At 43.1% G+C, this 110,894-nt stretch overlaps 3 protein-coding genes, 1 long non-coding RNA gene and 1 pseudogene across 21 annotated transcripts; 3 read left to right on the top strand and 2 right to left on the bottom strand.

Annotated features, from left to right (window-relative positions):
• The first annotated feature begins 10,002 nt into the window (after positions 1–10,002).
• On the top strand, positions 10,003–35,100 carry Gss (glutathione synthetase). Of its 5 annotated transcripts, none has more exons than XM_087188937.1 (14): positions 10,003–10,134; positions 13,343–13,476; positions 15,776–15,921; positions 18,549–18,624; positions 18,945–19,084; positions 19,780–19,896; positions 25,822–25,902; positions 26,003–26,080; positions 27,436–27,502; positions 30,623–30,817; positions 31,330–31,411; positions 32,745–32,934; positions 34,192–34,278; positions 34,570–35,100. In XM_087188937.1, the coding sequence occupies exons 2-13, from the start codon at positions 13,348–13,350 to the stop codon at positions 34,229–34,231; spliced, it is 1,341 nt and encodes a 446-aa protein (XP_087045063.1). In that variant the 5' UTR covers positions 10,003–10,134; positions 13,343–13,347; the 3' UTR covers positions 34,232–34,278; positions 34,570–35,100. The 5 variants fall into 5 exon arrangements, with proteins under 5 accessions (XP_087045063.1, XP_087045059.1, XP_087045062.1 ...); XM_087188935.1 differs by lacking the exon at positions 34,192–34,278 and adding an exon at positions 12,568–12,589 and having other exon boundaries at positions 10,070–10,134; XM_087188933.1 differs by lacking the exon at positions 34,192–34,278.
• On the bottom strand, positions 23,673–25,054 carry LOC106007965 (F-box only protein 22 pseudogene; annotated as a pseudogene).
• Positions 35,101–35,526: 426 nt separating the features above from the next.
• On the bottom strand, positions 35,527–79,322 carry Acss2 (acyl-CoA synthetase short chain family member 2). Of its 5 annotated transcripts, none has more exons than XM_087188923.1 (19): positions 79,175–79,322; positions 73,634–73,829; positions 50,716–50,807; positions 50,408–50,511; positions 50,086–50,158; positions 49,748–49,823; positions 49,472–49,586; positions 48,663–48,701; positions 44,603–44,740; positions 43,377–43,547; positions 42,472–42,605; positions 42,153–42,285; positions 42,015–42,071; positions 41,739–41,819; positions 39,609–39,717; positions 37,816–37,884; positions 37,301–37,477; positions 36,585–36,659; positions 35,527–36,463 (listed from the first exon to the last, which is right to left on the bottom strand). In XM_087188923.1, the coding sequence occupies exons 2-19, from the start codon at positions 73,720–73,722 to the stop codon at positions 36,339–36,341; spliced, it is 1,857 nt and encodes a 618-aa protein (XP_087045049.1). In that variant the 5' UTR covers positions 73,723–73,829; positions 79,175–79,322; the 3' UTR covers positions 35,527–36,338. The 5 variants fall into 5 exon arrangements, with proteins under 5 accessions (XP_087045049.1, XP_087045047.1, XP_087045050.1 ...); XM_087188921.1 differs by lacking the exon at positions 79,175–79,322 and adding an exon at positions 78,820–79,096; XM_087188924.1 differs by lacking the exon at positions 79,175–79,322 and adding an exon at positions 78,030–78,048.
• An 84-nt stretch (positions 79,323–79,406) lies between these two features.
• LOC110346316 (uncharacterized) lies at positions 79,407–82,311 on the top strand. The gene is made up of 3 exons (XR_002390266.2): positions 79,407–79,599; positions 80,634–80,839; positions 80,978–82,311. It is a non-coding gene; the product is annotated as an uncharacterized LOC110346316 (long non-coding RNA).
• Positions 82,312–82,758: 447 nt separating this feature from the next.
• Ggt7 (gamma-glutamyltransferase 7) lies at positions 82,759–107,796 on the top strand. 10 transcript variants are annotated; one of them, XM_087188932.1, is made up of 15 exons: positions 82,759–82,989; positions 90,031–90,266; positions 90,589–90,740; positions 92,481–92,598; positions 93,415–93,482; positions 93,695–93,768; positions 94,105–94,301; positions 96,359–96,446; positions 98,254–98,381; positions 98,541–98,629; positions 101,004–101,153; positions 101,270–101,387; positions 102,274–102,411; positions 103,569–103,712; positions 107,051–107,794. In XM_087188932.1, the coding sequence occupies exons 1-15, from the start codon at positions 82,821–82,823 to the stop codon at positions 107,111–107,113; spliced, it is 1,932 nt and encodes a 643-aa protein (XP_087045058.1). In that variant the 5' UTR covers positions 82,759–82,820; the 3' UTR covers positions 107,114–107,794. The 10 variants fall into 10 exon arrangements, with proteins under 10 accessions (XP_087045058.1, XP_087045052.1, XP_004867955.1 ...); XM_004867898.3 differs by having other exon boundaries at positions 82,760–82,989; positions 103,569–103,668; positions 107,051–107,796; XM_004867897.3 differs by having other exon boundaries at positions 82,760–82,989; positions 92,481–92,610; positions 103,569–103,668; positions 107,051–107,796.
• The last annotated feature ends 3,098 nt before the right edge of the window (positions 107,797–110,894 follow it).

Here is a 110,894-nt window from a genome sequence, read left to right as displayed (position 1 = left end):
TTACTTCTTAATTGAAATTTTTATTGAGATAATTGTATCTCAGTTGTAAGAGAGACATCCTCTATTGACACTGATATAATTTACCAATCTTGTTCAGATCTTCCTGGTTTTACATATGCTCCCTCAATCCCACACATACACTTTCACTTCTATACAGTTTTATCACCTTTATAGAGCCACCATAACCATCAACATACTGAACAATTCTAACAAGCAAATGTTGCCCTTTTATGATCCTATCAATTTCCCTACCACCTGGCAATTATCAATCTATCCTTCATGTCTAAAATTATTCAAAATGGGATATAAATGAAATTATACAATATGTAATCTTTTGATATTAGCTTTTTAAACTCAGCATAATTCCCTGGAGATTAATTCGAGTTGTTTCTTATATCAAGTTTGCTCCTTTTTATTGATGAGTAGTATGAATCTGTAGTATGGATGCACCACAGTTTGTGTAGTCATTTAACTGCGGAAGGATAGTTGAGAGCTCTCAGTTTACGGTGCTTCCTTCTGGCCTGTGCCCTGTGGGGTGAGGCCACCCACCCTCCAACTCACCTGAGGGTCAGTAGGATGTAGCTTCTGAGTTCTTCCAATTTTGTAGGGACAGATGGCAAGAGCTTTCCTATCCTACCCTCTTTCATAGACCAGATATTAGCATTAAGTCACTTACCAGTATGCTAAAACCCAATCCTTAGGAACAAGCAAGAAGAGTTTCATGGAATCCCTGGACCTTATTTAGACGCACATGCCACAGACCTTTATATTTGTCCCAGCATAAAGCAGCAGCAAGACCCACCCTGCCAGCTCCCTGGCTTCATCTTGGGCAGCTCCTCCCTTTCGCTCATTCCACTCCAGTTACACTGGCTTTCTGGGAGTTTATAAACTACATCAAGTGCCTTCTGTCTTGGGAACTTTGCATTTACCATTCCCTCCAGCTGGCCTCTTCCCCCAAACTGGGGGGCATGGCTATCTCCCTGTTACCCTTTATGTATCCGCTCAAATGTCATCCCTTCCTCAAAGGGACCTCCCTTGATACAAATTAAGTAAGGTATTAGGGAAGTTAGGTCCTTTCTCTGAATGTTTTCCTCCTCTGTATCATATGTCCCAATTTTAAAATTTATTACATTTATTGCTAAACTTGCTTATTTATCCTTGGTCTCCCAGACAAGATTTAAGTCTCTTGAGACCCAGAAGGAGGCAAATCCCACTCTGGCTCCCCAGCAGCCCACATGGGCCCAAGCACAAGTGCTTGCTGACTAAGCTGTCTGCTGGGATGGGGCAACTGCTCTCAAGAACCGTCTTCTCTATAGGCCTCTCTGTTCCTTGCTGTCCTCTCCACACCAGGCCCAGCTAACACTGTGGCTCCTATTTCTCTCCCACTCCAAACTGGGCAATCCTCTCCTAGGTTTGGCTGAGCCAGGCTAACAGTATATCACAATGCTAAGAGCTCCGGAGTCTGTCTGTCTGCATATAAACTCTCAGTGACCCTGTCTCTTGTGATAGCATCATAAGGAATTAAATAATACATATTTTTTAAAAGAACAAACATAGTGCCTAGAATATAGCATATAAGTGTTTTGTACATGAACATTACCTTCTTTTTCATATTAGCATCATCTCCAAACTCAGTAGAACAAACAAGGAAAGTACATATTTCACCAGTACAGAGATCATGAGGAAGAAAAGGTTCATTCCTAAGACTGTGGGTCCTTACTCTCACCCTTAGGAAATTCTCTTCTCGCTTTCCTTTCTCTGCAGCCCTTTCTCCTTTTGGTGAAAGTCCAAGGTAAAAGAAGGGCAAGACTTTAGCTTCTCCTATCACTGGTTTCAAGGTGACAACTGATCTCTCCCACATACAGAGTTGGCAGCCTGTTCCAACATTCCCTAATACCCCTGTCTCCCTACAGTCAACAGTCTAGGCCAAAGCCCTGCCACCCTCCATCCATAGGTTAGCCCCTCATCAAAGAGCTGTGCACTCTGTTTTAAAATATCTATCTGCCCCAACCATGCAAATATTTAATGAAAAATAAGTTTGCTATTAACTTGGGAAATCACAATGTGACCATTTCACAATCACCAGACTGGTAAAACAACAATAAAAACCCTGAAAATTCTGAGTCTTGGTGAAGATGTAGAACAAGGGCAATTCTAATACATTGGTGGTAGGAGTAAAATTAGTAAAACCACCTGAAGGCGAAATTTTATGTTATCTAACATATCTGAATATGAACATGGTGATGACTTTCCAACATAAGAAGGCACCTTCTAGACTGCGTACTGTTTGTAACAGAAAAATATTAGAGACAACCCAAAGGGTTACTCATAAGCAAATAGACAGATAAAATATGGTATTTTAATGGAATGAAACCTATAGAACAGTAGAAATCAATGATCTAGATTTACCCTTATCTACCCAGATGACTCTCCTGACATCACACTGAATGAGAAAAGCAAGCTACACAAGAATATATATAGCGCATCTATTAAAAGATTTAAAATGAAAAAAAAAGATTTAAAATGCATAAGAGCTAGCTTATAGCATATACAAAAATTAACTCAAAACAAATCAAGAATTTAAATGTAAGAGTTAAAACTATAAAACTCTTGAAAGAAAACATAGTGTAAATCTTCGACACTTGAATTAGGCATTGGTTTCTTAGATATAACACCTACAGGAAACCAACCAAAGAAAAAATAGACAAATTGGATTTAATCAAAATTAAAAACACTTGTGCTTCAAAAGACATTGGGCATGGTGGTGCATACCAATAATCCCAGCACTCAGGAGGCTAAAGCAGGAGGATTACCTGGAGTTCAAGGTTAGCCTGTGCTATATACTGAGTTTAAGGCCAGCCTGTACTACATAAGATACTGTGCCAACCTCCCAAAAAAGATACTATCAAGAAACTTAAAAGATAACCCACAGAATGAGAGAAGCTATTTGCAAACCATGTATCTAATAAGAGTCTAGTATTTAGAATACATAAAGATCTCTTATAACTCAACAATAAAGAGACAATTTCAAAATAGGTGACAGATTTGAATAGAATCTCCAAGGAAGATTCTTAAATGGCCAATAAGCACATGAAAAGATGCTCAAGATCATTAATCATTAGGAAAATGTAAGTGAAAACCACAAATGTTGATACCATTTTACACCAACTATGATGGCCACATCAGACAGATAACAAATACTGGTTAGGATATGAAAACTGGAACTCTTGGAGCTGAACATGGTGTGAATGGCTGAAGCAGAAGGATCACAGAGTTTGAGGTGAGAAGGGCTACACAGTGAGTTCAAGGCCAGCCTGAATTACAGAGCAAGAGTCTGTTTTAGAAAAAAAAAAAAAAAAAAAGAAATGAAAAGAAAACTTGAGCTCTCATACATTTCTGTTACCTTGGAAAACAGTTGAAAATTCTTCAAAAGTTAAATATGTAGTTACTATCTAAATGAGAAATTCACTTCTCATTACCTACTCGAGAATTGAAAATGACATTCACACAAAAATCTGTAAATAAAGGTCCATAACAGCATTATTCATAATAGCAAAAAGTGGAAACAATCCAAATAAATGTTTATCAATTGATAAATGAATATCCAAAGACTGGCATATGCATACAATAAAAGGTCATTTGCATATAGAGGAATGAAGTTCTGATCTATGATACACCATGGATGAACCTTGTAAACATGCTAAATGAAAGAAACCAGTCACAAACTGTGATATATTGTATGATTCCAGAATAGGCAAATCCATAGAGGCAGAAAGTAAATTACTGGTTTTCAAGGCCTAGGGAAAGGAAAGAATGAGGTGCAACTCCTAATGGCCCTTCTTCACAGGGTAATGAAAATTTTCTGGAATTAGATAGAGGTGATTGTAAATAGATATTGTGAATATACTAAAAACCACTGAATTGTATACCTTGTATAAAAAGGGTAAATTTTACAGTTTAAGAATTGTATCTCAATAAAATGTTGCAAAGGAGGCTAGGGATATAGCTCAGTGATAGAGCAAGTGCTTAGCATGCACATGAGTTCAATCCTATGCCACATAAAAAGCAAAGAGATGCAAAGATATAATACACATCAGATTTAGGAGTCTTTACCTGAGGTGAGGAGGTTCAGCCTCAGAGGGGCACACAGTAGTACTCACTAGTCCAGGGTTTTACTTTCCATGGTTTCAGTTACACATGGTCAAACATGGTCTGAAAATATTAAACAGAATTTTTCAGAAATAAACAACTCACAAGTTTTAAACAACTTTTATTATAATATATAATTATTCTATTTTGTCATTGGTTATTACCAATAATCTTTTATTGTGCTCCCCTTCTTCACTGCTGGTGGGAATATAAATTCATACAACCACTATGGAAATCAGTATGGAGATTCATCAAAAAACTAAAATTAGAAATTCTATTTGACCCAGCTATTCCCCTTCTAGGGATCTTCTCAAAAGAGGTAAAGACATCACACTACAGCAACACACACATACCCATGAGCAGCACAGTTCATGATAGCCAACTCTTGGAAGCAGCCTATATGTCCATCAACAGATGAATGGATAAAGAAAAGGTGGTATTTATACACAATGGAGTAGTACTCTGCCATAAATAAAGGATAAATTTGAGTCATTTGTAGAAAAATAGATGCACCTTGAGACCATAATGTTAAGTGAAATAAATCAGACATGCAAACTTCAATATTGCATAACTTTTCTTAGATGAAAACCCCAAAGCATAAATAATTTAAAGAACAAAATAAAAGATAGACGATAGAAAACAGGGATAATAGATCTTCCACAAATGGGAAGAGAATCTAGAGATGGAGGGAGGAGGAGGCAAGGGGAGGGGAAGGGGAATAAAAAGAATTAAGATAATGTGATGGACATGAACCTACCCCTCACTCCCCACAATGAACGCAATCATTATGTACTGCAAATAAATACTAATAAAAAATTTTTTAAAACCCACATACTCCAAAAAAATTTCTTACTGTGCCTAATTTATTAATTAAACTCTTATCAAGGCGTGCATGTATGCATGGGGGAAAATATATATATATACATGATTCAGTACTATCTGTGGTTTTAGGCATCTGCTGAGTCCTAGAATGTATCCCCCATGGATAAGAGGTGACTACTATTTTAGCATTGTTTTCTTTTGCAAGCTGTAGGTATGTATTTGTTACATTAATCTTTTTATCTTCCTCAATGTTTTCAAAATTTAAATGTATTTACTAAGTACTGACCTAGATCAAGCACTGGGCCATGTGAATGGTATAATGGTGAGTAAAACCAGATCCTAACCTGCCCAAAGCAAATGAAAAGTGAAAAAAAGAGACATTTCTCTTTTCTGGGCTTCTCTTTGAACATGGATAAAATGAGAACTGGACTAGAAGTTTGTGAGTAGAAGGTCTCTGAGGATCTTATACCTGGAAGTGTGTCTCCCCTTGTCAGCCAACAACCTCCTAAGAATTCATCATGCATGATGAGAACACAGGGCCTAGAACCAGTTCTGATGCCATCAGCCACTGCAAGTGGGCCTAAAGCAAAGCCCAACTTCTCTAGTCTGCTTCTTCTTAGTAAAATAAGGATAGTAACTTCTCCCTCCTAGGATTACTGCAGGAATATAAATGACACAGCACATATAAAGTGTCAGGGACAGGCCTGGCACAGGATAAATCCTCAACACATGGGAGGTCCTCACTTTAATTCCACAAACACTTCCTGAGCAGCAACATTGGGCCAAGCCCCTGCTAGGGGCAGGAAGACAGAGAAATTCCACTCTGAATGGTCAAAGCTGTGGCTCACAGCCAGGTGGGGAGATAGCTTCATAAACCATGCTGCTAGGCAGAATGATGTCACTGCTAAAAAGAGAACAGCCATGTGCACAGATGCAGACCACATTTGATGGAGACCCTTGGACCAGAAGAGATGTTCCAATCAAAAGGCCCAGGCCAGACGTGGAGAGAGGCCCTCACAGGGACAAAGGCAAGGTACAACATTAAGAGATCAGTCTCCATTCATGTTGCAGCACAGCCTTCTTGTCCTTTTTTTTTTTTCCTCTTCCTACCTAATTCTTACTCAAATATTCTCCCAAACCCCAGAACAGACACTGCAATGGATTCAACAGTGGGCTTTGGGAAGCCTGAGCTTATGACACATCCTAAGATGTCCCTGGGGGAGCACAATGACTAACAAGCTGTGCAGTCTCTGGCAAGTCAGGACACCTCTTCAAACTTCCACTTCCCCAGCTGTAAAATGGAGACTATAATACTACTGAGCTCATAACAGTGCCACCTCATAGGGTTGTGGTAAAAGTGATGTAATAACTACAGTTATTAGCCAAGTACCTGGCACTTAATGATCAGATCAATAAAGAGTAATTATTATTTAGAAAAAATAGATTCCATTTTGAAATTGAGTTCAAGTAGGGTTCAGAGAGGTGAGATGACTTGCTCATACTCACATAGCTAAGTTATGGAGTCAGGATTTCAACCCAGACCTGTGATAGTAAAGGCTCGGTGCATCATTTCCCTCTGATTCAAAATCTTCAGCAGGTTCCCTGCAGTACACTAAATGGAATCTGTCCTTGCTGTAGAGTGAGAAACCAGCAAAAGGTTGGGACCATAAAAGACCTTGGACAAAGTACTTCATTCTGGGTTTCTTGATCTGAAATCCCAGAGTAGGCCTGTGAATTCCTCCACACCATATATGCAAAAGTTTGTGTCTAACGGAGATTCTCAAAAGAGTCTAAGTCTCAAAAGTAACAAACACTGACTTAACCTCCTTAGCATGATTCTTATCCATCTAGTACCTACCTTGAAAGGCTGTGAGGGGATCAAATGAGGTGATTTGTGGTCAGTACGTGAAACATCCTCAACTTTCACAAAGTGTCAATTTCCACTCTTCCCTACTCAACCTGCTTCCACCATTTAGCAAATACTATAACTCAGTAGCAGACACCATTCCCGGTGCCGGGGGGGGTAAAGTGGTGAACCAGACAGACTGGCCTTATTTTGATGGAGCTTATATTCCAGTAGAATGAATCAACAGTCAAATAAAAGTAACAATTTTCAGGTACTAAGAAAACTCACAACATAGTGTAATACAGATTGAAGGAATCTAAGGAGGAAACCTCTTAATGACAGAGAGCCAGTCATGCCAGGATGTAGGGGTAAAGCATCCAGGCAAAGAAGCAGGAAAGGCAAAGCCTTGCTAAAAGACCCAATCCCAGCTCAAATTCATGCAACTTCTGAGCTACCACACCTCCAAAATGGGAATGAAGCCATCTTACCTGACACAAAGTGAGGGGATTTAACCAGAGAGCTGTTAAGTTCTGGGATCCTCCTCAAACCTCTCCAAAAGACACCTGATGTGTGTCACTGGGCACCCATTTTTGAAGAGGGGAGCCTGCACAGAGAATTCTGGGTCATGTGTTCTGATTTTTAATTTCTTGCTGCTCCAGAAATAGCTTTCTTTGTTCCTGGTTAATACAATGGCCTTTTCCTGCTACCTGGGACTTATTCTAGTAACTGCTGCTTCATATCCCAGCCAGGTGCAGAAGAACACAAGGAAAAGACATCAGCAAACATTGTTCTGGCAATAACTAGACCACCTCCATCCACACAAGAGGATTAGAGGGCTCAACCTGCCCTCAGCATGTTTTAAGAAATTGAAAGAATCCCCCCCAAAATTAAAAGAATCATACCACAGTGATATATGTGCACCCATGTTCATAGCAGCACAATTTATAGTAGCTAAAGCTTGGAAACAGCCCAAGTGCCCATCAACTGGAGACTGGATAAAGAAAATGTGGTTTTTAAAAAATAAAATGGAGTACTACTCACCCATAAAAAATGAGAAACTAGAGACATTTATAGCTAAGTGGATGCACATTGAGGCGATACTCTTAAGTAAAATAAATAGGACACACATGTAAATACCAGTTTCTCTAGTGTGAGAAACTGAAAGTGTAAATAAGGACTAAAATGTATAATAGATAATGTGAAACAGGAAGAAAAGGGGCAAAGGGGAAGGGGAAGTGGGATGGGTAGGGGAAAGGAAAGAAGGGAATGGAATTAATATGAGAAAATGGAAAAATAGGAACAAAATCTTTGTAAATAGGGAGGGATGGAGGGGTTGAAGGGAGGGCTGGGCAAGGGTGAAAAATAAGAACCAAGAGAGATTATGTAAAGGTGCAAATTTCCAATGATGAATGTCGTTAGGGGCAGGGGAAGTGGGAGGGGCAGGGGAAAGGAAAGAAGGGAAAGGAAAAATGATGAGAAATGGAAACAAAGTCTTTGTAAATAGGGGAGGGTGGAGGGGGTGAAGGGAGGGCTAGGAATGGGGAAAAAATAAGAACCAAGATGCATCATGTAAAGGTACAAGTTCCCAATGAGAAATGTAAATGTGTTATATACCTAAAATGTACCAATAAAAGAATTTAAGTAAGAAACTTCATACAAAAAAAAAAAAGAAAGAAATTGAAAGGATCTTGATTTCTGGGTTGGGCCACTAATTTATAATCAGTCACAGTTCTCCCTTCTGAAGCTCTCTTTAATCCGTAGTCCCTTTTTTCCCCATCTCCAAAGCCACTGGTTAGCTCAGGCTCATCATTTTACATCTTTTTTTTTTTTTTTTTTGGTACCGGGGATCTAACTTGGGTCCTTGTGCTTGCACAGCAGGTGGCAAAACCACTGAGCTAAATCCCCAGCCCATCATTTTACATCTTAACTATCTCTGATCTCTTTGGCCCTAGTCTCTCCATTTCCAAATTATTTTTCATACTATAATTAGTGCCTAAAAAACAAAACTGACTGATTTTTTTTCCTGTTTAAAACCCTTTGTCAACCCCTTTGTCCACTGAACCAAACTCCTTGATCTGATATCCAAGGTTATATCTCCAAAACTGAGCTCCTAATATCCTGCTCTGAACCCCAGGTCTTCCTACACCAACTTCTCATTATCTGCAAAACAAAAATACTAAGGATTATATGCCTTTGCTGCTTTTGGTCCTGCCACTTGGAGCATTCTACCTCACACCTCCACCTCTATTTCCTTCACTGCTTAAGCATTCCTGTCCACCCTTCAAGATCCAGAAAGCCTTCCCTAAATCCTTCAGAAAAGTACTATCTACTTTTTTTTTTTTTTTTTTTTTTAAAGACAAGGTCTTGCTATGTAATTCAGGCTGGTCTTGAACTCACTATGCAGCCCAGGCTAGCCTTGAACTCACAGCAATCCTCTGTCTTGGCCTCCCAAGTGCTGGAATTCCAGGTTTCGGCCACCACATCCAGCTTATCTACCTTCTTATTCAGATTGAGAGCAGGTGTTGTGTTTTAAGCATGGCTAATTCCCTAGGGCTTGGACCGATCCATTTCAAGTTTACTAAGTTCTTATCAGGTGCTTTAGACTGAAGCAGTTAAGGAACTGGTACTGCCAAGGAGTGAGGTGGTGGTAGGATCATGGATCTAAAAAAACTGGTCCAGATCCCGATGCAAGAGCTGCTGAAGAGTATGAAAAACACTGGGTTACTGTCAAACAGTCCTGACTTCCAAATTTCTGGAAAAATGAAAATGCTTTCATTTTGCTTGAAAGACTTTTCCTGTCCTGTCTCAGGTGGGTTTTTCTGGGTGGTGATAGGGCTGGGAAAGAGCCTGAGCTCCAATACTGGTTCAGCTCCTAACGCGCTATCCAACTTTGTGCCAGTCTCTGTCAATCTCTGGGCCCACCTCTACCTCTATCAACTGTGTCTCTGAGGTTGTGACTGTCCCAATCAGAGCATTAAGTTTCCTTATCTTACACAGGAAGTCACTAACTCTCACGCTAACTAAACACACCCGTAGCACCCCGACCCAGCCTGACTCCTCCCTTACTTCCCAAGGGCCGATATGTCTGAGTGCAGCTGACCCACCCCTAAAACCAAGGAGGCTCTCACACGGACTGCCCCTTCCCGGCTGCCGTCCAGCTCCACAGGCCCTGGTCTCTCTTCCCCTCCCTACTCCTTAAACCCACGGAGGGCGGTCTGCGCAAGCGCACTGGGGGCCTCCCGAGGCCCCGCCCCCTGAGTCTGGGTAACGGCGCCAGGGCCCTGAGTTCGGTGAGCGGCCGGACAACGAGAGAGTAGGTTGGTGCTTAGCGACGGCGGCTGGGAAGGGTCATGTTTCCTCGAGAGGAAAGATGTGAGGGAGGGGTCTGATGAGCAATTGGAACGCTTGAGACCCGGAGATCTTGTAGCTGAAACATGTCACAGGGAAACTTGGGTCCAGTGAGGGGAACGGGCCGGGGCGTGTTGATTCTAGATTTTCCAGATCTCCCGCCTCCAGATCGGGCTGGTGTCGGGGGTACAGTGCCAGTGAGACTAGAGTCAGAGCTGAAAGACAGGAAGGAAGCGGGGAAAAAATCCGAACCCTAAAACACAGTGGGAGAGATTAGGACCAAACTTTGTTCGAGATGAGTGATTGGCCCGTCCAGTGAGCAAGCCGAGGCATTTTCCCCCTAGCCCTGGGCGGGGCGCTGTCCTTGTCTTCAGGATAAAGTCCAACCGGATTTCCTTGTGGGCAGTGTAAGCTTTTGGTGATTTATTCATTTATTTATCGTTCATTAAATAACTAGGCGCTGATACTAGGTAGAGAAGTGATCAAGACAAGTGCTATCCCAATGATACTGGGGAAAATAATGGGCTGTAGAAGCTCTAGATGGAGAACAGGGACGACTTCCAAAGCTAAATCAGTAGTGACAAGTATCTCAAAGGGAAAACAGCATCTGCAAAGACCTGGAAGAGGGAGAGAGGCTGATGTGTTTAGGTCACTGAAGATGCTTTGCTCAATCTGTTTAGTGCCCAGGGAAGAAATGAGGATGCAGGGGCTTGACTGCTAACTGTGGAGACAGACAAAAAGGATTCAAAGCTATGTATTTAGACAGTTGAATCCACAAGATTGGAGAATGGGGAGTAAGAAAGAAGTACACAGGAGGCCAGTGTGAGGTTCATCAAAGGAGAAGCAGATTTTTGGGGAGCCAACAGATTCTTTTATGGTTGTGTGGAGACTCCCAAGAAGCAGTTGGATATTCTATTTTGAAGATCAGGAAAGTGCTGTTGTGAAAATGCAGATTTGAGTGTCATCAGCAAAACAGAAACAAAACCATAAGAAAAGCTGAGACTATAGAATGAGAAAAACAAAGGGCCCAGTTAGCACTTTATATAGTGGTTATTTTTATGTCTTATATTCTGTGTTCCCATTACCTAGTCAAGATTCTGTTATTAAATCCAAGCCCACAAAAAGCCCAGCAGCATATAGTTGTTGGAAACTCAGAGTTGTAGAAAGATGAGGGCTAATAAAGGGTCCCATTGGTCTAGTGTCAGTGTCATGGGTTTTTAGTCATGGCTCTACCACCAGGCTGCTGTGTGACCTCTGACAAGTTTCCTTCCACCTGTAAAGTAGGTATAGCCCCCTCCTCCCAAAAGCTTCCATGTATAAGGTCTGCTGTGGTTTGGTTGTGGTATGAGTGTGCCCCTCAAGGGTTCATGTGTTTGAGGCTTGGTCTTCAGTATGATGATGTTGGGAGGTGGTGAAACCTCTGAGTTAGGACCAAGGACTGGGGATTTAGCTCAGTGGCACAGTGCCTGCCTGGCAAGCACGAGGTCCTGAGTTCAATCCCCAATACCAAAAAAAAAAAAAAATTAGGACCTAGTGGGAGATCCTTAGGTCGTTGGGACAGCTGGCAGTTGAAAGGGATTAAGGATAGGTCTTGTGAGACCCTTAGTTAATTAGTTATAAGAATGAGCCTGGTCCAGATATTTAGCTCAGTGGTTCCACTGCTTCTCCCGCCTGCCTTGCAAGTGGAATGTCATTGCAAGGTCCCTAGTTCGATCCTCAGTACCAAAAAAAAGAATGAGCCTGACACCTAAGTCACTTTCCCTGGCTCCCTCTCACATTCCCACCAATGTAGTACCATGTGCCATAAGGTCCTTGTCCTTGAACCCAAAACTATGAGCTAAATCTCTTCTTTATGAAGTTATCCAGACTCAGATATTTCATTATAGTAAAAGAAAATGGACTAATACGTACTCCAAACATGCTGAGACACTTGTCACAGGTTTTTCTCATTTAATCCACACTTTGATCTTACTTATAAGAGAAGTAATATTGTGGGCTCAAACCCAGATCTGTCTGACTCCAAAGCCTTGTTCTTTAATTATTATCTATTTCTAAACTGATAGGGTTGTTGTCAAGATCCTTTTGAGATCACATGCTCATTCATTTAAAACATTGCGCTGAGGCAGGCAGACTCACATAATTGATCTAATACCAGCTCTGTTATGAGGAGAGGGGGACAAAGCTGAATGTGATGGAGAGTTCTCTCACTAACTTCTGGCAGACCATTGATTTGGACAGCCACGTTTTGTCCTGAAAATTAAATGAGAATAGGGCAGAACAAAATTAATGACTAGTGTTTCCAGATTTTTATCCACATCTTCCTAAAATTCTGCAACCTGCTACAAAGTGAGTGAGTTGCAAGGTGTGAATTGGTACATCTCTGTGTGTCTCTGGACAACCAGTCAGACTCATCCTCCTATTACAGTGAGTATTTGGGTTTCGTTATTTCTACCCTACTAACATGATTTCTCAAAAATATTTGCTGTCTTTTGCTGCTTTACTGATGTGCATACATAGAATATAATCATTTCCTGCTCGTAAGTTTGCTTTTGATTAGCATGAGGGAGGAGTTCACCTTGTCTGTAGGGCTCTTTCTCTGCGTCCTATGTGGTTTATTTGAGCTCTGCTGACATGAGTTGCTGGAGTGAGAAGGGAAGTTAATAGTCTATTCAACTTGTTCCTATCCTGTAAAAATTTATTTAAAATACTGATCCTCAGACCCTTTCTCCTTTAAGACCCTTTTAATCAGAGTTGCTGGGGTGGGGCCCAGAAATCTGTATTTTCCCAGGCAACCCAGAATTTTCAGCTATGATAGGAAATCATTGATCTACTCCATCACCTTTGTTTCTTCAGCTTCTTTCTCAATGCAAAGTATTGGATTGGTACCTGAGTTGAAGTCTAGGCTTTTCCAGTCATTACTTAGGGCAAGTCATTTCACCTCTCTGAGCCTCTACTTGTTACAGTGAGAATGATGCCATTGTTGTACCTTGGGAAAGCTCTGTAAAGCTGTCTGTCTGTGTATACGGAAGTTAAGAGCTGGGACTCTGTGGGACTATGAAGTGTTCATTTCCTGTATCATGCTGTCTTTTCATGTGACCTGGTCAGGGGTGGCCACCAGCCAGGTTAGTGGTGCTGGGTCCCAGGCCGTCTGTCACTAAGCTCTCTTGTCTGTCGCAGGTGACATGGCCACAAGCTGGGAGAGCCTCTTGCAAGATGAGCATCTGCTGGAGGAGCTGGCTCTGCAGGCCATGGACCGGGCCTTGGCTGAGGGTGTGTTGCTGAGGACTTCGAGGGAGCCCAGCTCCTCAGATGTAAGCCCTGCCCTCCCCGCAGCACTGACCATACTTCTCAGATCCTACTCCCCACTGTGTGGCCCCTGTCAGGCTGGGGGAAGCTCTGTTGGTTTAGAACATGACTCTTTTGCTTTATTTTATTTTATTTTATTCCATGGCTAAAATTGATCTCTAAAAGTATGCAAAGAGCAGCATGTTGGCGTAATCAAATTTATATCTAGGGTTTAAAGTGTGATTTAGGCAAGTTACTTAACCTCTCAGCTGCACTTTCTTCAGATCTGTAAAAGGTTATTAATAGTCCCCACAGTCAAGAAGCTGAGGCAGGAGGATCATTTGAGCCCACAAGTCAAGATCAGCCTGAGCAACACAGTAAGACCTCATCTCAAAAATGAAGAAGAAGAAGAAGAAAAACCTTCATCACTTAAAAGAAAACAAGCTTTTTAAAAATTTTTGTGACTAGGTAAAACGTTTTCATGGTTCAAAATGTAAAAGTTACAAGAGTTTACATTTTAACCCTCCTTTCCACATTTCCTGGATACCTAATTCTCCTATCCTGGAGACAGCTTGTGTTTTAGCATTCTTATTCATCTTTTTCAGGTAGTTTATTCACAACAAGTAAATAGCTATTCCCTTTTCTACTTTGTACACAAAGAAGCACATTAGGCAGGTACTTCTGTAATTGCTTTTTTAAAAAACTCAGTATACCTGAAGACTCTTCATATTATTGGTCCCTACAGAGCCAGCATGTGGGAAGTCCACACTCAGTGTTTGCTGAGGTCCATGTACATGAAGCCAGCTGATTCTGTGGAAGGTCTGCCTCTGGCTTTGGGAATAGAGTTGCCTGGGTTGTGAACCTAGATCTTGCGTATTGTTTGAATCCAAGATGAAATATTTTCCCTTTCAAGCTTTTATTTTTTATTTCTCCTGTTAATAAATAGATATTAGACCTTGTCTTTTGGTACCTGGGATCGAACTCAGGACCTTGCACTTGCAAGGCAGGAACAGTGCCCCTGAGCTAAATCCCAATAAATAAATATTATATGAAGCTCTAACACTTGGTCTTTCTGGGACTTAATAGAGCCTAGAAAAGGCACAATACTCAAAGAGAATTCTAATTGGAGAAAGACAGGAAGTGTACATATATGATTTCATTTCACATCTTTACCTGGCCCTCCTCTAGGCACTGAAACAGAGGTGGATCAGCCAGAGGTGCTAGCCTCTGGAATTCCAGGTCTAGTTGAGAATGTGTCATAACACAAAATTAAATAATGTCAGCTCTATAAGGAAACATAGGCAGTGTGCCACATAATCTTAGCTATCATTTATTATTTAGTATGTGTCAGACACTATTGTACTGTGTTGTTTTTTGAGACAGGGTATCACTGTGTAGCTCAGGCTGGCCTTGAACTCACAGTGATTCTCCTTTCTCAGCCTCCTAGTACTGGGATTACAGGCATCTGCCACCACATCTGGTTTATAAATGCCAAGTTTTAACACCATAAACTTGTACCACCATAATGGCAAACTAATATTAACACAAAGGTTAAACTCAGGAATTCTTCATAAGTCAAGTCACAGGACTTCTTACCATCTCGACCCAAGTTCTAATTCATTTGTTGTTGGGAATCTCAGAATAAATTTTCCCCTTCTAGAATCAGTGTCCTAGATGGTATTTGAGTTTCTTGGCTATGTCAAAGTCCAAAGAATCCAAGCTTGGTGTGGTTGTGCATTCCTGTAGTCCCAGCACTCTGGCAGGCTGCCAAGGCAGGAGGATCTTACGTTCAAGCCCTGTCTCGGCAACATTGACTTAGCAAGACCTTGTCTTAAAATGAGAAAGAAAAAAGGGCTGGAGATGTAGCTCAATGAAAGGCCTGGGCTCAATCTCCAGTACTGGAAAAAAAAAAAGTCCAAAGAATCCGGTGAGCAGCTGAACTGCAGGCCTATTAACCAGTCCTGGCTTCTGTTCAGGGAGCCAGAGTTCACTTCTGCTGCAGTCCTACCAGCAGGAATCTCTTTCTGTCCTAGTTAGAAGACTGGGGACTGGGTATGTGAGCTCCTAGGAGGAGCCTTGGTTTGATATCAACCAGTTGGAGCTTTTGTGGGCATGGTTAATAACCATCCTGACCCAAATGCCAGCGCCACTTACCAGCTGAATGTATTTCTAGACCTAGTGCTTAACCCTTGTCTCAAGTGCTTTTATTTTGAAGTGTGAATAATAAAAGTATCTTGGGATTATGTGGTGGATCTGTGTACCATTTTTGTTAGACAGACCATTCACAAGTGCTCTACCCTTGGCCTACTCTCTCCCATTGACCAGGTGGTGAGCTATGCCCCTTTCACGCTCTTCCCCTCACTGGTCCCCCAAGCCCTGCTGGAGCAAGCCTATGCTGTGCAGATGGACTTCAACCTGCTAGTGGATGCTGTCAGCCAGAACTCTGCCTTCCTGGAGCAAACTCTCTCCAGGTACTGGGAAGAGAGCCCTAGGGGGCCAGGAGCTGCTAGAAGCAAGGACCTGGAAGACTGGGGAGGCATGAGGTGTTTCTGTGTCCGCTGACTTGGTAGGGTAGAGATCAGGTACCCACCAGAGAAACGAGAAGCAGTACAATATGAGTCAGGAAAGCTGGCTTCTAATTCAAGTTTAACTACCTGTTTATATGACCTCAAGCAAGTTCCTTTTATTTTCTGGCCCTCAATTTCTTCATCTAATAATGGGAGGTTGACTTAAATCTAAGGTTTCTCCTAGGGATGACATTCTGTGATTCTGTGATCTATGACACTCTCCCACCGTCCTTACCTCCCACCCTTGCTCTGAAGACTCACATTTCCATTTGGAATTAGGGAAGGTAAGCCTAGTTTTAGAGGAAAACAGAAGGGAGGATTTGGGTTAAAGTCAGATTTCCTACATCTTTCCCTAAGCATTGACCCTCTCTTTTCACCTCAAGTCTCTTATCTTTGGGCGGTTCAAGATGCAGACTGCACTATACCCAGGGCACAAGGAAATAATACCCCTCCCCCATCCCTAGATCCTTTTGTTTTTTTCTGTTCTTCAGATCCTAGAATAAGTAAAATTTCTTCATTTATTTTAGAATTGAATATAGTATAAACAAGTTCTTTATTTTAGAACTAAGCCTATAAATACTATTATTATGTATATTTATATATGTTATACATATACTTATGTCTTTGAATACATTTTCCACAAAAACTAGATTTTGTTAGCAAAAAAATCTTTTATTTTTCAAAAAATCTTTTAAAAATGTTCACCTTGTGCTTGATGGTCCATGCTGAGGCAGGAGGATCCAAGTTCTAGCCTAGCCTAGGGAACTTAACAACTTAGCCAGACCTTGGAAAGAAAAAAGAGAGAGAGAAAGAGAGAGAAGGAAAGAGGGAGAGAGGGAGGGGAAGGAAGAAAGGAAAGCAAGCAAGCAAGCAAACATCTTGACATGAGGGTGGATATGAGAAGGGATCCTACTTGCAAGAATTTTGGAAACCATTGACTTGGAGCAAAAAACCCAGTGTTCATATAAACCCTACCCCCACTTTCTTGCTCGAGATGGGGCTGGCTTTGTACCTGCAATTCAGGATTGTGGGAACTATGAGCAGCCTGGCTAACCTGGCTAACCATGCAAAACCTAGCTCCTACAGGAGAACAGCAGCCAAGAACTTGAGATTGAAGGAGAGTACCTCGTCAGAAAAGGAAAAATGTGCCCCAGTTTCCCTGGAGGCTGAAGTCCACCTGGGAACTGTCCTCACCAAGGGCTGGGAAATACTCCCTGAGAGAACTCACCCTTGGGGGAGGGCTGGTGGGCAGCAGGGGAGCTTCAGGGAAGACCTGAGCTACTTGGCTCCCATTGCTGCTCTGCTGCAGGGTCTCTATAATGGTGAGACTACAAGCCAGGCTTGGGCAGGGTGTAGAGTCTGCCTGGGATCTTGAGAGGCAAGAACTGTGGTATTAATGACCTATGGACTCCTCCTCACTGTGCCTTTTCCTGATGTTCCAGAAAACCATACTGGATGGATCCCTACTACATGTCATATGTCACAGCAGGACACTGGGCTGCGATGATGCGCCTGCTCAGACTCAGACCCACTTACATGCAGTTTATGGACAAACATTAGAAATGACACTAATAATCATGCAAATAAAAAGGAAAGTTACAACTATAATCAGTGCTATAAAAGAGAGGTCCACAATCCAAGCATGATGGTACATGTATATAATCCCAGAACTCTGGAGGCTGAGGCAGGAGAATCACTGCAGGTTCAAGGCCAGCCTGGGCTACATGGTGAGCTCAAGGCCAGCCTGAACTACATAGTGAGACCCTGTCTCAAAAAAAAAAGAGGGCTGAGGATTTAGCTCAGTGGTGCCGCCTCCTGCCTCGAAGTGCAAGGTTTTGAGTTCGATCCCTGGGACCAAAATAAAAAAGAGCACCACAGTACTATGAGAACACCTAATGGGGATCTGACCCAGACAGGAAAGGCTTCTCTGGCAGTCATGTCGTATGATGACTGAAGAAGAAAATGGATATTTAGTTTGAGTCTAAAAAATCTTATTGAAGTGCAGGGTATATTTGCCCTGGGGTTGTCATAAAGGAGGAGGAAGAGGAAGAGAAGGAAATTTGTCCTGGGAAGTACCAGAGTACAAGGGAAGCTATGGAAAGTTAATGTTAGGTCATTGAGACAGCTTAGCAACTATCAAAGCTGTTCAAATATTAAATAGGTATATCATCTGCCATTCTGGGGTTCTTGGGACCAGAAGAACCTGTTCAATTCTTTGCAGGTAACATCTCATGTACTGTTTGCCACAAATCTATGATATAAGTATAATTATTTTTCCCTTCATTTTATAGTTGAGCAAACTAATATACCGAGAGCTGAAATGAGGTTGCCTAATAGTGGGTAGTAGCTGGGATTGAAACCCAGGTCACCTGGCTCTAAATCTGGATTCTTAACCATTATTCTCTTATTAGATTGGAATGAATATTTTGCCTCTAGACTCAGCGAGGATTCAGAAGTCAGTTGATGGGGTGGGACTTCTTAACCTTTAAGGGCCGTGTAACCTAGAAAATGTTCTGTGTTTCCCCCTCTAGCACCATCAAAAGGGATGACTTTACTGCCCATCTCTTTGACATCTACAAGCAAGTCTTGAAAGAGGGCATTGCTCAGGTAACCATTCCCAGGTCCTCCTAGTCTGACACCTGCCTGTCTCATCTCTGTTATTTTGTTTTGTTTTGATTTGATTTTACCAGAAGTATGTGGCTCAGGCCTTGATCTCATGGAAAGTTACCTCTCAATGGTCTCCCTGATTCTGTGCATCTCAGTAATCAATCCTGAAATGATCAGAATGATCCTACTGGGTTTGGGAGCCTCAGCTAGTGTCTCGTATCTCTACATGGAGATCATGTCACCTGCCTACTCTAGAGGGTTGCTAGACCCTTAGAGTCAGCCCCTGGGCAGATATCCTCAACCTTCAGTTTCCCCCACAGACTGTGTTCCTGGGCCTGAACCGCTCAGACTACATGTTCCAGCGCAGTGCGGATGGCTTCCCAGCTCTGAAACAGATTGAAATCAACACTATTTCTGCCAGTTTTGGGGGCCTTGCCTCCCGGACTCCAGCTGTACATCGGTGGGCTCCTTGGGCAACTGTGGGCTCAGCCTGATGGATCAACAGTCACTGGCTGAGCCAGGGATCTGCAGCTCTGACTGCCTTCCTGGGCCCTGGGTCATGTGCTCACCTCACTTCCCAATGCCCAGCATAGTTTCCACTTGTAACCAGATCTTTAGTATGTCAGGGAGAGAAAGGACCTAGTCGCTTATCTAATCTTTCCCTTTTATTATGCCAGATCGTGTAGTGTTGATGTTGGGGGGCATCTTCAAGAGGCCTGTAGGGAGAAAGGGCTTGACATATCTGAGGGCCAGAAGGGAATTCTGAAATCAAAGAGAGGAATGAAAGAGCTTCCATATGAGGGCTGCCTCACCATTTCTAAACAGCAGGGCTACTCCAGATTGCTATTATTACAGTCTGTAGCAGGATTCTAGTGGGCACCTGGGAGTCCAGAGTAAGGGGCTACAGCTCACCTGGATGCTGGGGTAGGGTGGAGTGAGGGGAAGGAGTCTCAGGGCTCCTCTGGGGATATTTACATGATGGGCCAAGGTGAGGGCAGCCTAGCATGTTCAGCTAAAGTGGCTCTTCCAAGAATTTGATGGTAAGATGCTCAGCTGATTCTCAGTAATGTTCCTGTAGGTAGCTGTGAGAACCCTCATGGGCAGAGGGTTCTTTTGATCCAACCAGTTACTGAATAGCCATCTCTCTTCCAACAGACATGTTCTCAGTGTCCTGAGTAGGACAGAAGAAGCTGCCAAGATCCTCTCCAATAATCCCAGCAAGGGACTGGCCTTGGGAATTGCCAAAGCCTGGGAGCTGTATGGCTCAACCAAGTAAGGATGTGGAAAAAAAGTGGGCCGGGCATGGTGGTGCATACCTGTAATATGAGCACTCAGGAGGCCGAGGCTGGATGATCGCTGCAAATTTGAGGCCAGCCTGGGCTACGTAGTGAGTTCAAGGCCTTAGTGAGTACATGAGCTACGTAGTAAGACCCTATGTCAAGGGGGAAAAAAAGTGGCAGCAGTATCTTGCTTTAGATTGAGCATTCATGAATGCAGCCACTTCTTCCTTGCTTGACATCTTTAGGGAGTGAAGGGATTTTTCTAGGAATGGAAACTTACACCTTTATGTCCCAAAATTATATTAATGAATTTTTCCATTGTCTTCTTAAATAAGCAATGCTGGGCTTGGTAGCACACACTTGTGTGAGATCACAAGTTCAGGAAATCACAAGTTCAAGCCCAGCCTGGGAAACTTAGCAAGACCTTGTCTTAAAATAAAAAAGGGCTGGTGATGTAGCTCAGTGCAGAGGCCCTGGGTTCAATCCCCAGTACCAAAACAAAAGGAGTGGGGAGATATAGTTCAAGTAATAGAATGCTTAACTACCTTTGATAGGTTAAAAGCACGCAGGAGGCCCTGGGTTCCATCTCTAATAAGGAACTATTTATTTATTTACTTTAAAAATAAATTTTATTTTATCCCTTCCCCCCCAAACCCCCTCCCCTCCCTATGTACAAAAGCTTTGTTTCCATTTTTTCCTTCTAATTTTAATTTTTTTGCGTCCCTTTCTCTCTTTCTCCCTCCCTCCTCCCTTGTTCCCCTTCCCATTTGAACACTTTCTTCCCAGTAGTAAGGAACAATTTAAAAATAGATCACTTAGTTAGATAAGCAGTGCTGACTATAACTTAACCTTTGTTGTTGGCTGGGTATCATGATTTTTCAGTGATTGCATCCTGCTGAAATGCAGTGGTGCCACCTAGGGTTAGAGAAGCATATAAGATTTTTTGCCTGCACCAGTAACTACTGCTGGATTTTTAAGTTCTCATTCATTTTCTTCACGGTTTTCCTGTCTGTTTCCCAGTTATCAGCTCACTCTTTTTGCTACTGCCTGTGTTCTTAAATTTGAAATCATTCACTGCCATCCCTATACCTCCTTTCTGTTTGCTGTGGTTTGGAAAAATAAATGATCTAGGTTGTGATGATTGTGTCTCAAGAGTGAGAAGCCCTCTTTGATGAGTAAATTAATCAACTTTGACTTAGGAATCCATTTTAACTGCTTGGATGCATTTTTTGCCTTCTCCCAATTTTCAACCATATTCCAGATGTCTAAACATAAGTGATTTAATCAAGGGGCTGCAAAACTAACAGTTACTACAATGTTAATATGGCATTAATTGTTATACCTTAATAAGGACTTAGCAGTGCCACACTGTTGTTCGAGATGATTTATGTTCACAATCTCATTGAATCCTCAAAGGAAATGCTCAGAGGTAGGTGGTTTTATAGATGAGGAAATTCAGGTTCTGAGAAGTGAAGTGAATTAAAGGTCAAAAGGTGAGTTGGTGGCAAAACAGAGTCTATCCCCTCCAGAACTTGCATTCTTAATCACTCTTTGGCCTCTAAGAGATCTTCTCTGGGCTTCCTAAGCCTCACTAAGACTTAGGAAACCTCAAACTCTGAGCATTCAGAAGTCATCAGACAAACACTCTTATCAAGTAGAACTCTTGACTAGGTTGCATTTTAAGAGTGAAGCCAGAGAATGGCTCAGCTAGGGAATTGCTGATGGACAAACACTGCAAATGGCTTCTCCTGCCAGACTGTGAACAACAGGAATTAGGCACTGGTAGGTAAGAACTATGTGGCACCTCAGCCAGAATTGGCTTCTCCCATTGTGAGAGAGGGATAGGCTCTTCTGCTCTCCCAGCACATGACCTTGGCAAGAATTTCTTTTCTCTGAACTTTAGTTTCCTTATTTGTAAAGTAGCGGTAATAATAATACCTAAAAGGATGGAAGTGAGAATTAAATGAGATCATGGATCTGAAAAATGCTTTTAAATCTTAGTGTGGTTCATTCTTTGGTACATTTAATAATAACATTAGTAATAATAAAAATAATGGCTACATTGGGCTTGTAGTAGTTTTATTTTGTACAAGAGCAAACTGAAGCTCAGAAAGGTTTATTAACTTGCCCAAAATTATAAACTAATAAGTTTACACTCATCTGCTTCTAAAGCCTGGGTTCTTTTTAATACCTCCAAGAAGTATGGCCCCATATTATGGATTGAAAAACAGGCTCAAGAATTTGTAGAGCAAATAAATTTTCATTAATCATTTCATGCTTTTTAAAATTTTTTTTAAGGAACCCTGTAAAAGCTAGGCATGGTGGCATGATGGCACATGGTTGTAATCCAAATACTCAGGAGGCAGGAGGATTACAGTGAGTTTGAGGCCAGCCTGGGCAATATAGTGAGTTCAAAGCCAGCCTGAACTATACAGTGAGACCCTGTTTCAAAGAAAATCAACACCCGCCCCCCCCAAAAGGAAGTCTGAAAAATGAATTATTTTATTTTAGACAAATTCTTTCAAAACAAAAGTACTGGGGTTGGAATGAGTAGAATAAGAAAAAAAAGGGACTCTTGGTGCTAAAAGGTTAAGAACTATGATCTAATTAACACCCTTAGTCCATGGATAGGAAAATCAGGGCCCAGGAGAGAAGCCACCTTGCTCAAAGAGAACAAGAGCAGAGCCATGACTAGCACTCAGGGGTCCTCTCTCCCAGCAGGCATGTTCCTGCCACTTCATCTTCCTTGGCTCACAGCTCTTCTAGTCCTACCCAGTTCAGACTGCTCAGAATTGAAGGCAGGAGGAGGTAGAATATGTTTTCTGGGTCTGGCTCCCATTGTGTGGTAGGTGGCAAGCTAACTTAATAAGCCAAAGCATGAAATTCTACTCAAACCTATAGCCTCCAGCCTTCCTCCTCCACCTCTGCTTGGAAGTGGACCAGCCTGGGCCAGGTGCCACCCTCCTACACACTTACCCTTGAGCAGAGCAATTCAGGCTACAAAATGAAGAGCAAGGCCTTTGGCTCTCAGGACAAGATGGCTCATGATAGCACCACTTCTAGCTTGTCTCTCAGATGCCAAGCTCAAGTCAGGATTCACATCTGACCTCATGAGATTTCAGGCAGGCTGGCAGAGGGGACATACTAAGACCTGTATTTTGGCCAAGTGGAAAGAAGTCAGGCAAACAGAGTTTAGTCCAAGAGGTTCAGCCTAGGTAGAAAGAAGCTAACACAAACAGGTAAGAGCTTGGGCATTGGAGGTCAGAAACAGATACTTAACATCCTAAGCCAAAGGTCTTAGCAAGAGGCCATAAGCATAAAGCAGTACAGATAAAGCAAAAATGAGTTTTTCACTGCTAAGCATTGCCCTTATAAATCTGGTGAGGGACTGGATTTAACTTTGACACTTAAAATAGCTTAACTGAAGGCTAGGCATGGTAGCACATACCTGTAATTCCAGTACTCAAGAAGCTGAGGCAGGCAGATCACCACAAGTGCAAGGCCAGCATGGGCTCCGTAGTGAGTTCCATGCCAGCCTGAACTATATAGCAAGATCTTGTCTCCAAAAACCCAAAACAAAATGAAAAAGGATAGCTTAACTAGCAACTAAACAGTTCTCTGGTATAAGGTTGTCCCTCAGTACTCCAGCCTTATTCAAGAAACATGCATAAATGGAGAGGAAGGGGCCCAATAAGCTTTTTTACCTATTAATACTGTAAGACCAAACGTAGGCCTATGAACATCACAAAAGTATGGGGAGGCCCCAGGAAATGCTTTATTTGTAACTGACTCTGGGTTTCTGTAGGGTTCCATTTAACTATTCTAATATTTCATGCAAGAAGCACACTTTTATTATATGCTTTATAGTATAGTAATAGTCATTAGCACCTGAACCCCAGTATTGTTCATTTACAAACAATGCTTCTGAATTTTTTTTTTTTGTACTGAGGATTGAATCCAAGGCCTTTGTACTGAGCAACATCCTCAGCTCTTTTTCATTTTTTATTTTGAGACATAGCCTTGCTAAGTTGCTAAATTGCCTAGGCTGGGCTTGAACTTGAGATCCTCCTGCCTCCGGCTCCCAAAGTCCTAAGATTACAGTTGTGCACCACCATGCCTAGCTCAAATATTTCTTGATTTCTTTTTTTTTATGCTGTGCAAGCTGCTTTATTTAGATGACCCCAGGTGAATGAGGGCCATTATTGTTGTATAGCCGTGGAACAGATCCTCATCCTTTACCTTGTTACACCTCCTCAGTATAAAGTTCCCTGTGACTATCCAGTCACATCCAATTTCTCCATTTCCAAAGAAGCCGCATAAAGGCACACTAGGAAAAAACTTTCCAAATGTATCAGCCTTAACATTGGCCCTGGCTCGGTAGTAGTGGAAGCCCCGGCCATCGCATGCAAACATGAAACTGATAGTGTCCTGCTCTGGGATGTTGGCTGCCTTGAGGCGCTGCATGGCTGCCTCTGCAGTCTTCTCATCATTGACGTCCTCATTAAGAAGTACCGTGGGACTCTGGATTCGGAGCCCACTGAAGGACAGTCCAACCTAGCTGGTGGCATTAATATCTAGAGGAGTCTTCTCAGAGGTCAGTGACAACAGACTGTCCACCTGGCCTCCAGCCAAGATGATGTTCATGTTGCTGAAAGTGCTGACCACACGCTGCAAGTAACTGCTGGCTCCCACCTTACAGAAGTTACAGCCAAACACAAGGACTATGCGCAACTCCTGGTTGTCTAGAAGACCCACTTCAGGGAGCTGATGTTTTTCTAGTGTTAACTTCTTTGGCTGCTTAATAAAATGAAATGGCTGTGTTTTTATTCCTTCAATTTGAGAAAATAACAAAGAAAAACCAGATTCTCCAATTTCTATTTCCTGATGTTGGTTGCTACCTGATCCCATTGGAGTCACTGCAATTCCTGGGGTCACAATCCCGAGGACTTGGCACTGTTCTGGGAACAGCTTCTCGAGGGCAACTGCTGTTTCCATGCTCATTCTTTTCCTTGATTTCACATGGCCCCGACGCTGCTCCTGACAAACGTTTCTGAATCGGCCATATACAGAAGCGTCCTTGGTAAGATGTGAACATTCTTGAGCTCCTCAGTGACAGCGCACAGCACTTAGTGCCCAGCCCTCGGACACCCAGGCCATGGAGCCTTGGGCCCACAGCACGCCACGCGCGCATGCGCTCCAGAGCCGGCTCACGCTGCGGGGAAGCCGGGCGCGGTCGGCGGCAGGTGGCCGGCCCGTGTCCCGGTCCCCACCCTCCCACGCACCCCACCGGAGAGGGAGGCTATGGACTGAGGGGCGGTGACCTAGGGACAGCCAAAGCCTGAGCTTGTGGATGGTGGACCTGGCTACCCCCTCCCGAGGTCCCCGCCCAGACTTCTGGATCCAGGTGGCCCCGACCTTCACCCAGCTGCGCCCAGGAGCGCCTTGGCGGGCAGGAAAGCGAGCATGCGCTCCAACCACCTCTGCCAGGTTGCTGAGCACGAGGCGCCTGGGAGGTCTAAGCCTCCAGCGGGCTCCATGCCCGATGCCACTGCTCTTGATTTCTTGATTTTCAAATACTTCAAATTCTTCTATATTCCCACTTGTTTATTCTTTCAGACATGGAATCTCTAAGTTCTGAGAGAAAATCCTTTAGGGTCTTGAGATGTTTTTAAATCTAAATTTTAATTTGCATAGAAAACTGACATCATTACAATATTTCATCTCGCTGGAGAAGGTACAGAAGTATTTCAATTTTTTCCAAGTTTCCTATTTTTCAGGAAATTATGTGCTATAGCCTCAGGCGTCTCTACCTGAGACAATCGAGTTGAGGGAACCTCTGCTCTTTCTAGGAATCTGTGTTCTCTTATTTCCAAAGAGGGTGAGACAAAGGAAAGACAATTGTGCTTTTTTTTCCCAGTGCTCTGGTGCTACTGATTGCTCAAGAGAAGGAAAGGAACGTATTTGACCAGCGTGCCATAGAAAACGAGCTACTGGCCAGGTAAGTAAAGGAGTAGGACTTCCAGGTATGGCATGCCAGGGGCAGGGGCACACTCAGAACATGGGACCCACTCCCTTTGCCTCTTGTTCATTTTTCCCAGAAACATCCATGTAATCCGGCGAAGATTTGAAGATGTGTCTGAGAAGGGGTCTCTGGACCAAGACAGGAGGCTGTTTATGTAAGCATACCCAAGGACCCCCTACTCTCTGGTTTATAAAAGTCTCCTGCCACCCCCTTTCCCCAAATGATCTTTTCTTCTGGGAGCTGGGACAGCTTGTTTTCTTCTCTCCTAATTTCTGAAATATCTCATCCTCCTGGAAATTTCGGAGAAGGCCATCCAAACTATGCTTCTAAAGGGTTGTATCAGAGCCATTGACATTCTGGAGAAGGGAATCATCCTTAAAGATAACCTTGGTTTTCAAGTGCCCCTAGCTCCACACCAGTTTTCTTGCTCCTCTTTGTGGCTGGTCAAGTTAGACATGAGCAGTTATAGACTGGGTAATCAGGAGGTGAAGGGGCAGCTGGCTCATTCTCTGGTTGGTCTGAATGCCACTCTGACCTCAGGCCTGGATTTGTCTTCTAAACCAGGCCCTACCTTTTTCTCCAGGGGCTGCCACCAGGTGGCTTTAGGGCCATCAATTTGGATAGCATTTAAGTATACATATTTAGACCTGGGACTTTGTTAAAGTTAAGAACGTCCATGGAATTTCATAATCCCACTTACTATGTTCCAAAATGTACTTTTTTCATAACAAAACAAAGTAGTTTACTTTCCAGATAAACCAGGCAATATAAAATAGGTCAAAGAAAAGAAGTTTAAAAAAATTGTGTCTTAGCTAGACTCATATTTTTGCATTCTTCATCCCCCACCTTTGCATTTTAAGAAATCTTAGCTTGAGCTGGCCATGGTGGCACACAGTTGTGATCTCTAGCACTCTGGGAGGCTGAGGCAGGAGGATCACCAGTTCAAAGCCCAGCCCGGGCAATTTGGCAACTTGGCACAATCCTGGTGCAAAATAAGAAAGCTCTGGCAATACAGCTCAGTGCCAAGGCCCTGGGTTCAATCTCCACTACAGGGGTTGGGGGCGGGGGGGAGAGAGAGAGAGAGAGAGAGAGAGAGAGAGAGAGAGAGAGAGAGAGAGAGATTGAGAACAGAAAGAAATCTTTGCCTTGTGTCAGCTAATTTAAGCAGTGGAAATATGTGTTTTGCTAAGGCAGGGCAATATAATTCTATTACTTCGTAATTTTAAATCCACATTTAAAAAAATTTACCTGTGATTCTGTGTTATATTATTTCCTTCTAGCTTTCGTAGAATGACTCTAGATCTAGACTATTCTAAACCATTCTAATACTGCATACCTGTGTGTTTTTAATGGAAGTACTGGTGATGTGGGGCATTGACTTTTACTCCTAGTGAACTCTCATCCCAAGTCCCTCTGTGGAATACCTTTCAAAAAAACCAAATATATTTTGGTGCCCTGAACACATCAGTTATAAATTAACATAGCAGATTTTTCCATTCTGTATTCTAGGGATGGCCAGGAAGTTGCTGTGGTTTACTTCAGGGATGGCTACATGCCCAGTCAGTACAGTGTAAAGGTTGGTATTTTCTGTTAGACCATTCTTTGCCTCCTGGGACCCACCAGAGCTCCACAGAGACGCACCTCAAGTATCACAACAACCAGGGTTTTCTCTGAATCCTAACTTCAGTTCTTCCTCAGGAACTTGCTGCTGGAACCTCCTCTCCTCCTACAAGCTTTTTGCTACCTCTCTACAAACACACTGCCTTGTAGAATCTGAATCCTCAGGAATCCACAGTGCATTAACCATTCACACATTTTCCAGAGGTAGGCTGGCAAATGTTTAACAGGCATTTTTCTAGGAAGAAGAACCCCATTTTATAGCATTTCTTGATTTCAGTAATGTAATTTTTAGCCATCCCACTTAACATCTCTGAGCACAGAGCTGGGAAGAGATGGGTGTGCTCAGCCCTTGCTAACTGATGCAAGTTAATTCTAGCAAACCACTGGCATTTTCTTCCTCTTTGGCTCTCCTTTATCTGAGCCAGAGTTTTTATTATCTGTTCATTCAGGTTTATAGCAATGATGGTATCCTCTCATCTTGCTATCCTATCATATAGTTTCAGAATTACTTTGCACATGTTATTTCATTTAACTCTTAACAACCACCCTGAGAGGTACATAATTATCTCCATTATAAAGATGGGGAAACTGAAGCTTAGGGTGATATAGAAGCTTTCTAAGGACCCACAGAAAGTTCTCAGGCTTTCTAGCTCTCAGGCTGATGGTATTCCCAGTATACCATTCTTTTCCCTTACTCCTAGTGTCCACATCAGAAGCTAAGAAGCCTGGTTTCACTTGGAAGAAGGTAAAGGAAGAAATAAGTTAGGAAATACTGAGGGCAGTGGGCTGGGGCCATGAACCTGACTCTGCCTCCTGATTTCAGTTTCTGAGAGCAGGAGCTACACTAGAAAATTGAGGGAGCTACTTCCAGGTCTGCACTTCGTCTAGGAGTCCCCCTGGGATAAACTCTTGAGGACATGCTATAGAGGTGGTAGCTCTATGGAAGGTTCTTTCCTCTAGAGAAGCAGTTGGTAGTGCTGGGCAAAGGGAGAAACTGTCTGTTGGGAAAATGGATCCAAGTTTCAGGAAAGGGGGATGAGGGAAGGGATTAAGAAAATTTAGAAGAGAGGGAGCTAACAAAGAAGACTAGTGTATATAAGGATATGGACATTCTTAGGGAACTGAGGTGGTCAAATTAGGTTTAGAACATGGAAATACAGTGAACCCTCAAGTTACGACTGGCCTGACATGAACAACTTGGGTTATGACTGGAATCTTTGCTTTAACTTACAAACAAAGTCTTGAGTTACAACCCAAATGCTGGCCACTTGTGCCTCCAGATGGACTCAGATAGATTTAACCCTTAAAGAGTTCTGGAAGGAACACTGAAACATCCTTTCCTGTGTGGGGTTAACTAGAAATCCTGGGCCATGTCTCTCCAAGGACACTGAGATCTTCTGCCTGTATACGGGAGAGAGATTTTGAAGGCTGTGTAGAGGAGCCTGAGCCTTCAATTGACCAACCTGAGTTAAAACCAGCCCTCAGGAATGAATTGAGTTCATAAGTCAAGTGTCCTCTACAAGGCTTGGTAACTTGCTAAGTGACCCTGGGCGTCCCTGTTTGTGTTTGTGTTTTGCTTTCCTTCTTTAATCTCATATTTGGAGCTCCTGTGACTGCCCAGAGCAACAGACTAGGACAGGGGACTGGTTGTTGGTGAAGATCAGGTTAAGGTGCTACAGGTCAACAACATTAGGCCAGGGCAACAGTTGTTCCTCAGGCTTTAGCCTTGATCCTGCTGTTGGTAGTCGACTTTGATCTGGAGCCAGGGACAGATTGCCTTCTCATGCTTGAGAATAGGGACTGGAGCTGGGAGGCATGACCCTCTGTTGTTTCCCTGCTTCTTATATCCTAAGTTTCTGGTACAACAGACCATTTGTCTGCAGGTCTTTGTTCATATATATATTTTGTTGTTGTTGTTGTTTTGTTTTTTGAGACAGTTTAGACTGTCCTTGAACTGACTATGTAGCCTAGGCTGGCCTCAGATTCACAGAGATCCTCCTGCCTCAGCTTCCCAACTGCTAAGATTATAGGCATGCGCCACCACACCCAGCTCATTCATATTATTCTGTTAGCCTGAATACACCTTCTCCATTGACTCTCACCTGTCAAGCTCAGCCTATCAAGACACTACTCAAATGTTACTTCACTCAGTAATAATAACATACTTACTGACTACCTACAAAATGCCAGAAGCTGCATTAGACACCAGGGAAAACAAGATGAACAACAGAGGTCTAGTCTGGTCAAGGAGATGGGCATCCGAAAGTAAATAAAAATTTAAAAATATTTCCTCTAGTGGAGGTGTGACTGCTTTAAATGAAACAGGGTGAAAAGCTAGAGAATTATGTGGAAACCCACATTAAATAGAGTGGTCAGGAAAGGCTTCTCTGCAAAGGTGACCGAGCCAAGACTTAAGGATGAAAGGGATGTAACCATCCATGGGAAAAGCCAAACAGAAGATAATTTTAGGCAAAGAGAAAACAGCAAATGCAAAGGTCCTCAGGGAGGTTTGTGTGTTGAGGTTTGTGTATTTCAGGAATGACAGACCTGTCTAGCTAAAACGTGGGAATCAGGAGGCACAGAGGGTGGGATGGTAGTGGCAGCATGGATTTAGGCTGAAAAAATAGACAGGAGCCAGATCCTGCACAGTCTTACAGGCCATTGTAAGGAGTTTGGATTTTATTTGGTAAAAAACAGAAAATATACAGTTTGAAGAGAAGCCAGAGATTGGAGTATAGAATTTTATTTGGAATATAGTAGGAAGTTAAGCTCATAAACAAGTACCTTGTGCTCATCAAACCTCCTGATCAATTTTTCTGTACCCTTACAGAGGGCCTTTTCCTCTTTTGTCATTTTCCCATTAGTTATGGTCATGTATCACTGTGCTAAATTATGAGTTCCCTAATGGCAAGACTCCTGCAGATTCACACCTGCCTCCATAATGATATTGTAGTGATCCTGGAAGAAAATCATTGTGAAGATAAAAAGCACAATACCTGGCACCTGATGGATGCTTAGTAAAGGTCAATTAAAATAAAAGGAAAAAAAGAAATCTTTCATCTTCTTCCCTTTACAGAACTGGGAAGCACGCCTACTGCTGGAGAGGTCATGTGCTGTCAAGTGCCCAGACATTGCCACCCAGCTGGCTGGGACTAAGAAGGTGCAGCAGGAGCTGAGCAGGGTGGGCGTGCTGGAGGCGCTGCTCCCTGGCCAGCCCGAGGCTGTGGCCAGACTCCGTGCCACTTTTGCTGGCCTCTACTCACTGGACATGGTACATAGGCAGCCCATTTTTTCCTACCACCATCCTCCTAGGTGGCAGAGACCTGGAACCCAATGTGTTGGGGAGGGTGGAGCTTGGAATTATGGTTGGCTTTGTGACTGGGGTCAGTGCTGCTCTAGGGAACCCCCATGTAGAGCCTGGACACAGCCCAGCCTCGAGGCTGGAATCCACTGTAAGTTCCCTCAGCAAAGGTGGAGATAGGGGTGGCAATGAGGGGAAGGGACTAAGACACATAGCAAGGATTGAGGATTATCTGTACCCATTCTTCAGGCTACCTGCTGCAAGGCCCTGTGTGCCAGAGAAAGGCCTGTTTGTGCATTTATTGCTGCACGGGTTTGGCTGGGGGGTAGGGGGTCACATCCAGATAGGAGAGTCCAGCCTGAGGGAGCTTATGGCTGTTCCCCCTCCTGCTCTTCCTCTGATGCTGCTCTGCATGGCCAGTGGGACCTTTGCTGCCTCTTTAACCTTAAGACTCCTGGTGACTACTTTCTGCCTTCTACCAGGGTGAAGAAGGGGACCAGGCCATTGCTGAGGCCCTTGCTGCTCCAAGCCGGTTTGTGCTAAAGCCCCAGAGAGAGGGTGGAGGTAGGTGAATCCCTTCCGCAGTGAAAGAGGATAGCAGGTTATCACCAGTGTTCACTGGCACTTGGTATGGACACAGTCTCAGGCTTGGCAGATACAAGAGGAAGTGACAAAGGTCCCACCTTGGACAGTGTTCCCCAAGACCCTGTGACTAGGTGCTGTGGAACACAGGGGAGTCTGATTAACCAGCACTGGAGGGTTTGAATAATTTTAGTCTGAGATGCCTGTGGGTAGATTGAAGGGAAGCAGAGTATGGGCACACTAGGAGGTCTGAGGGAATACATATCTATCTACCTGCTACTTCTAAACTTTTTGAGGACAGGGGTCATGTCTGCCTTATAGACCCACAGGAGATGATTTTTGATCTGGGTCTTTCTGTTGTTGTTGTTTATCTGGGTCTTAAGGGATGGGTATAGGAGTTTCCAAGGCAGAAAAGGAGGAAAAGCACTCTAAATAGAAGGACAGTCTCAAGCAAAGGCACTGTGCCATGCATGGTATGTTTGGAGATTAATGAGAAACAGGTGAGGCTAGAGTGGGAGATAGGAGGAGGCAGAAATTTGGGGTGGGAAAGATGTGCTTGGTTTGTTTTTTTTTTTTTTTGGTTACTAGGGATCAAACTCGGGCCCTTGTGCTTGTGAGGCAGGCGGCGGAACCACTGAGCTAAATCCCTGGCCCTGGTTTTGGTTTTTTGAGACAAGATCTCTCTATGTTATTCAGACTGGCCTTGAACTCACTACATGGCCCAGGCTGGCTTTGAACCTGTAGCAGTTTTCCTGCTTCAACCTGCCAAGTGGAGATTACAGGTGTGCCCCACCATGCCCAGCTGGGAGAGATGGTCAGGAACCTAATTATGAAGGGCATTGAAGCCAGATGTGGTGGCGCATGCCTGAAATCTGAGCACTCTGGGAGGCTGGGGCAGAAAGATCCAAGTTTGAGCCCAGCCTGAGCAACTTAGCCAGACCCTGCTCAAAATAAAAAAAGGGCTGGAGATGTAGTTGTGTGAATGTGCTGGGGTCAATCCCTGGTACTGTGGCGGGGTGGGGGTGGGGGGCAGCAAATATATGTTAGCAAACATATTCAAGGTTATCTTAAGGGTATTGGGAAGACATTAGAGTTTTATGGGAAGAGACACATTATTAACCCTGGATTCAAGTGGTTAGCAATGGTGAGGACTTGCAAAACTTAGTGTTTCAATCAGTATAGATTTCCTGGAATGAGGGAGACATTGGTGGCAGAGATCATAGAAGAGGCTGGTACAGCCGCTCAGAAGGGCTATATAGAGGCTTGGGCTAGGATTATGACAACATGGACCACAGACTGGTCAGTTTAATTGTAGGTAACAACCTGTATGGGGAGGAAATGGTACAGGCCCTCGTGCAGCTGAAGGACATCGAGGAGAGGGCCTCCTACATCCTCATGGAGAAGATTGAACCTGAGCCTTTTGGGAATTGCCTGCTCCGGCCTGGCAGCCCTGCCAGAGTGGTCCAGTGCATCTCAGAGCTGGGTATCTTCGGAGTCTATGTCAGGTAAATCAGGAGGAGCTCTTTCTACTACCTCCCTGCAAGAGTGCCAGTTAAGCAAGCCTACAGGGAGCCTTGGACAGCTAGGAATCCTGGGCTTCAGAGGTAGCTCTGCTAATCCCTAGCTTTGTTACTTGTGCCTTTGTCTAGTAAATAAGGCCAAGGACCCAAGAGCTACCCACTTTCCATGGCTATCAAGTAACACCCAGGCAAGAAGTGCTTTGCAGCTATAAAGGAAATCAGGTAGTACCACGAGAATTGAAAAAAAGATGGTCTGACAGTCAGGAGTAGGAGATTCCAGGGAGGAAGAGAGTTTGGGTCCAGCTTAAGGCCACTGGGGATTCTGGAGAAAAATGAGATGGGCCAGCTAGATGATACTTGGTGGCTTTGAAGATCTAGTAGCTCTTCAGATTTAACTACCAAGAATCAGGAAGAGGACTTGGGAATTTGTAAGGAACTCATGCCACTTCCTGCAAAATACTTACTTCAAGGTGAGAGCAAAGTAGCGATACCAGATGCTGCCACGTTCCCTTCCAGAGCCTGCTTTCACTATAATCTCCCCACAAACCATTTGCAGTATTTCTGCCTGTCACTCCCCCTCACTCCCACCACTATCACAGTCATTTTGAAAGAGGTCAAGAAAGAAATTTATAGCTCAAGACATGAAATGTGAGCCTGGATCATGCTAAGAGCTTTTCCTGCTTTTTCCTTTCTTTTTCCTTTTCCTTCCTTCCTCCTCCTTTCCTTTTCCCCTTTCCTTTTTCCTTTCCTTTTCCCTTTCCTTTTTCCTTTCCTTTCCTGATAGGTTCTTGCTATCTAGTTCAGATTGGCCTTAAACTCACTATGTAGTCCAGGCTGGCCTCAAACTCATGGCAGTCCTCCTGCCTCAGCATCCCCAGTTCTGTGATTAAAGGCATGTTCCACAATGCCCAGCTTTTCCTTCTTTATTTAATCCTCATGACCATCTTCAAAAGCAAGGGATATTATCTCAATTTCAAGCTGAGGAAATTGTTATTGGAAAGGCTAAGGAACTTCCTCAAAGACGTAGAACTACAGTAGTAGTTTTCTGGCTAGAAAGCAAACCCAAATCTAACTAAAATCCTAAGCACTTTTCTTAGGTATTTACACGTGTGTCTTATTTATTTCACTTAAGAGTATCGCCTCAATGTGCACCCATTTAGCTATAAATGTCTCTAGTTTCTCATTTTTTATGGTTGAGTAGTACTCCATTTTATTTTAAAAACCCACATTTTCTTTATCCAGTTTCCAGTTGATGGGCATTTGGACTGTTTCCAAGTTTTAGCTATTACAAACTGCTCCTATGAACATGAGTGCACATGTATCACTGTGGTATGATTCTTTTAATTCTTTGGGGAAGATACCCAGCAGGGGAATAGCTGGGTCAAATGGGACTTCCAGTCCTAGTTCTTTGAGGTATCTCCATACTGATTTCCACAGTGGTTGCATCAGTCAACACTCCCACCAGCAGTGGAGCAGTGTTCCTCTTTCCCCACAGCCTCGCCAGCATTTGTTAACTTTTCTTAGGTATAGTCAATTACCCTTGTACTGCTCACCTGGGACCAGGGAAGGTCTCATTCTGAGTTTGGTGATGTTGTGTGCCTCCTGACCCCATTTCTGTAGGCAGGGAAAGACACTTGTGATGAACAAGCATGTGGGGCATCTACTTCGAACCAAAGCCATTGAGCATGCTGATGGTGGTGTGGCAGCAGGAGTCGCAGTCCTGGACAACCCATACCCTGTGTGAGGACACAGCCTGACTAGCCTCGACATCACTCAAGAGACCTTCTATCCCCTACACTTGTCATTCCTCTCCTAGCCCTCCTGAGGGGTTGTCGTCCTCCCATCTTAGGAGGGCTGGACTCTTCTAAGACCTCCAGGATCTTCAGGGAATGGTAAATGCTGAGTATCTTCCTCCATTCTCCATCTGAGGACCGGAAAGCTGTGTTTCCCCAAATCCTTAGGGTGTGGGAAGAGAAGCTCCTTTGACGTAAAGGTCCATAAACTCTGCCACCCTCCTACTGGCCCCTCATCAGCCTTTCCAGCAAGTTTCAGTGCCTGACTTGGGACGGGACCGAGTAATAGGAGGAGGAGAGTAGAGGGGCATAGCCTTTCCCCAGCTCTACCTTAAATAAAACTACATTGCTGATTCCATGATTTGTTGCTTTGTGTACAGAGGTTGGGGGGTGCTATGATCTGGGTCACCCCACAAAAGATGGATTGGAGCAGGGAAGGTAACAGCTATAATCAGGGTCTCCTTAGACCTTGATCCTATGGATGGGACCCTGAAGTTCCAACCCTTGTCACCCACTTATGCTCTCACAGGCTCATAGGGAGGAGAGGGTCCCTCACAGGAGCCCAGGTAGGAAGGCAACTATGATTGGTTGTAAACTAGCTTCAGTCACTCCTACTTAGTTTGGGGACTTATCAAAGTCCCTAAGTGAAGCCCTGCCTAGCTCTATTCAAGCCAAAAGTTCTGAAAAATATTAGGATAGTACTGGGGAATACCACTCCCCTTCCTGTATGCTGCACACATCAGAGGCATAGCTTGAAAGATACATAAGAAAACCAGCCATCATCTTCTGAAGGTCACAGACTTTATTCCTACAACCATGAGGCTTAAGCATGACTTGGGAAAGAAAAGAGAGTCTCATCTGAGAGTGTCTGTCATGGGCAGGGCTCTGTCCCTGGGGGCAGGTAGGAGGGAAAAGGACAAGACAGGCTCCTCTGGTCCAAGGAACAAAACATAAATACTCCTTCATAGAAGCCAATGATCTGAAATCCCTCAGAACTGAACATACCTGCATAGCCCCTGGAGCACATGGGCAGCCAGGATGGCCATCTGGCAGGGAATTCAGACACAGAACAGAAGTAACAAAATTTTTAAAAAATAATAATTATTTCTGGATTCACAAACTTGTCATTTCTAAGGCAAATGCATGGTTAAGATAAGTACTGGTAGGGATTTAGCTCAGTGGTTTCGCTGCCTGCTGTGCAAGCGCAAAGACCCAAGTTCGATCCCAGGTACCAAAAAAAAAAAAAAAAGATAAGTACTTGTACTTCCTGTGAGAACTGACTGAGGATTACAAGGTTGGCCCCCTGCTTCAGTCTAGGCCCTCACATGCCCTCTGAACACCTAACCTGGTTTGGGGACGTGGCATTCAGGTTTCTGTTCTGGGCTCGGCGAGCTCTTTGCAATCTGGGCCCATATCAGTCTGGGCTGACCTGGGCCTTGTCCCTTCTGCCTGGAAGTCACAGAAAACCCTCCACTCAGGGACAAAGTACAGGTCAGCACTGGCCTTTGGTACTCCTGGATGGGGGGCAGGGAGGATGAGGAGAACTCTGGAAAGCCAGGCAAGGAGAACCTTGGGTAAAGGACAGAGTCTTGTTCACTAGATGGTCAGGCAGCGGTGATTGAAGAGGTGACTGATGACAGATGGGTCAGCCACTGTAGATGTGTCCCCCAGGTCATGGTCATTCTGAGCAATCTTCCGAAGCACTCGCCTCATAATTTTACCTGGGAGACCACAGGCCTCTGGTTACTTGGTGTCAGCACTGACCCACACCAGCCCTTTCAAAGATCCACACACTTCACCACCACTTAGCCCACCTCAATACCTAGAGGCCTCTGAACATACCTGAACGTGTTTTAGGCAAGCCAGGTGCATTCTGGATGTAGTCTGGTGTGGCAATGGGGCCAATCTTTTCTCTAACTGTAACCAACAAATCATTAAACATTTATTCAGCACCTTTAGCCTAACTCCCGAAAGCCAAAGTAGAGATAGCTTTGTTCCCCACATTTCCTCTTCAGTCCCCTGCCCACCAGAGTCATTCTCAGCTTCACTGCCTTTCTCTCTTTTAATGCATTGTCTCTTTACCCTCTTATTTTAACCCAAGTTCATGAACTCTAGCTCTGAAACCAGACTGCTAGAGTTTAGGTAGCATTGGACAAGTGGTTTAACTTTTCTGTGAATGAAGTTTTTTCCTCTTTAGGTACTAGAGTAACATGAGGATCTGTTTATGGAAGTGATTATAAGGATTAAATGGGGTAATACATTTAAAGCACTGATGCCAGTGGTGGTACAGACAAAGTATTCTACAAATGTTGGCTTTTTTTTTTTCTTTTGCCATGCAGGCATCAAACTCAGGTCCTTGTGCAGAGTAGACAAGCACTCTACCTCTGAGTTATATCCCCAGCCCACTGGCTATTATTATCCTGAGAGACTAGCAGTGGAGACAGAAGAAATTAGTCACCCCATGGGACCCTCTGGGATCTGTTCATGATTTGGGGAATAGCTCACTGCAGCCCCTTTCCAACAACTTGCAGACCCTACAGTCCCTTCCAGAGACTCACTCTGCTTCTTGAGCTCCTCAGTGAGGGTAGGACTGAAAGTGTGTCCATCACACAGGGTGACAAAACAGTAGAGGCATTCGCCCTTCACAGGATGAGGGTGGCCCACTACAGCTGCCTCTGCAATAGCTTCATGTTCCACAAGTGCTGACTCCACCTCTGCAGTACTGAGCAGGTGTCCTTGTCAAAAGAAAGGAAATGGCATAAAAGATATCTCAGCCTTTGCCACAGCCTTTATTCCATCTGTACCCACAAAGCAGACCTTGTCTGGTTCAAATGAGGAAGGTCCTTCATTCACTTCTCACATGGCATGCTTTCCAGTACCTCACCACCCTGGGTCCCCTCTTTTAGGCACATTTCAGTGTTCATCACTCTTCCTCCAAGACCTGGGTCCAGAACTGAATGCCACCTTCCACATGTGGTCTAACCAAAGGACAGTCTTAACTCTCAGAAGGCTTTGGGTGAGAGCTGATAGGAGAACAGAGCAAATGAGAAGGGAGGGGGTCCTGGGCCCTTACCAGATACATTGAGCATGTCATCAATCCTGCCAGTGATCCAATAATAGCCATCCTGGTCCCGTCGGCATCCTGGGAAGAAATGCACAACATAGTAAATATCCCACAATAGGATATAACATGTCTTCCTGCCACCATTCTTGCCCACTGTGGCAGCCAGCCTCTGAGACAGCTCCTCTGATCTCCACCTCCTGGCATTTATAGCCCTGCATAATCCTCTTTTTCACTATACTGTATAGGGCTAGTCTGTGTACTCAACAGAATCTGGGAGAAATGATGGGATGTCACTTCTCAGATTAGGTTAGAGAAGACACTTTGCACCACTTTTTTTTTTTTTTTTTGGTACCAGGGATCGAACTTGGGACCTTGCACTTTCAAGGCGGGTGATGGAACCACTGAGGTAAATCCCCGGCCCCAGAGAAGATACTTTGGCTTTCATATTGTGAGTAGTCCTATGGAGAGGCACAGGTAGTGAGGAACTGAGGGCTCCTGCTAACAGCCATATGAGTGAGCAAGGAAGTGAATCCTCCAGGCTCAAACCTTCAGATGACTGCAGCCCCTACCAACAGCATGACTGCAGTCCAGGACATACCCTGACGTGCAGCTGAGCTGCTTGCAGACCCTGACCCTCAGAAACTGTCAGATAATATATTTGTTGTTTTAAGCTGCCAATTTTGGTGGTATCTTATTCCATGTCAATATCTCAAATCTACCTTTCATAACTCAGTTATTTTCTAAGTAATAAATTAATTCTTAATCACTCCTTTGCTTAAAACCCATAAAGGTTTTCAACTGTACTCTGAATAAAATCTAACTGCACACATTGGCCCATCAGACCCTATATTATCTACCTTTCCAGCTTCATGTATTATTCTTCCCTGTGCCACTACACTCCAGGCTTCATTCCATTCTTCACATATTTTGTGTCCTGCTGCACATAACTCTCTACTCTAGAGTTCCCCATGCCTGGCTTCTCGTCCCTCAGGTCTCTGCTCCAATGTCACTAGAGAGAAGCGTTTTCTGATCATCCTATGTAAAGTAGCTATCTCTGAAGATACTATCATGTTGTTTTGCCATACTAGATTGAACCCAGGCCCTTCACATTGAACTATATGCCCAGCCCTTTTTCAGTCTTTATTTTGAGACAGAGCCTTGCTAAATCACTGATGCCTATGTTGGGCTTGAACTTACTACTCTCCTGCCACATCTTCCTGAGTGCTGGGATTACAGGGGTGTACTGCCGCAGCTGGCTTCTTTATCACGTTATTTTCTTCCCACACTTATCTCTACCTGAGATAAGTTTATTTATTTGTTTGCTAGGTTTATTGGTTTATCCTTACTAGAATATAAATCCCCTAAGAGCAGAAACCTTAAATGTTATCCATAGTAATATCTTACAGGCTTATTAGACCAGTACCTGGGCATTATAGGTGCTCAGTAATATTTATGGATGAATGGGCTGGTGGACAGACAGATGGACAGCCTCCAAACATGAGGACACACATGATACAATAATACTGCTACATGCTCCATCTTTGTAAATACAGGAGTAAGAAACTAGAAACTTTTTCCTCATTAACTAATCTCAGATGGCACCATCCTGAGAGACCTTTCCTGCAACACTCATTCTTGCTCTTACAGTATTCTCTGTAGCTCTGCCTGGATACCAGACACTGACACGTAAAACATATTTCTTTTCTGTGCTTCTTCATTCCCAACCAACTCTTCTGAAAATGGAAGATGATGAAGGTACATGTCTCAATGGGAGGCACTGGGGGTGGGTAGCCAAGACTCACCATCTCCTGTCACGTAGTAACCAGGAAACTTCTTAAAGTAGGTGGTCTCAAACCGTGGGTGGTTTCCATATACTGTGCGCATGATCCCTGGCCAGGGCTGCTTGAACACCTGGGTAGTGAGGAAGGCAGAGTGATCACACCTGCTAGGTTCTCTCACAGGAAGATTGCCATAGTTCTACTAACCCTGAGGAAAATATCTTAAATCTCATTCCTGAGAAGCAAGACAAATACAGGCTTTGGAGATGGATGATCCTGGCTTGGAATCCCAACTCTGCCACTTAGTACCTATGAGACCTCAGTTAAGTAACTTTACTTCTCTGAGCTTTAGGATTCTCATCTGTAAATTAGAGCAAACAATTTCTATTTTCTAAAGTTATTGTGAGGGGAAATTGCCTAGCACAGTGTTGTGTTAGTGATAAACATTTAATACATGTTTTGGGTCATCCCTCAGGAAAGCAGATCCAGTTTAATGCAAATGAAAACAGTCATACAAAAAAGTGAAACTGAGCCAGGTGTGGTGGTACACACCTGTAATCCCAGCACTTGGGAGGCTGAGGCAGGGGGGTTACCAAAAGTTCGAGGGCAGCTTGGGCTACATAATGAGTTCAAAGCTAGCCTTTCTGCCTGAAAAAAAAAAAAAAAATGAGGCTGAGCTAGGGGGAATAGCTCAGTAGCAGAGTGCCCTGGCTTTTCTTCCCAGCACTACCAAAAAAAGGAGGGAAGACCCCACATGTGAGTAATAAGTACTGCCCAACAATCAAAATTATTCTGTGGCAGCAGATAGATGGGATGGATGGAATTATAGCTAAGAGTCAAAAGACCTGGCTTCATGTCTTACCTATTACTAACTTGCTCTTGGGAAAGTGAAATGTGCTGGGGTCTAGAAGGCAGGGCTGGTAAAGTCCTTACAAATATAACAAAAATTAAAATAGCTAACATTAATTGAACGATAAGTTCTAGGCTCTGTACTAATCCCTTTGCATGGATTGTCTAACTTAAGCAATTATAAGAGTCAAAGGTACTATTATAGCTCAGTTTTACAAATGAGAAAATTTAGCTGGGTGTGGTGACCTGGCACATGCTTGTGATCCCAGCACTCTGGAGATTGAGGCAGGAGAATTACCATGAGTTCAAGGCCAGCATAAGCTACAGTAGTCAATTCAGGGCCAGCCTAAACTATATAGCAAGATCCAGGTAGGGGGAGGGGGGAAGGAAAGGGAGAAGGAGGGAGAGGCAGAGGGAGAGGAAGAGAGAGAGAGAGGGAGAGGCAGAGGGAAAGGGAGAGAAAGAGGGAGAGGTCGAGGGAGAGAGGGAAAGGGAGGGAGAGAGAGGAGGAGGGGGAGAGGGGGAGGAGGAGAGGGGGAGAGGGGGAGGGGGAGAGAGAGAAAGGGAGGGAGAGGGGGAGAGGGAGGGAGAGGGAGAGAGAGGAAGGGAGAGAGAGAGGGAGGGAGAGGAGAGGGAGGGAGGGAGAAGTGGAGAGGGAGAGGAGTGAAGAGGGAGGGAGAGGAAGAAAGGGAAGGAAAGGGGGAGAGGGAGGGAAAGGGAGGGAGAGGGGGAGAGGGGGAGGGGGGAGGGGGAAAAGGAGGGGAGGAGGAGGGGAGTGAGAGAGGGAGGGAGGGGGAGGGGGAAAGGGAGGGAGAGGGAGGGAGAGGAGAGGGAGGGAGGGAGAGGTGGAGAGGGAGAGAGGAAGGGGGAGGGAGAGAGAGAGAGAGATTGATTTAAATTCAAATGCATTAGATAACTTTTATCTGAGGTCATAGAAGAGGCAGAGCCAAGATTTGAACCAAGGCAGTCTAATGCCAGAGCCTATGTGATTGTCCTCTATGTTATGAAGCTTCCTTTCTTGACAATGTTCATCAAAGGAAGAACTGGAGCTAAGTTTTCCGACCCAAAAAAGTACTGTCATGAATCTCTGAACATATTTTTTAAAGGCCCTTAAGAACCTTATGCGCCAAAAGGCAGAAATACAGGCAAAGGTTTTCCCTGGAGTCTCAGCAGAGGACAATCCCTCAACTGTAGAGCTTCAGTCCTAAGCAACTACCAGGAGAGATTAGGTTATAAACTGTGAGTCAGAGTACCCACAAGGACCCGTATCCCTTCTGCTTAAAGACCCAAGGGTCAGGACCTCACCAGGTAACCTTCAGCTTCACCTTCCAACTCTTCCCCAGACTCATTCAGGATTGCAGGAGCTACACCAAAGAATGGAAAGGACTAAAAGCAAAAGGGAGAGAGAACCCAAAAAGAGGAATGAGGCAACTCTGATTTAACTTCCAAGGCAACCCAGTGCCCCAAATTCCTTAGTCATATTAGTTCAGTACCCAACTCTCCAGCAGGCCAAATGCCCCAAGATCCTTCCCCTGCCAAGCCCAGGACCAGCAGCGCTCACACACACAACAGGGCACTTACAGCAGAGCCAGGTTTCATGGGTGTGGCACCAGGGAGGGGGGTCAGCATGTGGCCACCCTGTGGGAAGCAGAGATCAGGGTTTTGAGTCAGTCTTTCCACACTGTCTCTGAGTCCCAGCCTTCTGAACCCCTCACTCACTGTCTCTGTTTGCCAAAAGGTGTCCACGATGGGGCAGTGCTGGGCACCTACCACCTGGTGGTACCATAGCCAGGCCTCGGGGTTGATGGGTTCACCCACGGTACCTAGAACCTGTAAGGATGCCCGGCTATGCCTTGGGCAGAGGAGTAGGAGACAGTAAAGTTCTGAGTACCCTGAGAGGCAGGATACATATGTCTCTTCTCATGCTTTCTCACCTATTCCAGATCAGAGAGTCAGTAGAAAGAAATTATACAAATGGAAGCACCCCCTCACCCCCCGAAGGACACCCATGGGGGAAGCAACTGGGGAAGGGTCTCACTTGGTGACAGGCTCATCTCCAAACTTCATGAGCAGACGGATGGCCGTGGGTGCTGTGTAGAACTTGGTCACCTTGTATTTGTCCACAATGCTCCACAGGCGGCTCACATCTGGGTATGTGGGGATCCCCTCAAACTGACCCCGGTGAAAGCTGGTCATTTCTGGTCCTTCTCAATAGTCCCTCCAATCCCCTACCATTACCTCCGTTTCTGTATTTCACCCTTTCTGACCAACCCATGTTTTTACTCCCTGACCAGACAAGCCAAGAGACTTTCCTGGTCAGGATACATAATCCCCTCAAAACTCTTCTTTCTCCAGGTCATAAGCAAACTAAGTTGCCTGGAGAGGTAGTCACACAGGATAATCTTTTTTTTTTTCCTGTAGTGTGACTCAGGATTGAATTTTTTTATTAGTATGTTTGTAGTACATAAAGCTTACATTCATCTTAAGGAGTAGGTACATGTACTTAGCATCTCTTGATTCATTTTATTCCCCTTTCCCTCCCCTCTCTCCCCTCTCCATCTTTACATCCCTTCTCATTTATAAAAGATCTATCTCCCTGTTTCCTATTTTCTATCTTTTATTTTGTTTTTAAAATTACTTATACCTCTGGGTTTCTCATATAAGAGAAGTTATGAGATATTTAAGCTTGCATGTCTGATTTATTTCATTTAGCATTATGATCATAATGCTAAGGTGCATTCATTTTTCTTCAAATGACTGAAATTTATCATTCTTTATGGAACAGTAGTACTCCATAATGTATAAGTGTTATGCATTCTGCTGCTATAAACAGGAGTATGTATGTATCACCCTGGTATGATATCTTCAACTCTTTTCATCCAGGATAATCTCATCCACCCCCTGGATAGGCTAGGTAGCCATAAGTCTCAGCTCCCTTCTCACCAAAACACTGGTGGCACCATTTGCCAGTGGCCCATAGGTGATGTAGGAATGGCCAGTGATCCAACCAATGTCTGCTGTGCACCAAAACACATCCTCCGGGTGGAAGTCAAACACATACTTGAAAGTTGTAGCCACATACAGCATATAGCCCCCAACTGTGTGCACCACGCCCTGTGGGAGGAATGGGGCCTCAGAATCAGGCCTTCAGCCCACCTCCACTTATCAACAAATGGAGGTTGGGCAGAATTGGAGAAAGACCCTTCTCAGGGATTCTAGCCTGCTGTCATTCTTTCCTATGCTCCCATCTCATCTTCTGTATCACAGCCATAATATCACAAATATACATCAGCTCATCATTGATCAAATATACATCAGCTCATCATGGATCATGTGATCCATCCACATCTCTTACACATAAACACTCCTAGCACACTCACATAGTATCCCCCCAACCCCCTATACTGGGAATTGAACTCAGAACTCAAGCAGCCATAGTGCCACTGAGCTACATCCCTAGCCCCTTCACATAGTCTTTGCTGTGTATCATCATCAGAGTTACTTAAAAAAAAGACAGTCCACTTGGCTTACTCTATCCCTATGAAGAAAAGGCCAAAATTGTGTTTCTAATGGCCCATTGAGAGATACCTGGCTTTCAATGGCCCATTGAAAGCACCTGGAGAGAAGAACTTAAGGATGGGTGAGTAGAAGGTAGAGTGGCATACTTTTCAAGTCTTCAAGTCAATAGAAGAATCAGTTTTTTAAAATATTTCCAGCTCTCATGCTATGCCCTGGCAGGGGACTAGATGTTAACAATGCTCCGTGAAGGAAAAAATGAACTTTGAGTTATGGTCTCAGAAGCACAAGAGGGATCCTGTGCCCACCCTTGGCCATGAGTTGACAGAATAGCTCTCCTTCAATCAAACCATGTGGGAATGGGCAAGGAATATCCACGTCAGCCACATGGATGATCCTTTTCTTCCCTTTTCTGGGTACCATGAAAACCCCTGCCTGACTTGTCTCACCCTGAGCCCCACTATCTAGTAATTGAGAATGATGTCTTAATTTGATTCAGAAAAGATAATGTGACATATCTGAACTTATGGTTATAGAATAAAGTTTCTGTCATCACATGCTTCCTCAAAAACTCACTTCTCACCTTTACCCAACAGACACACCACACACACACACACACACACACACACACACACACACACACACACACTTGCCTTGGGTTTGCCTGTGGAGCCACTGGTGTACAGGATGAAGAGTGGGTCCTCAGCATCACACCACTCCGGCTCAAACTCATCCCCTGCCTCTTTCATGAGTTCATGCCACCACAAGTCAACCCCTTGGTTCCAGGGGATCTGCAGGGAGAGGAAGAGAGGAATAGGCAGGAAAGAACTATAAACGGCTCAAGATGGGGTGGGAGACTCCACTACCTGACACCTGGAAGGACTAGGTGGAATTGGCAGGTGGGGATGCAGGAAGGGAAGGAGGGCCCTGCAAAGATAGAACAGGCAGAGAACGGGAGCATAATAGCAGGCTTCCTGAGTATTCTGCCATCCTTGCCTTATCTCTACCATAAAACTCCCCTCACCTGACCTCAGGTTGAAGAGGGCCCCTCTATTGGTTCCTTCACACCCTTCAAGTCTCAGGTGAAATGTCACCTTTTTGGGAAGGCTTCTCCTGAATGGTATATGATAGATTCCCTTCCACCCCTGCAATTCTTATTAACCACAGTACCATGTTTCTTTCCCAGACAGCACATATTTCCATTGCTTTTATTTGTTTACTTGGTTATTTTCTCCCCCAACTAGATGGTGACCTCTAGGAGGGCAGTGGTATGTCTTTTATGTCTTTTCTCCAACATCTTGTTAAGCGACTGACATTCTCAAGAAAACATCCAGGAAATTTTTGTTGAATGAATGACTTGCACACATAGCCTGCATACACTCATATGCACTATGGGAAACTAGTGGCTTATCAGCAGGGATGCAGATACTACACAAGTCAGAAATGCTAAATTAGTCAAAACCTGCAGGTGAGGTGGGCACTTGACCCTGTTAGTAGTGAAAGAAATCAACAGATCTTGGTCCAAGGACTTTTTCTACATGTCCAAATCAAATCCACATCTGGAGGTTCTTTTCTACTTTGATAATATCGATGCCAATGGGGTTTCCCACAGCATTTTTTATTTGAAGAGACAGGTTTTATTCAGCAGGTGGCCTTGCTTCATATTGGTGGAAAAGGACCAAAGTGAATTCCGCTCAGGAGAGGGATGCCCCTCTATATCCGATTGCCTTTGATAATGATGTCTGGATCTATCATCCTGAAATTTCTCTCAACTCCCCTTTGAAACTATTTTCCTTTCCTGGCTACATCACCTATTTGAACACCAATTTTTGTTTATTTGTTGTAGTCTATTCTCTGCTGGGTGAAGTTGGATTCCCTGAATTTGTCCAAAAATTATACTGGATTTCAATCCCAGTTCTGCCACTTCCTAGCTATATGACCTTGGGCAAGTCACTCTACCTCAAGTCACTCTTTTTAAAAGTAAGGATAATTGGGCCGGAGATTTAGCTCAGTGCTTCTGCCGCCTGCCTCACAAGGTCCCAAGTTCAATTCCCGGTACCAAAAGTAAGGATAATCATTCTTGTCCTAATGATCTCACAGGATTTTGTAAATATCAAAAGGAAAAGATATCTAATAAACACCAAGCCTTGGACTGCCACAGGATAAGGTAGAGAAGTCTGATGAATGTCAGAAGGAATAGAGGTTAGTTTAATGACCTCTGGGAGATATTTAAGGGCGTGATGATGAGAACTGTTTGGGAATTGCTTTAGTGTTCTCAAAGCCCTTTCATATTCATTAGATCCTGAAATGTTCAATAGCCCTGGCTGGTAGATAGACACTGCAATGTTAGAGAAATGCATTTCACCTATTACACAGATATATGCTAATTTATTGTGTGTGTATTTCATTTTAAAATCCCAAAGTGTTAGATATATACCTTGGTAAATTAGAATATGACTATCTAATCACTCCTCTCTGTCTATACTAAATGCCTTTTATAGAATTTTAAGTTTCCAACATATGAGTATCATGAGAATGACAATCCCAGTCCAAGTGAGGATGCCAATAAAAATAAGAAGGAAAAGAAGAGAACCCCAGCTAGAAGATACACAAGCATGCCCTATTTTTAATGGAAAATCTAGATGAGTTTATATGTACACTGTCATATGAGTATATTTTTCCCTGCCAAATGACCTTGAGCTGAGAGCATTAATGTATCTAAGGAGAACTATGTCAATATTGCTTTGGACAAATGGTGCTGTTCTATAGTCCTGTGAATTGTTAAAGGATAAAACATAGTTACACTGAGGCTCTGCATTGAGGGAATTTGTATAATCTTATAAAATATTTCTTTTGTGGGTGTGTATGTGTGTGCAGGGAGGAGTGGAAGAGGTGGGGTATTCCAGGTGTGGAGCCAATAACAAGCACCAGGAAGCAGGATGAGCTCAAATTAGTGAAGCAAACTCCGGATGTGGATTAGGTGTGTGCCTATGAGATCCATGGGTTGGAACCAGGAAAAGGTTTGAATTTTCTAAAATAAAAATTGAAGAGTTGGCCCCTGTCCTTGTACCAGAATAGCCTTGAGAGGGCAGCTGCCAGGTATGGAAAAAGAATATGAAGGAGCTCATAGATGACTTGGTTGAGGAGGGCACCTGTCAGGCCTCCCCTTGAAGACTCCATAAGGATAAAGAGACTTGGAGGTCTACCAGGATTTCTACAGCTTTTATTGCAATTTTCAGACCAAAAAACCCTGGATTTTGGCCAGGCATGGTGGCACATGCCTGTAATCCCAGCACTCAGGAGGCTCAGACAGGAGGATCACTACAGGTTTGAGGCCAGCCTGTGCTACACGGTGAGTTCGAGGCCAGCCTGTGCTACACAGTGAGTTCAAGGCCAGCCTAAACTATTTAGCAAACTATGTCTCAAAAAAAAAAAAAACCCCAAAGAAACAAATAAAAACACTGGATTTTGTAAGACTATATTCATACTGTTTGGGTTTTTTTGGTAACTGTTTTTATCTCCAAGAAACAAAAACCCAGAAGCCTAAAGCCTAAGGTAGAACTGTGAGGTTGCACTGTCAAAGGAAGTAATAATGGCTAACATTTATCTGGTTAGTTACTATGTGCCAAGCACCTATATTGACAAAACTCTATAAGAATACATGGGGAAACAGAAGCAAGAGAGCTTAAGTAACTTGCCCAACTTTACACAGTAGCAGATGGCAGATCTGCTAGGATTTGAACCTGAGTAGTCTAGCTCCAGAGCTTATACCCTAAACTACCAAATTTGTTAGCTCTTTGAAAAGAAGGGCTTAGATCCTTGCCTGAGTTTTAGAAGGAAAGTAGGGTTCTCTAGGAATCAGATCTGTCTCCACTGTGCTAATAAGAATAGAGAAAGGTGTACCATTAGCATAAAAGGTGCCATTAGACTTAGGGCCAGGTAGCCTGTAAAAATGGTAAAACTCATAGGAGCAGTGAGCTTTATGTTTTGTTTTCTTTCAAGTATGTATTATCATCTCTATTACTAATGAAAGTGAGGCCTAGAGAGGAGAAGAGACTTATACAAGGTCATACAGCGAAGAATTGGTCTCTGGAATCCAGGTCTCCTCTCTCCTCTGTACTAAGCTGTTTTGAGCATTCACCTATGGATCTCTCTTCTTAGAACCACCTAGAGTATAACTTTGGTTCAATTTTAATATTTAATCACATCAAAGAGTTATGTGGAATTTTAAATCCCAAAGAAGTATACAAATATATTTTAGAATCTTTTTCTTTGCTGTCCTGTATAAAACTCATTCTTTCGTAATACATGTCTAACTTCCCAACTTGATGGTGAATTCTAAGGCCAAGGTCTGTACCTCCTCCATTTGCTCCTCCTTTGTCTCTTCTGGCTCCATTCAGCTAAGTGCACAGTAAATACTTTCTGACTGGTTATCTGGTTCCCTCTCCCACAAAGGTCCCGAGCAGCAGGAGTGAAATGGGATGTCTGTTACTACCTCTCTGAGCTCCTTGCTCCATGCTAGTCAACAGAGGCAGCAATAGATATTTGATTTCACAACACTTTGGAGGGCATGGATGTTACTAGGTGTCTAGGAGCAAGGGGAAGGGGGAGAGGTCTGGCAGCCACTCTAATGGGACAAACAGGCAAAGAGCAGTTGGACACACAGATAAGCACACAGGAAAGCTATGCCCAAGGCAGTGCAGAAGTGGATACCTGGGGCCAGATGCGCTTGAATTTCTCTTTCAGCTTACCCTGTTAAGAGCCCATGGAATGGAAAGGCTGATGAGCAGGATTCAAGGATAGAGGAGTAGGAAGGAAGGGTGAGTGTGTCCTAAACCCCTGGATGCCTCTTATCCCTCTGGCTCCCCTTTCTCTGGTTCCCCCTACCTCTGTTTTGCTAAATCTGATTCCACCTCTTATGCATGCAGATCCCTAACATTCATTGGGCTGTCCAACCTACCTAAACCAAACTACAGCATCTCTATCCCCAATACCACTCAGGTTCCTTCATGTCAGAGAATCTAAGTGGCTTTCTATCCTTTTGGACCTCAGAACTTTCATGCCTTATGCCCCTCAGACCTGAAGGCCAGCACTGAGCTTTTCTACTACTCCCACCAGAAGTGCTGGATCCAAAGCTATCAAGAGCCATCCCCTAGGCCATGAAAGGTAGCCCACCTCAAATCATATTCCAGTTGAAATGACTACATACAGTCATCCAAATTAGCACATTTCTAATCCAAGCCCAAACCCTGAGGGTCTTCTGTGTCTGTCAAGATACCCCAACCAGCAGAGTCTCCTTCACAACCTCTCATGTTAAGTTCTTGAGGTCCAAAGGCCTTCCTCTCATATTTAAGGTCAAAGTCCCCTGCTCTAAACCAGCCCTGCCACAGGAAGCATTCTTGCGACTGCTTCCAGAGCCTTAGCATTATGATAAGGCAGCAAAAGAAGACTTTAGGAACTTCTTAGGCAGGAAATGGGTGGAAATTCGAGCCCTGAGGAGGGTATAACAGTGCCATACTCACCTGGACATCCGGGCATGGCCTCTTCATTGGGGGAGATTGGCTGGGAGAGTCACTCATGCCAAGCTCTGCTCGCCCCAAGTGCTTGACCACAATGCAGCATCTCACTGGGAAACCCCTGAAGGAAAGAAAAGCCTGAAGTGGTAACCTGATTGGCTCAAAAGGGAAGTTGGCAAGACCCATCCCTGTCCATCTAGGGTAGGAGGGGACAATGGGAAGCTGGCACTGGGGAAAGGCCCAGTCAACCCAGGGCAGTAGCCAATAGGCCAGCAAACTTACTTCTCCCGACACTTCTCCAGTGACTCGTCAGCCAGCTCCTTCAGGTTTACAAGTTTTTCCCCCCTGTAGAAGGCATCTTTGGGGAGCAACAGACATTCCAGGACTTAGTAGGAATGATCCTCCCCAGTGGGCAAAGTGTGCACAGGGCCCTTCCTAAATGGGCCTCTTGACTCTGGCTTTTGTAGCTGATTTGGGCTGACAGAGGGTTAGCTGAGGTGGGACTTGAAGAGGAAGGGCAGGCAGTCCTACCCTCCATCCTAAGCAGCCCCAAACCAAAGAGCTGACTGGAGATTAAGACTCAAGGTGGGGTCTGGAAAAAGAGTGAGAGAATCAGTCACCTGCAGTGATGAGAAGGCTACAACTGGAATCCAGGATCCGTTCACATAGGGACTCTGCAGAGAATCCTGCAAACTAGGGAAGGAAAGAAAAACTGAGGGAGATCCCAGGGACTGAGTGAACAAGGAAAGTAGTGGTTCATGAAATACTTAGGATCTCTAAGCCAGGGTCCTAGAAGAAACTGAATAACTGATGTAGACCTATGACGTTAGCACACTAAGCTCCTCAGTTTGTTATTTAAGATCCTCCATCATCCAGGCCCAACCTACTTCTCCAGATCCATGTTCTCAACCCCTCCCCAATTTCACCAGCCCAAACTCCTACCACAATGGAGTGCAAAGCCCCAAGACGGGCACAGGCCAGCATTGCTACCACGAGCTCCAAGATCATGGGCATGTAGATGGCCACCCGGTCACCCTTCTGAATGCCTGCAGGTAAAAGACACAGAATGTTGACAATGAACTTTCCTGACAATGAGCTGCTACTTGCTCCCATCCATTCAGCTGGCCCTTCTCCCAGTTAACTTTTTCTGTTCCCCTATTACCGAATTCCTTCCATTTATTTCTCTCTCCTCACAAATCCTCAGATCCCAGTGCCAAGCCCTCCAGCCTTTCCCACACCCTCACACTCACCCTGTTTACGGAGAACATTGCTGAACTGACACACTTGGACCAGAAGTTCACGGTATGTGATCTGGGTGGTCTCTCCTGGCTCATTGCCCTCCCTGAGATATACCAGAAAGAACCAGTGATTAGGGGTACAAGCTGTGACCTCAAACAAGAGACAGGAACAGTTATAAAATCCACCTAGTAACACTAATGCCTGGGCCTGTGAGAGTGAGGCATCTCCCCCCATACTATGAACTGACTAGACAGGTACTGCACTTTGGCTTTTCAAAACACTTTGTACATTTATACATTGTGTCATTGCAAAGTGTACTGTCCATCTCTGAGCCTCATTTTTTTTTTTTTTTTTTTGGTACGGGGGATTGAACTCAGGTCCTTGCGCTTGCACAGCAGGCGGCGAAACCACTGAGCTAAATCCCTGGCCCTGAGCCTCATTTTTTTATGTTGATAAAATATAGTGATGGTCCCTTCTCTTGCATGTGTTAAGAAAAATTAATATCACAGATGTGTCTTTCTGATGATATATCAAATCTGGGTCTCCAGATTACTTGTACTCAAATTACCTGGGAAATCTGTTAAAATGTAGATTTCTAGACCTCAACTCAGACTTCCTGAATCAGAACCACAAAGTCCAAGAATCTGCTTTTTCATAACAAGCTGACACAAGGTTAGAGGTCATTCGAACGTACATTTAAAGTTTGAAAATCGCCCCTTTTTGGCTGGGAATATGCTCAGTGGTAGAGCACCTATCTAACACATACAAGGCCCTGGGTTCAATCCCAGTCCCACCAAAAAGGAAAAAAATTCATAAAAAACTTCCACATTCTAGCAAGTGATTTCTGTTTCTCTCCTCCCTAGCTTTGACCTGGTTAAGCAGAATGATATAACAATGAATGACTGAGAAGAAATACTTTCTAAAAATACATACTCTTAAACCAGGCATGCTACTGCATGCCTGTAATCCCAGCACTCAGGAGGCTGAGGCAGGAGGATCGCCCCAAGTTCAAGGTCAACCTGGGCTATATAGTGAGACCCTGTCTCAAAAAAAACAAAAAAAGGAGCACATTCTTAAGGAGCTATCTTTTTTTTTGGTACCGGGAATCAAACTCCGGTCCTTGCGCTTGCGCAGCAGGTGGCGAAACCACTGAGCTAAATCCCCAGCCCTAGGAGCTATCTTGATTGTATGCAAAAATTTAGGTATAAGAATGTTTCCCTCCATGTTTTTTCTGATTTTCTGATTATAAAAATAAGTAATACATACAAAGGGCATTGTATAAAAAGATATGTAATGATAAGTGTCCCTCCCTTTCCTATCTCCCAATCACCCTGACTAGTAGCAACTATTGTTACTAATATTTTGTGTAACTTTTAAGAGACAATCAGTTTGCCAACAGAGCCACACCTACTAGAATGGAGGCCCAGTGGTAACTCAGCTAGTGTGGAGTGACCAAAATAATCACTTTGGAAGAAGCCTATACCATTAGCATCTTTCATAAAATGTTATTGAGGACAGATATTTAAAAATTGAATTTAAAAAATCAGACTTTAAAAGAAATAAGCACCTCACGGTCTCCAATCTAGCACAGGGCAGGAGGTGGAAGAACTACTCAACTCAAGGAACAGGCCTATTATATAAACATGTATATACATTTATGTTTATATATTCTCATTTTGTACACAAATGATGGCATACAATACGCATTATTCTTTATCTTTTAAAAATTATATTCAATTTAATTATATTCAATAAGCTGTATATATCTTAAGTGCAGGGATCAATTATTTGCTTCTTAAAACTTAACAATATACCTTGATATTCTCAACCAAAACTAAAAAAGCTCAATCTCTTTGTTTTCTATTTGTAGGTACCCTAATTTGTTTAAACCATCAATGCTTCAAGAATATTAAATCAGTTTCAAGTGTGTTTGTAGGATGAATTATTGGGTCAAAAGATATGTGCATTTTAAATACTGATAAATATTAAGTGCCAACTGCTTCAGATAAGAGGGTCAGAGAAGGTCTCTCTCTGGGAAGGTGGTATTTCAGCTAACACCTGCATAAGAAAGCTGGTAACCATAGGCACCAGCTAGGTAACCATATTAATTTTTGGGAAGAACATTCTAGGCAGAAAGAGCATCTAATGGAAATAACATTATGGTTATAGTATAATGAGCAAGAAGTTGGGTAAAAATGAAAAACAAATAGCAGCCAAATCATGTAGGACCTTGCAGGCAGTGGTAAATTTGAATTTTACTCTAAGTGGTTTCTTGCTGGCTTCCCTTATGCACAAAGCTCAAGACCACCCCCACACTTTTGATAATGTCATTGCCTCTGGTCAGAATGATACTCCTCTTTCAGACACAGTGCCACACAGCCTCCCCTCAGTACTAGAGGCCATTGTGTTCCTTCTCCTTCCTTACTACCCAGAGTACTTAGGAAGGAGGAAACTGAAACCTAGAGAGATGTAGTATCTGGCCAAGGTCACACAATAATAAGTGGCAGAGCCAAGAATAGATCCTTAAGTCTTCTGATTTCAAGTCAGGACTCTTTCCCTCACAGTGTGAGCGATGGGGACTGGCAGGGAAGCCAGGCCTTTTCTTACTGACAGAGGTTACACAGAAGATTATCAGCCTCTTTCCAGCTTCTGGCTGGATAAGCCAGGTTCTATCCTCTCCTTGGCTTTAACTCTCATAGGGCTAAGAGGAGCCAAGCACAGAGAGCTTACTAAAGTAGGAAGGAACTAGGAGAAAGGAAGCTGGCAAATGGCCCTGAATACCAGAGGCAGAAAAACCATTTCCTTAATGGGCCCACTGACGAATGCTACAGCAACTCCAGAACATCTCTAGTTACAGCTGAATACTGATGTATGTCCCCATGCATGAGTGTCCACATATGTACCACATACCAGCCCACCAATGTGTACTTGCATAAAATCATGTATACTAATATATAACCATTGTAAGCACAAATCTGCTCATCTTCACAGATGAACACAAGCATAAACATGTGTACCCAGAACTTAGACCCATCTGCAAGTACATGTACCACATTTACATAACACCCATGTGCACACCTTGCCTTTTCAGAAACTCTTTTTCAAATCATTGTTTTATTTTTTCATGAAGCTTTCCATTATTGGAAATTATCTCATTTATTTATTTGAATGTTATCTATGTCTTTCACTGGAAAATAAGCTCCACGATAACAGAGACCTCATCTATGTGGTTCACTGCTGTATCCTTCACACCTAGATCTGAGCCTGGTATACAGAAGGTGAACAGGAACAGATAAGCACAACCTATACAAGTACATCTTCCTTGAGTCCATTTCTAGCCACCTACACACACACACAGAGTGTGCATTCCTCTCCCTGGCTATGGGGTCAAGTTATACATAATTAATATAAGTACTTACTCATTCCAGTGTCTTCTTTCTCTGATATATACACCAGGCTGAGGCCCCTGGCTGGTGGAAGAGGGAGCAGGGTACTCACTGGCTTACTGCAAGATCCCAAGCTCTTTAAGATGTTCTTTACAGAACATCCAGTTTGGTTCCTAACTCTGGGATTCAAAGAGACTATTAGCCATGCTTGGGGTCACAGAGTAGTAGGTTGCCAAAAACAGGGACAAGGACTGAATCTAGGCCTCTTTCCACAACACTGGGAGTTACAAGCTCAGAAATTAAGAGAGTCCAGGGAGGTAATGTAAATTAAGTGAAGTAAGTCATAGGAAAAAAATTTCTTGATGAACAAGGAATTGTTCCCTTTCTCTTAACTTTTCTATACGAAAACAGCAACACATGTAGCAATAACATTTAGTCTTAGCTTGGGGGAAATAATAGGAAGGGGGAGTGACTAGAGAACTTGAGAATACATGCTCTGGCAAAAGGAGGCATCCAGTACCTAAATTTAGCTCCTGTCAACTTTTGCCCACTGGCTCAATGTTGCTAATTTTTAGAGACACCTGGAACCTATTTTTTTATTTTGGTCAAAACTTTTGAATTTTAAAATATTGACAACTAATTTTTTTATCTTATTGTCAACTAATTTTTAGAAGTTGTAAACACTATGGGCTAGACAAAACTATTAATGAGAGATTTTGCTAGTGGGTTATTTATTGGGAACCTTTGCTATAAACCCAACCACTGTGCCGATACTTGGAGGCCATATAGTTAGTGGGACAACCTAAGTACACCGTCATTAGGTCCTTCTCATCTTCTTCGTCCAAGGATCCATTTTCAACTACCTACCTCATCCTTATACTTTCCAAATTTACTTCAATCCATTATTGATTCAAAATATATTTAGAATTAGACTACTTCTATTCACATTTATTTCTACCATCCTACTCCAATATCACTAGCATTAGGTAGGTCAGACTGTGTCACTCTTTCACTCAAACAGCTCAGATCATTTCCCATATCATTTTGAATAAAAGTCAAACTCCTCACAACAGCTTACTTGTTTCTAAATGATCTAGTCCACCTCTATCTTCAGATATTATTGTTCGCTCTTATTTTCTTCTCCTTCTGCCCCAGCCACATGGCCTTCCTTGTGTATGGCAGAAATACCAAATATGCTTAACCTCATAGCCTTTGTCCTCCATTTGGAGCATTCTTCCCCTAGACAGTTGCACAACTTATTTTCTATCTTTTAGTCATTGCTGAGATGTTGGCTTCTCAGTGAGATAATCCTTGTCCATCCCATATAAAAGTACACCCTACCCCTTAGCCTCAGATGCTCCAAACTAACATCTTCCAGGAAGTCATCCCTATTTTCCTTTTCCTTATATCACTTTCCTTGTAATGTTTTTGGTTTATTTGTTTTTGCCTCATAATACATTTATATGGGTCTCTTTTGTTCCCCATTATATCCTGGGCTCATGGAGGGTAGATATTATTTCTTCTTCTCTGTGTCCTCCAAGAACAGCAGCTACAATAGGTACCCAAGGGTCATGGTAAAATCATTGAAAAGACTGATAACTGATTAATAATATGGAAGAGTAGGGTTATCTTCTTCATATATAGGCATTGGAGTGAAGATTTTTAACTCCCTACAAATAAGGCATATAATAGGAGGAAAGAGCTGAGAGAAAGAAAAATGGGAGGGATAGGAGTGTAGCTCAGTGGCAGAGCACTTGCCTAGCACATGTGAGGCCCTGGATTCAATCCCCAGCATTGGAAGAAAAAAATTAAAAATACAAACCTGTTATACAAGTAACACTGAACTGAGGTGCTTAGTTTGAAAAAGAGAAGATGTTAAGGAATATGATTGCACTCAAGTATCTGTGTCTCTGTTGCCTCTACCCTAGATCAAGCCAGCTTTGTTGCCTGGATGACCACAGTGGTCCCTAACTGGTCCCTCACTTCACTCTTGCCCCTTCCAATCCACATATCACTCAGAATGATCTATTAAAAACTTAAATCAGACCATATCACTTTCTCCTTGGAACTCTTTATTGGCTTCCCTGGCATAGAAGAAAATCCAAACTTCTATACTTTGTACCCTCTCCAACTTCATCTTGTGCCATTCTCCCTTTCTTCTTGCTAGGCTCCAAACACACTGGCCTTCTGACAATAGAACATACCATGTTCTTTTATATTACCTTCCTCCATCTCTTTGAATTGCCCTTTCTTGTGTTTCATATCTCAGCTTACATGTCACCTCCGTGATGAGATTTCTTCTCTCAGTCTTGCCTGTTATTCTTCATTACAACATTCTGTTTACCCTCTTCATAGCATTTTTCTCAAGCTATACTATTTTATTTTATTTTTGGCTTTTTTGAGACAGGGTCTCACTGTGTTGTTCAGGCTGGCCTGGAACTCGAGGCAATCCTCCTGCTTCAGCTTCCCAAGTGCTGGGATCATAAGTGTGCACCACCACACCCAGCTTCAAGCTATACTCCTAGGCAAATCTCTGGGTTCAATCCCCAGTACCCAAAATAAAACAAAACCAGAAATTAATCAAGCTATACATCCTCTGTTATTTACCTTTTTGTTTTGTTTTAATTGTCTGTCTCCCTCAATAGACAAAAGATAGTTTCTGAAGGCAGAGGCAAGTTGCTCTTGACTTTCTGGTATCTTGCACAGGACCTTGTAATACAGTAGGCACTCAATATATTTTTCTGAATGAACGAATGAATGTGAAAGATTATTAAGGGAAAGCAGCAGAGTGGTAGTACATAACTATAAACTGTACAGCTAAGTCAGTTGGGAGAGCTCAGTATAAAGAAATCCTTAAAATCTGTCAGTTATCCAAGATGGGAAGTACTCTTTTAGAAGCTCCCTAACCCTGAAGATATCATGTAGAATTTGGGATCTGCAAGGATACTAAAAGGCAGACTCTACCATATGGAGAAACCAAGACCAATGCTTCCCAAAATATGGTCAGATAGGGTTAATAATGCAGATTCTAAGGTCCTGCCCCACATAGCTGCAGGATAGGATTGTTCAGTTTGGCCAGGGAAACTCTAACACCTACTTCTACTAGATCATTTTCCAGGGCACAGGGACCGTACAAGCTCCCCCTATAATTCATGTTCATTGAATATTGAACTTGTGATTCTCCTGCCTCAGCCACCCAGAGTGCTGGGATTACAGGTGTAAATGCATCACTATACCTAACTTGAGATGACTTATAAGGCCCTTCCAAAGTTAAGATTCTTTTATTCTATAAAATGAAGAAATAATGTGGAAGAGTTCTATGATCCATAAAGTACTTCACAAATGTGAGGCTCTCTGATGTAAGTATACCCTCAAGTCATTTTCCCTTTCACCAAGGGAGCATGGAGTAGAAGCAACCTAATGACAAATTAGCAGCCTAATGCCTCCTCTGGGTATTTCTGCTGTTGGTGCAGTGAAGGAAAAGATTAAAAAGTAGGTGGATAGAGACATACCCCAAAACTGACTGGATCACAAATCACTTAGAATGCTAAAGGAGGATGGAGCTTTTGAGATTTACCACTCTTATTTATCTATAAATGAGAAACCTAAGACACAGAAATGGGAAGTGATGGCCTCCGGGTTACTCAGGACATTACTAGCAACATTATTCTATAGAAGTGTTGTCCAGTATGGTAATCACTAGGCACACATAGCTATTGAACTTTTAAAATGTCTTTGAAAAACTGATTCTTAAATTTTCTTTTCATTACTTTATAAATCAGTAACTACGTGTGCCTAATGGCTATCATATTGGACAGTATTGTTGTAAGGTCTAAATGTCTCAAGTTCAGGGCATTCTCCTCCTAAATGACTTGGCCTCCAAAAAGGTGATGTTGGTTTCCAAAGCCAAAAAACAAGGTATAGAGAAGAAAATCAAAGTAAAAGAGGCAGATGGGCATAGTCGCACATGTTTCTAATCCCAGAACTCTGAAGGTTGAGGCAAGAGGACTGAAAATTAGAGCCTAGGCTAGGCAACTTAATGACTTAGCAAGACCCTGTCTCAGAAAATAACACAGGGCTGAGAACGCAGCTCAGTGAGAAAGACCTAGGCTCAATCCCCAGTACTGAAACAAGTAAATAAAACTGCAAGAGCACTAAAACTGTGGTGTTGAAGACTACCAAGAATGGACTTTTAGTGTAGTTGTCAGAAATTCATCATTCTGTTGGTGTCTCCCTCACTTTTGTAAAAAATGTTCCTGTCTAAAACACCATAGATTCCTGGTTTCTAGTGATATCTAGCTTGAAGACCCTAATGCAGTTTCATCCAATTCTGTATTTAAAAATTGGAATAAACTCTGAATCTTGAAGGACTTTCCAGTAACTATAAATACACTTCACACTAACTAGGATGACTATAATCAAACAGACATATAACAAGTATTGATAACTATGGAGAGAAATTAGAAATGCCATATTTTGCAAATAGGAAAACAAAATGATTCAGCCACTTTGGAAAACAGTCTGGCAATTCCTCAAAAAGTTAAATATAGCTGGTGTGGTGGTGCATTCCTGTAATCCCACCACCTGTGAGGCTAAGGTAGGAGGATCTGAGTTCAAGGTTCGTCTGGACTACACTGTATAGGGAGTTCTAGGCCAGCCAGGACTACATAGTGAGACCTTGTCTCAAAGAAAGAAAACAAAACAAAAGAAAAGAAAAGAAAAGAAAAGAAAAACAGTTACCGTATGACTCAACAACTACACTACTAATTAAATATCCAAGAGAATTCAAAGCAAACATTCATACAAAAATTTGTATACAAATGTTCATATGACCATTATTCATATCAAAAAGTAGAAACAACCCAAATGTCTATCAGTTGAGGAATATATAAAAATATAGTAACTATTAAAATACAGTAAATAAAATATAGTACACATAAATATATAAATAAAAATATAGTATATTAATGCAATGAAATATTATCCATAAAAAGGATGAATTCCTGATATGTGATGCTACAATAAAATAGAGGAACATTAAAAACATTATACTATGTGAGGGGCCAGGGATTTAGCTCAGTAGCACTGCGCCTGCCTCACAAGTTTAAGGTCCTGAGTTCGATCCCTGGTACTGAAAAAAACATTATATTATGTGAAAGAAGCTAGACACAAAAGGCCATGTATTACATGATTCCATTTACATAAAATATCTACAATTGGCTGGGCATGGTGGTAGGGCTGAGTCAGGATTGCCATGAGTTTAAGCCCAGCCTGGGCTCACAGTCAGTTCAAGGTCAGCCTGAACTTTGTAGTTTGTAGTAAGACCTTATCTCAAAAAATAAAAGAAGAGAAAAGAAAAGAAACCCCCCAAACTGTCCAGAATAATCAGAACCAGAGCCAGAGAGTAGATTAGTGGTTGTCAAGGGCTGAAGTGGGTAAAGTTGGGAGGGAATAAGGAGTGCCTGCTAATGAGAATGAGGCTTCTTTTTTGGGGTGGTGAAATGTTTTAAAATTGATTGTGGTAATGGCTATACACCTTTGTGAATACACTAAAAATCACTGAAGTGTACACTTTAAATTATTGAATTACTTGGTATGAATTATATTTCAATTAAAATGTCATTGTAATTTTTGATTGGACTTTCAATAAACATACAGATTTATTTGGAAAGAGCAGACATCTTTATAAGTCTTCCTTTGCAGAAAGATCATAACCATTCATCAGAAAGATTTAGCACTGGGATAGGATGTAGCTCAATGGTACATTAGTTGCCAAGTGTGAATAAGGCCCTGGGTTTAATTCCCAGGGAGGAAGGAAGGGAGGGAAGAACAAAGAAGAAAGAAAGGTAGGGAGGTAGGGAGGAAGGAAAGAAGGAAAGAAGGAAAGAAGGAAGGAAGGAAGGAAGGAAGGAAGGAAGGAAGGAAGGAAGGAAAGGAAAATTTAGCACTATTTATTTATTTATTTATTCTTGCCTATGGATTTATTGATACTTTTTTTTCTTCTAGCTGTTTCCCCCACTGGATATTGAGTTCCCTAACAGCAGGCAAAACATCTTTTTGTCTGTTTCCTCCTCAGTGCCTAGCATGAAGTTTAATATATAGAGGGTACTTAATGCATAATTGTGAAGTCAATAGATAAAATAATGAATGAACAAGCTTATCTCTGTTCAGATGATCAGCTGGATCCAGGCTGATCAGAGAGAGGAAATATGAAGGAAGTAGGGAATAAGAGAGAACCTAGACAAACAAGATAGATGCTGGCCAGGCAGGGGAAACAGCAGAAACAAAAAGACTATGAGGGGCCGGGGATTTAGCTCAGTGGTTTCACTGCTTGCCGCGCAAGCACAAGGACCCAAGTTCGATCCCTGGTACAAAAAAAAAAAAAAGGACGGAAACTTTTACAGTGAAAGTCAAAGTTGTTTCAAGAAGAATTTCCTCAACCCCTATAGTGGGCTCAGTCCTGGACTCTGCCATGAGAGAGACTGGAAGGCAGCCCTGGAGCTGAGGTTCAAGGTATGGGACTCTTGCCCTGTAGTCCATGCTATTATTAGACCCTGTCCACTTGCCAGCTATTTTCACGCCTTGATCCAGAGACTTGTCCCTGTTTCCTTTGGCCAAGGTAACTTTGGTGCCAACTGAACTCTGCACCTCTTCTCTGTTGAGAAATAGAACACAGGACAGTACAGAAAGTAACCCTTTTCTCACTACCTACTTGCCTACTTACAGGAGAAAAATCATACTTGTTCCTATCAGACCATGATGCATGCTGGCCTTACTCATAACAAGTGAATGAGGACAGCTCTCTCAAATCCTTTATTATCACAGCATTTGGAATACTGCCTAAAAGAAGAATATGCCTAAAGAGGAAAGGAATGTGGGAAGAACAGCCTGGGGCACATTTTACATGTTCATCAGGTCCCTTAAAAATAATAGATATATGCAAAAAAATTTATTACCATGGTTCTTTGTAATCTAGGTAAATAGCACAGTTTAAACAATTAGTCCTCAATACTCTTTTTTTTTTTTGGTACCAGGGATTGACCTCAGGACCTTGCACATGTGAGCCAGGGGTGGTGCCACTGAGCTAAATCCCCCAGCCCTTCAGTACTCTTTTTTTGTGGATACCTGAGCAAGAGAATTGTAAAAGAATAAATGTCTAGATCCTCCACTTCCATATGTAATCCTTCCTAACACTGATCCATGAGGAAATCTGGAGTTGGTTTCTCTTTCCCACTGTCTTTCACAATCACCCTTCTGCCATGTTATAAAGAATATAATACCGCCTGCTGAGCAAGCGCAAGGACCCGAGTTCAATCCCTGCTAACAACAACAAAAAAAAGAATATAATATTCGAGTCTTTCTTCACCCAAACTTATTATGAGGGGAAGGGTGAACCTAAGACCTCATATATGCTAAGCACACACACTACCACTGATTTACACATTCAGCCCCCAAGTCATTATTTTTCCGTGGTATTCTACCTCCACATCAGAATTGTCTGAGGAAGTTGTAAAAATACAATTTGGAGGCTTTATCTTCTGGAGATTCTGATTCAACAGGATGAGGTGGGGTCATAGACTTCTAACAGGATTCTCAGTTACTTATTTATGCACTTAAAAGTTAAGAATCTCGGGCTCTGAATATAGAGCCACCAGATTTAGATTTATTGCTTGCCCCTACTTCAATGTATGAATTTGTACAAACTGAGCTTCAATTTCTTTCTCTGCAAAGTGTAAGTTGGGAGAAGAGAAGTGAGAGGAGGGGATAGGTTGGTGTGAGACTGGAAAATCTCTAATATAATTTAAGCTCTTTGATTCTATTTTTCCCTTCCAGCTTCAGGGGAATGGACCCTCAAAAAACAGTTTCAAAGAAAAGAGGGACACAGAGAGCAAGAGTGTGGAACTTGTAGAATGAAATTTAGGGTCATGTCAAGAAGAGTTTTTTGAGTCCCTAAACTGAGCTCAGTGGTTTCTGCACTCTACTATGGAAAAGACTGGAGCTGAGATTCAGGGTTTGGGACTCATATGAAAATCCCATACTTACTTCTTTATATGGAGAAGAGAATAAAAGCAAAAAAGAACAAACTTAGCTTAAGTAGAGACCAAAGAAAAGTAATGAAACCTGCCGCGTCTGCCTCACATGATTGTTAAGTAAATGCATACAGATACAGCTAACTCTTCACCTCAATACAGTATAAAACTGTTATACAGGACATTCATTTACCCAATCCTCACAGTACTTTAGCAGTAGGTTTAATACCATACAAGAGGTTAAAGGCAAATTTGTAACTAGGTCTCTACCCAAAAGAACATGGAGAAGCCTCTCTCTTAATCTCCAGGAGAACTACAAGAAACTGAAGAGGAGAATCCCATCCACTTTGAACTTTAGACTATGGCAAACACCACAGTTACCATGATCTCTTCAGTCTCCTGAAAACTTTCTGAAAGATCCAAAACTTCAAGTAAGGAAGCTCTCCTATGTCCACCTTCATAGTCTTTGTATCAGTTGTCGCCAGAACACTTGTACATCCATTTGATCCTGGAGACATGTTCCCTAACATCCTCAAAGTAAAGAAAATTAAGCTGGGTGTGGTGGTACACACCTGTAATCCCAGCACTTGGGAGGCTGAGGCAGGAGGATTGCCTTGAGTTTGAAGCCAACCTGGCTACATAGTGAGTTCAAGGCCAGATTGAATTAATAGCCAGATCCTGTCTCAAAAAAAAAAAAGTGGGAAAAAAAATAAGGAAAAGCATATTGTTTCCAACATGGCATCCCTAAATAAAATTACAGTTCACAGGGCCAGGGATTTAGCTCAGTGGTGCCGCCACCTGCCTCGCAAGCATAAGGTCCTGAGTTCAATCCCTGGTACCAAAAAAAAAAGGAAAAAAATTATAGTTCATAAGCAAAAATATTTACTCCATCAGATTGTGAGCTCCACTAAGGGCAAGAATGAGATTTCTCCTGTTGAATGCTACACTCTAAACACTTATTATAGTGCCTGACACATATCCATAAATATTTATAAAAATTTAAAACCTGCTGTTAGAAGTTAGTGGATTATCTATGGGGCAGTGATATCCATATAAGTAAAATTAGATTTCTGTCAGCTGGTTCCATGTCATGTGAAAACAATTGGATAGATTTTCACCAAATCTGGATTTCACATTTAAAATCTCTAACTTAAAAAAATAAAAAATAAAAATAGGCTGACATAATGGCTCATGCCTGTAATCTGGCATTTAGGAGGCAGAGGTAGGAGGAACATTGTGAGTTTGAGGCGAGCCTGAGCTACATAGTGAATTCAAGACCAGCCTAAACTACACAGCAAGACTCTCTCAAAAAGAAAAGTACACACACACACAGGCACACACACACATATACATATATATATATATATATATATATATATATATATATATATACACACACACATATATTACTTTGTAAAATTTAAAAGTGGCAACAATTTGGTCCCTGCTAAAATGTTTATGAAATTTAAGAATATATATCAACTACAGTGTAAAAAAAATAGCAACCAATTCACTTTAGTACTTAAGCTACATTTTGTTGATTGTAAATCTGAAAATATACAATGTCAAGACCATGAAAGTCAAGTAAAGACTAAAGAAGTATTCTAGATTGAAGAAGACTAAAAAGACATAACAACTGTATATTATGTATGTGTGCTTTTTTCTGGACCTTTTTATTATAAAGGACATTATTGGGACTACTTGGCAAAACTGTAGTGGAGTCTAAGGATTAGTTGGTAGTGATATACGAATATTGATTTATTTATTTTGATAGCTATCTTATGTTATAGAAAATAATGTTTTTATTTGTTATAAATATATATTGAAGTATTCGGGGCTCTACATCTTAACCTCAAGGGGATCAGGGAAAATAGTTATTTGTCTTACATTTGCAACTTTTAAAAATAATTTTGAGAATTTTATAATTCTCATAGCAATAAGTCTTTTTAGTGTATTTATTCATCATCTATCTCAGCTGATCTGTATGGCAATCTTTTGAGGTTGATGGAACAAAATTTGCTACCTCATTTGAAAGGTCAGGAAACTGAAGCTTACAAGGATGTCATCACTTGCAGATTCCAAAGCATTGAGGGCCTCTGCTTACAGAACCCCAAGCTGGGCTTATTCTTCACTTTATCAAGAAAGTGATCTTTTCAAAATGTAAATCTAATGTGTCACACCCCTACTTGAAACTCTTCAATGTCTCCCTAGCACTTGTCACCACTGCAATTTTATATCCCTGTGTATGAAACACAAATTCCTGATTCTTCCCCAAGAGCTTCTCCTCCCAATATCTTCTGCATCTCAAGTAATGGAAATTCCATGTTTCCATTGCACAGACAAAAACAAAAACCTTAAAAATAAAGTTTATCAATAAATCCTTTTGACTCTGCCTTCAAAATATCCAAAATCAGGTCCGGGGATTTAGCTCAGTGGTTTCGCCACCTGCTGTGCAAGCGCAAGGACCTGAGTTCGATTTCCGGTACCAAAAAAAAATATCCAAAATCATTTTTCATAACATCTACCACTATCTCTATTATCAAATCTTGTCTAAATTATTGTAAGTTCCTCCTTACTGGTCCCCTTGGTAATGCCCCATAGCCCCCAGAGTTTTGGTGTGCAGACTATATACATATACTGTAGATATTCAGTTAAAAATTTGTCTAATGAATAGATGAATGAGTATATCTTAGGTAAAGAAAGTATGTCACTTATTTGAGCTTTGTGCTTTAATGTCTTTAGCATTATATATTATAGTCAGCATTCCCCAAACCAATCCCACACCTTCTGAGTAAACTACTGACTAGACAGGTGGCAAATTGCCAAAGTTAAGGTTTTATAAGTAAAAGCACAATGTCTGGAATAAGGAATATAAGTGTCCTCCTATCCAGAAAAAAATTATATCAGATATATATCTGACCCTGACCAAACCATTTCTACTTTCTGAGTCTCACGTTCCTCATCTGTCAAGTGCTGTGAACCATACCCAGGTTCAAAAAACAAGGGGACAAATACATAAGTACAGCTCAGGGGACATATAGTTTACTGGAAAATAATAACAAAAAGAAAAAGAAAATAATAGCACAATCTTAGTTGTTAATGAAAGACTGTGGGCCAAGTGGTAGAGTGTAGCTGCTAATGAGGCTAATACAATCTCAGGTGTGTAAAATCAAAACATGGTAATAGTACCCTGTACAAGGCAGACCATAACTGGAATACATAATGATAGCTATTGATCAAATAGAGTATTCCAGAGAAGACTGACATGGACAATGAAGGGACTGTTTAGGAAAACACATTATGTGAGGAACCTGGGACTGGGCACTGAGTGACACTGTGTTACGTCATCTACAAAACAAAAATATGGGACTAGATCAGAGGTTGTGGTCTGTGTGCTTGTTTTGGGGTTTTTGAGACAGGGGCTTGTTACATATCCCAGAGTGGGCTTGAATTTGAGAATCTTCAGTCTCAACTTCCCAAATGCTGGGAATTACAGGCATGAGCCACCATGACTGGCTATATCAGAGGTTTTCAAACTGAGCTTTGCAAGTCTCTAGAGGTCCTACACACAGATACCTCACTGACTACACAGTGATAGGATAGTAAAGCCAACAGACTGTGGCTCTGGGCTTCCCATCCATGCTTTTACAAATATTATTCCAATTACTCCTCACAATAATCTGCATGTAAACGGTTATTAGTCTCATGTTACTGATGAGAAAACCAAGGTTTAAAGAGGTGAGGTAACTTGCCCAATAAGTGTTAGAGTAGGGGTTGAATCAGAATGAACCAGAATCAGAATAATAATTTATAAGGGTTGCTAGGAGTAGAGATATTGTGATCTAGTTCCTACTTTGTATAGAAAGTGGACCAAAAGACCTCTCAGAACTGGAACTGAGAGTCTCAAATTCTTCCAGGTGTTAGGAACTGTGGCTCTTTACCAGTGTGCAGTCTTCCTTTAACTGAATCCAGGAAGAAGCAAGGCCCATCTTCGGCTACAGGCTTTCTGTATTTACTTTTGTAAATGTGAGGCTGCCTTACAGCAAGAACCCATGATCCTGCTGACCACCTACTGTCTTTGAATGGGAGAAGGCCAATACATACCAGGTTCCTCCTCTTCCCCAACCTCTCCCAGTTGACTTGTTACATTAGTTTCTTACATTCATTACAGAAGTTCTGAAGGTCAATGCCAAAAGTAACGGTAAGTCTCCTCTCTACCCTGCAAGTTTACAGGTGGGAAAAACAAGGCTCAGAAAAGGATATTAAGTAAACCCAATCTCCCATTAAATGTTTACTGAACACATTGATATAAGAGATTGGCCCAAGCTGGGTGTGGTGGCGCACACCTGTAGTCCCAGTACTTGGGAGGCTGAGGCAGGAGGACTGCAGCAAATTTGAGGCCAGCCTGGGCTACACAGTGAGTTCAAGACTACCCTGGGCTACATAGCGAGACCCTGTTCTTCCAAGTATCAAGAGTCATGAAACCCAGGGAGAAGTAAAAGATGCAGATTAGAGATCCCTGTTAAACATGAAATCTTCCAACCCTCCTCTTCAATCTGCCCACTTCATTCAAGTGGAAAAAGATTGTTCCCAGCAACAAGTAATTCCCACATATCTCCAATTGGTTTTGAGTGCTTACCCTTGCAGATACAAACTACCCCCACCTAAGAGGAGCAGACTCCTCCAGCTCCTTCACCCCAAATCTTCTAAAACCCTCCTTTTTCCTTAACATCTCAACAGAAACCCAGTCTGAATCACCATAGAGTCACCATAGGTTGCAACAGAACTTTAAACAACCACTTCCTCTTCAGAAACAATCACAGATAGGATCCTAGAAGATCAGAGAAAGAGGGCCCTTGCAGAGTATCTACAGTTCATCTCCCACCACTCCTACAAAAGAAAGGTCTAAAGAGGGGGAAAGAATGATCTGAAGCCATCTTCTGTCTCAAATGAGTCTTTTTCTTTACCAAGTATGATATATTTTAATCAATAGGTACACTGTTATGAAATCAATGAAGATATAGATTGAAGGCATAAAAAAAATCCTCCTTCCCCATATCACTGAAGTAAACTCCAGAACATGAACCTAAATAAGTAGCAGAGTTCCTGAATGACAGGACAATATATTCTATAGCTCTGGAATTCTATATTCTCTTAACAAATCTCCTTGTCAGAACATGGATTTGTCTCACCTTCCCAACCATCTCTAACCACATATACAGTCACCCAGACCCCACAGGATCTGGGGAGTTCCAAATATCAACTTTGGAATTCATATTCAGGAACATACAGAATTCCTGAGAACAGAGCTCCTAAGGTCACTCGTAAAGTCACCTACTTAAAAAAAAAAAAATCTCCAGTTTCTAAAAAAAAAAAAAAAGAAATAAAGTGAGAGCCTGTGAAGAGACACTAGTGATTTAAGGTGAGGCTGAGTATTGAAGTAACTCAGCGATAAGACAGAAACAGGCAACCCAAAACAGTGGTAGAAATGGACTATACCAATTTGTTGGGCTTTGGTGACTAGAGATCTCTTGAAATAACCTAGAGATGACGAAGCTAGTACAAATTACCACAACATACCAGACATTAACTACTCTTTCCACCCTCTTCCCATAAACTCTTTAGTTAATTCCCCATATCCCTTGCTGTCCTCCAGAGTCCTTTCAACTAGCCATCTCCCACTCCTTCAGCTGCCTTCACCTTCACTATCTCTCTAAATGACCATCCCAATATTTTGTCCCTGATCATCTTCTTACACACATTCATATAAACTCTCATAACAGTCCTACCTGCCACATGAGGGGAAAGAGAGTACAAGAGAGGTTGAAATCAAAGTCTTGTTATAGGGGACAAATTTAACACTTGGATCAGATGAATGTGAGCCTTTGAAAAAGGCAAAGTGCTATATAGACCAAGAGAACTGTTGATTCTTCCCTCTAATTTTTCCCCCTGATCCCCCATCCATACCTTGTTACCTGTCCTGGTTCTGTTCCTCTAAACTAATCCAAAATTTTATCTTTCCATTCCACTCCCATCAGTGGCATCCAAGTTCAGGCATCTCCACACTGAATTACAAACTCTCAGTTCTCAGGCATCACACTCCTGTTTCTATATGTACCCACATTAATCTTATGCCCAGCTTTGACTACATCATTTCCCTGAATAAAATCCTTTCATAGATCTCCAAAAACAATAATCTCTCATACCGGAGCCTCACCAACTGTTGGAGACAACCTTAACTTCTTCTCTCACTCTCCACTTCCAATCTAAGCCAGAAAATTTCAGTCGATTTATTCAAAAAAGATACAGAGCTGGAGATGTAGCTCAGTGGTGCCGCTGCCTGCCTTGCAAGTGCAAGGTCCTGAGTTCAATCTCCAGTACCAAAAAAAAAAAGATACAGATTTTGACCACTTCTAATGACCTTTACAACTGCTGCTATGGCCAAAATCATTTTATCTCATCTAATTTCTGTAGTCAACTTCTAATCAGTCTACCTGCTTCTACTTTTGCCTTCTACAATCTTTTCTCAACACAAAGACAACACAAAAGACAGATCCTAAATATAAGCCAACTCATTATTATGTGTATGCTCAAGATTATCTAGCAGTTTCCCATTTCACTATGACTAAAAGCCAAAGTCTATATTGGCTTTCAAGGTTCTACATGATCTAGCATCCTGCTGACCTCAATAATACTCTCTCTAGATCACACTGCTTCAGTTACACTAACTTCCTAGCTACTCTTCAAACACACCAGGCAGCAACATTTGCTCTTCTTTTTTTTTGGTACCAGGGATCGAACTTGGGTCCTTGCACTTGCGCAGCAGGCAGCGAAACCACTGTGCTAAATCCCTGGCTACATTTGCTCTTCTATGTATCTGGAACATTTCCCCTCCCTACCTCAACCATCTGCATGGCACATTCCATCATTCCCTTCAAATCTTTGCCAAGATTTGTTACCTTCACCTTCTTTGCTTATCAATCCCCAGTCTGCATTGTCATTCCCTTTTCCTTTGCTCTGTATTTTTCTATAGCACCTATTCCTATGTGTCATAAATGTATCAGTTTGTTTGTTTACTGTCTCCTCAAGCTAGACTAACTTGCATGAGAGCATGAACTTTGTCTTGTTCAGAATAATTCCTACCACATTGTCAGTTCTCAATAAGTATTTGTTGAATGAATAAATTATTCCTTGCATAAACCTTTTATTCCAAACAAACAGCCTTCTCACTGTTCAAAAATAATGATAGTGACTAATATCTATTCAGTGCTTTCAATATACCAGGAATTGAACACATGGATTTGTCATCCTATTCAATTTTATTCAATTGACAACTCCATGAGATGAAAGATATTTTTACCCACATTTTACAATTAACAAAACTGAGGCTCAAGGGGTTAAGTAAATTACCCAAGTGGCAGACTCAAACTAGGCTTAAAAACAAAAAACCCACTCTCTTAATCTTTACATTCTACTACCTCCTTACAATGCTTTCTCTAGTCTATGAAAAATTTGGTAAGTAAAAATTTGGATAAGTAGTTCTTTGTAGTTTCACCTTTGTTTTCAGGTTATGTTATACAGGACTATTTAGTCTTTCCAAATAGAATGTAAATTCTATGAAACCAAGATCTGGAACATCTCAAACCTGATAAAAAATTTTATCTGATTTTTAAAAGAAATTAATAAAAACGACTATTATGGCCAACTTCTCTTTTCAACTGTTACAGCCAAGTGTTGGCTACTAGAATGAGTGCTGTCCTATGGAGAAAAAGAACAGTTGACAAGGAGTGAGAAAACCTGGAAAATAGTCTTAGTCCTGTCTGCAAAATGTATATAACCTTTAGGTAAACCACTTAGCCTCTCTGGTCCTTAACCTATCAATCTATAAAGAAAATTGACCTAGACAGATTCTAACACTTGCTTAAAGTTCTAAAAATACTATCACCCCCTGAATATTTACTATATGTCAAGCTAAAAATAATAGGCTAAATTCTTCTATTTGGCTAATTAGGATATTTTCCTAAGAGAATTATTTCCTTTGCAGATTATTTCAATGCATATATAATACATGTCTCAAAACAAGAAATGAGCTACAAATGTGACTTGCTAATGCTACTACAGCCATCTAAATGACACAGTTTAAATTGAGAAAAAGCCCCTAAGAAAAGAAAGCTCTATCCAGGTGTATTTACATACATCTCTAATCCCAGCTCCTCTGGAGAATGAATGAGGCAGGAGGATTACAAATTGAAGGCCAGCTAGGCAATTTAGCAATACTGTCTCAAAATAAGAAAATAAAAAAAGAGCTGGGAATGTAGCTCTTGTTTGATGGTAGAGTGTCCCTGTGTTTGCTAGCCAATACTGGCAGAATGGAAATGGATTAGAAGGAGGAAGAGGGGGAGGGGAGGGAGAAGAAGGAAAGGGAGAAGGGAGGAAGGAAGGAAGGTAAACTAGCTCTATAAGAAGGACATCAGGGCCCGGGATTTAGCTCAGTGGTTTCGCTGCCTGCTGCGCAAACACAAGGACCCGAATTCAATCCCTGCTACCAAAAAAAAAAGAAGAAGTACATCAATTGCAGCAAATCACTGAAAAAATGTCATTTTGGGGGCCAGGGATTTAGCTCAGTGGTTCTGCTGCCTGCCTTGCAAGCACAAGGTCCAGAGTTCAATCCCCGGTACCAAAAAAAAAAAAAAAAAAAAAGTCATTTTTTTAAATCATAAAAATTAGAGCAGAGGCCAGGTGTGCTGATACACGCCTGTGATCCCAGCACTCGGGAGGCTGAGGCAGGAGGATCACCACAAAGTTCAAGGCCAACCTGGACTACATAGTGAGTTCGAGTCCAGCCTAAACAGGACTCTGTCTCAAAAAAAAAAAAAAAAAAAAGTAGTGTACAGAGAAGGCAGATTCTAACAGGGAGGACTATGGCAGAGAAGGAGGACTTAATAAAATAAATAACATGATAGAAAGGTTTAGAAAATATTGAGTATTTGATAAAGGCAAATAGTACAAAAATAAGGCAGGAATAGCTGAGTATTGTTGGATACACCTGTAACTCCAATATTCGGGGAGGCTGGGGTAGAAGGATCACAAGTTTAAGGCTAGCCTGGGCAATTTGGAAGCACTATGTCTCAAAATAAAAAATTAAAAGTGCTAGGGTATAGCTCAATAGTGCTTGCCTAACATGCATGAGGTGCTGGGTTCAATTCCCAGCATCACAAAAAGAGAAAAAAAGTCATTATTGGTTCCTGAAGCATGCTTTGGAAAACACTGATTTAACTGACTCCCCCCATTTTACATTTCAGGAAAGAAAGGCTCCTTTAAAGCCTGTTCAGGAAAAGATGGTAGGGGAACTGGCATCTCAAGAAAAAAAAGGCTTCAGGATTTTTTTTTTTTGGTATCAGGGATTGAACTCAGGACCTTGGTGCTTGTGAAGCAGGCATGGTGCCACTAAGCTAAATCCCCTGCCCACCTTCAGAATTTTTGAAGCAATATTCAGTGATTAGACAAATGTGGACTGTGATTTCTCAGTCTTTCTTTGAGCACCTGAGTTCTTTCAAATCAGGAAACAAGCATTCAGACAAAAGCATCTCCTTTGTAGATTTTTAAAGGTTTTCTGAACCTTAAGGAGCCTAAGAGGAGGGCCCGAGTGTTGGCTTGAGCTCAAGCCATAAGCCCTAGAGCAAGAATCAAAAAACAGACATAATGGTGAGTTTCAGTGGCAGAAGGACCCCTAGTTGAGCAATAGTAATGTGGTAATCAGCCTTTTATGTGCCAGGCTTGATGGCACATGCCTATAATCTCAGCACTTGGGAAGTTGAGGCAGGAGGATTGTGCGCTTAAGCCCAGCTTGACTATAGAGCAAGACTCTGTCTCAAAAAACTAAAAAAAACCCCAAAAAACAAACAAACAAAAACCCTAACATTCAAAGTACAGTGTTTCCAAATAAATTAATAAATAAATACTTTTACAGGATCATCTGATTTTTTAAAACAACCTAGTGAGAAAGATAAAAGTGGAATTACTATTCCCATTTTATGAAAGAGGAAAATGATTCTGAGGTAGTAAAATACTTTGCCTGTGGTCACAGGGCAAGTTAATGGCAGAGTTGGAATAAGAACCTAAATTTCTTGTTTCTCAGATTAGTGTACTTCTCAGTATATCACACAAACTGGGGAAATTTATTTTTTCTTTTTTTGGTACCAGGGGATCAAACTCAGGACCTTGCACTTGCAAGGCAGGCGGCAGCAAAGAAATTTTGACTAATTATTAATTTAGTTCTTCCGTGAAGCATCCAACCCATTCTTATTAACTAGTTTTAAAAAATAGATCAGTTTGCAGACTGCTTATGGGTGGTGGCAGAAGTGATACCCCAGTTACTGGAACTTCAATGTCTTATTTAGGTTAAGTGTAGTAATACTTCCTAGAGAGCTACATTGCTAGGAAAAGGAGGTCTTAGAAAGTTCCTACAGGACTGAGTAGCTGAGGAAGCTGTATTGCCTAGTTCTACAAGCAAGGAATCAGACAGACTTGGGTTTGAATTTTGACTCTGTCACTTTATGACTTTGTTCACTATGTAACATTTCTTTGCTTAAGTTTTACAGCTGTAAAATGCAACTAACACCTATTTTGCAAAGCTGTTAAGAGGTTAAGGTAAGGAGTTAGAGTAGTATACAGTATCATGTTTAAAAATTTAAGCTCTGTCTTATACTACCCAGGTTTGAATCTCAGTCCTGCTTCTTGTTAGGTGTTTGACTTCAGAAGTCATTGAATTTTTCAGAATTTCAGTTTCCATATATGTAAAATGAAGAAAAGAAATAGTGCTATCATAATTGCTGTATCAAATGAGATAGTGTTTGTTAAGCACTTAAGCATAATGTCTGGCACATAGCCCAGGAAAAAGTAACGATAACAGTGATAGTGATGGTGAAAAATCCAGTATTCACGTTTTCTTCCCAAAGCAAGAATGGGAAAGAAAGCTACTCAGTCCTGTTCTCTTCCAGTTACCACCCCCTCCCTTCTTCCTCTTTAACCATAGGCCAAGAACGCTAGCCAACAAGGCAATACACATGGTTTTAAATTCAATCTTATCACATACTGTTCATGTTTTTTTTTCAGTACTTAAACCTAGGACATGCTAGGTAAGTGCTCTACTACTTACTGAGCTACATCTCCAGCTCTTTTTATTTTATTTTGAGACAGGGCCTTGCTAAATTGCCCAGTTTGGCCTTGAACTTTCTATCCTCCAGCTTCAGCCTTCCAGAGAGCTGGGATTACAGGTGTGTGCCTCCACACCCAGCTGGTTATGAGACTTTGAAGAAAAGAATTTAACTTCCTTGAAGTATTTTTATGATACTTTGTTTACTCTGAGGTGTTATAAGCACCAAATGACTTAATAAATTTTAAAGTAATTAAAATTATATAGTGTGAAACACTATATAATAGTATAGTGTGACTATATAATAGGATAGGTGACTCTTTTTATCTGGCACAAAATAAAAAATAAATATTATTACCAGTAAAAAGCAACTTTATCTCCAAGTTTCTTCTCATGGACATTTCGATCCAGTACATTGTAGCAGATATTGGTAGTTGCTCCTTTCATCCATTCAATGAAGATTTTTCCTTTAGTCACATCAAAGTTATACTGCAGGAATGGGCCGAGACATGGGGTCTTCCAATAAAATTCCTTGGCAATATCTCCCCAAAACTCTGCAACAACAAAAAACCCCAGGCAACATAACTAAGATTTTCAGAGATATTTGTCCTATGATGGCTTACCAATCTATGCATGGGACCAAGTTACAACTTTCTTATCCTAGGACCCTTCCTCACCTATCTAATCTTGTCACCTACCATTCTCCTTGCAGAAGCTGCTTTTTTTTTTTTGCTACCGGGGATCAAACTCAACACCTTGCATTTGTGAGGCAGATGCAGTGCCATTGAGCTAAACCACCAGCCCTACCATTCTTCGAATGTACTTTTATTTCCATGGGCTGAATCTTGATTCAAATTCTTCCCTTTGTCCTTAAAACTGTCTACCCATTTTTCATAGTAAGTATTCAATAATTTTTTTCTTTTGTGGTACTAGGAGTCATGCCGGTAAAATTTTTAATGAAATAGTGAAAAGAAGAAATTGTTTTCCCACAGACATGACCATCTTTTGCTTCTCTCAAATTGTTCATTCTCTCTTCACAATCATTTATTGAGCATCCCCTTCCTTCTATTACCACTTACACAGTGTTACTGTGTGTCAGATGTTACTTTAAACTCTTTACATGTAGTATTTCATTTAATCCTTATCATGAAGGAAGTATTATTTCACTCTCATTTTCATTGTTTTTTTGTTTGTTTTGCTTTGTTGGTTTTTTGAGACAAGGTCTCACAATGTAGTTTAGGCTAGGCTTGAACTCACTATGTAGCCCATGGTGGCTTCAAACTCGGTAATCCTTCTGCCTGAGCCTCTCAGAGTGCTGGGATCACAGCCATGTGACTGGCTCACTCTCATTTTATAAATTTGAAAATCAAGGGTCAGAGAGGTTAACTAAGTTGCCTCAGGTTACACATTTTACCTAAGTCAAGATTTGAACTTTGGTGAGGAAGATATTTTTGCTAAAAACCAAAAGATGAGTTTTTCTCTAGTTTCTCACCAAATGAGAGCACAAATATCGGATGTGAGGGAACCTGGACTTATGTTAAGAGAAACTCTTTGAGGCCAAAACACTAAGAATAAAGAAAACAAGAACTAATGCTGGGATTTATACATAATTGAGCAGATCATGCAATTATTCTGTGCATGATAAGGAATCTGATATTTATCCCAAGGACATGGAAAGTCATTAAAAGGCTTTAAACAAGAGAGCTACCTGATCAGATTTACATTCTTAAAAATCTGCCTTTTTTTTTTTTTGGTACCGGGGATTGAATTTAGGACCTTGCGCTTGCAAGGCAGGCAGCAGAACCACTGAACTAAATGCCCAGCCCAAAAATTTGCCTTATTACTCTGGAGAAAATATACTCAACAAGTAAGACAAGCAAAGGCAGAGAATTAAGGATGAGTACTGGTTTGGGAGTCATAGGGGAAAGAGACACTTAGAACTTAAACAAGGGATGAAATCTTAGAAATTATGACCCCCTAGTTTCATAAGAAACAAAATCATATAGACTAAATAATTTGTTCCAGGTTCCATGATTTAGAATTTATACAATCTAGGCTAGACATGGTGGTATAGGCCACTCTCAGCTACTCAGAAAGCTGAGGCAGTTCAAGACCAGGTTGGGTGACACCTTGAGGCCCAGCCTCAAAAACAAACAAACAAGGCTGGGGATGTAGCTCAGTGGTGCTGCGCCTGCCTGCCAAGTGCAAGGAGGTCCTGAGTTCAATCCTAGTTTCTGCAAAAAAACAAACAAACAAAAGAAAAAATAATTTAAACAATCTACATGGAGAGAAAAGACTAATACAAGAAATAGTTTTGAATATACAAAAGAATATAATTTAAAGCTAAATCACAATCTATTAAGGAAATCCAAACTATATCAATATTAAGGTGCATTATATACTAATAAAACTAACAAAGATTAAACTCACTGGTTTGGTGGTCCTGGGAAAATAGATATACCTATACAATAATGACATTGTAAGAAATCAGCACAATCTTATTGGATAGCAGGGCAATGGCTGACAAGAGCCATAAATTTTTTGACCCTTTTATTGGCTAACTCAACTTTGAGGAATATACTCAAGAGAACAAAGTGATTCCTAAAGAAATGTTTATAGCAACACTGTAAATAATAGAGAAACTGGAAACAACTCAAAACCCCCAAAATTGAACTCAAGACCTTGCAATGCTAGGCAATCTGATGAACACTAATAATGCAATAGGATACTGAATAGCTATTAAGGAAAAAGCATATGGCAACTGGCATTTAGTGAATGCTACTCATGTATCAGAACTAGATTAACTTTATTTAATCTTTATGACAGTATGTTATAGTCCTACAAAATATATATTACTCTAATTTTATAGATGAGAAAACTAAAGCTCAGAAAGCCTAAGAAACTCTCCAAAGGACTATACACTGAACAATGAGAATGCAGACACTCAAAAATATGCTTGCCCAGCTGAGCACGGTGACACACACCTGTAATCTCAGCACTCTGGAAAGCTGAGGCAGGAGGATCGCAAGTTTGAGCCCAGCCTGGGCAACTTTTTTGAGACCTTGTCTCAAAATAAAAAGGGCTGGAGATGTAACTTAGTACAAAGGGCCTGGGTTCAAACCCAGTACTGGGGAAAAAAAAAAAAAAGCTTGCCTAGCATTGTGAGGTCTTGGGTTCAATAAAAAAGAGGAAAAAGACAAGAACAGATTGGGATGATGAATTGGTAGTTTAATTAGGTAGAAAGGAACAGAAGGAAAATGAAGCAGCGAGGTAAGAGGGACTTTCATGTATCCAAGATATCAAGAATGACCTGTTTAGAATGAGGGGTGTGGTAAGACCTAATAGTAGATAAGAATAAAGAGGTGGGGTAGGTCTAGATTAGAGACCTTGAAAGAAAAACAAGTTTAATTTGAAACTGTAGGAAATAAGGAAATACTAAAAATTTTTGAAACTACACAGGAAAGCAAGTGTTTCCAGAATACCATCCTAATGGTTGTTTAGCTAAATCCACTGGAGAGTTTGAAGGTGATAAAACTAGAAAAGAGAACTAGGGAGATGTTTCCTTGATTTAAAATATCTTGTGCAAATGGAAGAAAGGTAAATCTGAGAGAGTTTGAAGGGATATTTGACAGAATTTGATGGAAAGCATACTCTGAGGTCAAGGAAGAAGAAAAGTACCACAAATAGGAGTACAGGCTGAGTAAAGACTGTTTGGTTCAAATCCCAACGCCACAACTATTATGATCATGCAAGTTAGTTTACATCTCTAAGCTTCAGTTTCCTTCTATATAAAAAGGGGATCATAGCAGTTTCCATATCAAATCAGGGTGGAACTGTGCTTAGCAAGCAATAAGCAACAGCAGTATCTATAAATAGGTAAAATATATAGCTTGATATTTTTTAAGGAGAGGTTGATGAAAGAGATTTATAGTTTGGGATAGTGTGATTGAACTCAGTAGGAATTAGAAAATTAGAACAGGTTGGAGAGGGAAAATTGGTAAAGTCTATTCATAGTCATGTTAAATATGGAATAATATCAAGGTACATGAACACAAATGGTCAATAGTCCTGTGCAATATAGGACCAGAGCCTAAGTGAAACACTGGGTACATGGCTAGATATAGAGGAGTTACTGCAGTAGTAATAGCTCACCCCCAGGAAACAGGTGAACTCATGATGTGAGAAAACAAAAAGAAAGAAAAATAAAAAAAGGTCTGAGGACTCAAATTTGGACAGTGCCTGCAGCAATCAACCTCTTTACATTTGATTCAATCCTGTCTTTCATTACTCAGTAATTGCTTCATCCATGTTATTTTTGTTATCAAGTGATCACCATTTATTGAATGTCTGTGGTCATCAGGTAGTCTATAATGCACTTTGCTTATTACCCACTTTAGTCCTTATACAAACCTATGAGGCAAGTATTATTATTCCTATATTATAGATGAAGAAAAGGAAACTCAGAAAAGGTTAAAAATTTGCCTATGACCCACAGTTAATGACAGGCAGAGCCAGAGTAAAGCTGAATTTTCAGTGTGTGATTTGTGGCCTATGCTTTTCCCACTACCAAACATTACACTGCCTCTCAACTGGGGTGCAATTTTGTCCCCTTACCGAGAATAAAGGCAAGACGGAATTTTTGTGGCACATTTTAAGATATGGACATGTATTAGAACCTGAGTTATTGTCGGTGCCCAAATTAAAACAAAAACAAAAACTTGGCTGGAAGTGTAGCTCAGTGGTACAGCACTTACCTAATGTATGGGACCTTCGGCTTGTTTGATCCGCAGTACTGGAAAAACTTATTTTTAAAAACTTGACATTTAGCTAGGGATTTAGCTCAGTGGCCTCCCTCGCCTGCCTCCCTGCCGAGCCAGCCTCCCTGCCTCGAAAGCTCAAGGTCCTGAGTTCAATCCCGGTACCAAAAACAAACAAGCAAATAAACAAACCTTGACATTTAAGTGACTTCTTCAGCCTTATATTGAATGATTTCACTGGAATTGCTGATATACTAAAAAATGGATCTGGGAACCCCAAGATGGAACTAGACCATTTACTGCCTTTCAAGAGTTGCTCAGTTTCCAAGTTAGAGGTCTCAAGAGGCAGTGACTGAGTCTGTGTGAAAGGTCGGCAAAGAACATTCTCTTCTGGCCTCTTCCTAAAGGTGCCCCTTTGGCCCTCAGAGACCCCTTTTCACGTCAGGAGTCTCCTTTTCTCATGGAACTTTCTTCACTGAAACCCTCTACCCAGCTCCTCAAGAAAGCTCACCTCCGCCATGAAACCCCGCATCTCCTAAGGACCCCCCACCTCCTCACGGAACTGTTAAGTAGCTAGGGATCGCCCCAACTGTAAAGGAACCCTCAGGTCGCAAAACTCTCCTCACAGAACCCCATCTCCTCCCGGAATTCCTTTTCTTTCTCCTCAGAGCACCACAATTCTTATCTCAGTGAAACTCCACCTCCTCACGCACCCCTCCGTTTACCAAAAGAACCTGCCCATCTCCTCTCCTCACTGGCGCCCTCCGGCTCCCGGGCCCAGCCTCACCCCGCGGTTCCTCCACAGAGAGCCGGTGCAGCTCGCGGTAACGCTGCAGCGAGCGGACGTGCGCGGCGCGGCTGACCTCGGGCGGCGGAGACCAGCTCCGCGCCCGGCCCCGGGCTCCAGATTCCTCCCGGCCCCCGCTGCCGCTGCAGCTGCGGCCCCGCTCTTCGGGAAGCCCCATCACTCAAGTTCCAAGCACGGCGGCAGCTCCAGCAGCCTCGCCTGGTGCCGGGGAGTGGAAAACAGTCTAACACCCGGAGATGGAGCCTTTATACGAGGGACGGGACCTGGTAGTGGGGTGGGTCCTAGGTAGTCAGGGATGGGCGGGGCCGTGTGGTGAGGGCGGGGCCAGACTTACCGAAGACAGAGATACACTGTACTGTGAAAGTCGAAGGGTAGAGGCGGAGCCGACTTGCCGGAAGGGAAAGAGCCGTAGAGTGAAAGCAGAAGGGGCGGAATGGGGCGTGACCGGAGAGAGTGGGATCGGGCAATCACAGCGCCGGGGCGGGACCAGGCATGACAGGCGAGGAGGTGGACCCATGGAGTGATGGGGAGTAGCCGGGGTAAATGTCACAGGACAGGAGGCAGGGCCATGGAGTGACCAAGCTGGGGTTTTGGAGTGACAGATAAGGGGTTGGCTTAGGGCAGGGCTCTAAGGAGAAAAGGCTGGGGTAATAAGTGGAGTTGGGTCAAGTCCATTGCAGAATCTTCTCGCGGTCTGATCGCACAGTCCCGACTGTCATTCTACCGAGTTGGAAAGCCACATGGAGAGCAGTGTTCCAGGTGACAGCCTTTCCACCAAGTCCCCTCTTCTCTGAGCAACACCCCATTCTGACCTCAGGAAAAAGTCCTCGGCCTTGAGGGCGCAGCCCTCTGAACAGGGCACCCTTCTCTGCTAACCCTGGGCCCTGCTCAAATTTTCTCAGAGTTCTGAGAACGTTTTCATTCTCCTTGCTTCCATAAACCTCCACCCAAATCTAAACTACAAGAATCTTTACGTGAAAACTAGGAGAAGCCTTCAGAAGAAGCCTTTTTAAAACAAAGACAGAAACAAAACGATATTCCTCACTTCACAAATGGTAAACCCAGGAAAGAGAAGTAAGTTTTGTAAGATTAGAAAGTAAATAACGACCAAGTTAGGAGCAAGTTAGAAGAAAGCCTAGGTTCCCTGACTTCAATCTGTTTTTATTGTCTCGAGTTGAAGCTAAGGCTTATAGAATACCAAAGTCTATGTAAATAGGAGGAATCATTCACATTCTCATTGCTTTCCAGCTTCTTTATCTCACTAAGGGATACCTCTCACTTGCCACAACTTGAGCTCAGCTACCTCTGGCTTCCCTCTACTCTCTCCACCCAGAAAGAAGCCTGGCAGGATCCTCTCTCTCCTACCTGCACTTACCACCAATAAGGACTCCCTGACCCACATGTGGTGGTGCACACCTATAATCCCCACACTCAGGAGACTGAGGCAGGAGGATTGCTTCGAGTTCAAGGCCAGCCTGAACTACATAGCAAGACCCAGTCTCAAAAACAAACAACAACGGGGGAGGGATTTACCTCAGTGGTCCCACACCTGCCTGAAAGCACAAGGTCCTTAGTTCAACCCACACACACACCAAAAACCAAAAACAACAACAAAAAAATAAGGGTCCACCCTACTGGTCAACTCATGGGCTCACTGTCAAGTCAAGAAGAATCCTTAAATACCTAAGTCCAAGAGTGAGTCTGAGGTCTGAAACAGTCAGCCTCTGTCTCCTGGTGTCTACGAAGGGCTTACAACTCCTCCCTTTCTGTCTGTTCCTCTGTTCCTTGCCCAGATGACCATAAGCCCAGCATACCCTTAGTAGAAAAGTCTCCTCATGTTCAGACATATAATGCAGAGCCTACTCAGTCCTCAAGAAAAGGATCTCAGGGCCCACCAGGGCACACAGACTTCATGGAGTGGACACGGACACCAGCGATGGGACAGATACTTAATCAAAGAGACATCACTCACATTGAAGGAGCACACACTTCACTGAAGGTATGTGGACTTCACTAAGAGAGTACAGATCTTTCAGGGGAAGAGGTGTCAGATCCCACAGAAAGGCTTGAACTCTGCTACAGGGATGTAAATGCCATTGAACGGCACTGATTCTAATGGGATATAATTTCATCCTAGGAGATACGGATACAGACTTTGCCAAGGAGATTGGACCCCAATGAGAGGACTCCAACCCCACCGAAGAGCCTTCAAATACACTGAAGGAGTGAATATCACTGAGGGGACACAGACTTCACTTAGTGGGGACAGGTCCCACTAAGGAGATCAGACCTCACAGAAGCAAAATAGGACTTCACTGAGGAAATAATGTCCTCTCTGTGGGGAGGAAGCACGTGTAATTCTACCTATAGATATTGAGACAGTCATCATATCCACCCACCTCCACCACACAGCTCTGAGTGACCCTGTCTCTCCTTTCAATCTCTCCCAGCCCTTTCTCTAAAACCCAACAGTTTCCTACCCACTGCCGTCACCTCCTGTCTACAGGTGGTACTGCAGCAGCTGTGCCCATAGTAAATGCTAAAGCTGATTGTCTTTGAGCCCGGAGTCTGGTGTTAGGGAAAGAGTAGTGTGTCCAGGGGCTTGACCTGCTTCCTCCATCTGCCTGTGGGCTGTGTAATAGATATCTGGAGTACAGGACTCGGAAAGAAAACATCTCTCATCCTTAGGAGGTGAAGAAGTAGCACAAGCTGTAGTGCAGTTGCAATTCCTGAAAATGTGGAGGGGATGGATGGGTTTGGACAGAATGAGAATCCACAAGATTAAAGTAATGATGCTGATGGCATTGAGTAACTGCCAAGCCCTTCACAAGGCACCTTCCAACCCTTATTTAATCCTCCTCATAAATCTTTAAAACGAATACTATTGTTCTTTCCATCTTAAACATGAAGGAGACTGTTTAACTCAAGATCACACATACTTTGGCAGTACTATCAGAAACAGAACTCAGATATCTAGACTACAGAGACCCATTCTCTCCCTTTTATCCTCCCCATTCCCCCCTCAACCCCATCTTCCCAGACTATTACTTTTTTTCTCAAAATGTCCTTTCCAGAACCACATCAAAAAACTCTTAAAATGACAATAAATATTCAGGTTCCAAAGACCTTGTTCCAGCTTACTGAATCATGATCTCTGAAATGGAATCTGGGAGTTTGCTTTCAAAGATCCCAACACACACTGAAGTTTGAGGATCACTCTCTTACACTGATGGATCAGGGTTTCCCGATGAGGTTGCTGTTGAAAGAGGATCTGAGGTCAGAAGAGATCCGTTATCCAAGGAGGGGTTTGAAGGTGAAAACACCGTCAGGGATGAAGTAAGAGCTGGGATTTTCAGAAGGTTCTGGAGGTGGGTTGAAAGCAGAGGTCTAGGATGGAAGTAGTCTGAGATTGGATGAAGAGCACCTTATAGTCCAAGGAGAGGTTTGTGGTCCAAGGAGTTTTGGATCTGAGACAAGATCTGGGCTCAAAAGGATTTGTGGTTAGAAAAGGGTCTGTGGTCCAAGGAAAGAGTCTGGGGTCTGCGTAAGATACTAACTGGATTCAGAATGGAAGAAGGAGGCCGGGGATTTAGCTCAGTGGTTCCGCTGCCTACCTCGAAAGTGCAAGGTCCCGAGTTTGATCCCCGGTACCAAAAAAAAAAAAAAAAAAAAATGCAGAAAGGAAGAAGGAAGAGATCGGGATGCATGAATAGCCCTGAGCCACCATCGTCGCGCTTATAGCACGCTCACCTCGCCAACCCTCCACAGCCTCCCAGCTCTCCATCCTCCCGGCCCTGCGTGCCGACTGCAGGTCTGACAGCTCTAAGCAGGTGGGGGCGAGTCAGATTAGGACACTAAACTGTGGGGGCGCCCCCTCCTGGCTGGCCAGGAGCTCAGGCCCCGCCCTCCGCCTTCGCACCCCCCACCCCCGCCTCAGCCACTTCCGGCAGTCGCTGCGCTGCTGGGGGGTGCGGGCGAGGATGGCGACGGAGAACGAGGCCAGCCAGGAGAGCGCCCTGGGCGCCTACTCACCGGTGGACTACATGAGCATCACCAGCTTCCCGCGGCTGCCCGAGGACGAGCCGGCGCCAGCGGCCCCGCTGAGGGGCCGTAAGGATGAGGATGCTTTCCTGGGAGACCCCGATACCGGTGAGGCCCGCTGGCCGCGTCCCTGCCTCTCCTTGGGAAGTCCCCTGTCCTCCTGTCCCCTGTCGCCTGTTCTGAGCATCCACCTCCAACTTCCATCTCCTGAATTCATTCCCTTCCTCCTGGACCTCTCCCTTATCTCTGTTAATTATCTGGTGGAGAAGGGTACATTTCTGCTTTGGAGGCTTAGGATGCGACAAGGGAGACGATGCCAGGGACTGCAGTAGGAAGGATTGGGGTTACCTTTTGGGAAGAATGAACTAACCAACCAAACGGAAGAAATGTTGGAGGGGAGAGCCTAAGAAATAGCTAGGATCACCCAGTGAAGGCTTTTCTCTAGCCACGGAGGACGGGATAGGAGAAACCAAGTCAGCGACTGCAGCAGGAAGGATAGAGTCTAGGTTTTAAGAAGAACTTCCCTTCAACCAGGGATTATGGGAAGCAGAGAGTCTGGAGAGATCTGAGAATCTCTTCATGTCCAGGGAGGCTTAAGGAGAACATGATTTCCCTCGGCCTGGGAAAGTTGGGTTTTGGGAGACAGGGGGATGGACTGCATGACCTCTCAAAGTCCTTGGGGACTAGAGTACCTTTGCTGTCCTGTGGATTACCCCATCCCTCCAGGAGCCGTGGATCTGGCCATGATGTTATTAAGATACCCCACTCCCTAAGAAGCAGTCTCCAGAATTTTACTGTGTTCTCAGCCCTCTACATTAACTGCAAAGAGTTGGGGGTAGGGAGAGAAGAGACTGGGTTTGGAGGAGACCTGGAGGCCAAGGGCTCCCAGGCCAAGGGCTTCCCTGTTGCTATATCTTCTAGCCATGTGGCCCAGCTCTCTCCTCCCCTCCATTCTAAATCCTCCATCCCCCAGCCCTCTTTTCCTCAACGTCACTTCCTGGCATTAGAGCATCCTTCTGCCTCATTCTTCCCCCCAGTGCTTGCTCTTGAACCTTATCCTTTACCGGCCTGCAGATGCTGCTTCTCTGGCCTAGCCTTCTCTGTCTTGGCCCTTGCATAGCTGTTTCCAGACTAGAGGCCCCCAGTCTTTGCCCCTCTACTATTTTCTGGTTATCTGGTCCTGACAAGCATCCCCTATCACCCTGACTGGACCACACTCCACCTGCGATGGGGTTGAGAGGATGATGACGGTGGGCTGTGGAGGCTTTGGGGCATGCATTTCAGGACTGCAGGTCAAAACTTGGATCCAAAGGGTAGCAAGGACAGGAATGGGAAGATGTGTCCTGGAGAATACCAGCCCGAAACCAGGTCTTTCATTTAGAGATCATGAGGGTTGCTTCTATTTGAGCACTGCCCTGATTAACTGAGTTGTAGTAGGTGTACTTATCTGACTGAGCCTTTCGGCTCAACAAAGAACACCCATCTCTCCTAAGCTAGAGATTGGATAGCTTTTATACATTTTCTCCTGACTCCCTATAAATGTCTTAGCACTTTTTGAAATCCTGTGATTATTTGTTTATTTGTGCAATGATTTGATCACTATATGCCAATAAACCCCATGAAGGCAGCGATCATGACTGTTTTATTCATTATCCTCTCTCCAGCATCCAGCATAACAGCATTGAACACTCAATAAATAATCATTGAGTGAATAAATAAACGAGATGTGAGAATGACAGGGAAATGAATATTTCCAAAACCTCAGGAAATATATTCAGTCCAGGCACTGCCCTGATGTGTATAGAAATCCAACAAAGACCCTGATCACTTGAGCTTCTGGGACCTTAAACCTCATGATAAGGTTGTACACCAAAGCTCCCAGGGACTTGCCTTATAGGTTCCAAGGACTTTGCCATCATATTAGTGTAAGGGTTTTAGTGCCATTTCACCTATCCCTGCTTCCAAATCCCAAGGTTCTTTTGGTCCAGGTAGACCAGCTCAACGGCTAACATGGCCTCCTACATTGTCAGCTTCTTAGTCAAGATTTTGGTTGTGCCTAGCTAGCCTCTAGCCTTCCACTTCCCAAAAGCAAGTGCCAAGTATCCCACAGCAGACCCTGTGGAAAACAGCTGGATGATGACTAACCTAAGGTTGGGAAATTCTTTCCTTTTTCCTGTGTTCCAAGCCCATGTGTGCTCCTCTCTCCCAAGCATCTGCCTGTAGATACCTTGCAAGTCCCTCACCTTCAATATACGGTATTCTGTGCTGATATCAGTATCTCTTCCCCATACACCTGCTCTTTCTCCAATGTCATTCTTAATGACACTGCAATTCAGCCCGTCTCCAAGATGGAACCCCAGGGGCCATCCTGGACCCCTTCTTTTCCTCTCACTTCCAAAAGGTGATCAATTCTTTCTGTCCCCCTTCTGTCTTCCAAATTTCATCTCACCATCCTGTCATCACTATTGTAGACTAAGCCACTGACCTCTCGTATCTGCATTACTTATAGGTTCCTAGCTACTCTTCTGCCTCTGCTCTCTATCCAGTCCATCTACTACTACCCTGCACGTCTCGTCATGTTACCCCTGCTTCAAAATTTGTAGTGGTTCTCCCCTTAAAGGAGTAAGCAAGCCAAGGATGACCTCAGTCTCCAGCCAAGAGCTCTCTCCTGAACTTTGGACCCACATAATCAACTCTATTCAGGGTTCTTTTGTACTAAACTCAACTAAAACAGCTACATCTAGAGGAGAGTTTTAGCTGGGCATGGTGGCACATACTTGTAATCCCAGCATTTGGCGGGCTGAGGCAGGAGGATCACTGCAAGTTGAGGCCAGCCTGGGCTACATAATGAGTTCAAAGCCAGCCTGAAATACTTAGGGAGACTGTCTAAAAAAAAAAGGAAGGAAAGGAAGTCCAGGAATAGAGGGCTGCAGGCAAACAGATCAAGGTGCCTAAAAAAGAATTAACTTTTCTCCATCTTCTGCTCTGCCTTCCTTTTTATGGGCTTTCATTAGAAAGTTTCCCACTTTCTTGGGGACAGGATGCCCCCAAGAGCTATAGGCTTACATTCTACCAGCTTAGTGGCCTAGGCAGAGAGTTTTTCTTTTCCCCAATAGTTGTAGCAAAAGAACAAAATTTGAGTCTTATTCACTTGGTTTGGGTCACATGCTTGTCCCTGGATTGGCAAGGCTTAAGCCATATATACTTACCCAGTTCAAGGAGAGGGAGTTGGCTGAGGGAGAGGGGAAGTGTTTCCTAAAAGAAAACTGAACAAGGATAAGTTGATAAAAATCAGATGTCTGCTGGGCTAGCTCCTCCTGGTGTCCCACAAAATCAAAATAGTAAAAATTCAACTCATCATTTTTCTTCCAAAAGACTTGTTTCTTCCAGTCCCAAACTAAACTTTTCCCAGTGTCCTGGCATTGCTCTTGTACATCAGTAAAATCAATGGTATTATTGCCCCAGCACTTACATAGTACATACAGTAATACTCAGTAATTTTTTTGTTTTCTTATTTTTGTTGTTTTTATTTTTTCTATTTCTTTTTGCTGAATAAATGAATAATTTAATTATGGACTGGTGGAGTGGTCTTAAATAGACTCAGTTGTGACAGGGCCATATCACCTTCCTCTCGTGCATCCTTTTATCTGACTGGAAAAAACATACCAAAGGACAAGTACCTGGAAAATATCAACTAAAATTAGCTTGAAGGTTGGTTTTTAAAGTTGGAATAGTTCATGCAAAACAATGAAAAGGAGGCTTTCAAATTACAGACTGTCGGTTTCTCTTACTTATTCGTTTTATTATCTTAGGCACTATCACCTTTCTGAGCCTCAGTTTTCGCATCTGTAAAGTGGGGAGAGTGGGGCCTCTCTCATAAAGCCACACAAACCCTATGCCAAGTGCCTGGTATAGCATCAGCATCAATAAATATAAGTTCAAAACCCCTTCCTGGGCCAGGGATTTAGCTCAGTGGTTTTGCCACCTGCTGTGCAAGCGCAAGGACCCAAGTTCGATTCCTGGTACCAAAAAAAAGCCCTTTCCTGAACTTCTTTTGACACTTCTAAGAGCCAAGAAGAGTCCTGTACCCAGTGAAGTACATTTTGTTAAATGAATTCTAATCTTATTTACAGATTCTGTGGTGCTGGTGTTGAGGGTAAGAGGCAAGCATGACCGACTGAGGGAGACTCCCAGAAGACAACCCTTTTTAAAAAATAAAAATTAAAAACAAATTACATATTCATCATAAAGTGATATTGAGGGAAAATAAAAATCCCCTTCTCTATTCCTATCTCCCTGTAATTTATATATGAATCCATATATCACCAAAAGAATGTATACATCAGGAAAAGAACTTGTGCAGTAGACCCTCAAAGTTACAACCAGCCTGGCATAATAAACAACTGGAGTTATGACCAGAATTTTAGTTTTAACTTACGAACAAAGTCTTGAGTTACGATCTGAAGGCTGGCCTTTTGTGCTTCCAGATGGTCTCAGATACAGATTTAACCCTTAAAGAGTTCTGGAAGGAACATTATAACATCCTCCCTGTGTGGGGTTAATTGAGAAATCCTGGGCCGATGTCTCTCTAAGGACACTGAGATCTGCCTGTATACAGGACAGAGACTTTGAAGGCTGTGTAGAGGAACCTGAGCCTTCAATTGACCAACTTGAGTTATAACCAGCCCTCAGGAATGAATTGAGTTTGTAAGTCAAGGGTCTACTGTATAAATATATATTTTTTGTTGTTGTTGTTTTGTTTTGTTTTTTGAGACAGGGTCTTACTCTGTAGTTCAAGCAGGCCTTAAACTCACTATGTAGCCCAGGCTGTCCTCAAACTCCTGATGATCCTCCTGCCTCAGCCTCCTGAGTGATGGGATTAGAGGTGTGTGCCACCACAGCTGGCTTCATGGAGGACTTTAAACACCAAATCTAGGAGCTTGGATTTTTGCTGGGTGTGGTGTTGCACACCTAAAATCAATCCCACCACTCTCAGAGGCTGAGGCAGGAGGATTACAAATTGAAGCCCAGCCTGGGCATTTTAGGAATTTAGCAAGACTCTGTCTCAAAATTTAAAAAAAAAATTTTTTTAAGGATTGGGGATATAGTTTAGTGCAGTGGCTCTGATTTCAATCCTCAGTACTACAAAAGTAAAACAAAAGGAGCTTGGATTTTTATTATGTTGGCGTCAGTGAACAATGTTACTAGCCTGAAACAGAAAGATAGTCAATTTTTAATTTTCTCAAACAAACTTTTAAAAAGATTATACTCATAGTACATGGTACCAGGTGCTCCAAGAGTATTTGTTACAGGCTGCAGTGGTGCAGGCCTATAGTCCCAATTACTTGGGAGGCTGAAGCAGGAGGATCCTTTGAGCCCACAAGTTCAAGACCAGCCTGGGCAACATAGCAAGACCTTGCTTAAAAAAGAAAGAAAGAAAGAAAGAAATCCAAAAAGAAATTGTTGAATGAATAAACTTTTTAAAAGTTTTTGTGAGTACAGCAAAGTTAAGATCGAGGTACCTGCCTATTTCTTTATTGTTTACAAACTTCTAGGGCCTTTGGCCAATTAGGGAGCTGAGTTCAAGGCTAATAGCACCCAGAGGGAACTAGGAGATAGAAAAGGGTCTCAGCCTTGCTAAGGCAGGAAAAGAATAAAAATAACTTTGAACAGCTACAATGTACTTGGTATACATTACCTTGTGGAATCCTTGTACCCATCCCACATGTTAGGAAGATGAGGTTCATGACTTGAAGTGACTTGGTCAGAGTCACCCAGTAAGTGGATTTCTTTCTCCCCTGCCTCCATTCTTTTTTTTAATTTAAATTTTTTTATTTTAATGTAATACAAGTATATATTAATAAAGAAATATAAAAGCTGTTCTATGAAAAAATAATTTTTCATAACAAAAATAGAGAATGACAGTGTAAATATACTGAGTATCATGATCTTAAAAGAATATATTTTCATTTGCTAATCTGTCATTTCCTCATAATACTATACCTTTTTTGCATAATTATTAACAAAGTATTATTAATTATTAACAAAGTATCTCACACTTGGTATAATTTTGAACAATTTCTCCTCTCTAGACAGCAGCTAGAAGGATTCTTTTTCCTGGCACTGGGGATCAAACCCAGGGCCTCATATATGCTAAGCAAATGCTATACCACTGAGCTACAGCCCCAGCCTCAAGAGGGTTCTTTTAAAAATACAAAACAGATGACTTCGTGTTCTTGCTTAAAACTCTCCAGTGGCATCCATAACTTGAGGTAAAAATCCACACTTCTCACAAGCTCGTAGGCCAGCATATTAGGCCTAGCTTCAATCTTTACTACACCAGAGACACCCAGGCCTTATTTCTTTCTGATGTGCCAAGCTCATTGCCACAATTGGGTCTTTGCACTTGCTGCTTCCTTTTTCTGGAGACACACACACACACACACAACCACACCCCTAGCTCTACCTGTAGCTGGCTCCTCATCTCTCAGTTCTCAGCATGAAAGTCACTTCCTTGAAGAAACTTTCCCTGATTTCCCCTGGGAAGCAGTCCTCTTTCGAGTCTCTCCTACCATTATTCTCTATCATTTCAGCCTTCTTCATTGCACCTGCCACGACTTGTAATTATATACTCTTTTGCTTGTTTATTGCCTTTTTCCTTCAATGAGTCTGTGAACTCCCTGTTCCTTTCCCCTTGGCATCTGACACAGGGCCAGACACATAGTAGGCTCTTCAAAATCGGTAAATGAGTGGATAACCAGAGCAAGGCTGGAAGCCAAAGGCCTGCTTGGTGCCTGGCTCCTTGCACTGAAGGTTGGGCACCAGCTGGGGCAGGATCTGGTTTCTGGGGAGGGCTGAGTCCCAGGGCTGTGTCCCACCCTCCCGCCCATTCTTCCCGGAAGCGTTCTCAGCCCCAGGTCCCAGTTCAGGGAATTGGCCCAGGGGCGGGGATCCAGCCTTCCGGCTGCTCCTCTGTGGGTCCCGGTCTCTTCCCAGCCCCGGGGTGCGTAGGGGAGACACGGAAAGGTGAGCACTACTGGCCAGCGGGGCTGGAGTGACAGGGGCAGGCGGGGGCGCCGCGGAACGGCCGGGTCCGGAGGCTGGCACCGCCAGATAGCAGGCGCCCGGACTGACCCCGGCCGCCCGCAGACCCAGACTCCTTCCTGAAGTCCGCGCGGCTGCAGCGGCTGCCGTCGTCGTCGTCGGAAATGGGCAGCCAGGACGGGTCGCCGCTACGCGAGACACGCAAGGACCCGTTCTCCGCCGCCGCGGCCGAGTGCTCCTGCCGCCAGGATGGGCTCACGGTCATCGTCACCGCCTGCCTCACCTTCGCCACAGGTGTCACTGTGGCACTGGTCATGCAGATCTACTTTGGGGGTGCCCAGGTGAGGGCGGCAGACGGGCAAAGGGAGAGAACTGGGGAGGAAAACTATGGAAACGCCTGAAGGGACCGTAGGAACTGGAGACTAACTGGTGGAAAGAGTCCAGGAAATGGGGAAGGGGTGAGGGTGTTGAGTTAGGAAAGGAAGATCCCAAAGGGAAGGGTTCTGGGACGTTAGGGGAACAGAACAAGATGGGACTTGATCCGAGTAGGAGGCACTGGGGGCAATGGTCATATAGGAGAATCAAGGGAACAAGAGGACAAGGAGGTGCTGCAGTGAGGCAGAGGCTCCTGCTGTCCCTGCCTAGCCCCCCCTCCCCTCCTAGATCTTCCAGCAGGGTGCGGTGGTGACCGATGCTGCCCAGTGCACATCACTGGGCCTGGAGGTGCTCAGTAAACAGGGATCTTCCGTGGATGCAGCTGTGGCAGCAGCCTTGTGTTTGGGAATCGTGGCTCCTCACAGTTCTGGCCTGGGCGGGTAAGGAGCTCCAGGCAGTGGAGGTCTGGGTCCCCCTGGCCTACTTTCTTGGTGTGTCGCCCTGGTGTGGTGTTGTCTCAGTTTGGTCAGAGAGGCCCAGCCCCAACTCCTTGCATTTTCTCATTCTCCACCCAGTCTTACTCCTTTTTCCTCCTGGATGGATTCAGAAGAGCAAAGCTATCATATCTGGAGGTGTTTTCAGAACCTTTTTCAGGTTTTCCACTAAAAAAGGAAGTTTGTGAACTATTAAGTGAGATACACTGTGTATACTGTCATCAATAAAGGCAGGAATGCTTCAACATTTAAGGTTGCAAATGCCTGTGAGTCTGACAAAAGCTATAGGCCCTCTGTCCTCCAAAAATACGCCCCAGGCCAGGAATTCTTAAAACTGAGGTTATAAACTGATCACCCATGGACTACACTCAGTACAGATACTGGTTTAGTATGCACACTTAAATTGGGGGTGGTGGTAGAATTGGGGATTAAATTCAGGGTCTTCACACTTCCCCAGCCCTTTATTTATTCATTCATTCATTCATTCATTCATTTTTGCAGTATTGGAGATTGAGCCCAGGGCATTTGCACTGTGTTATGGCCCCAGCCTGTTTTCATTTTTTGAGATAGGGTCTCACTAAGTTGCTAAATTGCCCCGGCTTGACTCAAACTTGAAATCCTTCTGCATCAGTCTCTCAGAGTGCTGGAATTACAGGCATGTGCCACAACCCCTTGTTCCTTTTAAAAAAATTTATTTTTGAGACAGGATCTCTCTAAATCACTGAGTTACCTACTCTGGGCTTGGGTTTGTTTTTTATTTTTTATTTTTTGGTACCGGGGATTGAACTCAGGTCCTTGCGCTTGTGGGGCAGGCGACGGAACCACTGAGCTAAATCCCCAGCCCTGGGCTTGGGTTTGTAATCCTCCTGCCTCAGCCTCCCTGAGTGCTGGGATTATAGGTGTGCACCGCCATGCCCAGCTCACACCTTTTTTTAAAAAAGTTGTTTGCTATTATTCAAAAGTTCAAAATTTTCATAAAAATCTAGGTTTCCAGTATCTCTTGAGCAATCAGGAGATCTGATAATATTAGGCCCACATTCCACATGGGTGCAATTATCTGAGTTGAACAGAAGCTGCCTCCCATGATGAAACAGGTGCTGTCCATTTTGCCATAGTTCCTGTCAAACCTTGTTGTTCATCTGTCCTGCTTTCCTTATTTTGTTACTTGGCTGCAGACATTTCAGTTTGCAACCCCCATCTCAAATTAAGCCACAAAGTTCTTATCATGGTTCCTGAAAGACCAGCCCTCCAGGCTTTCCAAAGAAATTCTCCTTTTAGCTTTGCACCATCTATCCTTACATAATCCAGTCCTGGGGGAGGGGAAGGGTTATACCAAGTAGGCAGGTGCAGGAAGCTGGCAGGGGTCCAGCTCTGGTCTGGGGGGGGTGGGCAGAACATCGTGCTTACCCAGTCTGTGGGTTCCCTAATCAGGGATTAAAGTCTCTAATAACAAGCTGGAAGAAGTCTATTGATCCTGGGTTCCCCACCCCCTTGATTTTACTCCCTACCTTTGTGGATTGACTGAGTCTCTGAATCACTGCTGGGGCAGGGGGGTGGTCTCAGACATCCAACTCAAGATGACCAACTGAACCTACAATCCTCATCACTGTGGGTTGAGAGGTGGGAGATTAATGGTTCAAGAGGGGTAGCATGTTATCATCACCTTTCTCTTCTGTGTCTCTCCAGTGGGGGTGTGATGCTGGTACATGACATCCGACAAAATGAGAGCCACCTAATTGATTTCCGGGAGTCTGCACCAGGGGCCCTCAGGGAAGAGGCCCTACAAAGATCCTGGGAGACCAAGGTGGGGACCCTGGTGAGAAGAGAGGGTCCAAAAGGCTCTACCTTTACTGCCTTTCTGTTAATCCAAGAATTAATTTGCTGAATATTTACTACAGAGGTAGGGAAAATAGTTGAGCTGGTGGCTGTAGGGAGATAGGTAGCCACCCTAAAATAAAATAATGAACAAAAAAATTTGGTTGGCTGGTAACAGAAATACTGCAATGCCCTACTTCACTGACAATCTTACCTACCTAGGAAGGGAAAACATAAGGAACAGGGAGGAGCCACTCAGTACCCTGAGATGTCACAAAGTTGCTGCACTAACATGCACATACCTCACCTGAGCCTGATGACTGTAAATTTCCCAGCCTGTGTCACGTTGGAGGATTAGAGAGAACCCTAACCCCTGAGACCAAAAGAGGAAATAGAATACCTTGGAGAAGTAGGTACTTAGTTTAGTGGCAAAACCCAAACAAACAGCTGTTATCACAGCTTCAAGTAATGATGTTGTGAAAATGAATTGGTTGAACAAAGGTCCCTTGTCCACCATTTTAAAGGCAAGTATAGATATAATCCAACATAAATTTCTATTTCAGTTGGTTCTGTCCTGGCTCTTTAAAGGGTTTGCTTAATTTATTCACTCCCTCAACTATGGTAGATAAAGTCAGGGACACAGGAGGGCTACCTGCTGGGAAATCTTGTCCCTCCCCTGGGATACTTGGCCTATGTCTCTCCCCTGTGCCAGCCATCCCTGGCTTGGGGCTCTGCGGAGTTCAGCCCAGCACCCCCCTTCCAGTGACCTGGTCTCCTCTCTCCCTCACCTGCCCGCCTCGCCCAGCCTGGGCTCTTGGTGGGGGTCCCCGGAATGGTGAAGGGGCTACATGAAGCTCATCAGCTCTATGGCAGGTAAAGACTCTCTTCTGGGGACCAGAAGCCCCTGCCTGCATCTCTCCTTGGGTGACCTTCTCCTGTCCTCCTGGATTCTTCCCTCCCCAACTCCCCCCTCCTAATATCCCCTTCCCTTGCCAGGATTCTCCTTCCCAGGAATCCCCCTCCCCCCAGGACCCCTCCTCCTTCCCCCAGGACCTCCTCCACCCCCTGCTCTCCGGCCCCCCCAGGCTGCCATGGTCCCAAGTCCTGGCCTTCGCAGCAGCTGTGGCCCAAGATGGTTTCAACGTGACCCATGATCTAGGTCAGTGGGACCTGGGGTTGGGGGAGAGGTGTGAGGTTGATGGGGGGAACCTTTGAGATTTGGGGCCCAAGCTGGAGAGGACCTCTCTTCCAGTTGCTCCTTAGACTTCTTCCCTCCCCATCCCACCCTCATCTGGAGGCAGCTTTGAATGAAGAGGATCTAGAAAGGGCCCATATGCGTCCCTGTCTCCCCCATAACAGGCTCCTGGTAGGCCACAGCACGTAGGGCCCGCCACTCACTCCTGCCACTCACTCCTCATCCACCCACCTATTGCTCAACTCAGCCATCCTGTCCAGTCCTGGTGTCCCCTTCCCAGCCTCCCATCCCTGTCCCCAGCCCGTGCCTTGGCTGAGCAGCTGCCTCCCAATGCATCTAACCGCTTCCTGGAGACGTTCCTGCCGTTGGGCCACCTGCCGCTGCCCGGCTCCTTGCTGCATCGGCCTGACCTGGCCGAGGTGCTGAATGCACTTGGGACCTCTGGTCCTGCTGTCTTCTACAGTGGTGGCAACCTCACGCTGGAGATGGTAGCTGAGGTGAGTACGCAGGTGGGAGGCGGGATGTGCCCCACGGACCTTATTACAGGGATGCCCTCTTCTTCCTTTCTTCCCTTCCTTTCTTCACATTGATTCTGATTACATTTCTTTGAAATTCTACAATAAACAAAACTAACCTGTGGTAATAGAAAAGAGAAGAGGGGCTGTCTGGGATGTGGCCTGAAAAACCTGGGGTAATAGAAATGTTCTGTCTTGGTTGGGAGGGTACCTTTGGGCTTCTCAGCACTGGTGCCAGCCATGCAGACCTGGTGGAGACCCGGCATCAGCCTGTTTCCCTAAACGCACTCACAACCCTCCCTGCCTTGGATTTCCTAGGACTGAGGGAAACATCTCTTTTTCTGGTGACTGTCAGGACTGGGGTGGGGGGGGTTGACACAGGAGGTCACCCCACAGCCCCAAAGAGTCTTAGTCTGAGATACTAATGAGTTCTGAGAACTGCTGAGAGTAGTCTAGAACTCCTAGTGGAAAGTTATGTTCCAGAAAATCTTGCAGAGACCAACTCAGCGGTCTTCTTGTCTGTGCAATGTGGGTGTATGTATAAATCTCTGCCAAAAAGTTGTGGGGGTTACATCGGTCTGTCATTTGTTCACCAGTTGTGGAGTGCTTGCTCTGTGCTGGGGCCTGTGTTGGGCACTGGAGGTGTGGATGTGGTGATAGAAGCCCATCCCAAATGGACTTCACTGCAAAGTCTAGATACTGACTATAAAGTCTGCTGGATCCGTACATAGGGATGCAATCTACATCATCAAGTTCCTCTCTCTCTCTCTCTCTGTCTCTCCTCCTTCTCTTCCTCCTTCCCTCCCTCCCTCCCCCTTTTCTCCTTCCTCTCTTCTTTCCTCTCCCTCTCCCTCCGTCCCCTGCTGCCTCCTTCTCTCCTTCACCCCTCTTCTCCCCCTCCCCCTCCTGCTCTCTTCCTCTTCTCCCTTTTCCTCCCTCCCTTCTTCCCTCTTCCTCTCCCTCTCCCTTTCTGTCTTTCTCTTTCACTTTCTTCTGTTTGGATTCACTCTTTCTGTCAAGTCCTTTCCATACTTGTTCCCCACCAGACCATCTAAAGCCATCCTTCCAACAAGCCATCCCAGAGAAAGAATAGTTCTCATTGGTTCCAGAAAATGCCTCAAGGTTGTGTCTCATTGGTTTGTCATAGGTCTCATGACTATTCCCAAACCAATCACTGAGACACAGAAAGTAATTATCTGATTGGCCAGACCTGTGCACCCTTACCTGGAGGTGGGGAAGGGAATGAAGAAGACCATCAGAGTGTTAAAAGTCTAAAATCAAAGTTGAGTTTATTAAGTTGCCAGAAAAAGGAACACATTTAGTAGCCAAAAAATTCAATGTGTAGTTCACTGAGAGTAGATAAGTCAAAAGTTTCAAGTACTAATCAGTACAAAAAAAGGAGATTCACAGTGATGATACTAATTTAGGATTGTCAGTTAGTATGCTGGGTTGAATGGAACAAGGCCATTGGTTTGTACAAGATTTCATTGGTCAGTAAATATGCTCCATTATGTCCCATAACAGTCAATCCTAACAGGCCATTTAAAGTTCTTGGTTTTGTAATGGCTTGATGATTGTAGTAAGATGCAGAATTCAGTTTTGATCTTTCCTAGGCAAGTACTGCCCTGAGAGGAAAGTCTTCCTTTTATACAGGCAGAGAGGGCAGCACATGCAAAGACATGGAGCCAGAGCTCAAAATCTGCAGGTCACTGCAGCTGCATACAGCTCACTGGGGAATAAATAGCAGGACATGATGTGGAGGAAGTAGGCAGGAGCTTTATCATACCTGCCAAGCTAAGCAGGTTGTTTGTGGAATGTACCTAGCACAATGCCTGGCACATGGTAAGTACTTGGTGTCAGTACTTTTCCTCCTTCCTTTTTCCTATTGTACCTCCTCCAGACATTGGGGTCCCAAAAGGCCATGATGGGTGTTGTAGAAGCCACAAAAGTTGTAAACAGCTGATCTGCTTATGATCCAAACATGTCATAGGCTAAGCCCACATCCTTATGATAGTGGGGGGCCATTTTGTTCCCTCCAGGCTCAGCATGCAGGGGGTGTCATTACTGAAGAGGACTTCAGCAACTACAGCGCTCTCGTGGAGAAGCCCGTGTGTGGCGTGTACAGAGGTGACCTCTCCCCCAGCTCCCAGTGTACCCACTCAGGAGAAGGTTTCCAGTCCGTGGCCATATCATTTTGTCCTGCAGACTCCTCTCTATTTCACAGGAAAGAAACTGAGTCAGTTAGCTGCCTGGGCAGCCAACTGTTGAAGCAAGCCAGAGCCAGCTCACCTTCTGAAGTATTCATGGGGCCAGTCACCCCAAGTATTTACAATATGAGGTGGAGGCAGATCTAGCCAAAGTCTTAGACCTGAAGTTGAGGTTCTGGCCATAAGCTTTTTTCTTGATTTGGCTTTATGTTGCCTTTGCCCCTGCCTCACTGCCCTGTGCTTCCTAAAAAGAATCTGCAACACCAAAATCCATCTAAGCTTTAGGGTAGAATGAAACTTTAAAGAAAGTCACAGACTTGCTCCCTCTTTGTACCAAAAGGAAATTAGGGCCTAGAGAGGGACTGGAACTTGACCTGCCAAACTCAAAAAAACTAATAAGAGATTCAGAAAGCAGAGCTTATTATATGGGTGAAATTCATGTTTGCCAAACCCAAGATTGTGGGTTCTGAGTTTCCAGGCCTCAGTCTCCAGCCTGATTTCTTGGCCACTGATACATGATATAGAGAAAAAAATCATAACTCTAGAGCCAACAAGACTTGGGGTTGAGTACTTGCTCCATCATTTGCCTTGAATAAGTACTTCCTTAACCCATTTATGCCAAAGGTTGCAAAGTTTTGAATTTTTGCATAAAATTTGTATATGTTACTTAGAAAAATTCAAGGAACAAGATTGAAGAGAAAAAAAATTATTATGCTCCATTGTTATGTACCATTCTAAAAATGGAACACTGGCCCAGTGTGGTGGCAGTGTAATCCCAGCACTCAGGAGCCTGAGGCAGGAGGATTGCTGGGAGTTAGAGGCCAGCCTGATATATATAATGAGTTCAAGGTCAGCATGAACTACATAGTGAGACCCTGTCTCAAAAAACAAAACCAAAAAACCAAAAGAGAGAGAGAGAGAAAAATAAAAATAGAACACTAGGCATAAAAATATTTAAATGGAAGTACTAGTGCCTACATCTCAGGTAGCCCATTAGGGTTTGATGAGATGATATGGGAAGTTGCTTTGACCTCAGTAGGCAGTACTGAATGTGTACTGGGTTTTCCATTTTTTCCTCCCCAGCCTGAGTTGTCTTAGTGATGCCGATACGTTGATGCTCTAGGATCCCCTTGTCTCCTTTGATGTTGAGCCAGTTGCCTCTCTTGCCACAGTTGCTACACCTATAAAATGAGGCTGATAATACTACCCATTATGAGGGTTAAATGTGTGAGTTAGTTAATGTTAGTGTTATATGTCAGATGTTATTATTCTTTTGATGTCCAAACATCTGGTATCAGAGTAAGAAGAGGAGGCTGCTGCTCCCAAGAAGTTTCAGGTTGAGTGGGACCATCAGGGGTCCTGGATTCTATCCTGCCCTGTGAGAGGAATTGAAAGGTGACACACGGCAGGCCAAGAAACTGGACATCTAGTCCTGCTCTGCCAATGGCCTACGGTGTGATTCTGGACAAGTCATTGCCCTCTTAAGCCTTAGTTTCCTCATAGGGCAGAGGAAACTCAATAGCAGTGTTCTGAGTTCGATTCCTGACCCTGTCTTTGACTTGGTATGTGAATTTGAGTGTGACTTTTTGCCTCTCAATGCTTTCATTTCCCCCATCTGATGAAGGGGTTCAGTAAGTGTGTGTGATGGTGAGATGTGCAGATGTGACATGGAATGTGAAGATGACTTGATCTCTCCCCTGCCATCTGGTCATTTCCTGTCCTTTCAGGTCACCTGGTTCTCAGTCCCCCACCCCCGCACACAGGCCCAGCCCTCATCAGTGCTCTCAACATCCTTGAGGGCTTCAATCTCACCAGCCTGGTATCCCGAGAGCAAGTTCTTCACTGGGTGGCAGAGGTAAGGCCGACTCCATCTCACCTGAATTCGAAGACACTAGGAATGGAGGGATAGGGAACTGCCTTGGGGAAGGACTAAACCACTTCCAAGTTTTCTTACACATGAGGATCCCCTGGGAGTGTCCTGGAAGCCTCTTTCACATCCCTGCTGTGTTTTCAGACCCTGAAGATCGCATTAGCCCTGGCCAGCAGACTGGGAGATCCTGTCTATGATTCTACCATCACTGAGAGCACAGACGATATGCTCAGGTGGGTGCTGGGGCAGGACCCTCAGTGCTCCCAAATTAGTAGCAGGGGTGGGGAAAGGATCAGGAGAAAAGCATCTGGTGAGTCCCAAGTCAATTTCAGCTAAATCCCAATTTATACTTTGACAGTAGGTACCTCTGCCTGCATTTCACCTTCTCCATCTGCACCGTGAATTAGTCTACTTCATATGGCTCTCAAATTGTTTTGATCCTCATGGGTCACTGTACAGCCCCATCTGCTCCCCGTTTTGTTTTTTGGTACCAGGGATCGAATGCGGGTCCTTGCACTTTCAAGGCAGGCAGCGGAACCACTGAGCTAAATCCCTGGCCCTGCTCCCCATTTTTAAATGGAAAAAGCCTAATATCAAAAATAGACATGGGCAAACACTACAAGTGGTGGGGATTTTGAGTATGTACTCATGTGTCTTCATTAGTAGCATAACATAGTAGTAAGACTGGGGGTTCTGATGACACTGCTGCCACACAGACCCCAACTTTAACATTCAGTAGTTTTGCTGCCCTGGGCGAAGAATTTAAGCTAAAACTCAGTTTCTACAAGGGTACCCTTTAATATACTAACAAACTTGTATGGTTTTGATGAGGACTAAACCAGATTATACATGTAAAGCATTTGTCTGGGTACTTAATACATAAATGTTCAACAAATGTCAGTTACTATTAATTGACAATAGAGAAAAGAATGGTTAATATTTAACTAGTACTATACCTGGCTCACAGGATAGCCAAGGGAAAATCAGAAGCCAAAAATATAAGGCTGGGATATAGTTCAGGATAGAACATATGCCTAGCATGCATGAAACCTTGGGTTTGATCTCCAGCACTGGAAAAAAAAAAAGATGCAGCTACACAGCAAGACCCTGTCTCAAAAAACAAAAACAAAAAAAAGATGCTAATGTAAATTTGAATTTAGGGGAGGGGGGTTGATTCTTGTTATGTAGTTCAGGCTGGCCTTGAACTCACTATGTAGCTCAGGCTGACCTTGAACTTGAAGCAGTCTTCCTGCCTCAGGCGCCCAAGTACTGGGATTATAGGCATGTACCACAACACCTGCTGTAAATTTGAATTTTCATTCCAGTAGTCCCCTATGAATTAATGACAATGATGAGACAAATCAATTATAATTAGAAAGCAACAAAATGGGGGTTGGGGAGGTATTGATCAAAGGACACATATTGGCAGTTAAATCAAAGAAATAAGTTAAAGAGATCTTGTACACCATGATAACCATAGTTAAGGACAATATATTCTTGAATAATTCAAAGAGAATGGACGTTAAGTATTCATACCACAAAAATGGTAACTGGGAGATAATATCATTGTTAATTAGCTAGATTTAACCATTCCAAAATGTGTGCATATTTTCAACACAGCAGGCTGTATGTGACAAATACATACAAATTTACCTATTGACATAAGAATTAAAAGATTAACATCTCTGATAAAAATGTAAAAAAAGGGGCTGAGGGGCTGGGGATTTAGCTCAGTGGTTCCAGTGCCTGCCTCACAAGCACAAGGTCCCGAGTTTGATCTCCGGTACCAAAAAGAAAACACCCCAAAATGTAAAAAAGCACAGCAACCAAAACAGAAACCACGTCAGTGCCACAGAGATAAAACATGAAAACCAAGCTTTTCCCTCTCAGTCACCTGCAACAAAGGCTTGTGTGCCTGCTCGGCATGGTGATCAACCTTCGTTATCCCTGATAACTTATCATTCTCTAATCACTATGAATAACCTAGCACACAGTTATTAGCAGTGATAATTGAGAATCCCTCAGTTGAACTTTATATGTGTGAGTTTGGAGACTTTAGCTGTAAAACACATACATCTATAGGAAATCTATTTAACTAATTTATCTAATAAATAGTTATTTTGGGCTTACTAAGTGTCACATACTCCTTTGCCTTGAAAAAAAATTATAATACTAAGTAAAAATCCCCATATATACGCTTCTCTCCTGAAAAAAAAAGCAAACTTTAATTCTAGAGTACATTAGGTTAAATAAGTCCAGTTCATTCAAAACATATTTCTAGAGCATCCACTGTGCACCAGGCACTCTCGTAGAAAAGACAGAGTAATGTTGAGTAACTAAAAGATTCTTGATTTAAACATTAAATAAATTAAAAGTTGGTTCTAGAAGAGAATTTGGGTAATACCCAAATAAATGGATTCACTTCAACAGCTATTTCCTGACTATGTCTTGTGTTGGTAATAAATGAGCTTCTACCATCATAGGCCTAATATATTGACCAGCAGGAGAGGAAGATTTAACCAAGTAATTGCACAAACAAACACCACAGGTAGGAGGAATGTAATAACAGCTTGTTTTGTGCTAATGCCCAACCCCTTATCTTTTCAGCAAGGTGGAGGCCACCTACTTCCGGGGCCACATCAATGACTCCCAGGCCACCCCTGCCCCGCTCCTGCCTGTCTATGAGCTGGATGGGGCTCCGACGGCTGCCCAGGTGTTGATTATGGGCCCTGATGACTTAATTGTGGCCATGGTCAGGTATGCCAGCTCAGCCTTAGAAGCTGGAACAAAAAATTATTTAAAGTAGGAGGGAGGTAGCTGAGTAGATGTGAAGGTAGGCACAGAGCTCACCTGTCCCCACTTCGGCATCCAAGCTCCCTGAACCGGCCCTTTGGCAGCGGCCTCATCACCCCCTCAGGGATCCTGCTCAACAGCCAGATGCTGGACTTCTCCTGGCCCAACAGGACTGCTAACCACTCTGCGCACAACCTGGTAAGATATTGCTCTTTTCTTCTCCTGGTGAACCTGAGGCTAGACAGGAGGTGCCACTGTGTGGCTGCCCCTTCCTCCCTATTTCCTCTAGGAATTTATAAAGAAATAAGATGTCCACTTCATCCCTACCCCTGCACAGTCTGGAGCATGGAGTTTGGTGGGTCTGAAGAACCCTTATCCTATTCTGTCATTGTTGCACTCTGTGACTCAGGGAAGACTCTGTCTTGCTCTTCTCTGAACCTCAATTTCTTCACCTATACAAAGGGTATTGGCCCCATTTGGTGCTTGGGGCTCTTTCCTGCATTAGTGGTCTATGTCTGCATGATGCTGAGCTGATAGGGCTCAACCTTGTGGCTGAGCACAAAGGTGGGACTCAAAGAATTAGAAATGATTGGCTGGTGCCAGGGATTTAGCTCAGTGGTTCTGCTGCCTGCCTCGAAAGCACAAGGTACCGAATTCGATCCCCAGTACCAAAAGAAAAAAAGAAAAGAAAAGAAAAGAAATGATTGATTGGAGACCAGCACTCTTCTGTCCTGCAGGCTGGATCCTCAGCTGGGCAAAGACATGTAGAAATGACCCAGTGGGGATTCTACTCTTCTTTCCTGTTGCAATCTTTCTTGGCTCAGTCCTTTTCCCTGAATCCAGTAGCAGCCTCTTGGCTCAATGGATCCGCTTACTACTTGCCCTTACCCACCCTAGCCATCCAGGGTCTTTGCCCTTTTCACTGATAGCACACCATTGCTATCATTGGAAAGGAACAATCTCCCAGGAAAACTGGTCCTGTGGATGATGTAGAAGGAGAGAGATGGGAAGCGGGATGGAGTGGCCCTTTCCCTGGCTTGCCCCACCCCACACCTTCCTTTCCATCTCTGCCTTCTGACAACAGGAGAACTCAGTGCAGCCAGGGAAGCGGCCACTGTCTTTTCTGCTGCCCACTGTGGTCCGACCAGCAGAGGGGCTCTGTGGGACCTATCTTGCCCTGGGGGCCAACGGAGCTGCCAGAGGCCTCAGTGGCCTGACCCAGGTGAGTTTTCCTCCATTTTGGGCGTTTTGTGGCCAGGAGCCAAGTTGTGGCTGGGGCTCAGATGCTCCTCCTGTCCCTGGCTTATTTTCCCAGGCTTTGTACAGCAGACATGAGCTGAGCTGCTTTGGGCCAGGCCTGTCTTGGGACAAATGGACTGTGCTGAGTTTCTTAGTGAAAATGAGGCCCTGAAGTCCCCTGTCTTCCCAGTTTACAGGGGAAATTGCAGAGCCAGTAGAATTGAAAAGTGATAAAGAATCTGGACTGCCTGTGTTCTATCAACCTCAAGTCCCATCATCCCTTTATCATACATCTGAATAGACAACTAGCCTTCTTTAAGGTCTGATTTTGAAAGGACAGGCCTGCCACTCTCCAGAATACCTCAGAACAGGATGCTATGAATATATCTATTTATATCTATTCATTTTTTTAATCTATTTATATCTATATATCTATATGGCACATATTTTGGCAGGTAAAGAATTAACTCTGGAATCAGACTCCCCTGCGTGCCCAATTTCCAACTACTGTATGTGATGCAGGGGGATTCAGTTAACCTCTCTGAACTTCAGTATCCATCTCTCAAGTGGAAGTAATAGCAATAGCTAGCATTAGTAGAGTTCTTACTAACTGCCAGGTACTTTTAATCTTCCTAACTCTGGAAAGAATGAACACTTCTATTTTACAGATGAGAAAACTGAAGCCCAGAGAGGTTAACAAGTTAGGTCAAGTTCCTTCAACTAAAATTTAAAAAAAACTGAGTCCCAGAGCCTAGTCCCACTCAACCATTAAGCTGAAAGTACCCACATTGTTCCTTAAACCACCTCTAGCTATTAACTCTGCCCTGTCTGGAGAAAAGGGAGGGGGCTGGGCTAGATTAAGAAGACTGGTACTAGTGGTGCCTCTTCCCCGGGTTCCTCTAAACTCTAGAGTGAATCACTTGCCCTCTCCAGCCCTCAGTTTCCTCCTCTGTGAAATGGGGACAGTTATCTCAGGCCTACCTATCTTCCAGGGCTGTTGAGAAACTCAGATGACACAGCTGATGTGAGGGTTCTATAGATGAAATGAGTAAAGAATCTGGACCAAGGGTAAGAGTTGGGGAGTCCAGAACCATCGCCCCTTGGACATTTCTGATTTTTCTGCCCCTTGGTTACCCACAGGTTCTGCTGAATGTCCTGACCTTGAATCGGAACCTGAGTGACAGCCTGGCCCGAGGCCGCCTGCACCCTGACCTACAGTCCAACCTCCTGCAGGTGGACAGTGAGTGCAGAGTGGAGACTCCCTTTGGGTGGCCACAGGGACAGGTAGAAAAGGGGTTCCTCCTGAGGTATCCTCTGCGTTGACTATACCAACTCCCTTATAAAAGTTTGGCTTCTTTCCACAAATTCCTGTTGGAGCAATGAAAGATCCAGGGATTAGAACCATCTTAGCATTTCCTGCCTTTGTGGCCTTGGGAAAATTCATGTCTTAACTCTGAGCCTCATTTTTCTCATTTGTAAAATATCTTAACAATTGTTCATTCTGCAAACCTTCATTCATTTAACAGTTTGTATTGAACAACTACTATGTGTCAGGCATCATCCTAGGTGCCAGGGACACTGCATGTACAGGCAGGAAAACAATCAAAGAAATATGAGATAGCAAAATAAACACTTGGCTGAGCATTAAAGCAGAATGACATAATGGGACAGATTCAGTGATTGAAAAGGTTTCTCTTTGGTGACATCTAAGCTGAGATCTGAACAGTGAGAAAGAGACTACTATGCAAAGAACTGGGGCAGAGCTTTGTAGAGCAAGAGAACAAATCAAAGAACTCAGGGCAGGAATGGACCTGATGTGGTTGAGAATAAAAAGGAGAACAAAGTTAGTGCGGATGAAATGAGATCAGAGAGGCAAGCAGGGGCCAGATCTGGACTTTACAGATTCATGGTGAGGAGATGGACTTGCCTCTAAGAACAGGGGCTTAATTTTGGACACAGTTTAATTTTGTAAATAGGAAAGTGTATGCACTTTTGCAGAGTTTTTATTATAATAGACAATGTACTATGGTAGGCCAAAGGAGACAAAGAATTGATTGAGACATAGTCCTTCCCCATGCAGCATTATTATAACATTATCAGTATTTTGCAGATTAAAAAAACAAAAACCTGAGACTCATAGAAGTTATGAAGTGTCCAAAGATCAAGTGGTAAGTGGCAGAACTGAAATTAGAACATAACCCTGGCTGATAGCAAATACTGTGCTTAATTTTTTTCCACACAGTCCTTGTTATCACCTGGAGCGAAGCAAGTTAGAAGCTCTGTTCTAGGTCCCCAGCAGTCAGGGCCAGTAGCTGCCAATGACATTGGATAAGCAGCTGAATTGTGCTGATCTCTATGGAATGTGAAGAACCATGCTAAGTTACCTAGGGTGGTTCATCCTCACCCTTGCTTGAGGGGTCACAATCTTACAAGGGGATATGAAGAGTGGGAACCTACTGAAGAGAGGCCATAGGAGGCTTTTAGGAGGAGGTGACAACTGCCTGCCCTTGATGTATAAGCAGAAATCTGGCATGTGGAAACAAAGGACATTCTGAACAGGAGAAACAGAATGGGGAACAGATCCAAAAAGAATGGCTCAAAGAGCAGCCAAGAGGTCAGCCATTTCTCTAGCTTCTAGATTCTGAATTTACCTAGCGTCTTTGTGATTTTGCCACATTTACATACCATCTAAACCATTGTTTATCTAATATCTCTCTATAAATGGACTTCTTTTTTTAACCTAAGTGTATTTTTAAAGGAAGCCTTATATCATAATTACAAATGGAAAATTAGCATCATTTGCCACAAATAGATAATAAATAGCTATTCTAGGTTTTAGATATTGTTGCCTGCAGAAAGTTTCAGACCTGCTTTCTGTGTTAATGGAGATTAAGAAATGTTACCAACTATCCTGAAACTTGGTCCTTGCTATAATTGAAGGGTTGAAAGTGAACCACAGGGCCGGGGATTTAGCTCAGTGGTTCCACTGTCTGTCTCACAAGCTCAAGGATCCGAGTTCGATCCCTGGTACCAAAAAAAAAAAAAAAAAAAAGTGAACCACAAAGGAAATAGATTTTCTAGGTGATTTGATGTTGTATTTCAATAATATATCATTATCTCAAGGACTACCTAAAATCATCCTGTTCAGGGAAATAAGAAGACCAGATCTTTAAAAAGAAGCATTGAAAGGTGACCATAACAGGGTTTATGAAGGTCAATGTTAAGAAGCACGGATTTGCCGGCTGTGGTGGTGCATACCTGTAATCCCAGCACTCAGGAGACTGAGGCAGGAGGATCACCATGAATTCGAGTCCAGCCTAAACTACATGGTGAGAACCTGCCTCAAAAAACAAAAGACAATCTATAGCCTGGCTGTACCACCCTGAATGTCCCTGATCTCACCAAGCAAACAAAAGGCAAAACAAAACAAAAGCAGCATGGACTTTAGCCAGTTGAGTAGGGGAGTCACATAACCTGAGTTGCTTTATATAGAGGAGGTGGACTGAAGGGAGGAGAACTTAAGTTGGAGAAATATGAGAAGCTGGGATATGATTCAAGCAAGAGATGATGTGGACCTGAGCTTATGCAAGAGGAGAGGGATTTGTTCATCTCTAGTAAATACCTGCTTAGTGTTTAGTATATACTGAACCTGTCCTGGCACTGGGGAACAATAACAAACAAGACAGCAATGCTGCCTTCAAAAAATGTATAATCTAGTGGAGCAAGATAGCCAATAAATAAACACAGATAGAACTACATACTTTGAAAGAAAACTAAGCAAGGTAAAGATGGCTGGTCTGTGATGCTACATAATGCTCAGGAATATTCTCAAAGAGGTGCCTTTTGATCAATGACCTAGAATGAAGTAAGGGAGCCAGCTCTGTGATAAGAGGAAAACATTCCAGACTGAAAAAACTACAAGTGCAAAGACCCTGGGGTAGAAGCATGTTTGGCCTTTTTGAGCAACAGCAAAGAGACTAGTGTGGCTGGAACAGAGTTAAGCAAGTTGGAGAATAGAAGAAATTAAGGAGAAGAATTTAAAGAGATAACAAGGCCCTTGTTAATGTTGGGCTTTAGAACCTTTGTTTGGTAAGGATGTTGGATTTTATTCTAAGATATATCAAAGCTGTTGTAAGATTTTGAGAGGGAGGTAGTGACAAGGTTTGACTCATAGTTTTAAAGGATCCCTTTGGCTACTGTGTGAAGAGGCTGTGAGGAAGGCAAGAGTAGGTAGAAGCAGGGAGACAAATTAATGGACTACACAGTAATGTTGGCAAGGAAAGACAACAGCTTGGCCTGCATGGCCAAGATGAAGACCCCAAAGCCCTTTTCCAATATTAAGAATGACTATATTATTGATGATTTATTATGTCCATGGCTCTGAGCTCAGTGCTTTCAGTGCATTATCTCCTTTAATTCCTATGGCGACTTCCCGTAGTAGGCTTTCTTATAATCACTGCTTTATACAAGAGGACACTGAATCTCAAAGAGGTAAAGCAATTTGCCCAAGCAATTTGCATTTTGGTGGAGCACCTAGGACCAGGACTCAGATATGATGGTAGGACTCCTGAGGCAGTGCTCTGAACACCCTAAATGTGTGCGTGTTGGGGGATGCTTTTCAGGTGAGTTCACAGAGGAGGAGATTGAGTTCCTGGAAGCCAGAGGTCACCACGTGGAGAAGGTAGATGTCTTATCCTGGGTCCATGGCAGCCGGAGAACCAACAGTTTCATCATTGGTGTGAAGGACCCTCGGAGCCCAGATGCAGCTGGAGCCCCCATCCTGTAGAGCCATGGGGTGGGGTGGGGTCTCTGCTCCCCTCCCCCATTTGCATGTTCCCAGAGTCCCTCCTTCTCCCAGGTTTAGTCTCAGGGGGAACCCAGAATCGTCCCAGATCAGGGGCAGGTGAGAAGGGGTGCTTAGCAAACCCTACCCCAGAGTAACTGGAAAATTCTCCATCAGGAAGACCGTGGTGGTGGCGGTGAGTGTCAGTGTTCATGACCGGGCAGGCAGGACCTTGAGGACTCAGACTGTCCATCTGTCTGTCTCCTCTCCTCTCTCAGCCATGCTGGCCCTGAGCTTACAGATGTGCTTGCAAACCTTTCTCAAGGGTCTCACAACCCCAACATCTACAGACTGGCCTGTCCTAGGCCTTGTCTTCCAGCTCTCTCCTCTTGTCCCCAGCCTCATTTCTTAAGTGACTAGAGTTTTTAAAGAAACCATCACAGAGAGGGGGTAATCCTCTCCTCCTTCTACTAGGTTGGGGCAGAGGCCTTGCATCTGGGGATCCCCAGGGTGTGGGGTAGGGGTGGGGGTTGGGGACCAGCTCAGGGGCTTCCATTTGCAAAGAAAGATTAAAGAAAGAATATTGCTTAACCAAGGCTCTGGCTTCATTTATGTTTAACTGAGTTGGAAGTGGGAGTGGGAGAGGAGACTTTGGCTCACCCTAGCCCAGGGCAAGCTGGAGTCAGCTTTGTATGGGCCATAATACAATGATATATAATGGACTAATGGTAATTAAGAACTTACCAAACTGGGTGGCAGGTGTTTTCCCATAGTCCCAGGTACTCAGGAGGCCAAAGCAGGAGTATCGCTTGAGCCCAGGGGTTCCAGAGCAGCCTGGGCAGCACAGCAAGACCCTGTCTCAAGAAATAAACAGCTGGAGATATAGCTCAGAATGTTTGCCTAGCATGCACAAGGCCTACTGTGCCAGGCTCTATGCTAAAGAACTTGACATGAATAATCTTATCTAATCTTCATCACAAACCTCATGAGATAACTAATAATTAATAATGATAAATATTATTACCATTTTACAGATGGGAAATAGGCAAAAAGAGGTTAAGGAATTTGTCTAAAGTTCTTTATCTTTTGTGCATATGTGGTGGAGGATACTGGACTTTGAAGCCAGGGCCTTCATACTGAGCTGTAACTCCAGCCCTTTTTAAAAATTATTTTAGTTTATTAGTGCATGTGTGTAGTGCATAATGTTTACATTCCTTATGTGGAGTTGGTACATGTACATAATACACCCCGATTCCTTTTTCGTCCCTTATCCCTTCTCTCCCGCCCCCAGCAGTTTTTAATTTTTTTTTTTGAGATATGGGTCTTGCTAAGTGATCCATGGTGGGCTCCAACTTGCAGTCCTCCTGCCTCAGCCCCTCAGAGTGCTGGAATCACAGATGTGCACCACCACACCCAGCTTCCCTATCTAATGGAAGAATTTCAATCTCAGGATGTCCAACCGTATGAGAATCTATGCCTTTAACCAATTCCACATCTATTGGGTGAACTATTTGCTATAAAGTATACTTCAGGGCTGGGGATTTATCTCAGTGGTTCCACTACCTGCCTCACAAGTGCAAGGACCCAAGTTTGATTCCTGGTACCAAAAAAAAAGTATACTTCACATACTATGTATCAGACAATAAATACCTTTTACAAATTGTGTCATTTACTCATGCATGCATCCATCCATTATGTTCCAGGCACTTTGCTAGGTACTGGAATTCAGTGCTGGATAAAACAAACAGACTATATTTTATGGGTTTGCAGTGTATAGGGGAAAGTCAAACACTAATGAAAGAAATGCACAGATAATTAAGGTAATTGCCATCATAAGCTCTATAGCATCCCTCATAAAGGGAATATAATAGATGTTATGTATGTAAAATTATTCAAATATCAAATGTCTCATAAATACATAATGTAGATGATCTATCCCCCCAAAGTCCTAACTTTCCAAAAATTATACTATCAATAATTTAATACATATTTCTGCAATTTTTGTGCATATTAACATATTATGTTTAAAATATAAAAGCTGAATTATATTTTTATAGTCTGCAACTTCTTTTTTTTTTAATTTACAAAGATAGCATGGGCATTTTCCCATGTCAAAGTATGTGGATCTACCTCGTTATTTATAATTATGAATCATAGTTCATTGAATGATTTAACCAGTCTGCTGTTGATGGATATTTGGGTGGTTTCCAGTGCAGCTTTGAACATCTTTGCCCTGGTATCTGTAGGTGCTTCAGCCATGCCTGTCATCATGCCAACTTTTCTAGGCTGTCTCTCAAGTGATAGAATGTCTAAGCCCATTAGTGACACTATAACAAAATACCATCAATTAGGTAACTCATAAACAATAAAAATTTATTTCTCACAGTTCAGGACACTGGAAGGTCCAAGATCAAGGCATCAGTAGATTTGGTGCCTAGTAAGTGCCTGCTTCCTCATAGACAGGCACATTCTGTGTCTTCACATGGTAGAAGTGACAAGGCAGCCCTCTGGTGCCTCTTTTATAAGGGCACTAATTTCACTCATTAAATGACCTAATCTCTTCTCAAAGGCCCAACCTTCTAATACCAGCACATTGTTCACTACATTTCAACTTAAAAGTTTGGGGAGGACACAAACATTTAGAGCATAGCATGAAGTTACAGCCCCTTCCACTCTGCACACTTTCTAGAGGTCATATGAGTCTCTTGGAGTTATTTCTTTTCTTAAATATACAAATAAAAACAAGTTTGGATAAAAAATTTGTTTAATGAAAAGATTCTTACATATTTAAATAATGGGCTTGGGTATCTCAGTGGTAGAACATATGCTTAGCATGTTGAGGCTATGAGTTCAATCCCCAGCATCAAAAAAAAAAATCCAATGTCTTAGGAAATCTGTTTTAATACTCAGTGTATGACACATCATTTATGTATTTTATATATTTTATTAAGTCCTTACACTGAAGCATGTGTAGCCCAAAGCACTGGAGACACTGGTGACAAGACACAGAAAGCTCTTGCTTTTCTGGATCCTATATTCTTAATCATTTTTACTTTATCAGGTTGTACTATCTTGAGATATCATAGATAATGTAAAATTTACCTCACACTAAGAATCTATGTTTTTCTAACTGTAAAATGAAGAAACAAGAAGCTTGGAAATATTAAGAGTTTTCACAATATTCTCTAGGGCCTCAAATAACTCAAAGATATAACTTGCTTATTTGGTATTTCTTTTACTTTCTTGGTTGATATTAGTAAATTTTAAAATGATCACTATTGGCACTGGTCAACATTGACTTTGTTCTTATAAATCTACTTCTTGTAAGATAAGAGATATTTTCCACACTAGGAAGGAAATAATCTGGATCAATCTCATCATCAAAAGACTTAAGAATTTGGGCCAGGGATTTAGCTCAGTTGTTCAGCCACCTGCCTTGTAACCACAAGGACCCGAGTTTGATCCCCAGTACCAAAAAAAAAAGACCTAAGAATTCAATAATAAAATTAAATATGCATGGATTAAAAATCCAATCAAGAAATAGAGTCATACTTGACATAAAAATAAGATCCAGCAATATGATGTCTACAGAAGACTTTAGATACAAAGACACAAATAGTTTGAAAGTGAAGGATGGGAAAATGTATATCATGCAAACAGACCATAACAAAGCTAGAGAGGCT

This window comes from Heterocephalus glaber, unplaced genomic scaffold, assembly GCF_053883595.1.
Source record: "Heterocephalus glaber isolate CG9 unplaced genomic scaffold, H.glaber_assembly_v1.0 deba00001532, whole genome shotgun sequence".
In the NCBI taxonomy this organism is placed as follows: Eukaryota; Metazoa; Chordata; class Mammalia; order Rodentia; family Bathyergidae; genus Heterocephalus; species Heterocephalus glaber.
Note: the sequence above shows the minus strand (reverse complement) of the source record. Positions and strands in the feature narration are given on the sequence as shown.

What these genes read in the sequence shown, in the direction of transcription:
- Gss (XM_087188933.1), top strand. Translation starts at nt 13,348, where the DNA reads ATGGCCACAAGCTGGGAGAGCCTCTTGCAAGATGAGCATCTGCTGGAG. An exon ending in GAAAACGAGCTACTGGCCAG is followed by an intron (nt 25,903 to 26,002) that starts GTAAGTAAAGGA and finishes CATTTTTCCCAG; the next exon opens with AAACATCCATGTAATCCGGC. An exon ending in CCAGTCAGTACAGTGTAAAG is followed by an intron (nt 27,503 to 30,622) that starts GTTGGTATTTTC and finishes TTCCCTTTACAG; the next exon opens with AACTGGGAAGCACGCCTACT.
- Ggt7 (XM_087188925.1), top strand. Translation starts at nt 82,821, where the DNA reads ATGGCGACGGAGAACGAGGCCAGCCAGGAGAGCGCCCTGGGCGCCTAC. An exon ending in CAACGTGACCCATGATCTAG is followed by an intron (nt 93,769 to 94,104) that starts GTCAGTGGGACC and finishes CCCTGTCCCCAG; the next exon opens with CCCGTGCCTTGGCTGAGCAG. An exon ending in TTCTTCACTGGGTGGCAGAG is followed by an intron (nt 98,382 to 98,540) that starts GTAAGGCCGACT and finishes CTGTGTTTTCAG; the next exon opens with ACCCTGAAGATCGCATTAGC.
- Acss2 (XM_087188921.1), bottom strand. Translation starts at nt 78,997, where the DNA reads ATGGGGCTTCCCGAAGAGCGGGGCCGCAGCTGCAGCGGCAGCGGGGGC. An exon ending in ATGGTGCCACCAGTGTTTTG is followed by an intron (nt 42,606 to 43,376) that starts GTGAGAAGGGAG and finishes CACCGGGGTCAG; the next exon opens with TTTGAGGGGATCCCCACATA. An exon ending in GTGAAGCTGAAGGTTACCTG is followed by an intron (nt 39,718 to 41,738) that starts GTGAGGTCCTGA and finishes CTCACTACCCAG; the next exon opens with GTGTTCAAGCAGCCCTGGCC.